At 39.0% G+C, this 144179-nt stretch overlaps 1 protein-coding gene and 1 non-coding gene across 10 annotated transcripts; both read left to right on the top strand.

The window, feature by feature from the left end:
• Window positions 1-22001: 22001 nt before the first annotated feature.
• ZNF248 (zinc finger protein 248) lies at window positions 22002-114056 on the top strand. 9 transcript variants are annotated; one of them, XM_010598242.3, is made up of 7 exons: window positions 22002-22087; window positions 23591-23634; window positions 23767-23868; window positions 23965-23997; window positions 88489-88573; window positions 88864-88959; window positions 101283-114056. In XM_010598242.3, the coding sequence occupies exons 4-7, from the start codon at window positions 23983-23985 to the stop codon at window positions 102770-102772; spliced, it is 1686 nt and encodes a 561-aa protein (XP_010596544.1). In that variant the 5' UTR covers window positions 22002-22087; window positions 23591-23634; window positions 23767-23868; window positions 23965-23982; the 3' UTR covers window positions 102773-114056. The 9 variants fall into 9 exon arrangements, with proteins under 9 accessions (XP_010596544.1, XP_010596540.1, XP_064146399.1 ...); XM_010598238.3 differs by having other exon boundaries at window positions 88447-88573; window positions 101283-114053; XM_010598239.3 differs by having other exon boundaries at window positions 22015-22087; window positions 23591-23624; window positions 88447-88573; window positions 101283-114053.
• Window positions 56143-56249, top strand: LOC111752995 (U6 spliceosomal RNA). Its single transcript, XR_002787854.1, has one exon. It is a non-coding gene; the product is annotated as a U6 spliceosomal RNA (small nuclear RNA).
• Window positions 114057-144179: the final 30123 nt, after the last annotated feature.

The following is a 144179-nucleotide window of genomic DNA, read 5'->3' on the forward strand; positions in this document are numbered from 1 at the left end:
TGGGCCAGAGAGTGAAGTGCTCTGCAGGGTTTTTTTATTTTATTTTGTTTTTCCCTAACCCTTTCTTCTGGCCTGAGAAGCAGCAATTAACAATCCAGGGGGGAAAAAATCATTCCCTGGCTTCCGTAAACTGGAACAAAAATACAGAACCAGCTCCAGCCAAGCATATTAGATCCACAGTCTTTGGTTTTCATCCCTACAGGGAACAAGGTCACTAATATAATGCAAAGTCAATTCCAATAGAGATCTGACTGTAATCATTTCAGTGGAGCAGTGGAAAGACAAGTTTTCGAGGTCTGATACCTCTCTACCTATTAAACAGAGCCCTCACTGATCCACAGCAGGGAACTGAGGGCTGAAGCTCCACCCAGACGACCTATGCCCTATGAGGATAGTGATACCTAGCATTCTTTAGAGGTACAAGTATTGGGTACCTAAGGTACAGCTGCAGAGCCCACCCACCAAAGTGCTCTAGGAATAGAGACACACCTACCTCACTGACACGTGGGGGAAGGCTGTCAGCATCCTGCCCTCCTTGGAGTGCGACCCTCTGATGCTACTAGAACCTGGTGCACACAACGATCACCACTACTCCTCTAAGCTAACAGGTGAGAGTCTACACCACATGCGTGGTGACCCAAAATCAGAACACCTAAGCTGATTCTATTCAAGAATACTCAATGGACTCTTACGCTTATATATCCGGTAACAACTCAAACCAGCTGGTAGTAAGACATAAGTGATTCAAAGACTACAACAATCAAGATAGCGCAATCAAATAGCCCATCCACGTATACTGAAACAAAACAAAACAAGAAGACTCAGTGAGCAAATATAAAATAAATCATTACAATATCTTATAGATGGCTCGGAGACAACAGTCAATATCAAATCACATAAAGAAGCAGACCATGATTGCTTCTACAGATCCCCAAATTAAAGAATTAAAATCTTTCCCAAATGAAGATACACTCCTGGAATTGCCAGATGCAGAATATAAAAAATTAATATACAGAAAGATTCAAGACATCAGGGATGACCTCAGAAATGAAATAAGGCAATCAACAGAAAAAGCCAGGGAACACACTGATAAAGAAGTTGAAGAAATCAAAAAGATTATTCAAGAACATAGTGGAAAAATGAATAAGCTGCAAGAATCAGTAGACAGACAGCATTCAGAAATCCAAAAGATTAACATTAAAATTACAGAATTAGACAACTCAATAGAAAGTCAGAGGAGCAGAACGAGGAACTGGAATGCAGAGTGGGGGAGTTGGAGGATAAGGCAATTGACACCAATATAGTTGAAGAAAAATCAGATAAAAGAATTAAAAGAAATGAAGAAACCCTAAGAATCATGTGGGACTCCATCAAGAAGAATAACTTGCGTGTGATTGGAGTTCCAGAACAGGGAGGGATAACAGAAAACACAGAGAGAATACTTGAAGATCAGCTAGCAGAAAACTTCCCTGGCATCATGAAAGACTAAAGGATATCTATCCAAGATGCTCATCGAACCCCATACAAGATTGAACCAAAAAGAAAATCACCAAGGCATATTATCATCAAACTTCCCAAAACCAAGGATAAAGAGAAAATTTTAAAAGCAGCCAGGGATAAAAGAAAAGTCACCTACAAAGAAGAATCAATAGGAATAAGTTCACAGTACTCAGCAGAAACCATGCAGGCAAGAAGGCAATGGAATGACATATATAGAGCACTGAAGGAGAAAGCCTCCAGCCAGGAATCATAAATCCAGCAAAACTGTCTCTCAAATATGAAGGTGAAATTAAAACATTTACAGATAAACACAAGCTTAGAGAATTTGCAAAAACCAAACCAAAGCTACAAGAATTACTAAAGGAAATTCTTTGGTCAGAAAATAAATAATATAAGATACCAACACAACACAAGGTCACAGAACAGAACATCCTAATATTGACTCAAATAGGGAAATCACAAAAACAAAATAAGATTGTTTTAAAAAAAAAAAAAGATCAAAACGGAATCATTGAAGTCATTACGTAAAAGATTACAATAATTAAAAAAGAGGGACTAAATACAGGAGGCATAGATCTTCCATATGGAGAGGAAAAGAAGGTCCTACAGGATGATACAAGTTAGGTTTTTACTTAGAAAACTAGGGGTAAATATTAAGATAACCACAAAGAGATCTAACAATTCCATACTTCAAAATAAAAACCCAGAAAAACATAACGACTCAGCAAAAATAAATTCAACTACTATGAATATGAGGAACACACAATTTACAAAGAAAAACTTCTCAGCACAAAAAAGAAAGTGGAAAAATGTAATTGTCAACAACACACACAGAAAGGCATCAAAATGACAGCACTAAACTCATACTTATCTATAATTACGCTGAATGTAAATGGACTAAATGCACCAATAAAGAGACAGAGAGTCTCAGACTGGATAAAGAAACACGATCCATCTATATGCTGCCTACAAGAGACACACCTTAGAATTAGAGACACAAACTAAAACTCAAAGGATGGAAAAAAATATCAAGCAAACAACAATCAAAAAAGAGCAGGAGTGGCAATATTAATTTCTGACAAAATAGACTTTAAAGTTAAATCCACCACAAAGGATAAAGAAGAACACTACATAATGATTAAAGGGACAATTGACCAGGAAGATATAACCATATTAAATATTTATGTACCCAGTGACAGGGCTGCAAGATACATAAAGCAAACTTTAAAAGAACTGAAAAGTGAGATAGACACCTCCATAATTATAGTATGAGACTTCAACACACCACTTTCGGAGAAGGATAGGATTTCCAGTAAGAAGCTCCATAGAGACACGAAAGATCTTATTTCTACAGTCAACCAACTTGACCTCATAAACTTATACAGAACACTCCACCCAACAGCTGCAAAGTATACTTTTTTTCCTAGTGCACATGGAACATTCTCCAGAATACATGACATATTAGGACATAAAACCTTTGCAGAATCCAAAACATCGAAATATTACAAAGCATCTTCTCAGACCATATGGCCATAAAAGTAGAAATCAATAACAGAAAAATCAGGGAAAAGAAATCAAATAATTGGAAACTGAACAATACCCTACTCAAAAAAGACTGAGTTACAGAAGACGTTAAGGAGGGAATAAAGAAATTCATAGAATGCAACGAGAATGAAAATACTTCCTATCAAATCCTCTGGGACACAGGAAAAGCAGTGCTCAGAGGTCAATTTATATTGATAAATGCACACATACATAAAGAAGAAAGCCAAAATCAGAGAAGTATCCCTTCAACTTGAACAATAGAAAGCGAGCAACAAAAGAATCCGTCAGGCACCAGAAGAAAACAAATAATAAAAATTAGATCAGAATTAAATGAATTAGAGAACAGAAAACAATTGAAAGAATTAACAAAGCTAAAAGCTGGTTCCTTGAAAAAATTAACACAATTGATAAACCATTGGCCAGACTGACTAAAGAAATACAGGAAAGGAAACAAATAACCCTAATAAGAAATGAGATGGGCCCTATCACAACAGACCCAACTAAAATTTTTAAAAAATCATATCAGATTAATACGAAAAATTGTATTCTAACAAATTGAAAACCTAGAACAAATGGATGAATTCCTAGAAACACACTACCACCTAAACTAACACAATCAGAAGTAGAACAACTAAACAGACCCATAACAAAAAAGAGATTGAGAAGGTAATCAAGAAACTCCCAAGAAAAGAAAAAAGCCCTGGCCCAGACGTCTTCACTGCAGAGTTCTACCAAACTTTCAGATAAGAATTAATACCACTACTACTAAAGGTATTTCAAAGCATAGAAAAGGATGGAATACTACCTAACTCATTTTATCAAGCCAGCGTATCCCTGATACCAAAGCCAGATAAAAACACCACAAAAAAAGAAAATTACAGACCTATATCCCTCATGAACATAGATGAAAAAATCCTCAACAAAATTCTAGCCAATAAAATTCAACAACAATTCAAAAAAATAATCCACCACCACCAAGTGGGATTTATACCAGGTATGCAAGGTTGGTTCAATATTAGAAAAACAATTAATGTAATCCACCATATAAATAAAACAGAAGACAAAAACCACATGATCTTATCAATTGATGCAGAAAAGGCATTTGACAAAGTCCAACACCCATTCACGATAAAAAAAACTCTCAGCAAAATAAGAAGGAAAATTCCTCAACATAATAAAGGGCATTTATACAAAGCCAACTGCCAACATCATCCTGAATGGAGAGAACCTGAAAGCATTTCCCTTGAGAACGGGAACCAGACAAGGATGCCCTTTATCACCGCTCTTATTCAACATTGGGTTGGAGGTCCTAGCCAGAGCAATTAGGCTAGACAAAGAAATAAAGGGCATTCGGATTGACAAGGAAGAAGTAAAATTATCTCTATTCGCAGATGACATGATCTTACACAGAGAAAACCCTAAGGAATCCTCAGGAAAACTACTGAAACTAAGAGAAGATTTCGGCAGAGTCTCAGGTTATAAGATAAACATACAAAAATCAGTTGGATTCCTCTAAATCAACAAAAACAACACGGAAGAGGAAATCACCAAATCAACATCATTTACAGTAGCCAAGAAGATAAAATACTTGGGAATAAATCTTACCAAAGATGTAAAAGACCTATACAAAGAAAAGTAAAAAGTACTACTGCAAGAAACTATAAGGGACCTACATCACTGGAAAAACATACCTTGCTCATGGATAGGAAGACTTAACAGTAAATCTGTCTATTCTACCAAAAGCCATCTATATGTACAACGCACTTCTGATCCAAATTCCAGCGACTTTTTTTAATGTGATGGAGAAACACATCACCAACCTCATATGGAAGGGAAAGAAGCCTCGGATAAGTAAAGCATTACTGAAAAAGAAGAACAAAGTGGGAGGCCTCACTCTACCTCATTTTAGAACATATTATACAGCCACAGTAGTCAAAACAGCCTGGTACTGGTACAACAACAGACACATAGACCAATGGAACAGAATTGAGAACCCAGATATAAATCCATCCACATATGAGCAGCTGATATTTGACAAAGGCCCAGTGTGATTTAATTGGGGAAAAGATATTCTTTTTAACAAACGGTGCTGGCATAACTGGATATCCATCTGCAAAAAAAATGAAAAAGGGCCCATACCTCACACCATGCACAAAAACTAACTCAAAATGAATCAAACACCTAAACATAAAGAATAAAATGATAAAGATCCTGGAAGAAAAAAAATAGGGACAATGTTAGGAGCCCTAATACAAGGCATAAACAGAATACAAAACATTTTTTAAAATGATGAAGAGAAAACAGATAACTGGGAGCTCCTAAAAATCAAACACCTATGCTCATCTAAAGACTTCACCAAAGGAGTAAAAAGACTACCTACAGATTGGGAAATAATTTTCAGCTATGACATCTCCGACCAGCACCTCATCTCTAAAATCTATATGATTCTGTTAAAACTCAACCATAAAAAGACAACACAATTAAAAATTGGGCAAAGGATATGAACATTCACTTCACTAAAGAAGATATTCAGGCAGCTAAAAGATACATGAGGAAATGCTGTCGATCATTAGCCATTAGAGAAATGCAAATTAAAACTACTATGAGATTCCATCTCACTTCAACAAGACTGGCATTAATCCAAAAAACACAAGATAATAAATGTTGGAGAGGCTGTGGAGAGACTAGAACACTTATACACTGCTGGTGGGAATGTAAAATGCTACAACCACTTTGGATATTGATCTGGCCTTTCCTTAAAAACGTAGAAATAGAGCTACCATATGACCCAGTAATCCCACTCCTTGGAATATATCCCAGAGAAATAAGATCCTTTACACGAATAGATATATGCACACCCATGTTTACTGCAGCTCTGTTTACAATAGCAAAAAGCTGGAAGCAATGAAGGTGTCTATCAACGGACGAATGGATCAATAAATTATGGTATATTCACACAATGGAATACTACGCATCGATAAAGAACAGTGAGGAATCTGTGAAACATTTTATAACATGGAGGAACCTGGAAGACATTATGCTGAGTGAAATTAGTCAGATGCAAAAGGACAAATATTGTATAAGACCACTATTATAAGATCTTGAAAAACAGTTTAAACTGAGAACACATTCTTTTGTGGTTATGAGAGGGGGAGGGAGGGAGGGTGGGAGAGGGTTATTTACTGATTAGATAGTAGATAAGAAGTACTTTATGTGAAGGGAAGGACAACACTCAACACAGGGGAGGACAGCACAACTGGACTGGACCAAAAGCAAAGAAGTTTCCTGAATAAACTGAATGCTTCGAAGGTCAGTGGAGCAAGGGTGGGGGTTTGGGGACTATGGCTTCTAAGTCAATTGGCAAAATAAATTCTATTAAGAAAACATTCTGCATCCCACTTTGAAGTGTGGCGTCTGGGGTCTTAAACGCCAAGCGGCCGTCTAAGATGCATCAATGAGTCTCAACCCACCTGGATCAAAGGAGAATGAAAAACACCAAGGTCACAAGGTAATTATGAGTGCAAGAGACAGAAAGGGCTACATGAACTAGAGACTACATCGTCCTGAGACCGGAAGAAGTAGATGGTGCCTGACCACAACCGATGACTGCCCTGACAGGGAGCACAACAGAGAACTCCTGAGGGAGTAGGAGAACAGTGGGATGCAGACCCCAAATTCTCATAAAAAGACCGCACTTAATGGTCTAAGACTAGAAGAATCCCGTTGGTCATGGTCCCCAAACCTTCTTTTGGCCCAGGACAGGAACCATTGCCGAAGACAACTCATCAGACATGGATTGGACTGGACAATGGGTTGGAGAGAGATGCTGATGAGGAGTGAGCTACTTGCATCAGGTGGACTCTTGAGACTATGTTGGCATCTCCTGTCTGGAGGGGAGATGGGAGGGTAGAGGGGGTTAGAAACTGGCAAAACGGTCACGAAAGGAGAGACTGGAAGGGGGGAGCGGGCTGACTCATTAGGGGGAGAGTAAGTGGGAGTATGTACTATGTGTATATAAGTTTATATGTGAGAGACTGACTTGATTTGTAAACTTTCACTTAAAGCACAATAAAAATTATTTTTAAAAAAGAGAAAATTACAGACCTTATCCATATGAACTTAGATGCAAAAATTCTCAACAAAATTCTAGCCAATGAAATTCAACAACATATCAAAAAAAAAAAATTTCACCATGACCAATTGGGATTCATACCAGGTATGCAGGGATTTTTCAACATTAGAAAAACAATTAATGTAATCCGTCATGTAAATAAAACAAAAGACAAGGATCACATGATTTTATCAATTAATGCAGAGAAAGCATTTGACAAAGTTCAACACACATTCATGATAAAAACCCTCAGCAAAATAAAAATAGAAGGAAAATTCCTCAACATAATAAAGGGCATTCATACAAAGCCAATAACCGACATCATCCTAAATGGAGAGAGTCTGTAAACTTTCTCCTTGAGATCAAAAATCAGATAAGGATGCCCTTTATCACCACTTTTATTCAACATTCTGCTGGAGGTCTTAGCCAGAGCAATTAGGCTAGAAAAAAAAAACTAAAAGACATTCAGATTGGTAAGGAAGAAGTAAAAGTATCTCTGTTTGCAGAGGATATGATCTTATACACAGAAAACCCTAAAGAATCCTCAAGAGAACCACTGAAAGTAATAGAACAGTTCAGCAGATTACCAGGATACAAGATAAATATACATAAACCAGTTGGATTCCTCTACACCAACAAAAAGAACTTTGAAGAGGAAATCACCAAATCCATACTATTTACAGTACTGCCCAAGAAGATAAAATAATTAGGAGTAAATCTTACCAGAGATGCAAAAGACTTATACAGAGAAAACTACAAGACACTACTGCAGGGAACCAAAAGAGACCTACGTAAGTGGAAAAACCTACATTGCTCACGGATAGGAAGATTTAACATTGTAAAATTGTCTCTTCTACCAAAAGCCTCTATAGATACAATGCAATTCCAATCCAAATTCCAATGACATTTTTTAAGGAGATGGAGAAACAAATCAACAAATTCATATGGAACAGAAAGAGGCCCTGAAGAAATAAAGCATTACTGAAAAAGAGGAATAAAATGGGAAGCCTCACTCTACCTGATTTTAGAACCTATTATATACCATTGCAGTAGTCAAAATAGCTTGGTACTGGTACAACAGATACACAGAGCAATGAAAGACAATTGAGAATCCAGACATAAATCTATCTACATATGAGCAGCCGATATTTGCCAAAGGCCCAAGGACAGTTTAATGGGGAAAAAACAGTCTTTTTAACAAATGGGGCTGGCATAACTGGATATCCATCTGCAAAAAAATGAAACAAGACCCATATGTCACACCATGCACAAAAACTAACTCAAAATGGATCAAAGACCTAAATATAAAATCTAAAATGATAAAGATCATGGAAGAAAAAATTGAGACAATGCTAGGAGCCCTAATACATGGCATAAGCAGTACACAACACATTGCTAACAATGCACAAACACCAGAAGAGAAACTAGATAACTGGGAGCTCCTAAAAATCAAACACCTATGCTCATCCAAAGACTTCACCAAAACAGTAAAAAGAATACCTAGAGGCTGGGAAAAAGTTTTGGTTAGGACATTTCCGATCAGTGCCTGATCTCTAAAATCTACATGATACTGCAAAAACTCAACTACAAAAATGCAAATAACGCAATTTAAAAACAGACAAAAATTATGAACAGAGGCTTCATTAAAGAAGCCATTCAGGCAGCGAACAAGTGTATGAGGAAATGCTTACGATCCTTATCCCTTAGAGAAATGCAAATCAAAACTACAATGAGATTGCATCTCCAACAAGGTTGGCATTAATCCAAAAAAACACAAAATAATAAATGTTGGAGAGGCTGTGGAGAGACTGGAACACTTATACACTGCTGGTGGGAATGTAAAATGGTAAAACCACTTTGGAAATCAATTCAGCGCTTTCTGAAAACGCTAGAAATAGAACTACCATATGATCCAGCAATCTCACTCCTTGGAATATATCCTAGAGAAATAAGAGCCTTTACATGAACAGATATATGCACACTCATGTTCATTGCAGCACTATTTACAATAGCAAAAAGGTGGAAGCAACCAAGGTGCGCATCAACGGATGAATGGATAAATGAATTATGTATATTCACACAATGGAATACTATGCATCAATGAAAAACAATGATGAATCCATGAAACATTTCATAACATGGAGGAATCTGGAAGGCATTATGCTGAGTGAAATTATTCAGTTGTAAAAGGACAAACATTTTATAAGACCACCATTATAAGAATTCGGGAAACACTTGAAACAAAGAAGAAGATATTTTTTGATGGTTATGAGAGTGGGGAGGGAAGGAGGGAGACAGAGGGTTTTAGCAATTAGATACTAGATAAGAACTATTTTAGGTGAAGGGAAAGACAACACAAAATACAGGAGAGGTTAGAACAACTGGACTAAACCAAAAGCAGTCTCCTGAATAAACTGAATGCCTCGAAAGCCAGTGTAGCAGGGGCAGGGGTTTAGGGACCATGGATTCAAGGGAAATCTAAGTCAATTGGCATAATAAAATCTATTAAGAAAACATTCTGCATCCCACTTTGGAGAATGGCGGCTGGGGTCTTAAATGCTAGCAAGCAGCCATCTAAGATGCATCGATTGGTGTCAACCCACCTGGATTAAATGAGAATGGAGAACACCAAAGACAGAAGGTAATTATGAGCCCAACAGACTGAAAGGGCCACATAAACCGGAGAGTACATAAGCCTGAGACCAGAAGAACTAGATGTTGCCCAGCTACAACTGGTGACTGCTCTGACAGAGAACACAACAGAGAACCCATGAGGGAGCAGGAGACAGTGGAATGCAGACCCCAAATTCTCATAAAAAGAACAGACTTAATGGTCTGACTGAGACTAGAAGGACCCCGGTGGTCATGGTCCCCAGACCTTCTGTTACCCAAGACAGGAACCATTCCCAAAGCCAACTCTTCAGACAGGGATTGGACTGGACAATGGGATAGAAAATGATACTGGGGAGGAGTGAGCTTCTTGGATCAAGTAGACACATGAGACAATGTTGGCATCTTCTGTCTGGAGGGGAGATGGGAGGGTGGAAGGGGTCAGAAGCTGGCTGAATTGACATGAAAATAGAGTGGAGAGAAGGAGTGTGCTGTCTCATTACGAGGAGCACAATTAGGAGTATAGCAAGGTGTGTATAAATTTTTGTATGAGAGACTGACTTGATTTGTAAGCTTGCACTTAAAGCACAATAAAAATTTTTTTAAAAATTATTCTAACACACACACAAAAGGAAAGAAATGATGAAGTAAGAGAACTGAACAGAAGATTTCAAAGGGCAGCTTGAGAAGACAAAAAGTAAAGTATTACAATGATATGTGCAAAGGGCTGGAGATAGAAAACCAAAAGGGAAGAATACGCTAGGCATTTCTCAAGCTGAGAAAAAATTCAAGCCTCGGTTTGCAATAGTGAAAGACTCTATGGGGATAATATTAAACAACACAGGAAGAATGAAAAGAAGATGGAAGGAATACACAGAGTTATTACACCAAAAAGAACTAGTCGATGTTCAACCATTTCAAGAGGTAGTATACAATCAGGAACCAATGGCAGTGTTGGAAGAAGTCCAGTCTGCTCTGAAGGCATTGGTGAAAAACAAGGCTCCACGAATTGAGGGAGTATCAATTGAGATGTTTTAACAAACAGATGCAGCACTGGAGGTGCTCAGTTGTCTATGCCAAGAAATATGGAAGACAGCTTCCCGGCCAACTGACTGGAAGAGATCCATATTGATGCCTATTCCCCAGAAAGGTGATCCAACTGAATGTGGAAATTATAGAACAATATCATTAATACCACACGCAAGCAAAATTTTGCTGAAGATCATTCAAAAATGGCTGCAGCAGTATATCGACAGGGAAGAGCCATGAATTCAGGCTGGTTTCAGAAGAGGACGTGGAACCAGGGATATCATGGCTGATGTCAGATGGATTCCGGCTGAAAGCAGAGAATACCAGAAGGATGTTTACCTGTGTTTTATTGACTATGCAAAGGCATTCGACTCTGCAGATCGTAACAAATTATGGATAACACTGCGAAGAACAGGAATTCCAGAACACTTAATTGTGCTCATGAGGAACCTTTACATAGATCAAGAGGCAGTTGCTCAAACAGAACCAGGGGATTGGTTTAAAGTCAGGAAAGGCACGTGTCACGGTTGTATCCTTTCAGCATACATTTTCGATCTGTATTCTGAGGAAATAATCCAAGAAGCTGGACTATAAGAAGAACAATGGGGCATCAGGATTGGAGGAATAGTCATTAACAGCCTGCATTATGCAGATGACACAACCTTGCTTGCTGAAAGTGAAGAGGACTTGAAGCACTTACTGATGAAGCTCAAAGACTACAGCCTTCAGTATGGATTATACCTCAACATAAAGAAAACAAAAATCCTCACAACTGGACCAGTGAGCAACATCATGATAAACAGAAAAAGTATTGAAGTTATTAAGGATTTCATTTTACTTGGCTCCACCATCAACGCCCATGAAAGCAGTAAAAAATCAAATGATGTATTGCATTAAGCAAATCTGCTGCAAAAGACCTCTTTAAAGTGTTGAAGAGCAAAGATGTCACTTTGAGGACTAAGGTGTGCCTGATCCAAATCATGATATTTTCAATCACCTTATATGCACGCAAAAGCTGAACAATGAATAAGGAAGACCGAAGAAGAATTGATGCCTTTGAATTATGGTGTTGGTGAAGAATAGTGAATGCCAGAAGAACGAACAAGTCTGTCTTTGAAGAAGTACAGTCAGAGTGCTCCTTGGAAGCAAGGATGGTAAAACTTCATCTCATGTACTTTGGACATGTTATCAGGAGGGACCAGTCCCTGGAGAAGGACATTATGCTTGGTAAGGTAGAGGGTCAGTGAGGGTAAGAAGACCCTCAATGATACGTATTGACACAGTGGCTGCAACAATGGGCTCAAGCATAGCTATGATTGTGAGGATGGTGCAGGACCAGGCAGTGTTTCATTCTGTTGTACATAGGGTTGCTATCAGTCAGAACTAACTCAACAGCACCTAACAACAACAACAAATAACATAAGGGAGAGCCATGTGGTTTTGATGAACTACTTTTCTCATTATAGTCATTTCAGCATTCATTTCTTGGAGTCATCAGGCAGAATTATTTAATATGTTCTGAATGTACTTAGTCAAAACTTTGACATGTTATTAGTTTTTGAAACATCTGATTCTTATATTAAAAGAGGGAAAGGAAAATTAATCTAGAAATTAGAACACTGAACATCAGCAATATTTTTTAAAAACCCTTACAGTAATTCTTTTACTCAGTCCCGCATAGCTAATTTTGGTTCCATGCTATTCTGGATAAGCAGCAACTTGAAAAACCTCATCAGTTTCTATACAAGAATTCTAAAAATCCTGATTTAGTCCAATTATGTACATGTTTGAAACATTTTGGTTAAGTGTTTTCAGTGAATCCGTAAAGAAAAATTTATCTGTGAATGACAGACTTAAAAATGGCTATGGTTAATTTATAATAATATTAATTCTTAAAAATGAAAAGACTTGATAGGCATTAATTATAAAAGTAATGCCAAGTCAAATAAAAATTTAAATAAAAATATCTTTAAAAATGATGATTATCCTCATTTTCAAAGAGCTTCAGATGTAACACTTAATAATTTTGAGACATGGTACCATATAATCAGGACACACCAAGAATATATTAAGCTAAACATATGAATGGTAATAAAAACTTTATGGGTAAATGATTCGACTTCTTTAGTTGAAACCCTTGGCTTTGATGATGACAGATTTAAAGGAAACAAAGTTGTGACTGAGTAGCCATTGAAATAATACAATTATGACATAATATCATGTGCTTATCTGGTATTAGGTAAATATTATTGACATATAATTTTTAATTCAAAGGAAATTAAGCACTTTTCCTGATTTTTATATATATATCCTTTTCTGTGGCATAGAAGAGTCTATAAACTTTAATTATAATGACTATTAGTCTAATATTAGTAAGTTACCTAGTAATTTAAGTTTATATGTTACAAAATATAACTACTGTAAGCAGTTTAACCTCTTCTTATTCTGAAATTAATAAAATTCTTTCTTTTCGCTAAATAAAACATTTTTTATATAATGTTGTTAGGTGCCATCAAGTTGGTTCTGACTCATAACAACCCTATGTAAAACACTGCCTGGTCCTGCACCATCCTCAGAATTGTTGCTGTGCTTGAACCCATTGTCGTAGCCACTGTGTCAGTCCATCTCATCGAGGGACTTCCTCTTTTTCACTAACCCCCTAACCCTACCAAGCATGATGTCCTTCTCCAGGGACTGGTCTGCCTGATAACATGTCCACAGTACATGGGACAAAGTTTAGTCACTGTTGCTCCCAAAGAGCACTCTGGCTGTATTTCTTTCAAGACAACCTTTTCATTCTTCAGGTAGTCCATGGTATATTCAATATTCTTTGCCAACACAATATTTTAAAGCATCAATTCTTCTTTGGTCTTCCTTATTCATTGTCCAGCTTTCACATGCATATGAGGTTATCGTAAATATCATGGGCTGGCCACACCTTACTTAGTCCTTGAAGTGACATCTTTGTTTTTCAGTACTTTAAAGAGGTTTTTTGCATCATATTTGCCCAATGTAATATGTTGTTAAATATTACATAATAAAAAAGAAAAAAATACTTAGCTTATTCAGGAAGGTTTTGATTTTAATATTGACATTTCAGTCTTTATTAGAACAAATTCACCTTTATTAATTCCTGAAAATACATGGACTATTATTAATCTTATATAAGTGGCTATTTATTATTAAACCAATTAGAGCAAGTTCTTTGAGGAAATATTACAATCTAATTTAATAACTTAATAATACCATACAGAGGTAAGAAATTATTATATTTACATTATCCTGTTTTTTGCATGCTTCATAGGAATCTTTTGAGAAAGCAATTCAGAATAATTTGTTTCTTTATAATGCCTTGGTATACCAACCAAAATAAAACACTTTATCCTTTCTAGTGCACCTTTAAATAGACTGATTTATATCGAAGTTTCTCAAAATGTGTACTGCGATTCTTTGGTAAGATCGACCTAAATTTAACAGAAAACACATTCTCACATTTTTGTTTAAGTAGTTTTAAATTGCTTACAAACAAATTAAAATAGGCATACTTGCAAGCACTATAAACCTGCACATGCAAGCAAAAAAACAAAACAATAGTAGAAAGCTCAAAAATCCTGAAAGTAGCCACTAACCTAAATTTTTCCTAGTCAGGTAAAGCCATGTTACAGGACCAGAGCACAAGACAGGCAGGAGCTGCCACCTTCCCTTGGAATTGGCACTACCCATAGCCCTGGTGGCATAGTAGCTAAGTGCTACGGCTGCTAACCAAAGGGTCGGCAGTTTGAACCTGCCAGGTGCTCCTTGGAAACTCTATGCGGCAGTTCTACTCTGTCCTATAGGGTCGCTATGAGTCAGAATCCACTCGACGGCAATGGGTTTGGCTTTTTTTTTTGGTTATTATCTCCTTAAAGGTTCCTGAGGAATGGGAGCTGAACCAAATACCCCCTTTAAGGTCCTTAGATGTGCACTCGAAAAGAAAGGTGAGTAACCTTACAAAACAGGCAAGAGCTGTCATCTCTCCCTGCGCATTGGAACCCATCAAAATGTTCAGAGAGTGAGCTAAAAAACAAAGGTACAAAAGAGAAAACACAGATAACCAAATCTGGCCAGCTCAAAATCCCAATTTAAAAAAAATGTAGGAGATGCTTAGAAAAATGAGCTCAAGTAGGAATAATATTTTAAAGGAGTTTCTTGGCTATAAAAACAGCAGTAGCATTGAAGCAGGGAAAAGCCTCAACTTAAGGGGAAAATATAAAAATTATCACTAATACAGACTTATAATTGTTTGAGGGTGGAAGCTGAATGAAATCTGCCATTGAAGTATTGGTAGAGGAAATCTCTCAGGGGGAATTTTAAAAGGTTGTCTTAATTTAATAGGGAGCAGATAAGACATTGAGAAGCCGCTTGTTTAGTGGCTTCATAAAAGTGCCCTTACCAATATTTCTTTAAAATTTTTATCATTTTTTCTCAAATGGGAACCCTCATGCAGAGATCTAATTATGGGAACATGCTAATGTTTGGGTAAAACTAATTTGCAACTTGGCCCTGTTTATAATTTCATATCAGGGTCTTGTTAACAGCCTTCCTTTTTCTAGTTTTCCTATGTATTAATTTGAGCCCTTTGCTGATATTTCCTAAGGCTATTCAGAATTCTAGTGTTCTTCAGCCTATTGTTGGCCTTTTCTAGGTCCTATTAACATATTTTGGAAGAAGTACAGCCAGAATGCACCTTAGAAGTGACAATGGTGAGAGTTCATCTCATACACTTTGGACATGTAATCAGGAGTGACCAGTCCCTGGAGAAGACATCTTGCTGGGTAAAGTAGCTGTCAGTGAAAAAGAGGTAGACCCTCAATGAAATGGATTTACAAGATGGCTGTAACAATGGGCTTACACATAGCAACAATTGTGAGGATTTCACAGGACTAGGCAATGTTTTGTTCTGTTGTACAAAGTGTCACTATCAGTTGGAACCGACTCGATGGCACCTAACAATAACATTAACATATTAATCAATTGAAACAAATCTTGATAAACCAGGTTTACAAGTTTTTATATAGGTGTCATATTTACAGGTGTTATTACTGTTCTGTCATTAACTATTTCCTCTTTTCATCATGATTGTGAGTGGGATTATTTCTGTCATGAATGACGGTGGTGTTCTTAAAAGATGATTGGGAACTTTCGGACAGCTGCAGGGGGCTTTGCTTTTGACCAGAGAGTAGAAGTGGCTCTAGAAGGTTTATCTTTGTCCTAAAGTGAGGTTTTCTCCCCTTCTTCATAGGGCCACTAGGTTTAGAGTAAATCTTAAACTCATTGTTATTTCTAGGGCTTCTTTTTTGAAATGAGTATTTCTCAGCTGGCTGGGCTTGGAGCTACCACAGAGCTGCAAGCCATTAATTCACTTGTCTTAGCAGTCTGTTTAGGTTCTATGGTTTGAGCTGGTTCATGAGCCAAGTCTGTTAGCTCGACAGGAGAAATTTTTCAATCAAGCCAATGCATTTTTACTAAGGCTGAAAGTTCAGAATTAACGGTGTTTTTAGTTTCAAGTAGATATAGGTGGAGAGGAAAACAAAAACAAACAAGCAAACAAACAAACAGCTGGCAAAGCAGCAGAGAGAACTTTACCAGGTGCGTGAATCTTAACTTGGCTGATTCTTTTTTAGAGCTCCTTTTTTTCTAATCCAATGTGCAGAAAAGTTAATCATACTGAGCTCAAAACTTTTCCAGACTGATTCCTTATCTCTGGTAAGTGCATGCCATTTCCCAAGAAACTGAACTGAATTCGGTCCATAGTTCTTAATTACATAGGCAGCTGGAGTACTAGAGGGAGGACTATGGTCCAATGAGGCCGCTTTATCCAGCTTACCAGAGTTCAGCGTGTGTGACCTTGAACTTCAGAAATCTGCAATCAGCAATCTCAGAGACAAACTGCCTGCCCTGTAGAGAACTACTTTCAGTTTTTCCCAAACCACAGAGAAATCGTATCAGGGAATGCCATGAGATGTGGGCAGTGGTTTATGGTGGTTCAGAACTCCTTGAAAGTAGATTTACCCCTGCACTAACTGAGAAACTCAATTTGAGACACCATAAGCAGATGAAAGCATACCAAGACATCTGAGAAAATCCAAATAGACACAGAAAAAGACTTAATAAAAGATCTCTGATAACCATGATGTAAGTCACAGGGTTCAAATCCAAGAGCATTTACCTTTACAGGTTCCCTGCAGTCTGTGCAAACAGTAGGGCACAAGTGACCCAGTCGCTGGCACCATTTCCAGTCCTTGACTCATCAGGGGTCCTGCTAAGGGAAGACAGCTTTGAGTTCTGTGCACTACATCAAAATGCATTAAGGGAAAAAGACCCCACACTCAATCCCAATCCAGAGATTTATATTAAACCAAGACAAAGACAATCATTTGAATGAGGGTTCTGCCAGTGTGCACCAGGCACAAGAGACTAACAGAATCCACTGAATCACAGCCAGGGAGCAGCTAATATACTATTATGGAAGGAAGTCAGTTAAGAAAAACTCTGATTAGTTACTTCTTAACATATCATCGTCAACGGCAGGATAACTGAAGTGGGGACTTTACGCCAATAGGTTAAAAGACTTTTCATTGACGTAATTACCACTTGGTAATAGGTTTAATTAAAGAGTTTCTGTTGACTTAGTTATTGCTTAGTGACCAGGAGGGTTTACAGGAGGGGATTTCCTTAGGAACAAGCTGACAACACTTTTGGCTTAGTGACTGCAGCGGGTTCACAGGACAGTCATAGGGTAATTGCAAGGCGTTAACTACTGAAAATATAGTGATTACATAACCACTCTTTGGGGACAAACTCCCAACATTATTCTTGGCAGGCAGAACTGCCGTAACCAGTTCGGTTTTCTAGTTCTATGGGTTTTCTATACAAAATAGATTCCGTGGCCTGGACCCCAACCCAGCATCTTTTACTCTGGTCAAGACCTCATATAGTTTTAGTGTCTCTATATTAATATGTTGGAAACCCTGGTGGCATAGTGGTTGAGTGCTATGGCTGCTAACCAAAGGATCAGCAGTTTGAATCTGCCAGGCGCTCCTTGGAAACTCTATGGGAGAGTTCTACTCTGTCCAATAGGGTTGCTATGAGTCAGAATCGACTCAATGGCAATGGGTTTGGTTTTGGTTTGGTTATATTAATACGAGAAAACACTGGTGGCATAGTGGTTAAGTGCTACAGCTGCTAACCGAAAGGTCGGCAGTTCTGATCCACCAGGTACTCCTTGGAAACTTTATGGGACACTTCTACTCTGTTCTACAGGGTAGGTGAGTTGGAACTGACTGGACGGCAGTGGGTCTGGTTTTTGCCTTTTTTATCTCAGTATGAAAAGGCAAAAGATCTAGAGTAACCAAAACAATTTTGAACAAGAAAAACAAAGTTGAGAGTCTTATACTACCTGATTTCAGAATTTACTATAAGGGTATACTTATAAATGCAGTGTGGTATTGGTAAAAGGGTAAACTTGTATCAATGGAACAGAATAGATAATACAGAAATAAATTCACACAAATATGGCCATTTGATTTTTTACAACTCTGTGGAGAAAGAACAGTTTTTTTTCAACAAATGCTGCTAGAACATTTGAATGTCCATATGCAAAAAAAAAAAAAAAAGTAACATTAACTTATACCTCACATCTTGTGTAAAAAATTAGCTCAAAATATAGATTTAAATACTTAAAACTCTAAAACTTCTAGATGGCTGTATAGTTGAAAATCTTTGTGACCTTGGGTTAGGGAAGTTTTTTTTTTTTTTTTACCAAAATCACAATTCATAAAAGTAAAAATTGATAAATTGGGCTTTATTAAAATTAAAAACTGCTCTGTGAAAAACACCATAAGACAATGAAATGACAAGCCACACACTGGTAGAAAAAATCTGCACACCACATTTCTGATAAAGCACTTGTATACAGAACATACGAAGATTTCTTAAACTCAATCACAATAATCCAATTAAGAATGGGAAAAAGATCTGAACACGCACATTACTAAATTAAATATACGGCTGGCACATAAGCATGTGAAGAGATGACCATCAGTCATTAGGGAAATGCAAATTAAAACCACAATGACACCTTCATACCCATTTAGAATGGCAAAAACAAACTAACAAAAAAGACCTGAAATGCTTCTGTGGATGATGAGCAACACGAGTTCTTACTCATTGTTGTTTGTAATTGTACAAGAATTTTGGAAAACAGTTTTACTGGTTTTTTTTGCTGTAAATTTAAATATATACAGTTATGCAACTCAGCAATCCTACTCCTAGGGATTTACCCAGGTGAACTAAAAATTTATGTCAACACAAAACTTTAACACAAATGGTTATAGTATTTTATTCACAATCACCAAAACAGGTAACAACACAGATATCTTTCAACAGGTGAATGGATAAACAAACTGTGGAACATCTATAAATGGGATACTATTCAGCAATAAAAAAAAAGGAAACAACTTTAGTGAATCTCAAGTGAATTTTTCTAAGTGAAAGAAGTAAAAAGCAAAAGCTGTGTATTATATCAACCCATATAGTTGACATTTCAAAAAAGGTAAATTATAGAACACAGATCAGTGGATGTCAGGTGCCGGGGGAGAAAGGAGTATTTGAGTAACAATGGGCTGCCCAATCATCAAACATAAATATTACAATATATAAAAGGAGAGAGAAGTGAGCAGAGAGAGAGGGACCTACTACTACCAAGAAAGAAGAGCTGGGAGCGGAGCATGTCCTTTGGACCCAGAATACCTGCATTGAGAAACTCCTCAACCCAGGGGAAGATTGATGACAAGGACCTTCCCCAGAGCTAGCAGAGAGAGAAAGCCTTCCCTGGAGATGGTGCCCTGAATTTGGACTTCTAGCCTCCTAAACTGTAAGAAAATAAGTTTGTTTGTTAAAGCCATACACTTGTGGTATTTGTTAGACCAGCCTAAATAACTAAGACAGAATTTGGTACCAGGAGTGGGGTGCTGCTCTAACAGATACCTACAATGTGGAAGCAGTTTTTGGAATTTGGTAATGGGTAGAGGCTGGAAGAGTTTTAAGGCATCTAATAATAAAAGCCTAGATTGCCTAGAAGAGACTGTTGGTGGAATCATGGACATTAAAGGCAATTCTGGTAAGAGCTCAGAAGGAAGTAAGGAGAGCAGTAACACTGGAGATGGTACAAGACATCGAGAAGTGACAGCAGAGAAATGGTGGCAACAGAACAAGCAGACCAGCAGGGGACTGCAGGAGATGGTGCAGCAGGTTTCCCAGCCCACAGAGTGAGAAAGTTGAGTGGCTTTGGGCATGAGGCTTGCTACAGAGTAGGGTGCCTCTGAGGACTTGGTGGAGCTAGGTTTGCTGACCCACGGAGCTACAGCTGAATGCCTTGGGGCTGAGGCTTACTGGCGGAGTGGGGTGCACTTATCAGCAGAGCTAAGAGTTCTGTCTGAGCAGGACAGAGGTAGGCCAAGGTGTCAAGGGCCAGAGCAAGACCTGCTTGAGGGCACACCTGAGAAGAGGCTGTCCTAACTGAAGTACTTTATCCTGAGTGTTCCTGAACCTTACAACTTGTAACTTCCCTAATAAACCCCATAAACATGAGTATGGTCTGTGAGTTTTGTGTGGCCACTGCAACAAATTACTGAACCTTGCAGAGAAGTAAAGAGTGCAGTGTGAAGACAGATGATGTCAGAATTGGTAAAGATAGTGGAGAGAGGAGGTATGTCTGACCTCTGCCTCATAGCAATCACCCTTTGGCTGTTGACCTTGATTCTCCTTCCCCCTCGTGAAGTTGGAGGAGGTCAGATGTCCCCGCCATGCCATTTTTACAGTTGGCATCAGAAGTACTCATGTGGAACCTGTACACAGACCAAGAGGTGGTCGTTTGAACAGAACAAGGGGACACTGCCTGGTTTAAAATCAGGAAAGGTGTGCATCAAGGCTGTAACCTTTGGCCATACTTATTCGATCTGCATGCTGAACAAACAATCTGAGAAGTTGGACTATATGAAGAACGAGGCATTAGGATTAGAGGAGGACTTAGTAACAACCTGTGATATGCAGATGATATAACCTTGCTTGCTGAAAGAGGACTTGAAACACTGACGAAAATCATAGACTACAGCCTTCAGTATGGATTACACCTTAACATAAAGCAAACAAAAATCTTTACACTGGACCAATAAGCAACATCATAAGTGGAGAAAAGGCTTAAGTTGTCAAGAATTTCATTTTACTTGGATCCACCATCACTGTCCATGGAAGCAGCAGTCAAGAAATCAGATGCCATATTGCATTTGGCAAATTTGCTGCAACAGAGCTCTTTAAAGTGTTCAAAAGCAAGGATTTGTCACTTTAAGGTGCGCCTGACCCAAGCCATGGTATTTTTCAATTGCCTCATATGCATGGGAAAGCTGACAAGGGGTACAGAAGACTGAAAAAGAGTTGATACCTTTGAATTATGGTGTTGGCAAAGCATACTGAATTTACACACCACGGACTGCCAGAACAAACACGTCTCTCTTGGAAGTACAGCCAGAATGCTCCTAAGAAGCAAGGATGGTGACTTTGTCTCACCTACTTTGGACATGTCATCACAAGAGACCAATCCAAGGCGGACATCATGCTTGGTAAGGTAGGGTCAGCAAAAAAGAGGAAGACCCTCAACAAGATGGACTGAAACAGTGACTGCAACAGTGGGTTCGAACATAGCAATGACTGTGAGGATGGCACAGGACCGGGCAATATTTCGGCCTCTTTTGGATCCTATGATCTGGAACCCACTCATGACACAACATAAGGCAGAGAAGAACTGCCCCATGGTTTCCACGGGTGTATATCTTTATGAAGCCGACTCCCAAATCCTTCTTCCACGCTTGTGGGTTCAAACTGCCAGTGGTTTGGTTAGTAGCTGTATGTTTAACCACTGCACCACCAGCTCCCCTTAAAAAACAAAACAAAAAAGACCCTACTGGATAGGTGCTATTACTAGCTTCATTTTACAGTTCAATGATGTGAGGTAAGAGCAGCCCAGTCACTTGCCAACACATCGCGTCTGTAAGTTACACCCACTTTTCCCACCGGCACCGAAGACCCAAGGTCCAGCTCCCGCCACTGCGTAGCGCTGGGCCCGCCCTGCTTGGCCTGGGCCGCCGCGCCCCCTCTGCGCATGTGCATCCCCGCCTTCTCCTCCTGGCAAGTCCTTCCCAGGCCTCCATCCTCTTGTGGGTGGCAATCGCTGGATACGCGGCGTGGGACTGGCGGGTGAGTAGCAGAGGCTGGGCGAGGGCCAAGGACAGCCACCGCGCGGCTCGGGGAGCGGGCGGCGGCTGGTGCTCGGCGGTGGAGAGGAGGTCCTGCGACCTCGCGGCTAGACTCCTAGCGCCTGCGACTCCGGCGGGGATTAAACGGTGCCGGGCAGGGGCGTCTTTCAGACGAAGGGGCCGGGCCCGGCATGTAACACAAAGAGGCCTTTTAGCGGGATAACATGTGTCCAGTCCTTGCGCTGCGCGGAAAGCGCCGGGTCCGTGAGGCCACGGGTGGGGAGTGCGCGTGCGTAAACTGAGAGGGTTGGCGAGGGGTGGGCTCCGGGCTCCAGGGGAGAGCGCTGCGCGTGCGTGACGTCGTGCGTGCGAGGCGTGGACGTGCCGTTTGCGCGGGGACGGCCGGAGGGGGCCGGGCTGTGAATGCGCAGGTTGGAGCCGGGATGAATGAATTACCCAGGCCAGGTAACTGTCGTGAGACTGGTTTCCTCATCTGTAGAATTCGGATATCTAGAATACCTGCTGCTTTGGAAACTCCGGTGGCGTAGTGGCTAAGTGCTACGGCTCTTAATCCACCATTCGAATCCACCAGCCGCTCCTTGGAAAATATGGGGCAGTTATTTTTTTTATGAGTCGGAATCGACTCGACGGCAACGGGTTTAGTTTTTTTGGTTTTGAGCATTTACATTTTCTTAGGTGTTATTGTGTTCAATTTTTTTTTTTAGTAGGTAGTACTCGGCGAGGGCCCCAGGGCAATTTACTTTGTGCCTAATTTCCTCACATTTGAGATGGAAGAGTGAAGGGGCTGGGGTAGCTAGTACTAAAACCCTTTCCTGCCTCTGGCATTCCCAGATCCGAAGTTAGTATTTATTATGCGTTCATTTCTTATTATGTATAATCATGAAGCCGTCAAAGGTTGTGTGATGGCGGAAAGTCGGATAGGATTAAGAAGAGACAGGAGCTGGCGGAAGGGTGGGCATGAGGCAGGCTGCACAGGAAACTCTGGAGAGTTTGTGAGGACGTGGTTCAGGATGCAAGGCTTACCAGCCACAGCCAAGGAAATTCAGTCATCACCCTTCCATAGGCCCCCCTGTACCCCTCATTCTCCCGTCACTCTTCCCCAAAGTGAGCTCCTCTCAAGAAGCGACGTTCCATACCACAGGTGGCAGGCATCTAGACGGGTGCTGAGGTTCCTGCTCTCCTGGTCTTATACACACACAGAATGGTAGTGCAGGATGGTCCTTTTATGCGTGCTTATTTATTTTACCTTATTTGAAAGGTGAAAAAAAAATTGTGAGGTGACTGGTTCAGATCATGTGATTTGTTAGTGGCAGAACCAAAATTGAAAGTCGGGTCTGCTATTCCTGGGTCACGCTGTCTGCTTTGTCATTATTAGATCAAAGTTACTTATTAAAGTTTTTTTTTGAGAAATTATTAGCAACTTAGAACAAACATTTAAGAAAATTTGTATTTGTCCTAAACACGCCCATCCCTTTTTTCACAGGTTTCTTGGGTTATCTGTCCTCAAAGAATTAATGGTATGAACAGGTAAATAAATAATATAGCTTGAGTATTTTGTTTCCTACAACATTGCTATGACAAAGCCATAGTGTTTTCGCCTTAGATTACTGTTACTTATTAAACTCATCCTCTCATGTTTTTTATTTTTCTGTGCCACAGAACCTAAATTGGTAATATATCACTAAGAAACAAATGTTTATATTCACTCAGTGAAAAGTGTCATGTCTAAGTTCAACATATATTGGAATTACACATGGACATGTAAGTATCTCATGTGTGGAGTTGTATAGGCAAGTGAATCCAGGAGCTGCCAGGCAGGCCAGATCTCTCTTGATGTCTTCCTTTCTTCTCCCCCAGCTTCAAGAAGAGCAGAAAATGAACAAATCTCAGGTGAGTTTTTTCTTTATTTCCACTTTGTTTTGAAATTGATTTTCTGAAGTTTATAAGGATTGTTGTTGTTGTGTGCTTTTGAGTTGATTTTGACTCATAGTGACCCTATGAGACAGAGTAGAACTGCCCCCATAGGGTTTCTAAGGAGTGGCTGGTGGATTCGAACTGCCAGCCTTTTGGTTAGCAGCCTGAGCTCTTAACCACTTAGCCACTAGGGCTCCTTGAAAGGAAAATTAGAAGCTGGCAAAAACTAACATTATGAGAAATACAGCTAGAGTAGCAGATCAAAAGCAGAGCGTCTGGCAACGTTAAATCCAGGACTTTTTATTTTACAGAATTATCAAAGTTACTGTAAAATTTTTTCTGAACTTTCTAACAGTAACCCGAAATAAATGCAGTATGTTACCTGTAGTCATTTCTTGTTGGAAACAAAGAGCATAGTGCCAAAGCAGAACTCAGTTCTTAAACTTTTCAGGCAACTAAACATTGATGTTTGAGTAGATAGCTCTCTGTGGCTCTGCTTGGTCCAAGACGAAAACATTGAAAATCTGGAGAAATGGAAGGACTACATGTCCTCACAATAACTCGCCATAAATATTTGTGTCGGCTTGATTATATATAAGATGGTGCTGGCTTATGTTTCTGCCATTTGCATTTCAACTTCATGAGTGTAGTCTTGCACCTTCACCACCAGTCACCTGAATCAGGCTTGGAAAAGGCCATCAAATTAAAGGCCACCAATGGATTTTTTTTTTTTTTTAAATCTTGACCCTCCTGCAACATCGGAAAGCCTGGTGGCATAGTGGTTAAGTGACCAAAAGGTCAGCAGTTTGAATCCACCAGGCGTCCTTAGAAACCATAGGGGGCAGTTCTATGATTTGGAATCGACTAGACAGCAATGAGTTTGGTTTTCTGCAGCATTTGATATTATTATCCATGGTCTCTGTTTTGTAAAGTCTTTTCTGTTGGTGTCTATGTCACTACCCTCTAAGCTTTCCTTTTTTTTAAAAACTCTGAATGGTTTCCTTTTTATCCCTAGTGGAGTCTTTTTCCTTTTGCCCCAGTCATTGCTTATTCCCAGGTTTCCATCCTTGGTCCAGTGCTCTTCTGAGTCTAGCTGTTTTTCCTGACTGGTTTCATCTCTCTGTTTTTTTTTTTTCCTCATAAAATATTTTTGAATTGGTGGTATATTAACATGGTTAAAAAAATTAAATGATACACAAAGATGTGAGTTTTAAGAAAAGGTATAAAACGTTGTACTCCCGTGCCCTTTCTCCCACTCCTTCTAAGTAGGGTGACTTTTATTTATCATTTAAATCAAGGCACTTTCACTGAGAGTGAAAGAGGTACTATAAATGTATATGCTGGGACATCGGTGTATTTTGGGACAGCCCTAGACAAACTGGAGTGTATGATCATCCTAGTAGAGGATACCCATTTTTTTTTCTAGTTTCTTGTTTATCCTATCAGTATATCTTTATGCAGTTCAAAGAAAATACGAGTGCACATTCTCATATGACTCTCCTTTTTTAAAAAATGGAATCCATTATCGTTAGGGCTTCTCAAAATTTGATGCACCTGTGAATTGTTTGAATTTTGTTAAAATGAAGATTCTGATTTGGTAGATCTTGATGGTGCTTAGGATTCTGCATTTCTAATAAGCTCCCAGTTGAAGCTAATTCTGTTGCTCAGGGGACCACACTTTGAGTAGCGAGTCTATACACTATTTTCCAGTGGGTTTTTTTTTTTTTTTTTAGAGTATGTCCCAGGGATCTTTTTTACGTCATAACATAGATCGATTCTTCTTTCTTTGTCACCGTCGCATAGCAGTTCAAGTGTGGATGCTCCATAGTTTATTACACTATTGTAGCCTTTTGTTATTACCAACCATGTTGTAATGAATAACCTTGTAATGTGTATATGTTTTTTTATTGTGGCAAGATATAAAATTTACCATTCTGTCCATTTTTTGAGTGTGCGATTTAGGGGTGTATATCCGCAGTGTTGTGTAACCATTAAACCCATTGCTGTCCAGTTGATTCCTACTCGTAGCAACTCTGTAGGACAGAGAAGAACTGCACCGTAGGGCTTCCAAGGCAGTAATCTTTACTGAAGTAGACTGCCACATCCTTTTCCTGTAGAGCGGCTGGTGAGTTTGAACCACTGACCTTTTGCTAGCAGCCAAATGCTTCACCACTGCGCCACCAGGGCTCCTTGTATAGCCATTACGATTCTCTATTTCTAGATCTCTTTATCAGCCCAAACAAAAACTCTATCCTATTAAACAATGACACCCAATTACCCCTTCCCCCCAAGCCCTGGTAACCTGTATTCTGCTTCTGTCTCTCTGAATTTGCCAATTCTAAATACCCCATATAAATGGAATCATACAGTATTTATCCTTTTGTGTTTGGCTTATTTCACTTAGCATAATGTCTTCTAGTTTCATCCATCTTGTAGCATGTATTAGAACTTCATTCCTTTTTATGGCTGTATAATATTTCATTGTATGGCTATACCACATTTTGTTTATTCATCCATTGACAGACATATGTGTTGTTTTGCCTTTTACCTAGTGTGAATGATGCTGCTATGAACATTGGCGTACAAGTATCTGTTTGTGTTCCTACTTTCTATTTTTTTTTTTGGTATATACCTAGGAATAGAGATGCTGAGTAATATAGTAATTAATTTTATGTTTAACTTTTTGAGGAACCACCAAACTATCTTTCACAGTAGCTGTACCATTTACATTCCCACTAAGACCTAATTATTTTCCTTTTTTTTAAATATTATTGTAACCATACTTACTATTAGGTGTGAAGTGATAATCTCATTCTGGTTTTGACTTGCATTTGGTTTGCAATGGATAAGCCCTTGGCTGCTAACCCAAAGATTGGTGGTTTGAACCTACCAGCCACTCAGCCCTATGGGAGAAAAAACCTGATGATCTGCCCCCATAAAGACTGCAACCTAGGAAACCCTTTAGGGCTGTTATATTCTGTCTTATAGGGTCGCTATGAATTGGAATAGACTCGAGGCACACAACAACAACAAAAGTGGCTAATGATGTTGAGCATCTTTTCATGTGCTTACTGACGATTTGTGTATTTTCTTTGGAGAAATGTCTGTTCAAATCCTTTGCCTGTATTTTAATTGGGTTTTTTGCTTTTTTGGCGTTGGGTTATAAGAGCTTTTCACATATTCTGGATATTGACGCATATTACATAGATGATTTGCAGATATTTGTGGGTTATCTTTTCACTCTCTTGATAGTGTCCTTTGGTGCACAAAAATTTTTGATTTTAATAAAGTCCAATTTATCTATCTTTTCTGTACTGCCTGTGTTTTCACTGTCATGTGTAAGAATCTGTTGCTACATCCAAGGTCATGAATCTTTTTCCCTGTGTGTTTTTTGAAGATTATTATAGTTTTAGCTTTTGAATTTAAGTCTTTGATACATTTTGAGTTGATTTTTGTGTATAGCATAAGGGATGAAGCCAGCTTCATTGTTTCGAATGTGTATATCCTGTTTTCTCACCACCGTTTGTTGTAAATGCTGTTATTTCCCCGTTAAATAGTCTTGGCATCCTTGTAGAATACCATTTGACTGTATATGTGATGGTTTATTTCTGGGCATTCTGTTCTATTCCATTAGTCTAGATGTCTATTTTTATGCCAGTACTACAGTGCTTTCTAATTTACTATACCTTTTAAATAAGTTTTGAAGTAGAGAGGTGTGAGTCCTCCAACTTTATTCTTTTCAACATTGTTTTAGCTATTTGGAGACCCTTTAAAATCCACAAAAATTTTAGGATGGATTTTTTTATTTCTGTGAAAAACACCCTTGGGATTTTGATAGGGCTTGCATTGAATTTGCAATTGAATATTGCTTTAATATTAACAGTATTAACTCTTTAAGCCCATTAACATGGAATGTCTTTCCATGTATTTAAGCCTTTAATCCCCCACGTGTCTGTCAGTTTGTCGTACTCTGGGGGCTTGTGTGTTGCTGTGATGCTGGAAGCTATATGCCACCGGTATTCAGATACCAGCAGGGTCACCCATGGAGGACAGGTTTCAGCTGAGCTTCCAGACTAAGACAGACTAGGAAGAAGGACCTGGCAGTCTACTTCTGAAAAGCATTAGCCAGTGAAAACCTTATGAATAGCAGCGAAACATTGTCTGATGTAGTGCTGGAAGATGAGCCCCCCAGGTTGGAAGGCACTCAAAAGATGACTCGGGAAGAGCTGCCTCCTCAAAGTAGAGTCGACCTTAATGACGTGGATGGTGTAAAGCTTTCGGGACCTTCATTTGCTGATGTAGCACGACTCAAAATGAGAAGAAACAGCTGCAAACATCCATTAATAATCTGAATCTGGAATGTACAAAGTATGAATCTAGGAAAATTGGAAATCGTCAAAAATGAAATGGAACTCATAAACATAGATATCCTAGGCATTAGTGAGCTGAAATGGACTGGTATTGGCCAGTTGGAATCGGACAATCATATAGTCTACTATTCTGGGAATGACAACTCGAAGAGGAACGGTGTTGCATTGATTGTCAAAAAGAGCGTTTCGAGATATATCCTGAAGTACAGTGCTGTCAGTGATAGGATAATATCCATACACCTCCAAGGAAGAGCAGTTAATATGACTATTATTCAAATTTACTCACCAACCACCAGGGCCAAAGATGAAGAAATAGAAGATTTTTTATCAGCTGCTGCAGTCTGAAATTGATCGAACACGCAATCGAGATGCATTGATAATTACTGGCGATTGGAATGCGAAAGTTGGAAACAAAGAAGAAGGACCAGTAGCTGGAAAATACGGCCTTGGTGATAGAAACAATGCCAGAGATCGAATGATAGAATTTTGCAACACCAGTGACGTCTTCATTGCAAATACCTTCTTTCACCAACATAAATGGTGACTATATACGTGGACCTTGCCAGATGGGACACACAGAAATCAAATTGACTACATCTGTGGAAAGAGTCGATGGAAAAGCTCAATATCATCAGTCAGAACAAGGCCAGGGGCGGACTGTGGAACAGACCATCAATTGCTCATTTGCAAGTTCAAGCTGAAACTGAAGAAAATCAGAGCAAGTCCACAAGAGCCAAAATATGACCTTGAGTATATCCCACCTGAATTTAGAGACCATCTCAAGAATAGATTTGACACATTGAACACTAATGACCAAAGACCAGACGAGTTGTGGAATGACATCAAGGACATCATCCATGAAGAAAGCAAGAGGTCACTGAAAAGACAGGAAAGAAAGAAAAGACCAAGATGGATGTCAGAGGAGACTCTGAAACTTTCTCTTGAGAGTCGAGCAGCTAAAGCAAAAGGAAGAATTGATGAAGTAGAATAACTGAGCAGAAGATTTCAAAGGGCCTCTCGAGAAGACAAAGTAAAGTATTATAATGACATGTGCGAAGAGCTGGAGATGGAAAACCAAAAGGGAAAAACGCGCTCGGCGTTTCTCAAGCTGAAAGAACTAAAGAAAAAATTCAAGCCTTGAGTTGCAGTAGTGAAGGATTCAACGGGGAAAATGTTGAACGATACAGGAAGCATCAAAAGAAGATGGAAGGAATACATAGAGTCATTATACCAAAAAGAATTAGTCAATATTGAACCATTTCAAGAGGTGGCATATGATCAGGAACCGATGGTACTGAAGGAAGAAGTCCAAGCTGCCCTGAAGGCATTGGCAAAAAACCAGGCTCCAGGAATTGATGGAATATCAATTGAGATGTTTCAACAAACAGATGAAGCTCGTCTATGCCAAGAAATATGGAAGACAGCTTCCTGGCCAGCTGACTGGAAGAGATCCATATTTATGCTTATTCCCAAGAAAGGTGATCCAACCGAATGTGGAAATTATAGAACAATATCGTTAATATCACATGCAAGCAAAATTCTGCTGAAGATCATTCAAAAACAGCTGCAGCAGTATATCGACAGGGAACTGCCAGAAATTCAGGCTGGTTTCAGAAGAGGACGTGGAACCAGGGATATCATTGCTGATGTCAGATGGACCCTGGCTGAAAGCAGAGAATACCAGAAGGATGTTTACCTGTGTTTTAATGACTATGCAAAGGCATTCGACTGTGTGGATCATAACATATTATGGGTAACATTGGGAAGAATGGGAATTCCAGAACTCTTAATTGTGCTCATGAGGAACCTTTACATAGATCAAGAGGGAGTTGTTCGGACTGAACAAGGGGATACTGATTGGTTCAAAGTCTGGAAAGGTGTGCATCAGGGTTGTATTCTTTCACCATACCTATTTAATCTGCATGCTGAACAAATAATACGAGAAACGACTATATGAAGAAGAACGGGGCATCAGGATTGGAGGAAGACTTGTTAACAACCTGCGTTACACAGATGATACAACCTTGCTTGCTGAAAGTGAAGAGGACTTGAAGCAGTTACTAATGAAGATCAAAGACCACAGCCTTCAGTATGGATTACACCTCAACATAAAACAAAAATCCTCACAACTGGACCAACGAGCAACATTGTGATAAACGGAGAAAAGATTGAAGTTGTGAAGGATTTCATTTTACTTGGATCCACGATCAACAGCCATGGAAGCAGCAGTCAAGAAATCAAAAGACGCATTGCATTGGTTAAGTCAGCTGCAAAGGACCTCTTCAAAGTGTTGAAGAGCAAAGATGTCACCTTGAAGACTAAGGTGCGCCTGACCCAAGCCATGGTATTTTCAATCACATCATATGCGTGTGAAGGCTGGACAATGAATAAGGAAGACCGAAGAAGAGTTGATGCCTTTGAATTGTGGTGTTGGTGAAGAATATTGAATATACCATGGACTGCTAAAAGAACGAACAAATCTGTCTTGGAAGAAGTGTGGCCAGAATGCTCTTTAGAGGCAAGAATGGCGAGACTACTTTGGACGTGTTTAGGAGGGATCAGTCCCTGTAGCAAGACATCATGCTTGGCAGAGTACAGTGTCAGTGGAAAAGAGGAAGACCCTCAACAAGGTGAATTGACAGAGTGGCTGTAACAATGAGCTCAAGCATAACAACGATTTTAAGGATGGCGCAGGACTGGGCAGTGTTTCTTTCTGTTGTGCGTAGGGTTGCTATGAGTCAGAACAGACTCAACGGCGCCTAACAACAACAACAAGCCTTTAATTTCCTTCAGCAATGTTATATGGTTTTCAGTGTACATGTCTTTCACCTCCTTGGTTTAAATTTACTAGTAAGTATTTTATCTTTTAGATATACTATTGAAAATGGGATTGTTTTCTTAATGTCCTTTATAGATTACTCATTGCTGATTTTTCGATGTTACTTTTGTACCCTGCAAATGCTGAATTCATTTATTAGTTGTAGTAGATTTCTTGTGTATTTTTTGGGATTTTCTGTATATGGGATCGTATCATCTGTGAGCAGAAATACTTTTACTTCTTTCTCATTTGGATGCCTTTTGTTTTTTACTTTCTAATTGCTTTGGTTGGAACTTAAGTACTATGTTGAATACAAGTGGTGAACGTTGACATCTCTGACTTACTGCCAGATTTTAGGGGCAAAGTTTTCAGCCTTTCACCATTGCATATGATATTAGCTGTGGGCTTTTCATATGTGGCCTTTATCATGTTCAGAGTGTTTCCTTCTATTCTGAATTTATTGAGTGTTTTTATCATGAAACGGTGTTGAATTTTATCAAATGCTTTTTCTGCATCAATTGAGGTGATTTTTTTCCTTCATTCTAGTAATGTGATATATTGATTGATTTTCTAATGTTCAACCACCCTTGCATTCCTGGTGAGTCCCACTTCATCATGGTGTATAATCTTTTTAATATGTTTTTGGTTTTGGTTTGCTAGTATATTATTGAGGATTTTTGCATCTTTATTCATAAAGGTTATTGGCCTGTGATTTTCTTTTCCTGTCATGTTTTTGTCTAGCTTTGGTATCAACGTAATGGTGGCCTTATAGAATGAGTTTGGAAGTTTTCCCTCCTTTTCTATGTTTTGGAAGACTTTGAGGCCAAAAAAAGAAACGACCAAACCCGTTACTGTTGAGTCGATTCTGACTTCGAGCTACCCTGTAGGACAGAGTAGGACTGCCCTATAGGGTTTCCAAGGCTGCAGTCTTTACAGAAGCAGACTGCCACATCTTTCTCCAAGGAAATAAGTAAGGAGCAGCAGGTGGGTTCTAACTGGGGACCTTTCAGTTTTCAGCCTACCACTTAACCACTGTGCCACCAGTACTCTTTACTTTGGTAAGGATTTGTGCTAATTCTTTACATGTTTGGTAAAATTTACCAGTGAAGCAATCTGGTATTAGGCTTTTCTTTTTTGGAGGTTTTTGATTCAGTCTTCCTTACTTGTTATAGATCTATTTAGATTTCTTTTTCTTCTTGAGTCAGATGTTAGAATTTCTATGTTTCTGTGAATTTATCCATTTCATTTACCACCATCACCAGTTGCTGCTGAGTTGACTTTGACTCCTGGTGACTCACCATGTGTATCAGAGTAGAACTGTTCCACCGGGTTTTCAGTGGCTGACTTTTCAGAAGTAGTTTGCCAGACAATTTTTTTTTGAGGTGCCTCTTAATGGACTTGAACTTCCCATTCTTCAGTTAGCTGCTGAGCATGTTAACTGTTTGCACCACCCAGGGGCTCCCCATTTCATCTAGGTTGTCCAATTTGTCGTTCATAGTATTCTTGTTTTTATTTCTGTAAAATTGGTAGTGATGTCCCCATTTTTATTTCTGATTTTAGTAGTTTGTGTCTTCTCGTAGTCTAGCTAAAGCTTTGTCAATTTTGTTGATCTTTTCAAAGAACAACTTTTGGTTTCATCAGTTCTCTCTATTGTTTTTCTGTTTTTTCTTTCTTTTATCTCCTCTGTATTCTTTATCATTGCCTTCTTTTTGCTAGCCTCGGGTTTAATTTGCTTCTTTTTTCCTAGTTCCTCAAGGTCTCAAGTTAGACAGTTGATTTGAGATTTCTTATTTTTTGTTGTAGACATCTACTGCTGTAAATTTTCTTCTGAGCACTGCCTTTATTGTATCCCATAAATTTTTTGTCTTATAGTTTTGTTTTCATTTGTCTCGTATTTTCTAATTTCCCTTGTGATTTCTTCTTTGACCCATAGAATTTTCTTTAGTTTCCACGTATTTGTGAGTTTTCTAGTTTTTCTTCTGTTACTGGTTTCTATCTTGATTCCATTGTGGTCAGACAAGATTCTTTGGATGATTTCAGTCTCTGTAAATTTATTAATACTTATTTTGGGGCATAACATATCACTTATTCTGGAGAAATTCCGTGTGCCCTTGAGAAGATTATGTATTGTCTATTTATTGGGTGGAGTATTCTCTGTATGTCTGTTCTGTCTAGTTGGTTTATAGTGTTGTTCTTCTATTTCCATATTAATCTTCTGTCTAGATGTTCTGTCTATATTGTTATACATTAAATTATGTCCCCCCAAAATATGTGCTGTAAATCCTAACCTCTATACCAAAAGGAGCCCTGTTAGCACAGTGGTTAACCACTCAGCTGCTAACTAAAAGGTCAGTGCTTCAGATCCACCAGTTGCTCTGAGAGAGAAAGATGTGGCCGTCTGCTTAAGTAGAGATTACAGCCTTGGAAACCCTACTGGGGTAGTTCTATTCTGTCCTATAGAGACATTATGAGTCAGAATCAACTGGATGGCAATGGGTTTGGTCTGCTTGTGCTTATGGATATATTCCCATTTGGGATAGGTTTTCTCTGTTGTGTTAATGAGGCCATATCAGTGTGGGTGTGTCTTAAACCAGTCAGTTTTTAGATGTAAAAAGAGCACGGTTAGGTACAGAAGCAGGGAAGCACAAATGGAGAAAGATTGATGCCATGTGGAGATCGCTAAAGGAAACAAGCAAGAGAAGCTGAAAGAGACAAGAATTTTCCCCCAGAGTGGACAGAGAAAGCTTTTCCCTAGAGCCAATGCTCTGAATTCAGACTTCTACTCTCCTAGATTCAGAAAACAAATTTGTGTTCATTAAAGCCACCCACTTGTGATATTTTTGTTATAGGAGCACTAGGAAACTAAGATATACATTGAAGGTGGAATACTGAAGTCTCCAGCTATTATTGTAGAGCTGTTTCTCTATTCAATTCTTTTAATTTTTACTTCATATTTTGGGGAGCTCTGGTTTTATGTACATATAATTGTTACATCTTCTTGATAGATTGACCCTTTTATCAACATATATGTCCTTCTTTGTCTCTTGTAACAGTTTTTTACTTAATGTATTTTGTCTGATACTAATATAGGCACATCAGCTTTATTTTTTTCCCTTTTTTTTAAAATTGTGCTTTAAGTAAAAGTTTATAATTCAAGTCAGTTTCTCATACAAAAACTTACACACACGTTGTTATGTGACCCTAGTTGCTCTCCCTACAATGTGACAGCCACCTTGTATTTCTTGTGTCCAGTCATTCAGCTCCTGTCCCCCTCTGCCTTCTCATCTTGGCTCCAGAGACGAGCTGCCCACATAGTCTCATGTGTCTACTTGAGCTAAGAAGTGCACTCCTCATCAGTATCATTTTATGCCTTATAGTCCAGTCTAATCTTTGTCTGAGGAGTTAGCTTTGAGAATGATTTTAGTTTTAGGCTAATAGGGAGTCCAAGGGGCATGACCTCTGGGTTCCCTCCAGTTCCAGTCAGACTATTATGTCTGGTCTTTTTACTAGAATTTGAAGCCTACATCCCATCATCATTCTCTGTTGTGTTCCGTCAGGGCAGTCATTGGTGGTAGCTGGGTACAATCTACTTCTTCCCGTCTCACACCGATCTAGTCCCTGGTTTATGTAGCCCATGTTTCTCTTGGGCCCATACTTCCCTTGTGTCTTTGGTGTTCTTCGTTCTTCTTTGTTCCAGGTGGGTTGAGACCAGTTGCTGCATCTTAGATGGCTCGTTGCCAGCTTTTTAAGACCCCAGACACCACCACTGACAAAAGTGTGATGCAGAATGTTTTCTTAATATACTTTGTTATGCCACTTGATCTAGATGTCCACTGAAACCATGGTCCCCAGAACTGGGCCCCTGCTACTCTGTTCCTTGAAGTGTTTGGTTGTATTCAGGAACCTTCTTAACTTTTGGATTAATCCAGTTGTGCTGACTTCCCCTGTATTGTGTGTCGTCCTCCCCTTCACCTAAAATAATTCTTGTCTACTATCTAATTAGTGAATACCCCTCTCCCTCCCTCCTTCCCTCTCTCTCCACCCTTGTAACCATCAAAGAATGTTTTCTGTGTTTAAACCTTTTGTTGAGTTCTTATAATAGTGGTCTCATAGAATATTTGTCCTTTTGTGACTGACTAATTTCACTCGGCATAATGCCTTCCAGATTCCTCAGTGTTACGAGATGTTTCATGGGTTCATTGTTCTTATCCTTGCGTAGTATTCCATTATGTGAATATGCCGTAATTTGTTTATCCATCTTTTTGCTATTGTAAACGGTGCTGCAGTGAACATGGGTGTGCACATATGTATTCATGTGAATGCTCTTGTTTCTCTAGGATATATTCCAATAAGTGGGATTGCTGGATCTTACGGTACTTCTAGCTTTCTAAGGAAGCGCCAAATCAATTTCCAAAGTGGTTGTACCATTTTATGTTCCCACCAGCAGTTTATAAGTGTTCTAATCACTCTACAACCTCTCCAAGATGTATTATTTTGTGTTTTTTGGATTAATGCCAGCCTCGTTGGGGTGAAATGGTATCTCATTATAGTTTTGATTTGCATTTCTCTAATGGCTAATGATCATGAGCATTTCCTCAGGTATCTGCTAGCTGCCTGAGTGTCTTCTTTAGTGAAGTGCCTGTTTACATCCTTTGCCCATTTTTTAACTGGGTTATTTGTGTTTTTTTGTTGAGGTTTTGCAGTGTCTTGTAGATTTTAGAGATTAGATGCTGATTGGATTTGTTATAGCCAAAAAAATTTTCCCAGTCTTTAGGTTGTCTTTTTACTCTTTTGGTGAAGTCTTTGGATGAGCATAAGTGTTTGATTTTTAGGAGCTCCTAGTTCTCTAGTTTCTCTTCTGGTGTTTGTGCGTTGTTAGTAATGTTTTGTATACTGTTTGTGCCATGTGTTAGGGCTCCTAGCATTGCCCTATTTTTTCTTCCATGATCTTTATTGTTTTAGATTTTATATTTAGGTCTTTGATCCATTTTGAGTCAGTTTTTGTGCATGGTGTGAGGTATGGGCCTTGTTTCTTTTTTTTGCAGATGGATATCTAGTTATGCCACCAGCACCATTAGTTAAAGACACTGTCTTTCCCTATTTAACGGACATTGGTTCTTTGTCAAATATCAGCTGCTCATAGGTGAATGGATTTATGTCTGGATTCTCAATTCTGTTCCATTGGTCTATGTATCTGTTGTTGTACTAGTACCAGGCTGCTTTGACTGCTGTGGTGGTTTAAAGGTTCTAAACTCAGGTAGTGTGAGGCCTCCCACTTTGTTGTTCTTTTTCAGTAATGCTTTACTTATTTGGGGCCTCTTCCCTTTCCATATGAAGTTGATGATTTGTTTCTCCATCTCATTAAAAAAAGCCATTGGAATTTGGATGGGCATTGCATTTTGTCTGTAGATCTCTTTGGAAAGAATAGACAGTTTCACAATGTTGAGTCTTTCTATCCATAAGCAAGGTATGTTTTTCCATTTACGTAGATCTCGGTTTCTCGCAGTAGTGTCTTGTAGTTTTCTTTGTATAGGCCTTTTTTGTCTCTGGTTAGATTTATTCCTAAGTATTTTATCTTCTTAGGGGCTGTTTTAAATGTATTGATTTGGTGATTTCCTCTTCAGTGTTCTCTGTGTTACTGTAGAGGAATCCAGGTGATTTCTCTATGCTTACCTTGTATCCCGATACTTTGTGGAAATTGTCTGTTCCAGTAGTTTTCTTGTGGATTCTTTTGGGTTTTCCGTGTATAAGATCATATCATCTGCAAATAAAGATTCTTTTACTTCTTCTTTACCTATTTGGATGCTCCTTATTTCTTTTCCTAGCCTAATTGCTTTATCTAGGACCTCCAACACAATGTTGAATAAGAGTGGTGATAAAGGACACCCTTGTCTGGTTCCTGTCCTCAAGGGGAATGCTTTCAGATTCCATTTAGGATGATGTTGGCAGTTGACTTTGTATAAATGTCCTTTATTATGTTGAGGAATTTTCCTTCTATTCCTATTTCCTGAGAGCTTTTATCACGCATTGGTGTTGCACTTTGTCAGATGACATTTCTGATTCAATTGGTAAGATCATGTGGTTCTTGTCATTCGTTTTATTTATGTGATGGATTACATTGTTAGATTTTCTAATGTTGAACCATCGCTGCATACCTGGTTTGAATCCCACTTGGTCATAGTGAATTTTTTTTTTTTTTTTTGATATGTTGAATTCTATTGACTAGAATTTTGTTATTTTTGCATCTGTGTTTATGAGGGATATTGGTCTGTAATTTTCCGATTTTCTGTGTGTGGTGTGTGTGTGTGTCTTTACGTGGTTTTGGTGTCAGGGTTATGCTGGCTTCATAGAATGAGTTTGGGAGTATTCCATCCTTTTCTGTGCTCTGAAATATCTTTAGTAGTAGTGTTGTTAACTCTTCTCTGAAAGTTTGGTAGAATTCTCCTGTGAAGCCACAAGGACCAGGGGTTTTTTTGTGTTGGGAGTTTTTTAATTACCTTTTCAATCTCTTCTTTTGTTGTAGGTTTCTTTAGGTGTTCTGCCTCTGTTTGTGTTAGTTTATGAAGGTAGTGTGTTTCTAGAAATTTCTCCATTTCCTCTAGCTTTTCAAATTTGTTGAAGTACAGTTTTTCATAGTATTCTGTTATGATTCTTTTAATTTCAGTTGGGTCTGTTGTGATACCACCCATCTCATTTCTTATTCGGGTTACTTGCTTCCTCCCCTGTTTTTCTTTTGTCAGTTTGGTTACTGGTTTATCGATTTTATTGATGTTTTCAAAGAAACAGCTTTTGGTCTTGTTAACTCAGTTGTTTTTCTGTTCTGTATTTCATTTAATTCCGCTCTGATTTATTATTTGCTTTCTTCTGGTGCCTGATGGCTTCTCTTGCTGTTCTCTTTATATTTGTTCAAGTTGTAGGGCTAATTCTTTGATTTTGGCCCTTTCTTCTTTTTGGATGTGTGCATTTATTGCTGTAAATTGACCTCTGAGCACTGCTTTTTTTGTGTCCCAGAGGTTTTGGTAGGATGTGTTTTCATTCTCATTTGATTCCACGAATTTCTTTATCACGTCCTTAATTTCTTCTGTAACCCAGCAGTTTTTGAGCAAGGTGTTGTTCAGTTTCCATGTGTTTCATTTTTTTTTTCCTTCCTTTTTCTGTTATTAATTTCTACTTTTATTGCTTTGTGGTCAGAAAAGATGCTTTGTAGTATTTCGATGTTTTGGATTCTGTTAAGGCTTGCTTTGTGGCCTAATATGTGGTCTGTTCTGGAGAATGTTCCATGCGCATTGGACAAGAAAGTATGCTTGCTACTGTTAGGTGAAGTGTTCTTTATATGTCTATGAGGTCAAGTTGTCTGATTGTGGCATTTAGGTTTTCCGTGTCTTTATCGGATGTTCTTGTTGGGTATTCTGTCCTTCACCAAAAGTGGTGTGTTGAAGTCCTCTACTACTGTTGTGGAGCTGATTGTCTGTTTCTCTTTTAAATGCTGTTAGTGTTTTATGTATCTTGGAACTTTGTCGTTGGGTGTGTAAATATTTATTATGGTAATGTCCTCCTGGTGTATTGACCCTTTAATCATTATATGTTGTCCTTCGCTATCCTTTGTGGTGGATTTTACTTTAAAGTGTGTTTTGTCAAAAATTGATATTGCCACTCCTGCTCTTTTTCGATTGTTATTTGCTTGATACATATTTTTTCCGTCCTTTGAGTTTTATTTTGTGTCTTTCAGTCCAAAGTGTGTCTCTTGTAGGCAGCATATAGATGCATCATGTTTATTTATCTGTTCTGCCACTCTCTGTGCCTTTATTGGTGCTTTTAGTCCATTTACGTTCAGCTTAATTGTTGATGGGTTTTTTTATGAGTTTAGTACTGTCATTTTTGTTGTTTTTTTTTTTTTGTGTGTGTGTGCGTGTGTTGTTAACAGTTTCTTTGTTCCACTCAATTTTCTGTGCTGAGTCATTTTTCTTTATTTTTTTTTTCTCTTTTTCATTGTTGATTTTGTATTTGCTGTCTTTATGTTTTTTTGTTTGATGTGTAGGATTGTTAGTCTACTCTGTGGTTACCTTAGTTTTTCCCCCTATTTTTCCAACTGAAAACTAATCTTTTATTTCTTTATGTTGCCTTAACTTCTTTTGTATATGAAAGATCTATGACTACATTTTTTAGTCCTTCTTTTTTGATTTTATGTTGTCGTCTTTCACATAATGACATCTCCGTGTCTGTTTTTGCAGTGTTTTAGCTTTGATTTGTTTTTGTAATTTCCCTGTCTGGGTTGATATCTGGTTGCCGTGTCCTTTGTTCTAGTTTTGCGTTGTTATCTGATGTTATTGACTTTCTAACCAGAGGACTCCTTTTAGTATTTGTTGTAATTTTGGTTTGGTTTTTGCAAATTCCCTAAATTTCTTTTTTTCTAGAAGTGTTGTAATTTTGCCATCATTTGAGAGACAGTTTTGCTGGCCATTTAATTCTTGGCTGGCAGTTTTTTTTTTCCTTCAAGGTTTTGTATATGTTATCCCATTGCCTTCTTGCCTGCATGGTTTCTACTTAGTGTGAGCTTAGTCTTATTAACTCTCCTTTGTGGGTGACTTTTTGTTTATCCCTAGGCGCTCTTAAGATTTTCCCTTTATCTTTGGTTTTGGTAAGTTTGATTATAGTATGTCTTAGGACTACTTTGGGGATCTACCTCGTGTGGGGTTTGATGAGCATCTTGGATACATATCTTCTCATCTTTTACAATATCAGGGAAGTTTTCTGCTAACAAATCTTCAACAATTCTTTCTGTATTTTTGTTACCTACTCTGTTCTGGTACTCCAGTCACTTGTAGGTTTTCACTATTGGGAGAGTCCCGCATAATTAGGGTTTCTTCATTTCTAAAAAACCTTTTATCTGATTTTTCCTCAAATATGTTGATGCCAAGTGTTTTATCTTCAGTCTCTCTAATTCTGACTTCCATTGCTTCAATTCTGCTCTTTTGACTTTCCATTGAATTGTCTGATTCTGAAATTTTATTGTTAATCTTCTGAATTTCTTTTTGCTGTCTCTCTGTGGATTCTTGCAGCCTATTAAATTTGTCATCATGCTCTTTTCTAATCTGCTTAAGTTCCTCTAATGCTTTGTCTGTGTGGTGCTTGACTTATCCTGCTTCTTGCCTGATCTCTTTCCTGATATTTTGAAGAGTTCTGTATATTAACCTTCTGTATTCTACCTCCAGTAATTCCAGGAAGTTCTCTTCGTCTGGAATATTTCTTGATTCTTTGTTTTGGGAGCTTGCTGAAGTCATCATGGTCTGCCTCTTTATGTGATTTGATATTGACTCTTGTTCCAAGCCATCAGTAAGTTACTATATGTATTTATTTTATGTTTGCCTACTGTCCTAGCTTCTTGTTTTGGTATGCCCAAATAGGCTGCTCGAGTGAGCTAGCTTGATTTTTGGTGCCTTGAAGCACTAACATCCTGTCATCTGGCGTTTAGAGCTGTCACTAGGTATGTGATCCCAGAAGTCCGTTCATTTCTTCTGTATGATTCAGCTCAGGTGTATCAGTATTCAGTCAACAGGGGTGTGGTGAAGGCTCTCACCTACAATCCTAGACAAGCAGGGGTGATTGGTGTAGGCACAGGTATCTGGGTACAGTAGGGTGTCATGCCTTCAGCAAGGCAGGGGCTGACAACCGTCTCTGAGTGTCTCAAGGAAAAGTGTGTCCCTGTTCCCTAGAGTGTGTAGGTGGGTGGGTTTTGCACCTGGTCTATGGGCAGCCAGTGCTGTTGGCTGTAAGGACTGGAAGGCACCACTTATTTTTACACAGCTGTCGTGGGTGGCTAGGTGTCATGGGTGGAGCCACCAGTCCTCAGGCCCCCGTTGTGGGTAGGTGAGGACCCTGTTCGATAGGCAGAACGGTGTCAAATGTCACGAACCCTACCCTCCACCATGTAGCTGGAACAGTTGAAGTTAGACTTTCGGTACATACCCTGTTGTACTGGGCTAATGAGGGCTTATGCTGTCGAAATGGGCCCACACGGGTCTATGCAGGGCTGAAAGGCATTCATAAGCCTGTGGACCCCTTATGCTTGTGCCTAAGCAAAGGAGCTGTTTCTGCCCTGAGTTCCTGCCTTAGTGGAGCGGGCACATTATTTTTTCACCTGTTAATTTTTTCCCTCTCCACGGGTAGGAGAATGACTCAGGGAGAGTGCAGGGTCCTCCTTCTGGCTGGGACCCAGTGCAGAACAGGAAGGGAGCCGGTAAGTTAGTGAGACGTTTTTCCCAAAGGGGTATTTTTTGGATTTGCAAGTTAGGTTGAACACAGGTACTTATCTTTTGCTGACTGAGTGCCGCTTCTCCCATGTTCTGGAACCTTGAGCAGACTCTCTACCACTTGTTCTCTCCCGATGTGGAAAATGCATCCTGAACTCCACTGCTTGTCTTAAGGCACTTGCACCAGCGGAAATGACCTCTGGGGTGCTGGTTCGCGCTGGTTCAGGTCTCGCAACTCCTCGCTGCTTCCGAACCATTTCTCTCTCCCTGTGCCGCTCAATCTGATTCCTCACCTTTGCCTTTGATGTTCAGGGTTCCCATCTTGTCATTTAAAATCAATTCACATGTTTTTTCGGGTTTTTGTTGTAAGAGGGACCGCAGGAAGCATCTGACTACTCCACCATCTTGGCCCTGCCTCGCCGTATCACCTTTGTAAGGCCATTCTTGCCATGATCTTGTAACTGCCACTAAATGACTGGATGGAACTATGCAAATGAGGTACTTGAGGCCCACAGGGGGATTGGATAACTTGCTAATAATGTGAATAAGGTGCACAGCACCCTTGTGGGGATGGGGCCATGCAAATAAGGTGTTATGGAATCCTAAACGAGGGAATTGATCAGTTTCACCATCCCACTAGGTTTAAAATGAGCCATCCCAGAGGTGGAAAGTGGGAACCTCACAACCATCAAGAAAGAGAAACGTGTTCTTTGGATCCAGGGTTCCTTGCTGAGAACCTCTTTAGACCCAGGAGACAGGGAGAGAGCTTTAACAGCAGAGATGGCGAGAAGCATTTCCAGAGAAGTGATGCCAGCAGAGGCAATAGAATCGGGACCAGCAGGAGGTGGCGTGGTGGGCTTTTCCAGCCCAGGGAGTGAGAAAGTTGAGTACCTTCAGGCAGGAGGCTTGCTAGCATATTGGATTGCTTCCTGACATTTGTAGTCATAGCTAGGCTCACCAACCCATGACCCATGAAGAGAGAGAGCTCTGCAGCTTTCAGCCAAGGCTTTCTGGCAGGGTAGGGTGCCCACAGGCACTTACTGGCAGAGCTAAAGAGCTTTGTAACACTTGGCCAAGCAGGGCAGAGGTGGGGCTGAGGGGCCGAGAGTCAGAGAAAGGCCTGCTTGTGGGTATGGTTGAAAAGAAGCTGTCCTGATCTAAGAACTATATCCTGAGCATTCCCAAATCTGGATTGTAACCTAATAAACGCCATAGATGTGAGTATTGTCTATGAGCTTTGTGTTGGCATTGTAACAAAATATCGAACTCAGAGAAGTGGAGAGTGCCATGGGAAGCACAGTGGTGTCAGAATTGGTAAAAAGGTTGGAGGGTGAAGGTATGTCTAAACTCCACCTCATGGGAATCAGTCTTGGGCTGTTGATCTTTTTTGTTTCCTGATTTTTTTTTTTAATTGTGCTTCAAGTGAAAGTTTACAAATCAAGTCAGCCTCTCATACAAAAATTTATATACACCTTGCTATATATATATATATATATTTATATATATATATATACTCTTAATTACTCTCCCCCTGATGAGACAGCACACTCCTTCCCTCCACTCTCTTTTTGTGTCCATTCGCTTTCTTCTGGTGCTTGACGATGTCTTTTGTTGCTCTCTAGTTCAAGTTGTAGGGATAATTCTTTGTTATCCTTCCTTGTTCTGATACTCCAGTTACTCGTAGGTTATTTCTCTTGATAGAGCCCCACATGATTCTTAAGGTTTCTTCATTGTTTTAAATTCTTTTATCAGGTTTTTCTTCAAATATATTGGTGCCAAGTGCTTTATTTTCAAGTTCACCAATTCTGCTGTCCACTCACTCAATTCTTCTCTGACTTTCTATTGAGTTGCCTAATTCTGTAATTTTATTGTTAATCTTCTAAATTTCTGATTGCTGTCTCTGTATGGATTCTTGCAGCTTATTAAATTTTTCATTATGTTCCTGAATAACCTTTTTAATTTCTTCAACTGCTTTATCTGTGTGTTCCTTGGCTGTGTATCTCTGAGGAAAGTGTTTTCCTCTTCCCTAGAGCGTACAGGTGGGGGGGTTCTGGAGATAGACCATGGGCACCCAGTGTTTTTGGTTGTGAGTACTGGGAGGTACCAGTTATCGTTGGACCCCTTTTGCGGGTGGTTGGGTGACCTGAGTCCTTAGGCCCCTGATGTGGGTAGATGAGGACCCTGTTTAATAGGCAACGTGGTGTCAAACATCAAACACCCACCTCTCCACCACGCAGCTGAAACAGCTGTAGTCTGCCAGCAAGGGCCTATTCTTCTGAAATAGGCCCACACAGGTCCATGCAATGGGGAAAGGTATTCAAAGTCCATGGAACGTTTATGCCCGGACAGGAGCCGCTTCTGTCTTGAGCTCCCTGTGGTTAGTGGAGCTGGCAAATTATCTTTTCCCCCAGTTGCATATTTAATCCTTGTCCACGGCCAGGAGGATTGCTCCAAGCACTCAGCAGGGTCTGTCTCAGGCCCAGGGAAATCAACAGCCACTGAAGCCGGCTAGGGGGTGGGGACCGGTAAAATACACCCAAGTACTTAGGTTTTGCCAAGAGCGCCATTGCTCTCTGGTTCCCGAGGTGTGAGTAGGCTGTGTGGCTGGCTACTTTTCCCTGAGGAAACCGTGGCCCAATGCTACTACTAGCCCACTACAGCCACTCCTGGGAATGGTTCCTGAGGGATCCCGGCAATTCAGGTCCGGCAACTCCTTTTTGCTTCTGAACCGCTTCTTTCTCCCCCTGCCACTCAGTCCGTTTTCTAACTTTGTCTTCGATGTTCAGGGCTCCTAGGTTGTCATAAAAATAATTGTTTCACTTGTTTTTTCACGTCTTTGTTGTAAATGGGTTCGTGGGAAGTGTCTGGATATTCTACCATCTTGGTCCTGCCTCCTGGGCTGTTGATCTTAATTCTCCTTCCCTCTTGTGAAGTTAGAGGAGTTCAAATGCCCTCTCCACACCATTTTTGCAAACTCTACCCCTGGTATCCACTAATAGACATAGTTTCTGTATATTTACCTGTTTGTGTCATTTCATAAAATAGAGAACATACGATATTTTTTTGTAGTTGATTTGTTTCACTCAATATAATGTTCTTCTGGTTCATGCATGGTGTAAAATGTTTCGAGAACTCACTTTATGGCTGAATAATAATATGTATGTATGTACCACATTTTACTTAACAGTTTATCCACTGGTGGGCACTTAAGTTGTTTGCATCTTTTTGCTATCGTCAGTAGTGCTACAATGAACATAGACGTTCGTATGTCCGTTTCTGTCACTTTGATTCGATCCCTAGAGTATATACCTAGGAGTGGAATTGTTGGGTTGTATGGAAGATCTACATCTAGTTTTTGAGGAACTGCCAGCCTGTTCATAACGGCTGTACCATTTTGCATTTCCACGAGCAATGGATGAGGGTTCCAATTTCTTCATGTCCCATGTGTTATGGATTGAATTGTATCCCACAAAAATGTGTATCAATTTAGCTAGGCCATGGTACCCAGTACTGCATGGTTGTCTGCTGTTTTGTGATCTGCTGTAGTTACCCTGTGTGTTGTAAATCCTAACCTCTGCGATGTTAATGAAGCAGGATTAGAGGCAGTCATGTTAATGAGGCAGGACTTAATCTATAGGAATAGATTGTATCTTGAGTCAATCTCTTTTGAGATGGAATACAGCAGAGAAAATAGGGACCTTATGCCACCAAGAATGAAGGACTGGAAGGGGAATGAGTCCTTTGGACCCAGGGTCCCTGTGCTGAGAAGCTCCTAGACCAGGAGAAGATTGATGACAAGGACCTTCATCTAGAGCCAATGAAGAGAGAAAGAAAAAGCCTTTCCCTGGAGCTGGCACCATGAATTCGGATTTTAGTTTCCTAGACTGTGAGAGAGTAAATTTCTGTTTGTTAAAGCCATCTACTGGGGATATTTCTGTTATAGCAGCACTAGATAACCAAGATACCCTTCAACAGTTGTTACTGTCCCCTGTTTTTTTTTTTTTTTTAACCTTACCCATCCCAGTGGGAGTGAAATGGTATTGCATTGTGACTTTTGGTTTGCATTTCTCTGTTGGTTAATGACATTAAACATTTTTTCATGTGTCTGTTGGCCATTTGAATATCCTCTTTGGTGAAGTGTCTGTTCATGTCCTTTGCCCAATTTTTTATTGGGTTATTTGTCTTTTTGCTGATAAGTTTTGTAGAAGTTCCCTTTAAATTTTAGATATTACACACTTATCAGTTACATTGTCCTCAAAGATTTTTCCTAGTTTGTAGGGTATTTCTTTACTCTTTTGAAAAAGTCTTTCGATGGACATAAATGTTTAACTTTTATGAGGCTCCATTTATTTGTTGCTTGTGAATTTGTTGTTGTGTTTGATAATCTATTATCGAAAAAAAAAAATAGGTCCCAGAGCTTTGCTCCTATTATTTTCTTCCAAGACATTTATGGTTTTAGCTTTAACATATTAGGTCCTTGATCCTTTTTGAATTACTTTCTGTGTATGGCGTGAGGTATGGGTCATGTTTCATTTTTCTGCATGTGGAAATTCAGTTTTGCCAGCACCATTTGTTGAAGAGACTGTTCCTTCCCCATTGAATGGATTTGGCTCCCATGTTGAAAATCAATTGATTTATTTTTGGGTTTTCAGTTATATCCCATTCTATTCTGTGTGTCTGTCATTAAACCAGAAACCCTGGTGGTGTAGTGCTTAAGAGTTACAACTGCTAACCAAAAGGTCGGCAGTTCTCATCTACCAGACACTTCTTGGAAACCCTATGGGGCAGTTCTATTATGTCCTGTAGGGTTGCAGTGAGTTGGAATTGACTCGACAGCAACAGCTTTGGTTTTTGGTTTGGATCATTAAACCAGTATTAGACTGTTTCCATTACTCTGGCTGCATAATATGCTTTGAAGTTATGAAATGTGAGGCCCCTTGGTTCTTCAAAATTGTTTTGGCTATTCAGGGTCTCTTGTCTTTCCATATAAAATTGAGGATTAGTTTTCCATCTTGTAAAGAATGCCATTGGAATTTTGATCTGTATTGCCTTGCATCTCTGGATCGCTTTGAGTAGTATTTTTACACAGATAATGTGCTTTCTGCATCTGTTTGCCAGTTGTGCCCACCCCTCACGAGGTATTATTGTAAGTGTGGTATGCCAGCTTTTTTTTTTTTTTTTACAGCAGAGACAGAGGATTGGTATGGTGGCGATTGTGAGGGTAGGTCACAGTGGGAGGGTGCAAACGGCAAACAAATGCAGAAAGTGCACATTACTTATGTAAAAATACAGTATGTTTTCTAGTCCATGAAGGTGAAATGTCTTCCCATCTATTTAGGCTTTCTTTACTGTTTCAGCAGGGTTCTATGATTTTCGTGTATAATCTTTCACATCCCTGGGTAAATTTATTCCCAGATATTTTATTCTCTTCTCTGCTATTGTAAATGGATTTGTGTTCTTAAGCTTTCAGATTTCTCATTGTTGGTGTATAGAAACCCAACTGATTTTATGTGTTGTCCTTGTGTTATGAAACTGCTAAATTTCTCTATTAGTTCTAAAAGTTGTTTTTGGCAGATTCTTTGAAATTTTGTATGTATGGGATCATGTCATCTGTGAATAGAGAAAGCTTCACCATTTCTTTTCTAATTTGGGTATCTTTTATTTATTTTTCTTGCCTTATTGCTCTGTCTAGGACTTCAGTATAATATTGAATAGAAGTGTTGAGAGTGGGCATCCTTCTCCTGTTCCCATTTTCAAGGGGAAAGTTCTCGTTTTCCCTTGAGTATAATGTTGGTAGTTTTTCAGAAATACCCTTAATTATGTTGAGGAGCTTCCCTTTTATTCCTGTCTTGTGGAGAGTTCTTTATCAAGAAAGGTTGCTGGATTTTATTACATTCCTTTTCTGCGTCAGTTGAGATAATCATGTGGTTCTTTTCCTTTGTTGTATTACACTGATTGATTTTCTAATGTTGAACCAACCTTGCATTGCTGGAATAAATCCCACTTAATCATGGTGTGTAATTCTTTTAATAGGTTGTTGGATTCTATTTGTTTTTTTTTTTTTTTTTGAGATTATGGTATCCATATTCATAAGAGATATTGGTGTGTAGTTTTCTTGGGGTACCTTTGTTTGACTTTGGTATCAGAGTAATACTGGCTTCATAGAAAGAGGGAACATTTCTTCTCTATTTTTTGGAATAGTTTGAACAGAATTGGTTTCAGTTCTCTATATATTTGATAGAATTCCCCAGTGAAGGTATCTGGGCCTGGACTTCCCTTTGTTCAGGTATTACATCTCCTGGTACCTGGTATGCCACTGTTCATCTGGCTAATGTCTTTTTCTCCATACCTGTTTTGGAGGACCACCAGAAGTAGTTTGCCTTTAGCTGGTAAGGTCAACAATACACCTTCAGCATTCTACCTCAGAGCTATATCAGCTCTTCAACCCTATGTCATAATTTAGTCCGCAGGGTCCTTTTCATCTTTTCCTTCCACAGGACATCATGCTAGTCCATTACATGGAGGATATTATCCTGATTGGAGCTAGTTCGAAAGAAGTGTCAGTGACTCTGGCCTTATTGGTAAAACATTTTCATGCTAGAGGTTGGGAAATTAATCTGACAAAAATTCAGGCCCCTTTCATCTCAGTGAAATTTCTAGAGGACCAGTGGTGTGGGGCATGTTGAGATATTCATTCTAAAGTGAGGGATAAGTTACTGCATCTGGCCCCTCAAGCCGCTAAAAGTAGGCACAAGGCCTAGTGGGCCACTTCGGATTTCGGAGGCAACATGTTCCTCATTTGAGTGTGCTACTCCAGCCTATTGATAAAGTGACTCAAAAAGCTACTAGTTTTGAGTGAGGCCCAGAACAAGAGAAGGCTCCGCAACAGGTTCAGGATGCTGTCCAAGCAGCTTTGCCTCGTGGGCCGTATGACCTGGCTGATCCGATGGTACTTGAAGTGTCAGTTGCAGATAGAGATGCTGTTTGGAGTCTTTGGTAGGCCCCTGTTGGTGAATCACAGAGCAGACCCTTGGGACTTTGGAGCAAAGCCCTGCCATCTGGTGCAGATAACTACTCTCCTTTTGAGAAACAGCTTTTGGCTTTGTTACTGGGCCTTAGTAGAGACTGAATGCTTAACCATGTGGCTGAGCTGCCCATCAAGAAAACTGGGTGTTGCCTGACCTACAGAGCCATAAATTTGAATGTGCAGAACTCCATCATTAAATGGAAGTGGCATATATGAGATCAGGCCTGAGCAGCACCTGAAGGCACAAGTAAGTTGCATGAGAAAGCAGCCCAAATGTCCATGGTCTCCACTACTGTCATATTACCTTCCATCTCCCAGACTGCACTTATGGCCCCGTGGGGAGTTCTTTATCATCAGTTGACCACGGAAGGGAAAAACCTGTGCCTGGTTCACAGATGGTTCTCCATATGGAGGCACCACTCAAAAGTGGACAGTGGCAGCACCATAGCCCCTTTCTGGGACCTCCCTGAGGGACATTGGTGAAGGAAAATCCTCCCAATGGGCAGAACTTCAGTCAGTGCATCTGGTTGCCCACTTTGCTTGAAAGGAGAGATGACCAGATGCGTGATTGTATACTGATTGATTTACCATGGCCAGTGGTTTGGTTGACTGGTCAAGGACTTGGAAAGAACCTAATTGGAAAATGGAGACAAGGAAATATAAGGAAGAGGTATGTGGATAGACCTCTCTGAATGTGTCAAAGAAGTGAAGATATTTGTGTCTCAGGTGAATGCTAACCAAAGGGTGACCTCAGCAGAGGAGTACTTTAACAACCAAGTAGATGGGATGTCACATTCTGTGGAAACCAGTCATTCTCTTTCCTCAGCCAATCCTGTTATTGCTCAGTGAGCTCGTGAACCAAGTGGCTTTGGTGGCAGGGATGGAGGTTATGCATGGGCTCCACAACATGGACTTCCATTCACGAAGGCCAGGTTCGCTATGGCCACTGCTGAGTGCCCAATGTGTCAGCAGCAAAGACCAACACTGAGTCCCCAGTATTGGCACCATTCCTCCAGGTGATCAGCCAGCAACCTGGTGGCAGGTTGATTACATTGGACTGCTTCTATCATGGACATTTTCTTGTTCTTACTGGAATAGTCACTTCCTGTGGATACGGATTTCCCTTCCCTTCATGCAGTGCTTCTGCCAAAACTATCATCTGTGGCTTTATAGAATGCCTTATCTACTGTCATGGTATCTCAAGTATCATTGTATTGGATCAAGTGACTCAATTCACAGCAAATGAAGAGCAGCATTGGGCCTATGGTCGTGGAATTCACTGGTCTCCTATGTTCCCCATCATCCTGAAACCGCTGGCTTCATAGACTGATGATATGGTTTTCTAAAGACAATTATGACACCAGCTAGGTGGCAATACCTTGCAGGGTTGGGACAGTGTTTTCCAGGAGGCTGTATGTTCTCTAAACTAGCATCCAATATATGGTGCTGTTTCCCCCATAGCCAGAATTCATGGGTCCAGTAATTGAGGGATGGAAACAGAAGTAGCAGTACTAATACCCCTCTTGACCCACTCCCAACATTTTTGCTTACTATGCCTAGAAGCCTATGCTCTGAGCATCCATAAGTCTTAGTTTAATGCAGGAATGCTCCTACCTGGAGACTTACCACTGATTCCACTGAACTGAAAATTAAGAATGCCAACCGTGTCTTTGGGCTCCTCATGCCTCTGAGGAGACAAAGAAGGGAGTTACTGTATTGGCTGGTGTGATTGATCCTGATTACAAAGAGGAAATCAGATTGATATTATGTAACAGAGGTAAAGAAGATTATGTCTGGAATGCAGGAGATCCCTTAGGATGTCTCTTAGTATTGTCATGCCCTGTGATTAAAGTCAACAGGAAACAACAGTAACGCAATTCAGATATGACTGCTAACAACCTAGACCCTTCAGGAATGAAAGTTTAGGTCAATCCACCTGCGAAGAACCATGACCAGCTGAGGTGCTTGCTGAGGGCTGAGGGAATACAGAATGGGTGGTGAAAGAAGGTAGCTCCGAATACCAGCTATGACCATGTGACTAGTTCAGAAACGAGGATTGTAATTGTTATGAGTGTTTCTTCCTTATCAGTGTGCATCAAATATATTTTCTTCACTTATAAAATATAAGCTGTGAACAGGGCTGGTGTGTTTTTAGTAGTACACATGTTAGTTGTATCACGTTAGGCTCAAGTTTGACTTCATAATTGTCTTATTCAAAGAGTACGTGTAGGATTTAAGGATCTTTGTACAGGTACCAAGTTGACAAGGGGTGGAGTGTGATGGTTAAGGTTGTGTGTCACGTGACTGGGCCATGATTCTCAGTGGTTTGGCAGTTATGATGTAGTTTGGCAGATGTATAATAACATGATCACTTCCATGATGGGATCTGCTGTAAGTAGTCAGTTGAAATGGAGTTTTCTTGGGGGTGTGGCCTGCATCCAATATAGGTGGACTTCTTGGCAAGGCTTTTGCTTACCCTGGATCCTGCAGCTGACTCCTGTTCATCTTACATCCAGTTCTTGGGACTTCAGGTAGCAGCTTGCCTGCCATACTTGAGATTCATCAGGCTCTGTGGTCAGGATCTTGGGTTCACCAGCCCCTGCCAGCTAAATAAATCGGGAGAAGCCTCCAGCCTGACCTACAGATTTGGGACTTTCCAGTCTCTAAAGCTGCATGATCCATTTCTTTGATATATTTATCTGTGTTTTTCTGTCTTTATATATATACAGATGCCTCACTAGTTTTTCTTCTCTAAAACCAGCCTAAGAGAATAGGCTTTTTATTACTAATTCAATATCTGCCTGTTATGGGTCTGTTGAGCTTTTTTCTTTTCCTTTTGAGTCAGTTTAATTGGGTTACATTTTTCTAGGAATTTGTTCATTTCATAGAAGTTATCTATTTTGTTGCAGTATAGTTGTTCATAGTATTCTCTTTAGAATTTTTTTTTACTTCAAATGGGACAGGTGTATTGTCTCTGCTTTCATTTCTTATTTCTCATTTGCATCTTCTCTCTTAGTCGAGCTAGTGGTTTGTCAATTTTATTGATCTTTGCAAAGAAGCAGCATATGTATTTGTTGATTCTTCTGTTTTTCTGTTTCATAATTTTTTTCTCTAATTTTGTTATTTTTTCTAGTAGCTTTAGGGTTAGTTTGCTTTTCTTTTTCCAGTTGCTCTTGCTGTATAGTTTGTTTATTTGAGACTTTTCTTTTTGAATTTAGGCATTTATTGCTATAAATTTTACTGTGAGGACTCACTTTACTGCATCCTATGTTTTGGTATAATGTGTTTTCATTTTCATTTATCTCCAGGTATTATTTTATTCACTCTTGATTTTTTTCTTGACCCAATAGTTATTTAATGGTGCATTTTAAAATTTGCATTAATTTGCATGTTTTCTAGTTTTGCTTCTGCTGTTAATTTCTAATGTTCTTTTGTGGGCAGAGGAGATACTTTGTATAATTTCAGTCTTTTTAAATTTGTCGAGGCTTGTTTTGTGGCCTCACATTTGGTTTATTCTGGGAAATGATCAATGGGCACAGGAGAAAAATGTGTATTGTTTTGATGATCAGTGAGGTGTTCTATGTATGTCCATTAGGCCTGATTCGCTTATAGTGTTATTTAAGTCCTTACTAAGGAGCCCTGGTGGCATAGTGGCTAAGTGCTAAGCTGCTAACCAAAAGGTTGGTGGTTCAAACCCACCAGCCACTGTGCCAGAGAAAGATGTGGCAGTCTGCTTCCATAAAGAGTACAGCCTTGGAAACCCTATGGGGCAGTTTTGCTGGGTCCTCAAGGGTTGCTATGAGTTGGAATCAATTTGATGGCACACAACAACTTGTCCTTAGCAATCTTTTTAGAAGTTCTGTCCAGAACTGAGTGATGTATTGAAGTCCCCAGCTGTTATCGTGGAGTTGTCTATTACTCCTTTCATATCAGTCAGTACTTTTTTCATGTATTTTGGAGCACTGATATTAGGACCATATGTATTTATAATTGTTACATCTTCTTGATGGATTGACTCTTTTGTTATTATGTGATGTCCTTCTTTATCTCTTATAATTGTGATTTAAAGTCTATTTTATCTGATATGAATATGACCACCTCGCTATTTTTTGGTTACTAGTTGCATGGAATTTTCTTTTCCATCCCTTTCCTTTCAGTCTGTTTGTATCCTTTTTTCTAAGGTGTGTCTTTTGTAGGCAGCACAACGATGGCTCACGTTTGTCTATTCATTCTGTCACACTCGGCCTTTTGAATGGGGAGTTTAGACCATTTGCATTTAAAGTAATTGCTGGGAATGAAGTACCTACTTCAATTTGCTGATTGATTTTTGCATGTCTTCTATCTTCTTTGTCCCATTATTTCCATATTTCTATTATTTTTTGTTTAGCTGCTTTCTTGCACTGAGACTTTTTGATTTTTCTTTCTTCCCTTCTGTGTATTTTTTCTAAGTTTTTTCTTGGTGGTTACTACAAATATTATATTGAACGAGTTACAATTGGAGCAACTATTTTGGCTTGCTGCCAGCATTTAACATTCAAACAACAAATAACATAAAATGATAACGTAGTATATAACTTTATACCTGTTTTGCTACTCCTCCCTTTTCTGTGGTTGACTCTCCAATTACATCGTTATGCATGCTACATCTGATAGGTTTAATTTGTAGTTATTTCTTATGCACTTGACATTGTATTGTTTGTGGAACCCAACTATTGAGTTTACTCCCTGAAAGTGCCGTGTACTTGGTTCTTAAATTTGCCTGTGTTGTTTCCTTCATTGTAGAAATCTCCCTTTTCCATGTGTAGGTTTGAATATTTGTCTATTATTCTTTCCTTTCAATCTTAAGAACTTTCTTAAGTAATACTTACAGAGCAGATCTGGTAGTAACAAGTTTTCAGAACTTCTGTTTATATATGACTGTCTTGATTTCTGCCTTATTTCTGAATGACAGCTTTGCTGAGTAAAGAATTCTTATTTGACAATTGTTTTCCTTCAGTACTTTATACATATTGCTCCATTGTCTTCTAGCCTCCAGGGTTTTTGAGTTGAAATCCACACTAATTCTTATGATATATTGTCCTTTTCTTTTGCTGCTTTCAGAATTCTCTCCTTGTCTTTGGTTTTCAAGAATTTTATTACAGTGTGCCACAGTGTAGACCTCCTTATATTCCTTTTGCTTGAAGTTTGTCTAGCTTCCTGGATAGGCAGGCTCAATTCCTTATTCAGGTCTATGAAATTCTTGAAGTTTATCTCTTGGAAAATTCTTTGTCGTTTTTTCTATCCTGTTGTTCTGAAATTCCACAAATCCTAATGCTGGATTTCTTAATTGAATCCCACATTTCTTTTGGGCATAGTTCGCTTTTCTCTGTTCTTTTGTCTTTAACCTTCATAAGGTCAATTACCCAGTCTTCTAGTTCACCTATTCTGTCTTCTGTCTACTCAAATCTATTGTTGAATGTTTCTCTTGCATTTTCTCTTTTTAGAGATAGTAATGTAAATATATTTTCACAAATGAAATTATCTTGTACATGCTATTTATATACTGCTTTTGGTTTTTTTTTTTTCTGTTAGTGTGGATTGAGATCTTATCCCTGACATCATATATTTTTCTAATATTTGCATTTTTAGTGAATGTTTACACAACAGTTCAGGTTCCCCTTCAACAGCTCCTGCACAGGTTGTTCAGTGACCCTGGTAACATTCTTCACAATCTGTGAACATTGTCATTGTTTCTGCTCTGATTTTTCTGTTTCCATTAATCTACTTTCTCTGCCCCCTACATTCTCATCTTTGTTTGAAAATAATTGTTCACTGTTTGTTTTCATATAATTCTCTTGTATTTTCTAATTCAATTATTCTTCAATTCCACTATTTTTCTTTAAAAATGTTTTCAGTCTCCTTATTGTATTTCCCATATTTTTCTCTTATCTCCATTAGTTTGTTTTCTGTGCGTTCTTTGTTTTCTTTGAACATATTTCACATTGTCGTCTAGAAGTCTTCTGTTTGTCCCATTAACCTAGTCTCCATCAGAGAAATTTTAGCTTCTTTATGTTTTTGTTTATATTGAGCCATCTCCTGTGGTCTTGTATGTTTTATAGTTTTTAGCTGAATGTACGACATTTCAGTATCTTACTGTGATAATCTGGAACTCAGAATTTTCTTTATTTCCTAGGAAATGGATAGTGCCTTCTTGCCTCTGGTCTAAGCAAGACTTAGTAGCATTCTCCCCAAGTATTTCATATTCCCTGTGCCTCTCCCCAAGTGCATGTTTGGGCTTCCCTGCTCCCTGCTTGTCAATTCCCACAGCCAATCTGCACCACTTTAATCGGGCCGCACTTTCCTTAGTTTAACGGATTTCAAATCTACTTTGTGCCAGTTTTCCATGCTTCTCAGTTCTGCCCTAACTGAGAAAGCACCTCACCCCTTTTTTCAGACCTTACCAAGTCTGTTTACCTAGTATCTCTGAGCCAGTCTGCCTTCAGTGTAGATGTTGTCTTGGGTTCTTTGTTCAGTGGTAATCCCTCATCTTGCCCCGAAAGGGTCACAGTGAGCTGAGCTGCCAGGTAGAGTGCCAGCAGTCATCGAATCCAGCCTTTCTGCCGCCTCCACTCTATTATATCCTGAATCAGGACTCACCTTGGTTCTCCAGCACTCCCACTGCTGTCCGTAGCTCCAGAATTCTGTCTGTACTAATTTTTATTTTTTGTTCACTGGCTTAGTTGTAGGGGGATGTAAGGGAGTGATCACTTAAGCCACCATTTTGCCCCTCCCTTTCTCCATGGTTTCTAATGAGAAATTGGCTGTTAATATTATTGAGGACCCTTATATGTGACAAGTTGCTTCTTCCTGCTTCCAAGATTTCTCTCTTTTCTTTTGGTTTTCAACAGTTTGATTATAATGTGTCTTCCTGTGGATATCTTTCACTTGGAATTTGAAATTTGTTGAGATTCTTGGTTGTGTGGACTCGTGTCTTTCAAATTTGAGAAGTTTTCAGCCAGCATTTCTACATACATTTTTTCTACGCCTTTTCTCGTAGGAGTCCCATAAAGCATGTGTTGGCCTGCCTGAGGCTGTCCCATAGCGCCTTTAGGCTCTGTCCACTTTTTGTAGCTGTAGTGAATTTTTCATTTCAGCTACTGTACTTCTCAGCTCCAGCATTTTTATTTAGTGGCCATTTATACTTTGTCTTTTTATTCATACACCCACTCCATACTTATTGACATGGTTAGATTCCAGAGTCCAGGTTGTTATGTGAAAAAGGAGGATGACCAAATCAGATTACAAATGGAGTATGACTACATCATTACACATATTCCAAATTTCATTATTACATAATTACTGTCATTGATTGAGATGTGTCCCCCCAAAACATGTGTCGACTTGGCTAGGCCATGATTCGCACTATTATGTGGTTTGTTCTCCATTTTGTAATCTGATGTAATTTTCCTAGGTGCTGTAAATCCTAATCTCTGCCTGTGATAAATGAGGCAAGATTAGGTTATGTTAAGGAGAGTTAGGGTGGGATGCAGCATTCTTACTCAGGTCACCCTGATCCTGTGTAAGGGGAGTTTCTCTGGGGAAACTCCTTGCATCACCTTTTATCTTGCAAAAGATAAAAGAGAAGCAACCAGATAGATAGGGACCTTACACCACTGGGTGCTCCCTTTGGCAGCACGTAGACTAAAACTGAAACAATACAGAGAAGCTTTGCATCGCCCCTATGCAAAGATGACACACAAATTCCTGAAGCATTCCATATTTTTGGAACCATGTAGGGAAGAAGGCAATGGGATAACCTATATAAAACCTTTAAGGAAAAAAATTACCAGTCAAGAATTATATATCCAGCAAAACTGTCTGTCGGATATGATGGTGAGATTAGAGCATTTCCAGATAAACAGAAGTTTGGGGAATTTGTAAAAACCAAACCAAAATTACAAAAAATCCTAAAGAGAGTCCTCCTGTTAGAAGATCAGTAACATCAGATAACAACCCAAGACAAGAACACAGGACAGAACAACCAGACATTAACTCGGGTAGGGAAGTCTCAAAAATAAAGCTAAAACACTGAAAATAGGGAAACAGAGATGTCAGTATGTTAAAGATGACAATATTAAACAAAAAAGAGGGACTAGATAATGTAGTCATACAATTTACATATAGAGAGGAAGTCAGGGGGTATCAAGAAATAAAGTAGGGTGGGACCAAGATGGCTGACTAGGTAGAATCTTCCATTTATCCTTCTTGCAACAAAGACTCAAAAAAACAAGTGAATCGATTACATACATAACAATCTACAAACCCTGACCATCAAACACAGAACTAAGGAGTTGACCTGAGTGACAGGGGAACGAAAAGCCGCATGCTGAAGCAGCGACCATTTCTGGAGCTGGCGTGCCATGATGCAGCCTTGAGCCCTTGTGATTACCTGGAGCCAGAGTGGTAGGGCTGGTCGCAGCTCACTGAGATGGGGCAAGCACGGGACGCAGCCCTAACCCCCTGAAGCAACCTCGGCGGGGATCCAGCCAGCGCACGCAAGCAGCACACCGACGTGGCTGACGGGGAAGCAGCGACTTGTTTCAGAACCTGGAGCACAGCGTCTTAGCCAGGAGACCTTGGTGCTGGGCTTTGGTATAAGCGAGGATTTGCTGAACACGGCCTCCTGAGACAGCACAAGCACGGGACTCAGCCCTAACCCTCGGGGGAAGTCTCGGCAGAGACCCAGCCAGTGCACACAGGCTACACACCCTTATGGAATGTCAGATAAAACAGCCCTCACCAAACAAGATAAATAACTTTTTCTTGCCACAGCTGCTCTCTGCTATCTATCTGATCACTCCTTTTTCTGCCCCAGCAGGCTTCATTAACGTTGGAATTCCTTGGGCCAGGGAGTGAAACGGTCTGCAGGGTGTTTTTTCTCTTCTAACCCATTCTCCTGGCCTGAGAAAAGCAGTAATTAACAATCAGGGGAAAAAATCCTTCCCTGACTTCCCTAAACTGAAATATTAATACAGAACCAGCTCCAGCCAGGCATAAGAGATCCAGTCTTGGGCTTTCATCCCTACAGGGAACCACATGGCTATTATGATGCAAAGGCAATTCGGTTAGAGCTCTGACAGTAATTATTTTAGCTGAGCAGTGGAAAGGCAAGTTTTGGAGGTCAGATACCTCTCTACCTATTAAACAGAGCCCGCACTGATCGACAGCAGGAAACTGAGGGCTGAAGCTCCATTCACACCACCTAGCCACCTGCTAAAGGGGTCTGCGGATAGTGACACCTACCAGTCTTTAGAGGTACAAGCATTGGGTGCCTAAGGTACAGCTACAGAGCCCACCCACCAGAGTGCTCTAGAGATCAGAGACACTCCTACCTCACTTGCACATAGGGGAAGGGTGTCAGCATCCTACCCTTCTCGGAGTGTGACCCCCTGCTGCTACTAGAAACTGGTGCATACAGCCATCACCACTACTCTAAGTGAATATGTGACAGCCTACACCACACACTAGGTGACCCACTATCAGGGCACCTGAGCTGATTCTATTCAAGAATAGTGAATGGACTCATAGGCTCATATACCTGATAACACCTCAAGCCAGCTGGTAACAGGACATAAGTGATTCAAAGGCTACAACAATCAAGATAGTGCAGTCTAGTAGCCCATCTGGGAGTATCGAAACAAAACAAAACAAGAAGATAAGACTCAATGAGCAAATATAAAAGAATTTGTTACACTATCTTATAGATGGCTCGGAGAGAGCAGTTGATATCAAATCACATAAAGAAGCAGAACATGATTTCTTCCACAAACCGCCAAATCAATCAAAATCTTTCCGAGATGAAGATACTTTCCTGGAATTGCCAGATATAGAATATAAAAAACGAATAGACAGAATGATACAAGATATCAGGGGTGACCTCAGAAATGAAATAAGGCAATCTAGAGAAAAAGCCAAGGAACACACTGATAAAGCAGTAGAAAAAAATCAAAAAGATTATTCAAGAACATAGTGGAAGAATTAATAAGCTTCAAGAATCCATAGAGAGGCAGCATTCAGAAATTCAAAAGATTAACAATAAAATTACAGAATTAGAAAATTCAATAGGAAGTCAGAGGAGCAGAATCAATGAACTGGACTGCAGAGTTGGGGAGATGGAGGATAAGGCAATTGACACCAAAATAGTTGAAGAAAAATCAGATAAAAGAACTAAAAGAATGAAGAAACCCTAAGAATCATGTTGGACTCTATCAAGAAGAATAACTTGCGTGTGATTGGAGTTCCAGAACAGGGAGGGATAACAGAAAATGCAGAGAGAATAGTTGAAGATCAGCTGGCAGAAAACTTCCCTGGTATTGTGAAAGATGAAAGGATATCTATCCAAGATGCTCATCGAACCCCATACAAGATAGATCCCAAAAGAAAGTCACCAAGACATATTATCATCAAACTTGCCAAAACCAAAGATAAAGAGAAAATTATAAAAGCAGCCAGGGATAAACGAAAAGTCATCTACAAAGGAGAATCAATAAGTTTGGACTCCTCGACAAAAACCACGCAGGAAAGAAGGCAGTGGGATGATACATATAGAGCATTGATGGAGAAAAACTGCCAACCAAAAATCATATATCCAGCAAAACTCTCTCTCAGATATGAAGGTGAAATTAAGACATTTACAGATAAACACAAGCTTAGAGAATTTGCAAAAACCAAACCAAAGCTACAAGAAATACTAAAGGAAATTGTTTGGTCAGAAAATCAATAATATCAGATGCCAACACAACAGAACATCCTGATATCAACTCAGGGAAATCACAAAAATAAAATAAGATTAATTAAAAAAGAATGCTCAAAACAGGGAATCATTGATGTCATTCTGTAAAAGATTACAGTGATCAAAACGAAGGGACAAAATACAGGAGGCGTACATCTTTCATATGTAGAGGAAACCAAGTCGATATAGGACGATACAAGTTAGGTTTATACTTAGAAAAATAGGGGTAAATATTAAGGTAACCACAAAGAGATCTAACATTTCCATACTTCAAAATAAAAAGAAAGATAACATAACGACTCATCAAAAAAAATTCTACTACTATGAGAAAAGGAACACGATTTACAAAGAAAAACTTCTCAGCACAAAACACTAAGTGGGAAAACGAAATTGTCAACAATGCACAAAAAAAGACAAAATGACAGCACTAAACTCATACTTAGCTCTAATTATGCTGAATGTAAATGAACTAAATGCAGCAATAAATACACGGAGAGTTACAGACTGGATAAAAAACACGGTCCATCTATATGCTGCCTAAAAGAGACACACCTTAGACTTAGAGACACAAACAAACTAAAACTAAAAGGATGGAAAAAAATATATCAAGCAAAAAACATTCAAAAAAGAGCAAGAGTGGCAATACTAATTTCTGACAAAATAGACTTTAAAGTTTAATCCACCACAGAGAATGAAGAAGGACACTACATAATGATTAAAGGGACAATTGACCAGGAAGATATAACCATATTAAATATTTATGCAGCCAGTGACAGGTCTGCAAGATACATAAAAGAAACTTTGACAGAATTGAAAAGTGAGATAGATGCCTCCTCAATTATAGTAGGAGACTTTAACACACCACTTTCATAGAAGGACAGGACATCCAGTAAGAAGCTCAATAGAGACACGGAAGATCTCACTGCTACAGCCAGCCAACTTGACCTGATAGACATATACAGAACACTCCACCCAACACCTGCAAATTATACTTTCTTTTCTAGTGCACATGAGACATTCTCTAGAATAGATAACATGTTAGATCATAAAACAAGCCTTTGCAGAATCCAAAACATCGAAATATTCCAAAGCATTTTCTCAGACCACAAGGCCATAAAAGCAGAAATCAATAAAAGGAAAACTAGGAAAAATCAAATACTTGGAAACTGAACAATACCCTGCTCAAAAAAGACTGGGTTTTAGAAGACATTAAGGAGGGAATAAAGAAATTCATAGAATGCAATGAGACTGAAAACACTTCCTGTCAGAACTTTTGGCACACAGCAAAAGCAGTGCTCAGAGGTCCATTTATATCAATAAATGAACACATACATAAAGAAGAAAGAGCCAGAATCAAAGAACTGTCCCTATAACTTGCACAAAGAGGAACAGAGCAACAGAAGAATCCATCAGGCACCAGAAGAAAACAAATAATAAAATTTAGAGCAGAATTAAATGAATTACAGAATAGAAAAACAATTGAAAGAATTATCAAAGTCAAAAGGTGGTTCTTCGAAAAAAATTAACAGAATTGATAAGCCATTGGCCAGACTGAATAAAGAAATACAGGAAAGAAATGACCGTAATAACAAATGAGATGGGCCATATCACAACAGACTCAACCGATATTAAAAGAATCATACCTGATTACTACAAAAAATTGTACTCTAACGAATTTGAAAACCTGGAAGAAATGGATGAATTCTTAGAAACGCTACCTAGCTAAGCTAAAACAAACAGAAGTATAACAACTAAACAGACCCATAACAAAAAAAGAGATTGAGAAGGTAATCAAAAAATTCCCAACAACAAAAAAAAAAGTCCTGACCTGGACAGCTTCACTGCACAGTTCTACCAGACTTTCAGAAGAGTTAACACCACTACTACTAAAGGTATTTTCAGAGCATAGAAAAGGATGGAATACTCCAAAACCCATTTTATGAAGCCAGCGTATCCCTGATACCAAAGCCAGATAAAAACACCATAAAAAAAGAAACTATATCCCTCATGAACATAGATGCAAAAATCCTCAACAAAATTCTAGCTAATAGAATTGAACAACATATCAAAAGAATCCACCATGACCAAGTGGGATTTATACCAGGTATGCTAGGATGGTTCAATATTAGGAAAACAATGTAATCCACCATATAAATAAAACAAAAGACAAAAACCACATGATCTTATCAATTGATGCAGAGAAGGCATTTGACAAAGTCCAACATCACTCGTGATAAAAACTCTCAGCAAAATAGGAATAGAAGGAAAATTCGTCAAGGTAGTGAAGGGCAATTTATGCAAAGCCAACAGCCAACATCATCCTAAATGGAGAGAGCCTGAAAGCATTTCCCTTAAACGGGAATCAGAGAAGGATGCCCTTTATCACTGCTCCTATTTAACATTGTGCTAGAGGTTCTAGCCAGAACAATTAAGCTAAACAATGAAATAAAGGGCATCCAGATCGGCAAGGAAGCAGTAAAATTATATCCATTTGCAAATGTCATGATCTTACGCACAGAGCACGCTAAGGAATTCTCAAGAAAACTACTGAAACTAATAGAAGAGTTCAGCAGAGTTTCAGGTTACAAGATAAACATACAAAAATCAGTTGGATTCCTCTACATCAACAAAATGAACATTGAAGAGGAAATCACGAAATCAATACCATTCACAGTAGCCCCCAAGAAGATAAAATACTTGGGAATAAATCTTACCAAAGATGTAAAAGACCTATACAAAGAAAACTATAAGGTACTACTGCAAGAAACAAAATGGGACCTATATAAGTGGAAAAACATTCCTTGGTCATGGATAGGAAGACTTAACATAGTAAAAATGTCTATTCTACCAAAAGCCATCTGTATATACAATGCACTTCCGATCTAAATTCCAGTGATGTTTTTTAATGTGATGGAGAAACAAATCACCAACTTCATACAGAAGGGAAAGAATCCCCTGATAAGTAAAGCATTACTGAAAAAGAAGAAAGTGGGAGGCCTCATTCTACCTGATTTTAGAACCTATTATACACTCACAGTAGTCAAAACAGCCTGGTACTGGTACAACAACAGGCACATAGATCAATGGAACAGAATTGAGAACCCAGATATAAATCCATCCACATATGAGCAGCTGATGTTTGACAAAGGCCAAGTGTCAGTTAATTGGGGAAAAGACAGTCTTTTTAACAAATGGTGCTGGCATAACTAGATATCCATCTTCAAAAAGGTGAAACAGGAGCCATACCTCACACCCTACCCAAATTCTAACTCCAAATAGATCAAAGACCTAAACATAAAGTCTAAAACGATCAAGATCATGGAAGAAAAAATAGGGACAACCCTAGGAGCCCTAATACAAGGCATAAACAGAATACAAAGCATTACTAAAAATGCCAAGGAGAAACCAGATAACTGGGAGCTCCTAAAAATCAAACACCTATGCTCATCTAAAGACTTCACCAAAAGAGGAGAAAGACCACCTACAGACTGGGAGAAAAGTTTCAGCTATGACATCTCTAACCAGTGCCTGATCTGTGAAATCTACATGATTCTGTTAAAACTCAACGACAAAAAGACAAACAACCTAATTTAAAAATGGGCAAAGGATATGAACAGGCACTTCACTAAAGAAGACATTCAGGTGGCTAACAGATACATGAGGAAAAGCTCTCAATCATTAGTCATTAGAGAAATGCAAATCAAAACTACAATGAAATTCCATCTCACTCCAACAAGGCTGGCATTAATCCAAAAATCACAAAAGAATAAATGTTGGAGAGTCTATGGAGAGATTGGAACATTTATACACTGCTGGTGGGAATGTAAAATGGTAGAAGTACTTTGGAAATCAATTTGGCACTTCCTTTAAAAGCTAGAAATTGAACTACCATACGACCCAGCAATCCCACTCTTAGGAATATATCCTAGAGAAATAAGACCCTTTACAGGAAAAGACGTATGCACACCCATGTTTATTGCAGCACTGTTTACAGTAGCAAAAAGATGGAAGTAACCAAGGTGCCCATCAGTGGATGAATGGTTAAAGAAGTTACGGTAGATTCACACAATGGAATACTATGCATCAATAAAGAACTGTGATGAATCTGTGAAATATTTCGTAACATGGGGGAATGTGGAAGGTATTACGCTGAGTGAAATTAGTCAGATGCAAAAGGACAAATATTTTATAAGACCACTATTATAAAAAAAAACCATTATAAGGTCTTGAAAAAGAGTTTAAACTGAAAAGAACACACTCTTCCGTGGTTATGAGAAGGGGAAGGGAGGAAGGGTGGGAGAGGGGTATTTACTAATTAGATAAGAACTACTTTTGGTGAAGGGAAGGATAACACTCAATACAGGGGAGGTTAGCACAGCTGGACTAAACCAATAGCAAAGAAGCTTCCTGAATAAACTGAATGCTTCGAAGGCCAGCGTAGCAGGGGCGGTGTGTTTGGGGACCATGGTTTCAGGAGACATCTAAGTCAATTTGCATAATAAAATCTATTAAGAAAACATTTCTGCATCCCACTTTGGAGAGTAGCATCTGGGGTATTAAACGCTAGCAAGGGGCCATTAAGATCCATCAATGAGTGTAAACCTACGTGGAGCAAAGGAGAATGAAGAACACTAAGGACACAAACTAATTACAAGCTCTAGAGACAGAAAGGGCTACATGAACCAGAGACTACATCATCTTGAGACCAGAAGAACTAGATGGTGCTCTGCTACAACTGATGACTGCCCTGACAGGGAACACAACAGAGAACCCCTGAGGGAGCAGGAGAACAGTGGGATGCAGACCCCAGTTCCTCATAAAAAGACCAGATTTAATGGTGCTATTGAGACTAGAAGGACGCCGGTGGTAATGGCCCCCAAACCTTCTGTTGGCCCAGGCAGGAACCATTCCCAAAGCCTACTCGTCAGACATGGATTGGACTGAACAATGGGTTGGAGAGGAATGCTGATAAGGAGTGAGCTACTTGGATCAGGTGGATACTTGAGACTCTGTTGGCATCTCCTGCCTGGAGCGGAAATGGGAGGGTAGAGGGGCTTAGGAGCTGCCAAAATGGACGTGAAAAGAGAGAGTCGAAGGAGGGAGCGGGCTGTCTCATTGGGGGGAGAGTAATTGGGAGTATGTAGTAAAGTTTATATAATTTTTTATCTGAGCGACTGACTTGATTTGTAGACTTTCACTTAAAGCACAGTAGAAATTATTAAAAAAGAAATAAAAGACTGGTTTAAATTTAGAAAAATAAAGGCAAATATTAAAGTAACCTCAAAGGAACCTAAGAGTTCTGCACATCAAAGAAAAAACAAAACAAAACAAAAAAGCTCAGCAAATATAAAGTCAACAAGTATGAAAAAGATGAAGATACATAAAAGAAAATGACTCACCACAGAAAATAAAGTGGAACAAAGAAATTGTCAACAACGCACAAAAAAGAAAAAAACACTTCAAATGACAGCACTAAACTCATCGCTACCAATAATTACACTAAATGTAAATAGACCAGCAAGGAGCCAGAGTAACAGATGGAAAAAAAAAGCATGATGCATCTATATGCTGCCTACAAGAGACACACCTTAGACTCAGAGACACCAGCTAAAACTCAAAGGATAGAAAAAAAGTATATCAACCAAACAACAATCAAAAAAGAGCAGGAGTGGCAATGTTAATCTCTGACAAAATGGGTTTTAAAGGAAAATCCACTGCAAAGGATAAGAAAGGACAGTATATAATGACTGAAGGGTTAGACCACCAGGAGGGCATTAACATAAGAAATATATACACACCCAATGACAGGGCTCTAAAATACATAAAATCTAACAGCATTGAAAAGAGAAATAGACAGTTCCATAATAAAAGTAGAAAACTTAACATATCACTTTTGTTGGAGGACAGAACATCCAGAAAGAAGCTCCATGAAGACACGGAAGATCTAAATTCCACAGTCAGTCAACTTGAACTCATAGACAACTACAGAACACTCCACCCAAGAGCAGCCAAATATACTTTCTTTTCCAATACACATGGAACATTCTTCAGAATAGATTTTATATATTAGGCCACAGAGGAAGTCTTAACAGGATCCAAAACATCAAAATATTACAAAGCATCTTTTCTGACCACAGAGCCGTAAAAGTAGAAATCAATAAGAGAAAAAGCAAGAAAAAAATCAAATACACGGAAAACGAACAACACCTTACTCCAAAACTACTAGGATATAGAAGAAACTAAGGACAGAATAAAGAAATTCATGGAATTAAATTAGAATGAAAACTTCCTATCAGAACTTTTGGGGCGCAGCAAAAGCATTGCTCAGAGGTCAGTTTACAGCAATAAATGAACACATCCAAAAAGAAGGGCCAAAATCAAAATATCAGCCCCACAACCCAAACAGAGCAGGAAAAGAGGCCCTCAGGCACCAGAAGAAAGGAAATAGTAAAAAATAAATAAATAAAAGTAAAAATTAGAGCAGAATTAAATGAAACAGAGAGTAGAAAAACAATTGCAAGAGTTAACAAGCCCAAAAGCTGGTTCTTGAAAAAGAACAACAAAATCGATACACCATTGACTAAACTGACAAAAGGAAAACAGGATAAGAAGCAAGTAAGTGGAATAAGAAATGAGATGGGCAATATCACAACACACCCAACTGAAATTAAAAGAACCACAACGGAATACTATGTAAAATCATACTCCAACAAATTTGAAAACCTAGAGGAAACGGACAAATTTCTAGAAACACACTACCTACCTAAACTAATACAGACAGAGGTAGAACACCTAAAGAAACCTGTAACAAAAATGAAGAGACTGAAGAGGTAATTTAAAAACTCCCAATGAAAAAAAAGCCCTGGCCCTGACAGCTTCACTGAAGAATTCTACAAAACTTTCAGAGAAGAGTTAACAGCACTACTACTAAAGGTATTTCAGAGCATATAAAAGGATGAAAACCTCCCAAACTCATTCTTTGAAGCCCTGATACCAAAACCAGGTAAAGATGCAAAAGAAAAGAAAAGAAAAATTACAGACCAATATTCCTTATGAACATAGATGCAGAAATTCTCAACAAAATTCTAGCCAATAGAATTCAACAACATATCAAAACAGTAATTCATGATGACCAAGTGGGATTCATACCAGGTATGCAGGGATGGTTCAACGTTAGAAAATCAATGAATGTAATCTACCACATAAATAAAACCAAAGACAACCACATGATCTTGCTAATTTATGCAGAAAAGGCATCTGATAAAATAAAACTCTAATTCATGATAAACTCTCAGCAAAATAGGAATAGAAGGGAAGTCCCTCAACACAATAAAGGATATTTATACAAAGTCAACTGCCAACATCATCCTAAATGAAATCTGAAAGCGTTCCTGTTGAGAGCGGGAACCAGGCAAGGATGTCATTTATTCTTACTCAACATTGTGTTGGAGGTCCTCGGCAGAGCAAGGGGGCAAAAAAGGGAAATAAAGGCCATGCAGATTAGTAAGGAAGAACTGAAAGTATGTCTGTTTTTAGATGCTATGATCTTATGCACAGAAACCCCCAAAGAATCCACAAGAAAACTACTGAAACTGATAGTTTTCTGCAAAATACCAGGGTACAAGATAAACATACAAAATCAGTTGGGTTCGTCTATATTGACAAAGAAAACTTCGAAGAGGAAATCACCACATTGATACCATTTACAATAGCCCCCAAGAAGATAAAATACTTAGGAATAAGTCTAACCAAAGATGTAAAAGGCCTGTATATAAAGAAAACTACAAGACACTATTGAAGAAGCCAAAAGAGACCTACATAAGTTGAAAAACATACCTTGCTCATGGATAGGAAGACTCAACATTGTGAAAATGTCTGTTCTACCCAAAGCAGTATGGAGACACAATGCAATCCCAACCCAAATTCCTGTGGCATCTTTTAAGGAGATAGAGAAATCACCAACTTCGTATAGAAAGGGAAGAGGCCCTGGATAAGTAAAGCATTACTGAAAAAGAACAACAAAGTGGGAGGCCTCACACTACCTGAGTTTAGAACCTGTTACCACCACGGTCGTCAGAACAGCCTGGTACTAGTACAACAGATACATAGACGTATAGAACAGAATTGCGGATCCAAACGTAAATTCATCCACCTGGAAGCTTTCATTTGACCGAGGCCCCAAATCCCTTAAATGGGGGAAAAGACAGTCTATTAAATGGTGCTGGCATAACTGGCTATCCATCTGCAGAAAAAAAATGAAACAAGACCCATACCTCACACCGTGTGCAGAAACTAAATGAAAATGTGTCAAAGATGTACATATAAAATCTAAAATGATAAAGATCATGGAAGAAAAAATAGGGGCAATGCTAGGAGCCCTTTTACATGGCATAAACAGTATACAAAATATAACTCACAATGCACAAACGCCATATGAGAAACTAGATAACTGTGGGCCCTAAAAATCAAACCATATGCTTATCAAAAGACTTCATCAAAAGAGTAAAAAGCCACCATACAGACTCGGAAATAATTTTTGGCTACGACGTATCTGATCAGGGTCTAATCTCTAAAACTGACAAGATACTGCAAAACTTCAACAACGAAAAAGGCAAATAACCCAATTAAAAAATGGGTGAAGATATGAACATGCACTTCACCAAAGAAGACATTCAGGTGGCTAACAGATACATGAGAAAATGCTCAGGATCATTAGCCATTAGAGAAATGCAAATCAAAACTACAATGAGATACCATTTCACCCCAACAAGGCTGGGACTGATTCAAAAAACCCAAAATAATAAATAATTGAAAAGGTTGTGGAGAGACTAAAATGCTTATGCACTGCTGTTGGGAATGTAAAATGGTATAATCACTTTAGAAATCGATTTGATGCTTCCTTAAAAAGCTGGAAATAGAAGTACCATACAATCCAGCAATTTCACTCCTTGGAATATATCCTAGAGAAATAAGAGCTGTCACAAAAATAGTTACATGCACACCCATGTTCATGGCAGCACTGTTCACAATAGCAAACGGATGGAAAAAATCTAGGTGCCCACCAGTGGACGAATGGATAAACAATTTATGGTATTTTCACACAATGGAATACTATGCAATGATAAAGAACAATTGTGAATCCACGAAACATCTCATAGCATGGATGAATCTCAAAGGCATTCTGAGTGAAATTAGTTGCAAAGGGATAAATATTGTATGAGAACACTAGTATATGAACTCAAGAAAAAGTTTAAACACAGAGGAAAACATTCTTTGACAATTACAAAGGTGGGGAGAGAAGGAGGGAGAGGGGAATTCACTAACTAAATAGTACACAAGATCTATGTTAAGTGAAGGGAAAGACTATACAATATAGGGAAGTCAGCATAACTGGACTAAACCAAAAGCTAGGGAGTTTCCTGAACACAACCAAACCTTTAGAGGAACAGAGCGGCAGGGGCCTGGGGACCATGGCTTCAGGAGACATCTAGGTCAATTGACATAACAAAATTTATTAAGAATGTTTGGATCCCACTTTGGTGAGGGGCATCTGGGGTCTTAAAAGCTATTGAGCAGCAGTGGGTCCCTACCTGCCTGGAGCAAAGGAGAATGAAGAACACCAAAGACACAAGGAAAATATTACCCAAAGAGACAAAAACGGTAACATAAACCAGACTGCATCAGCCTGAGAACAGAAGAGCTAGATGGTGTCTGGCTACCACCTATGACCTCCCTGATAGGGAACACAAGAGTCCCTGACAGAGCAGCAGAAAAATGTGGTGCAGAACTCGAATTCATGTAAAAAGACCAGACTTAATGATCTGACTGAGACTAGAGGAACTCCAGAAGACATGGGCCCCAGACTCTCTGTTAACCCAGAACCAAAACCATTCTAGAAGCCAACTCTTCAAAGATTAGACTGGACTGTAAGACATAAAATGATACTAATGAAGAGTGTGCTTCTTAGTTCAAGTAGATACAGAAGAGTAAATGGGCAGCTCCTGTCCGGAGGTGAGATGAGAAGGTGGAAAGTGGTAGGTTGAATGGCTGAATGGATATGGTTTCTGGGGAAGAAAGGGGGAGCTCAGAAGAGAAGTGACTCCTGTCCAGCATAAACAGTCCATGGACTTTCAGAACCTGTCCCCTCTACGTGGACCTGTGTGGGCCTATTTCAGGAGAATAGGCCCTTGTTGGCAGACTACAAGTGTTTCACCTGTGTGGTGGAGAGTTGGGTGTTTGATGTTTGACACAACTTTGCCTATTAAAGAGGGTCCTCACCTACCCACATCAGGGGCCTAAGGACTGGTGGCTACACTTAGGTCACCCAGCCACCCACAAAAGAGGTCCAGCGATAACTGGTACCTCCCAGTACTGACAACCAAAAACACTGGGTGCCCATGGTCCATCTGCAGAACCCACCCACCTGTATGCTGTAGGGAAGAGGGAAACGCTTTCCTCAGAGATACTTGGGGGATTATTCTCAGCCCCCTGCCTTGTTCAGAGCATGACCGCCTGTTTCAACCAGATACCAGTACCTACACCAATCACCCCTGCCCCTCTAACACTGTAGGACAGAGCCTGTACCACACACTTGATGATCAGCTCCCTGGACACCTGAGCTGAATTCATACAAAAAAAGAGAATGGACTCCTAGACTGATATACCTCATAACAGCTGTAGCCACCTGGAGACAGGACGCCAAAGCTTCTAAGGCAAAAATAATCAAGCTAGCTCACTCAAGCAGCCCATTTGGGCATATCAAAACAAAAGAAAGCAAGGAGCTATGATACAGTAAGCAAACATAAATTAATACAATAACTTATAGATGGCTCAGAGACAACACTCAATATCAAGTCATATAATGATCGCCTCAACAAGCTCTCAAAACAAAGAATCAAGGGATATTTGAGATGAAAGTGCCTTCCTGGAATTACCGGATGCAGAATACAAAAGTTTAATATACAGAACCCTTCAAGACATCAGGAAGGAAATGAGGCAGTACGCAGAACAAGCCAAGGAACACACAGATAAAGCAGTTGAAGAAATTAAAAAGGTTATTCAGGAGCATAATGAAAAATTTAATAAACTGCAAGAATCCATAGACACCAATCAGAAATTTAGAAGATTAATGATAAAATTACAGAATTAAACAACTCAATAGAAAGTCAGACAGGCAGAATTGAGTGAGTGTAAGGCAGAATTGGTGAACTTGAAGATAAAGCATTTGGCACCAATGTATTTGAAGAGAAACCTGATAAAAGAATTTAAAACAATGAAGAAACCTTAAGAATCACGTGGGACTCTATCAAGAGAAATAACCTACGAGTGACTGGAGTACCAGAACAGGGAGGGATAACAGAAAATAGAGAATTGTTGAAGATTTGTTGGCGGAAAACTTCCCTCATATCGTGAAAGGTGAGAAGATATCGAAGATGCTCATCGAATGCCACGTAAGGTACATTTTAAAAGAAAGTCACCAAGACATATTATAATCAAACTTGCCAAAACCAAACATAAAGAGAATTTTAAGAGCAGTGAGGGATAAACAAATAGCCACCTACAAAGGGGAGTCAATATGAATAAACTCAGACTACTCAGCAGAAACCATGTAGGCAAGAAGGCAATGGGATGACTTATATAAAGCATTGATAGAAAAAAATTACCAGCCAAGAATCATATGTCCGGCAAAGCTGTCTCTCAAATATGAAGGTGAAATTAGGACATTTCCAGATAAACGGAAGTTCAGCAAATTTGTCAAAACCAAACCCAAAGTACAAGAAATACTAAAAGGAGTTCTTTGGTTGGAAAATGAATAATATCAGGTATCAACCCAACACTAGAACACTGGACAGAGAAATCAGATGTCAACCCTGACAGAGAAATCACAAAAATAAATCAAGATAAAATGCTCAAAACAGGGAAACAGCAATGTTATGTAAGAAAAGACAACATTAAAACAATTAAGAGGGACTAAGAAATGTAGTTACAGATCTTTCATATGGAGAGGAAGACAAGATGATACAAAGAAATAAAAGTTAGGTTTAAATTTAGAAAAATAGGGGTAAATATTAAGGTAACCACAAAGAAGACATGCTGTCCTACACATCAAAATAAAATACAAGACAAAAATATTCAAAAAAAAACAAAATCAACAAAATGAGTAAGAGGAAAAGACTATATAAAGGTATACTACTCAGCACAAAAAATTAAGTGGGAAAAAGAAACTGTCAACAACATACAAAAGAAAAAAAAAAGACACATGACAGCACTAAATTCATACCTGTCCATAATTACCCTGAGTATACATGGACTAAATGCACCAATAAAGAGACAGAGAGTGGCAGAATGGATTAGAAAACGTAATCCATCTCTATGCTGCCTACAAGAGACACACCTTAGAGACAGAAACAAACTAAAACTCGAGGATGGAAAAAAACATATCAAGCAAACAACAGTCAAAAGAGAGCAGGAGTGGCAATATTAATTTCTGACAAAACAGACTTCAAAGCTAAATCTATCATAAAGGATAAGGAGGGACACTATGTAATGATTTAAGGGACAATTTTTACAAGGATATAACCATATTAAATATTTATGCACCCGTTAACAGGGCTGCAAGATACATAAGACAAACTTCAACAACATTGAAATGTGACATAGACGGCTCCACAATAATAGTGTTTTTCTTTTATTGTTAGGTGCTGTCGGGTCGGTTCTGACTCATAGCGACCCTATGCACACCAGAACGAAACACTGCCGAGTCCTGAGCCATCCTTACAATCGTTGTTATGCTTGTGCTCATTGTTCCAGCCACTGTGTCAATCCACCTCATTGAGTGTCTTCCTCTTTTCCGCTGACCCTGTACTCTGCCAAGCATGATGTCCTTCACCAGGGACTGATCCCTCCTGACAACATGTCCAAAGTATGTAAGATGTAGTCTCGCCAGATTTACCCAATGCAGTGTGTCTTTTGATTTCTTGAATTCGGCTTCCGTGGCTGTTGATTGTGGATCCAAGTAAAATGAAATCCCTGACAACTTCAATCTTTTCTCTGTTTATCACGATGTTGCTCATTGGTCCAGTTGTGAGGTTTTTTGTTTTCTTTATGTTGAGGTGCAATCCATACTGAAGGCTGTGGTCTTTGATCTTTAGTAGCAAGTGCTTCAAGTCCTCTTCACTTACAGCAAGCAAGGTTGTGTCATCTGCATAATGCTGTTTGTTAATGAGTCTTCTTCCAATTCTGATACCCCATTCTTCTTCCTATAGTCCAGCTTCTCGTATTATTTGTTCAGCATACAGATTGAAAAGGTGTGGTGAAAGAATACAACCCTGACACACACCTTTCCTGACGTTGAACCACTCAGTATCCCCTCGTTCTGTCCAAACAACTGCCTCTTGATCTATGTAAAGGTTCCTTGTGAGCACAATTAAGTGTTCTGTAATTCCCGTTCTTGGCAGTGTTATCCGTAATTTGTTATGATCCACACAGTCGAATGCCTTTGCATAGTCAATAAAACACGGGGAAACATCCTTCTGGTATTCTCTGCTTTCAGCCAGAATCCATCTGACATCAGCAATGATATCCCTGGTTCCACGTCCTTTTCTGAAACTGGCCTGAATTTCTGGCAGTTCCCTGTCAACATACTGCTGCAGCCATTTTCGAATGATCTTCGACAAAATTTTGCTTGCGTGTGATATTAATGGCATTGTTCTATAATTTCCACATGCAGTTGGATCACATTTCTTGGGAACAGGCATAAATGTGGATCTCTTCTATTCTTCCATGTGTCTGTCAGTTTTTCATACTGTGGGGGCTTGTGTGTTGCTGTGATGCTGGAAACTATGCCACCGGTATTCAGATACCAGCAGGATCACCCATGGAGGTCAGGTTTCAGCTGAGCTTCCAGACTAAGACAGACCAGGAAGAAGGACCTGGTAGTCTACTTCTGAAAAGCATTAGCCAGTGAGAACCTTGTGAATAGCAGTAGAAAAATAATAGTAGGAGACTTCAAGACACCACTTTCGGTGAAGGGCAGCACATCAATAAAGAAGCTCAGTAAAGGCATGGAAGATCTAAATGCCAGTATCAGTCAACCAACTTGATCTCATAGACATATACAGTACACCCCACCCCACAGCATCCAAGTATACTTTTTCTAGTACATATGGAATGTTCTCTAGAAGAGACCACGTATTACGTCATAAAGGAAGCCTTAGCAGAATCCAAAACAGTGAAGTATTAGAAAGCATCTTCTCTGACCATAAGGCCATAAATGTAGAAATCAGTAACAGAAAAAGCAGGGAAAACAAGTCAAATACTTGGAAACTGAACAATACACCATTCAAAAAAGACTGGGTTATAAAAGACATTATCGATGGAATAAAGAAATTCATAGAATCCAATGAGAATGAAAATACTTCCGAGCAGATCCTTTGCAATATAGGGAAAACAGAGCTCAGAGGTCCATTTATATCAATACATGCACACATCCAAAAAGAAGAAAGGGCCAAAACCAAAGAATTATCCCTACAACTTGAACAAATAGAGAGCAAGAAAAGAAACCCTCAGGCACCAGAAGAAAGGAAATAATAAAAATTAGAGGAGAACTGAGTGAAAATAGAAAACAAAACAAAAAAAAATTGAAAGAATTAACAAGACCAAATCTGGTTCTTTGAAAAAATTAACAACATTGAAAAACCATTTGCCAAACTGACAAAACAAAACAGAGGAGAGGAAGCATATAACCCTAATAAGAAATGAGATGGGTGATATTACAGCAGACCCAACTGAAATTAAAAGAATCATAGCAGATTACTATGACAAATAGTACTCTAACAAATTTGAAAACCTAGAAGAAATGGATGAATTACTAGAAACACACTACCTACCTAAACTAACACAAGCAGAGGTAGAACAACTAAATAGACCCATAACAAAAGGAGAGATTGAAAAGATAATCAAAAAAAGGCCCAACAAAAAAAAGCCCTGTCCTGGACAGCTTCACTGCAGAGTTCTACCAAACATTCAGAGAGGAGTTAACACCACTACTGCTAAAGGTATTTCAGAGCATAGAAAAGGACAGAATACTCCCAAACTCATTCTGTGAAGCCAGCATATCCCTGATACCAAAAGCAGGTAAAGACAACACAAAAAAAGGAAATTACAAACCTGTATCCCTCATGAACTTAGATGTAAAAATCCGCAACAAAATCTCAGTAGAATTCAGCAGCATATCAAAAAAATAATTCACCATGACCAAGTGGGAGTCATACCAGGTATGCAGGGATGGTTCAACATTAGAAAAACAATTCATGTAATTCATATTTATAAAACAAAAGAATCACATGATTTTATCAGTTGCTATAGAAAAGGCATTTGACAAAGTTGAACACCCATTCAGATAAAAACTCTCAGCAAAATAGGAATAGAAGGAAAATTCCTCAACATAATAAAGGGTATTTATACAAAGCCTATAGCCAACATCATCCTAAATGGAGAGAGTGAAAGTATTCCCCCTTGAGATTGGGAATCAGACAATGATGCCCTTTATCACCACTCTTAGTCAACATTGTGTCCTAACCAGAGCAGTTATGCGACATAAATGAAGTGCATCCAGATTGGCAGGGAAGAAGTAAAAGTATTTCTATTTGCAGATGACATGGTCTTATACACATAAACCCTATGGAATCCTCCAGAAAACTACTGAAACTAATAGATGAGTTCAGCAAATTATCAGGATACAAGATAAATATAAAAAATTCAGTTGGATTCCTCTACACCAACAGAAAGAACATCAGAGAGGAAATCACCAAATCAATACCATTTATAGTAGCCCCCAAGAAGATAAAATACGAATAAATCTTACCAGAGATGTAAAAGACTTATACAAGGAAAACTACAGAACACTTGTGCAAGAAACCAAAAATGACCTACATAAGTGGAAAAACATACCTTGCTCATGGATAGGAAGACTTAACATTGTAGAAATGTCTATTCCAAAAGCCATCTATCGATTTAATGCAATTCCGATCCATATTCCAATGACATTATTTAATGAGATGTAGAAACAAATCACCAACTTCATATGGAAGGGAAAGAAGCCCCAGATAAGTAAAGCATCGCTGAAAAAGAACAAAGTGGGAGGCCTCACTCTACCTGATTTTAAAACCTATTATACCACCACATTAGTCAAAACAGCCTGGTACTGGTACAACAACAGATACAGAGACCAATGGAACAGAATTGAGAATCCAGACATAAATCCATCCACATATGAGCAGTTGATATTTGACAAAGTCCCCAAATCGGTTAAATGGGAAAAGACAGTCTTTTTAACAAATGGTGCCTGCATAACTGGATATCCTTCTGCAAAAAAAGGACACTAGACCTGTACCTCACACTGTGTACAAAAATTAACTCAAAATGGATCGAAGACCTAAATATAAAATCTAAAACAATAAAGATCATGGAAGAAAAAATAGGGACATTAGGAGCCCTAATACATGGCAGGAACAGCATACAAAACATTACTAAAAATGCAGAAGAAAAACTAGATAAGTGGGAGCTCATAAAAATCAAACACCTATGTTCATCCAAAGACTTCACCAAAAGAGTATAAAGATTTCCTGCAGACAGGGAAAAAGTTTTTAGCTCTGACATTTCCAATCAGCACCTGATCTGTAAAATCTACATGATACTACAAAAACTCAACTACAAAAAGACAACCCAGTTAAAAAATGGGCAAAAGGTATGAACAGACACACTTCACCGTAGAAGACATTCGCATAGCTAACAGATACATGTGGTTATGCTCACGATCATTAGCCATTAGAGAAATACAAATCAGAACTACAGTGAGATTCCATCTCACTCCAACGAGGCTGGCATTAATCCAAAAAACACAAAATACTAAATGTTGAAGAGGTTGTGGAGAGACTGGAATGCTTATACACTGCTAGTGGGAATGTAAAATAATATAACCACTTTCAAGATCGATTTGGTGCGTCCTTAAAAAGTTGTAAATAGAACTGCCATACAATCCAGCAGTCCCACTCCTTGGAATATATCCTAGAGAAATTAGAGCCTTTACTTGAATAGATACATGCATACCAGTATTCATTGCAGCACTGTTTACAATAGCAGAAAATGGAAGCAACCAAGGTGCCATCAATGGATGAATGGATAAATAAATTATGGCATATTCACACAATAGAATACTGTTCATCCATAAAGAACAGTGATGAAACTGTTAAACTTTTCATAACATGGTTATGCTGAGTGACAGTCAGTTGCAAAAGGACAAATATTGTATAATAACACTCTTAGAAGAACTCGAGAAATAGTTTAAACAGAGAAGAAAGTATTTTGATGGTTTTGAGAGGGGGGAGGGAGTTAGGGAGGGAGAGAGGTATTCACTAATTAGACAGTAGATAAGAACTACTTTAGGTGAAGGGGAAGACAACACAGAATACAGGAGAGGTCAGCACAACTGGACTAAACCAAAAACAAAGAAGTTCTCCGAATAAACTGAATGCTTCGAATGCCAGTGTATCAGGGGCAGGGTTTGGGGGACCATGGTTTCAGGGGACATCTAAGTCAATTGTCACAATAAAATCTACTAAGAAAACATTCTGCATCCCACTTTGGAGAGTGGCCTCTGGGGTCTTAAACGCTAGTGACTGGCCATCTAAGATGCATCAATTGGTCTCAACCCACCTGAGCAAAGGAGAATGAAGAACACCAAGGACACAAGGTAATCATGAGCCCAAGAGACAGAAAGGGCCACATTATCAGAGACTACGTCAGCCTGAGACCAGAAGAACTATGACTCCCTGACAGGTAACACAAGAGACCCCCTGAAGGAGCAGGAGAGCAGTGAGATGCAGACCCCAAATTCCTGTAAAAAGACCAGACTTAATGGTCTGTCTGGGACTAAAAGGAACATGGTGGTCATGGCCCTAGACCTTCTGTTAGCCCAAGACAGGAACCATTCCCAAAGCCATCTCTTCAGACAGGGATTGGACTAGACAATGGGATAGAAAAGATGCTGGTGAAGAATGAACTTCTTGGATCAAGTAGATGCTTGAGACAATGTTGTCATCTCCTATCTGGAGGGGAGATGAGAGAGCAGAGGGGGTCAGAAGTTGGAGGAATGGACATGCAAAGAGAGAGTGGAGGGAAGGAGCGGGCTGTCTCATTATGGGGAGAGCAATTAGGAGTGTATAGCAAGGTGTATATAAATCTTGTATGAGAAACTGACTTGATTTGTAAACCTTCACTTAAAGCACAGTAAAAATTTAATAAGCTATAAAACTTTCCTGTCATTTTTAAGGCCAAGTTTTTTTTTTTGATTCAGCATTTGTTTGATTGCTGTAAACTCCAAACTATTTTCTAGAGTTTAACAAAGTTGGTTCTGACAGATTGTGTTTGTTTTTCTATGTTTCTGTGGACGGTTAGGAGCTTCGAGCTGCCAGTATTGCCATCTTGCTAACATTACTTCATTTTGTTAGTCTTGTATTCTTATTTATCCAATATACTTTTTTATTAATAAACTTTTTTGGTTTAGAATTGTTTCAGATTTACAAAAAAAGTTTAAAAATAGTACAGAGAGCTTCTATATTCACCCTCCCCAATTCTGCATGAGGTTTATTATTAACGTCCATCTTTTCCATCTGGTGCTGCTGTAACAGAAATACCACAAGTGGATAACTTTAACAAAGACCAATTTATTCTCTTACAGTGTGCTAGTCTGGAAGTCCAAATTCAGATCACTGCTCCAGGGGAATGCTTTCTTTCTCTATTGGCTCTAGAGAAAGTCCTTGTTATCAATTTTCCCTTGGTAGTGGAGTGGTTAAGAGCTACGGCTAATAACCAAAAGGTTGGCAGTTCAAATCCCCGAGGCAGTCCTTGGAAACCCTATGAGGTAGTTCTCCTCTATCCTGTAGGATCACTATGAGTTGGAATTGACTCAGTGGCATTGGATTGGGTTCTTGGCCTAGGAGTTTCTTCGCTCAGGAACCCTGGGCGCAAATGACATGGTCTGCTCCCAGCAGTGCTTGTTTGGTGGTATGAGGTTCCCGTGTCTCTCTGCTCACATCTCTTTTTTATATCTCAAGAGAGATTGGCTTAAGACACAATCTAATCTTGTAGATTGAGTCCTGCTTCCTTAACATAACTGTCACTGATCACATCTCATTAACATCACAGAAATAGGATTTAAAACACATAGGAAAATCCCATCAGATGACAAAATGGTGGACAATTACACAATACTGTGAATCATGGCCTGGCCAAATTGATACAGTATTTTGGGGGGACACAATTCAGTCCATGACAGCATGTTATATGGAAGGAGCCCTGGTGATGTAGGTGTTAAGCACTTGGCTGCTAGCTAAAAGATCAGTGGTTTGAACTCACCAGCCACTTTGTGGGAAAAAGGTGTGGCAGTCTCTTTCTGTAAAGATTACAGCCTTGGAAACCCTATGGGGCAGTTCCAGTGAGTCCTATAGGTTCACTATTAGTTGGAATTGGCTCAGTGGCACTAGGTGTAGTTTTTAGGTTATAGTTACGTGGTACATTTGTTATACTTCATGAACCATTACTGATACATTCTTTTTAAGTGATGCCCACTTTATTCAGATTTCTTTAGTTTTTCCCAAATGCTGTTTTTCTGTTCTAGTATATCATATTACAGATAATCATTATATCTTCCTGGGCACTTCTTGACTGTGACAGTTTCTTATTCTTTTCTTGTTTTTGATGATCTTGACAGTTTGAAGACATACAGGTCAGGTATTTTGGTGAATACCCCTCAATTAGATTTATCTGTTTTTCTTAGACAGTTTTTATGGGCTTCTGGTAGGAAAGCCACTAAGATTTAAAAAAAAAAATGTCATTCAGTCACATCATATGAAAGGTATCTGCTATCAACATGACTTACATCATTCTTGGCCACTTGGCTGTGTGTTTCTCCACTGTAAAGTTACTCTTTTTTCAGCTGTTCATATTGTACTCTTTGGAGTGAAGTCACTTTGTGCAGATTACTCTTACGGAGTGGAGAATTACCTATATATCTGGAATTCTACATAGGAGATTTGTATATTCTCCTCCAGGTGTTAATTTATTCAATCATTTATTTATTATCAGTATAGGCTCATGGTTATTACATCTTGGGTTATGAGCCAGTACTATTTATTTATTTTGTTGCTCAGATTGTTCCATCCTTGGCCATTGGGAGAGCTTTCAGTTGTTGCCTTGTGTCCCTTTGATATACTACCACTATTTTGTGTGTGTGTTCTTTTAGCACTTCTTTTCTGACATCACAAGATATTCCACAGCTGATATATTCCCTACCTGTCCTGAGTGCATTTGATTTTAAAACTCAGCTGTCATCCTGATGGGGCGAGACAGGGAGTAATCTCCCATAGCCCAGGTTATATATACAGGTAGTCCCCAACTTACAGCGGGGTTCCATTCTGACAACTCCGTTTTAAGTCAGCTCTGATGTAAGTTGAATGCCTCGTTTTTTTTTGTTTTTTTTTTATCATCAGTGTCTTTATAACACCTGACCTTTATTTGTCTTTGGGAGTTGGAAACATTACGTATAAACTTACTAATATATTTTAATACATACAAAAAAATACACAGATCATAAAAATTTGCTCCAATGATGGAGAAGAGTTGGATGATGCTGGCATTTTGCCAGTTCCAGTAATAATTCCACATGTGGAAGGTTCTGAATCAACTGGATTGTCCCTGGAAACGGGGATGGCATTTCGAGTCAGAAAATTAGTGAGAGTTGTCTGTACAGTCCTTTCTTTTTTTCTTCATTTATTTTGGAGTAACATCTCACTGCTTCCCGAATCTGCCTGTCAACTTTAGCAAAGTGATCAGTGTTTGGGTCCATTTTTTCAAGCAACCGAAGCCCCTAATTTGGTTTAGGAAACTAAATTAGCAGTGTTTTGAATGGTAAATCATAAAATCGAACATCTGCAAATGAACATCTGAGAATGATAACATCAGCAAATTAGGTGCTCCAGCATTTTATGGTACATACTACAAATGATAAGATGTACAAAAAAAAAAAACCCAAAAAGGGATTGTAGTAAGTGCAGTTCATTGTAATTTGAGCATGTCGTAAGTCAGGGACTACCTATATTGCCCCGATGGAAAGTCACCCTTCAACCACAAGACACAAAAATGGATTAAAGAGCTTCATTACTCACAGATCCTGGGGGTACACAATGTGCACTTAGGCCATGGCGCAGGTGGGAAGGTGGTGGGTAAAGAGAGAGAGACCTAGGTCACAGTCTTTATTAGGGTACAAGGGTGGGGTGTTCATTAGTTTTTTTTAAACTAAGAGCGGGAAGTAAGTGAGAGTGGCTATGGAAACTAAATGGGACCACTATGGGGAGCTGAGGACTGGAAAACATTGATGAGGAGGTGGCTCAGCGTGGATGCTGAGGCATCATGTGAGATGGAGGCCAGCTAATACTAGATTGTCTGAGCCCTAGAATCAGTCATTTCTTCAAGAAGCCTTGGTTCTTTTTATTGGAGAATGATACGAGAAACCAGAATCAGGGTGCTAAGTTTGCTTATTTCTACTGATGTGCTGTTGCTTTCAGATCTCTCAGCTGACAGCAAGAAAATATATGTGTATACTAACTCGTTTATATACGCATATTTATATTTTTTTAAATATATTGTGTTTTGGCAAAAGTTCGAATAGCAAATTAGGTTCCCTTTTAACAATTTCTGTACATATTGCTCAGTGACATTGGTTACATTTTTCACAATGTGTCAACATTCTCATTATTTCCATTCTAGTTGTTCCATTTCAAGTAATCTAGTTTCCCTGCTCCCCGTTTTCATCCTCGCATTAGGGTAACTGTTGAGCATTTGGTCTCACATAGATTTTTTTCTTAAAGGTGCAGAGTACTCACAGGTGATACTCTTTATTTCATGAGCGAGTCTGTTATTTAGCTGAAAGGTGAGTTCCCGGGGTGGTTTCACTTCAAAGTTTCAAGGGTATCCCAGGTTGATAGTCTCGGGGGTTGCTCTAGTCTCAACTGGTCCAGTAAGTCTGACCTTTTTTAAAAGAAATTGAAATTTGTTCTACATTTTTCTCTCATTGTATCCAGGACCATTTATTCTGTCCCCTGGTCAGAATGGTTGGCCATCTAGTTCTTCTGGTCACATATATATGAAATCTGTGAGAGCTGGAACTCTGTGGGACTGTCATGTTTTTCTGGGTATCACAATTTTCCACCTTTGACAGGGTGCAGTCTTACTACTTTTCTTTTGCTTAGTGGAAAATATTTGAGTTTTCCTTCTCTGACAGGTTTCTGCCTTACACAGGTTCTGGCTTTCGTGGATTTTACTGTATTTCTGTATGTAACCATTCGTATATATATTATGCTAAGCATGAGGTCATGCTAGTGTCTCCTACTGTAAACTCTTGCCTCAAAGAACATTCTGGTCTTCCCCCCTTCTTTGTAACCTCCAGTTCCAACAGTGAAAAATCTGGCTACCACTGTCCACTGTCCATTTACTTAATTCTTCAATTCCATTATACACATATAGTTCTTTCAAAGTTGCTAATGTATGCCCCATGGCAAACAACTTCATCAACTAGAGTACAGTAATTATGTACAGTTCATTTTGCCTTTATTGTATAATCTTCACTCATTTCTAAAGCTACTTAAGTCATTACTTTTTTCATCCATCTCTTTCTGTGTGGTTGTTTCATATATTTGTAATAAAATTGGATGCTGATACCACCCCATACATCCTCTTATGGTCCCTGTGTGGCACAAATGGTTAAGCACTCAGCTACTAACCAAAAGGTTTGTGGCTCAAATCCACCCAAAGGTGCCTTGGAAGAAAGCCCTGGTCATCTACTTGCAGAAGATTAAAACCACTGAAAACCCCAAGGAAGGGAAACTCCTCAACGTAATAAAAAGTATTTATGAAGAACCCACAGCTAACATTATGCTCAGTGGGGAAAGACTGAGAGCCTTCTCATGAAGGTCAGGGACAAGATAAGGATGCCCACTCACATCACTGCTATTCAGTATCATTCTAGCGTTACTAGCCAGGACAATCAGGCTACGATAGAAAAAGAGATCTAAATGAAGAATGTGGAAGTAAAACTATTTTTTTTAAATGAAGAATATGGAAGTAAAACTATCCCTTATACACAGATGACATGATCTTATGCACAGAAAACCCCATAGATTCCACAAGGAAGCTATTAGAACTAATAAATGAATCAAGTAAGGATCAACACAAAAGTCAGTAGGGTTTCTACTGAACAAACTGAAAAATAAGGAAATATTACCATTTACAATAGCATCTGATAGAGTACCTAGGAAAAAATTTAGTCAGGAAGGTGAAAAACTTCTACACAGAAAGCTATAAAATATTTCTATAAGAATTAAAGAAGATCTAAATAAATAGAAGGACATTTTGTATTCATGGATTGGAAGGCTTAATAGAATTAAATTAATATTACCAGAAGCAGTCTATAAATTCAATACAATCCCCTCAAAATGACAACAGCTTTCTTTATAGAATTAGATACGCCAATCCACAAATTTATATGGAATGACAAGGAACTCCAATAGCTAAAGCAATTTTGAAGAATAAAGTAGGAGAACATTTCCTAATTTCAAAACATGCTGCAAAGCTACAGTAATTTTAACAACCTGTTGTTAGGTGCTGTGGAGTCAGTTGCAACACTGCCCGGTCCTACGCCACCATCATAGTCATTATGCTTGAGCCGATGGTTGCAGCCACTGTGTCAGTCCATCCTGTTGAGGGTCTTCCTCTTTTTCACTAACCCTCTACTCTACCAAACATGATGTCCTTTTACAGGGACTGGTCTGTCCTGAGTGGAAACCCTGGTGGAGTAGTGGTTAAGAATTTGGCTGCCAGCCAAAAGGTTGGCAGTTTGAATCCACCAGGCGCTACTTGGAAACTCTATGGGGCAGCTCTACTCTGCCCTTCCTACAGGGTCACTGTGAGTTGGAATCAACTGGACGGCAATGGGTTTGGTTTTTGGTTTGGTCCTTCCTCATCACGTGTCCAAAGTACGTGAGACTAAGTCTCGCCATCCTCGCTTCTAAGGAGCATTCTGGCTGTATTTCTTCCAAGACAGATTTGTTTGTTCTTCTGGCAGTCCACAGTATATTCAACATTCTTCACCACCACCATAATCGAAATGCATCAATTCTTCTTTGGTCTTCGTTATTCAGCTTTCACACGGATATGAGGCGATTGAAAATACCATGGCTTGGATCAGGCCCACCTTAGTCCTTAAAGTGACCTCTTTTTTTTTTTTTTTTTAACACTTTAAAGAGATCTTTTACAGCAGATTTGTCCCATGCAAATCATTTGATTTCTTGACTGTTGCTTCCATAGCTGTTGATTGTGGATCCAAGTAAAATGAAATCCTTGACAACCTCAATCTTTTCTTCATTTATTATGATGTTGCTTATTGGTCTAGTCGTGAGGATTTTTATTTTCTTTATGTTGAGGTATAATCCACACTGAAGGCTGTGGTCTTTGATCTTCATCAGTAAGGGCTTTAAGTCCTCTTAGCTTTCAGCAAGCAAGGTTGCGTCATCTGCATATGGCAGGTTGTTAATGAGTCTTTCTGTAATGCTGATACCACGTTCTTCTTATAGTTCAGCTTTTCAGATTATTTGCTCTGCATTACAGATTGAATAAGTATGATGAAAGGATACAACCCTAATACACACCTTTCCTGATTTTAAACCGCTCAGTATCCCCTCATTCTGTTCAAACAGCTTCCCCTTGGTCTACGTACAGGTTTCGCATGAGCACAGTTGTGTTCTGGAATTCTCATTCTTTGCAACATTATCCGTAATTTGTTATGATCCACACAGTTGAATGCCTTTGCATAGTCGATAAAGCACAGGTAAACATCTTTTTGGTATTCTCTTTCACCCAAGATCCATCTGACATCAGCAGTGATATCTCTCATGTGTTTATGTGGTGGAATATTTTGGAAAAGGATAGCTATAAGAGTCGAAATCAACTTGACAGCAATGGGTTTGGCTTGGTTTTGGTTTAATGGTGATACAGTATGAAAAATGTCATCAATGTCATTAAATTGTAAATGTAGAAGTTGTACTGGCAAGTGTTTTGGTGTGTATATTTCTGCACAATTAAAACAAAAAAAGCTGTCGAGCACAGTTTGACATGTGGGGTTGCCAGGAGTTGGAATCAACTCGATGGCAACTTTTTTTTTTTTTTTTTTAAATATTCCATATTGTAATCCCCTGACCTCTCAGATGAGTTTTTAAAATTTGCCTAGATTAAGGTTTATTCTTTGTGCTGTAAGTTGCTGTGTTTTCTTACGTAGCCACCATTATAGTATACAGAATTGTTTCACCACTCTAAAAAAATCCTGTTTGACCTCTTCAGTCCTTTTCCCTCCCCAGCTTTTGGCAACCACTGTTTTCTTTTTCGGAAACCCTGGTGGTGTAGTTGTTACGTGCTATGGCAGCTAACCAAAGGGTCAGCAGTTCAGATCCGCCAGGCGCTCCTTGGAAACTCTATGGGGCAGTTCTACTCTGTCCTATAGGGCTGCCATGAGTCGGAATCCACTGGACGGCACTGGGTTTGATTTTGGGTTTCTTTTTCATCTCTATAGTTTTGCCTTTTCCAGAACATATAAATGGAATCATACATATGGTATGTATCTTTCCTGACTGGCTTCTTTAACTTAGCAACATGCGTTCAAGGCTCACCTATGTTTTTGAATGGCTTCATAGCTCATTCTTCTTTTTGCCTAATAGCATTCCACCGTATGGGTGTATCACAGCTTGTTTATCCGTTGAAGGAATCTTGGTTGCCTCCAGTTCTTGGCAATTATGAATTAAGGTGCTAGATACATTCATGTGTAGGTTTTTGCATGGACATAAGTTTTTAAATACCTAAGTTGAGATTGCTGGACTGTGTGGTAAGACTATGTTTAGCTTTATAAGAAACTGCCAAACTGTTGTTCAGAGTGGCTGTATTGCACCAACTATGAATGAGAATTCCTGTTTTTCTGCGTCCTGCCAGAAATTGTCCATTTTTTAAATTTTACCCATTTTAATAAATGGGTGGCAGTATCTCATTTTTGTTTTAATTTGCATTTCCCTAATGATAGATGATATTTGACCGTCTTTTCAAATGCTTCTTTGTTATCTGTGTATCTTTTATGACAGATGTTTTATGTATTTCTCAACTGGGTCATTTGTTTTCTTATTGCTGAGTTTTAAGAATTCTTTTGCATTAGATGCAACTCCTGTACAAAATATGTGTTTTGCAAATATTTACTCCCAGTCCATGACTTATTCTTTTTTTTATTAGCAGTGACTTTTGCAGAGCCGAAGATTCTAATTTTAATAAAATCTAATCTATGTATTTTTTCTCTTGGATCATGCTTTTGTTGTTTTGTCTAATAGCTCATTATTGAATCCAAGGTCATGTAGATTTTCTCCTCTGTTTTCTTCTAGAAGTTTTATAGTTTTGCATTTTATATTTAAGTCTGTGACTCATTTGGAATAAAATTTGTGAAAAATGTAAGTTCTGTGTCTAGGTTTGTTTTTGGCCTGTGGATGTCCAGTTAGTTGTTCCGTACCATTTGTTATAAAGGCTGTCCTTTCTCCATTGAATTGTTTTTATTCCTTTATCAAAGACTGTATTTTTGTGGATCTGGTCCCTCTATTATGTTCCATTGATTTATATGTCTATTTTTGCATCAATAACATGCTGTCTCGATTACTTACAGCTTTATAGAAAGTCTTGAAATGAGGTAGTTTGAATCCTCCAACTTAGTTCTTTTGTATTATTTTGGCATATTAGGTCCTTTCCCTTTCCGTATAAATTTTAGAGTCATTTTGTTGATATCTACAAAATAGTTAGCTGGAATTTTAACTGGGATTGTATTAACTTCATTGATTAAGTTGGTAAGAATTGTATCTTAACAATATTGTCTTCCAGTTGTTGAGCATGGAATATCTCTACATTTGTTTAGATTTTCTTTGATTTCTTCCATCAGTGTTTTGTGGTTTTCTATATATCCTGGTATATATTGTGTGATTTATACCCAAGTACTTCTTTTTTTCTTTTGGTTCTTGTTTGGTGCTAATGTAAATGATACATATTTTTTCGTTTTAGATACTGAAATTCCAGTTGTTTATCCTGGTATACAGGAAAGCACTTTACTTTTTCATGTTTACTTTGTATCCTGCGACCTTGCTATACTTACTAGCTCCAGAAGTTTTGTTTTTTTGTAAATTCTTTGGGGTTTTCTACGTAAACAGTCATGTTATCTTTGAATAAAGACAGTTGTATTTCTGCCTTTTGAATTGTATGCCTTTTATTTCTCTCTTTTGTATTATTGTACTAGCTAGGACTTCTAGTACAGTGTTGAATGGGGCGGTGAGAGGGGACATCCTGTCTTAGTCCCAATCTTAGGGAGAAAGCATCTAGTTTTTCACCATTAAGTATGATGTTAGCTGTATGTTTATCGTAGTGTTTTTATCTTTATTTTTCAAGTTGAGAGTACAGTCCTTCAAAAGGCCAGCTACGAGTTTGGCCCTTGGTTCGCATCTGGGAACCTGGATTTCAGCAGGGTTCTTACAGCTATACCTGATAAGAATGGCTTACTGTACGTAAACTCTCTGTGTAAACATTATGGTTTATGCTGAGCACCTACTTTGAGTCGGGGTAGCCTAGAATATTGGTACATGTTAGGCAGAGGCTGCTTATGTGAACAGCCTCAACAAAAACCCTAGACAGTGATCTCTGATGAGTTTCACTGGTAAACATTTCACATGTGTCACAGCTCATTGCTGGAGGAATTAAGCATATCCTGTGAAACCCTGGTGTCATAGTGGTTTAGAGCTATGGCTGCTAACCAAAAGGTCGGCAGTTCGAATCCAGCAAGTGCTCCTTGGAAACTCTATGGGGCAGTTCTGCTCTGTCCTGTATGGCCGCTATGAGTCAGAATTGACCTGATGGCAATAGTTTTTTTTCCTTCACAGTAGAGGACTCTTGGAAGCTTGTGCCTAGTTTCCTCTGGATTATGCTCTTGTACCTTTTCTCTTTGTTGATTTTGTTTTCTGACCTTTCTGTGTAATAAATCATAGTCATGAGAATGACTATACATTGAGTTCTGTGAGTCACCCTAGTGAATCACTGAACCTGGGGCTGGTCTTGGGGACCTCTAACACATGTGTACATGTGCATACGTGTATACATGAAATAGGCATTATAGGCTGAAAAATAGAACATCTGTAATTAACAACCCATTACATCATTATCAAAATGATGTTGAACAAAGAAGACATAACAATCCAAAAAGGATATGCACCTAAGAAAAGACTGCCAAAATACATAAGGCAAAAACTGATAGAACTGAAAGGAGAAATAGACTTTAACACTCCTCAGTCAGCAGGCAGAAAATCAGTCAGGAGGTAGATGACCTGCACAGTAGCACTATCACTTAACTTGATCTAACTGACTTTACAGAATTCTCCATCCAACACTTAAGAATATACATTCTATTTAAGCTCATGTGGAACATTCAGCAAGGTGGATCTCATTCTGGGCCGTAGAACACACCTAACAAACTTAAAACAATAGAAGTCATAAAAAATGTGTTCTCAGACCACAATGAAATTAAATAGAAATCAGTAAGTAAGAGATAGGTGGAAACTCCCAAATATTTGAAAATTAAGCAATACACAAAGTAAAAATGAAACTACCATTTATTAAAACTTGTGAGAAGCAGTGAAGGGGGAACTGTGTAGCAACAAATGTACATATTGTAAAAGAAACATTTAAAAATCAGTAACCTAAGCTCTCATCTTAGTAAAGGGGGTTGGGGGCTGGGTAGGAGGGCAGAGCAAATTTGGCCTAAAGCAAGCAGAAGAAAGGAGGAAAAAAAAAAGGGATATAAATCACTAAAACTGAAAACAGGAAAAAAAAAATTGAGAAAAAATCAATAAAATCTAAAGCTATTTCTTTGAAAAAGATCAGTAAAATTAGTAAACCTCTAGACAAGATACCCAAGAAACAAAGAGAAAAAACAAATTAAAAATCTCAGAAATGAAAGAAAGGTATCATCTAGTTTTGACCACTTCACATAGAAAAGGAATATGCTGTTACAGGAACAAGTGTCATTCAAGGATGTGTGTGTGGATTTCACCCAGGAAGAATGGTATCTACTGGACCCCGCCCAGAAGATACTCTACAGAGATGTGATCCTGGAAAATTACAGCCACATTGTCTCAGTAGGTAAGGATTATTTTCCCATGTAACTCTTAGTAGCATGCGTTTCTTAGTTGCTGAAACGTGAGCTCCCTGTAGAATTTTCTGATTTGAAGCTTGAGATTCAGGGTTCTAAACTGACTGAGCCCTTTTGGCCACAATTTAAAAAAATGCTGTGTTCTTACCTCTCTAGAATTGGTTCATTTGGACACTTTCTTTTGGCAGCTCTTGATGCTGTATCTTCCTTCTCCGTTATTTTTTCAGAGTTCCTGAAGACAAGGTGTTTAATCCATGCCTGTATTATTTTCTCTTAACAGGGTGTTGTGTTACTAAGCCAGAGGTGATCTTCAAGATAGAGCAAGGAGAAGAGCCCTGGATATTAGAGGAGGGATTCTCAGGCCTGCGCCACCCAGGTGAGTTAGTGAGTTTGCAGGCAGGTGAAAGCCAGAGGAAATTAGATCTCAGTTCATCAGTTTAGGGTTTGCCACCTTTGGAATATTTTTTAGAAATTTCTTTTTTGAGCCACAGGCCTTTGGAAGTGACCAGACACTTTTGACTCACATCCCTCAGTTACCTAAATCACTCCTCCGTGTGTCACTGTCACTCGTAAATGCTTTGCTTTTGTATTTGAAATTTTGGAGAAATTTACCTGTACTCATAATCCAAACCTAGTCTGCTTCATCTTACATATATTTTCTTGGTTATTGTCTTTTTCTCTAGCTGTTAAAATTGTTTACCTTCCCACCATTGTTTTTGGATACAGTTTGTTAGCTGGCATTTATTCATATAATACTTTTATGTATTCATTGAATATATAATGAATACTCGGTATGACCCAGTAATGTTTCAGGTAATTAACAGAATAATGTCCCTGTTATCGTAAAGTGTATATTAAAGCAAGGGACAAAACACACAACACAACACACACATGCATATATCATACACACAGACAAACTGTTGGGTGATGGTTAAGTACTGTGTAGAAAGTTAAAGCAGGGGAAAGGGGTTGGAGAAAATTAAAAAACAAAACAAAACCCATTGCTTACATTGATTCTGACTCATAGCGACCCTATAGGACAGAGTAGAACTGTCCCATAGTTAGCATGTGCTATTTTTGGGAAGAAGGTCAGAGAAAGCCTCTCTGATGCGGTCACAATTAGGTCACTTTAATAAATTGAGAGTGAACTATGTGCATTCTAAGTATTCCAGGTAGAGGGGACATCAGGTGCTGAACCTCTTATACAGGGGTGTTCTTGGAGTGTTGGAAAAATGGCAAGGTGGTTAATGTGGCTGCAGGCAAATGGGTGAGGAGGAGATTGGAAGGAGATCATATAATAAATAGCTGGGGCAGCGGCAGATATATTAATTCTGTTTTGAGTGATGCGAGACTTGGTTCTTTATGAGTAAAGTAAATCAGATAATCAAGTTACCAGATATGGTTTACAGTTTAAAAGGATATCTGAATTCTGTGTGGTATATATACTGTAGTGAGTGGGTGATGGTTGGACATGAACAAAGAAAGAATACCAGTTAGAAGACTATTAAATACTCCAGAGGAGAGAGGGTAGTCACTAAGGCTGAGCTGGAGATGCTGGAGCTGATGAGAAGTGGTATGTTCCTACATACATCTTTTTTTTTTTTTTTTAAATAATATTTTATTGTGTTTTCAGTGAAGGATTACACAGCAGTTTAAGTTCCCATTTAACAATTTCTACACAAGTTGTTCAGTGACATTGGTTACATTCTTCACAGTACATTAACATTCTCATTATTTCTGTTCCATTTGTTGTGTTTCCATTAACCTAGTTTCCCCACCCTGTTACAGTCTCATCTTTGCTTTGATGTAATTGTTGAGCATTTGCTCTCTGTCTTAGGCTGAGTTCTCTAGAGAAGCAAAACCAATGCAGTGTATAAATATATATAAAGAGAGATTTCTAGAAAGGAAATAGCTCACACAGTTTCAGCGGCTGGAAAGTCGCAAGTCCATGGTACAGGCTGGAGGCTTTTCCTGTCTCACATAGCCACAGGTGCTGGTGAATCCAAGATCAGAAAGTCATATAGCAGGCCTCTGGCTCACAGGCTGTGAAGGCTGATAAATCCCGAGATCAGTAGGTAAAACAACAGGTAAGCTGCTAACTCAAGTCCCAAGAACTGCAGGTCAGGTGAATAGGAGCCAGCTGCAGAATCCAGAGTGCACACAAGCCAGCAAGCCTTAACAAAAATTCCGTGTACGTTGGATGCAGTGCACGCCCTCAAGGAAACTCCCTTTTAACTGATTGGCTGCTCACAACAGATCTCATCATGGAGGCGATCACATTATATCAGATCTCATTATGGAGGTGATTACATCATTAAAAAGCTGCTGAACTACATCATAACTGTTAAACTATGGAGGATCATGTCCTTGCCAAGTTGGCATACAACCTTAACCATCACAGTCTCATACAGGTGGTTTTTAAAAGGAGTACAGTATTTATGGGTGACAGTCATTATTTTTTGAGCCAATTTGTTTTTTCATTCCCAGGTGACCCCAGAGGTTAGTTTCAGTTCAAGGTTTGAAGAGCAAAAGAGTATCTCAGGCAGTAGTCTTGGGGAATCCTCCAGTCTCAACCAATTCAGTAGGTCTGTTTTTTTTTTTTTTTTTTCTTAAGAAATTTGAGGTTCTGTTATATATTTTTCTCCCATTCTAACAGGATCCATCTGTTGTGGCCTTGATTAGAATGCTAGGTAGCCAGGCACCATCTAGTTCCTCTGGTCTCAGGGTAGATGAGGCTGTGGTTCGTGTAGACAATTTGTCCTGTAGACAGATTTCTTCTGTGAGCCTTTGGTTTCCTTATTTCTCTTTTGGTCTGGATGAGTAGAGACCAATAGTTGTGTCTTAGATGGCAGACCCCAGATATTACTCACCAAACTAGGATGTAGAATATAACTTCAGAAACTACATTATGACAATTGGCCAAAATTTCCTAAGACACCATGGTTCTAATCTTAGAAATCCAGTCCCGTGAGGTGTTCGGTCTAAGAAGTATCTGTAACTGTGCCTCCTATATACTTTATTATTTATATATGAAAATATGTGCGTATAGTAATAGATGCATGTACATATTCCTATATATACATACAGTGTTCCTCTGCTATTCATAAAGTTTTCACTGGCCAGTTTTTTCAGAAGTAGGTTGCCAGATCCTTCTCCCTAGTCTGTCTTAGTCTGGAAGCTCTGCTGAAACCTGTCCACCTAGGGTGACCGTGCTGGTATTTGAAATACCAGTGGCAAATAATCCAGCACCACAGCAACATGGAAGCCACCACAGTACAGCAAGCTGACAGACATGTCAGATGCACCCCTCAGGTTGGAAGTCACTCAGAATACTGCTGGGGAAAAGCTGCCTTCTCCTCAAAGGAGAGTCGACCTTAATGATGTGGATGAAGTCAAGCTTTTGGAACCTTCATTTGCTGATGTGGCAAGACTCAAAATGAGAAGAAAGAGTTGCAAACATCCATTAATAATCAGTACGTGGAATGTACAAAGTATGAATCTAGGAATATTGGAAGTCATCAAAAATGAAATGGAACACATAAACATCGATATTCTAGGCATTAGTGAGCTGAAATGGACTGACATTAGCCATTTTGAATCAGACAATCATATAGTCTACTGTGCCAGGAATGACACCTTGAGGAATGGTGTTGAATTTATCATCAAAAAAGAACATTTAATGTCTATCCTGAAGTACAGCACTGTCAGTGATAGGATGATATCCATACAACTATAAGGAAGACCAGTTAATATGACTGTTATTCAGATTTACATGCCAACCACTAAGGCTAAAGATGAAGAAATTAAAGATTTTTTACCAACTTCTGTAGTCTGAAGTTGATCAAACATGCAGTCAGGATGCATTGATAATGACTGGTGATACAAATGTGAAAATTGGAAACTAAAAAGTATCAGCAGCTGGAAAATATGGACTTGGTGATAGAAATGATGCAGAGATTGCATGATAGAATTTTACAGGACCAGTGACTTCTTCATTGTAAATACCTTTTTTCAACATTATAAACAGTGATTATACACATGGACTTCACCAGATAGAATACACAGGAATCAAATCAACTACATCTGTGGAAAGAGATGACAGAAAATCTCAATATCACCAGTCAGAACAAGGCCAAGGGGCAACTGTGGAACAGACCATCAGTTGCCCATAGGCAATTTCAAGTCGTAGCTGAAGAAAATTAGAACAAGTCCACGAGAACCAAAGTATGGCATATTGAGTATATGCCACCTGAATTTAGAGACCATCTCAAGAGTAGATGTGATGCATTGAACACTAATAATTGAAGACTACATGAGTTGTGGCATGACATCATACGTGAAGAAAGCAAGAATTCATTAAAAAGACAGGAAAGAAAAGACCTAAATGGATGTCAGAAGAGACTCTGAAAGTTGCTATGGAATGTCGAGTAGTTAAAGGGAAAGGAAGGGTTACTCAAGAAAACAGAATAAAGTATTATAATGAAATGTGTAAAGACTTGGAGATAGAAAACCAAAAGGGAAGAATGCACTCAGCATTTCTCAAGCTGAAGGAACAGAAGAAAAGTTCAAAGCTTCTAGTTACAATGTTGAAGGATTCTGTGAGGAAAATATAAAAGAAAAATATTAAATAGTAAGCATCAAAAGAAGATGGAAGGAATATACAGAGTCACTATGCCAAAAAGAATTGATTTGACATTCAGCCATTTCAGGAGGTAGCGTATGATCAGGAACCAATGGTACTGAAGGAAGAGGTCCAGGGTGCACTGAAGGCGTTGGCGAAAAACAAGGCTCCAGGATTGACGGAATACCGATTGAGATGTTTCAACAAATAGATGCAGTGCTGGAAGTGCTCTTTTGTCTATGCTAAGAAATTTGGAAGACAGCTACCTGGCCAACAGACAGGAAGAGATCCATATTTATGGCTATTCCAAAGAAGAGTGGTCCAACCAAGTGCAGAAATTATCAAACAGTATCAATAATATCACACACTCCGTAAAATTTTGGTGAAGATCGTTCAAAAGCAGCCGCAGCAGTACATCAACAGAGAACTGCCAGAAATTCAAGCAGATTCATAAGAAGACATGGAATGAGAGATACCATTGCTGATGTCATATGGCTCCTGGCTGAAAGCAGAGAATACCAGAAAGATGTTTCCCTGTGTTTTATCTATGCAGAGGCATTCAACTGTGTGGATCATAACAAATTTTGGATAACATTGCAAAAAATGGGAATTCCAGAACACTTAATCGTGCTTATGAGGGATCTATACATAGATCAAGAGGCAGTCGTTCGAACAGAACAAGGGAATATTGTGTGGTTTAAAGTCGGGAAAGGTGTGTGTCAGGGTTGTATCCTTTCACCATACATATTCAATCTGTATGCTAAGCAAATAATCTGAGAAGTTGGACTATATGAAGAAGAACAGGGCATTAAGATTGGAGGAAAATTCATAAATAACCTGCATTATGAAGATGACACAACCTTGCTTGCTCAAAGTGAAGAGGACTTGAAGCACTTACTGATGAAGATCGAAGATCACAGCCTTCAGTAGGAACTACACCTCAACATAAAGAAAATTATTCTCACAACTGGGTCAGTAAGCAACGTTGTGATAAATGGAGAAAAGATTGAAGTTGTGAAGGATTTCATTTTACTTTGATCCACAATCAACACCTATGGAAGCAGCAGTAAAGAAATCAAATGACACGTTGCATTGGACAAATCTGCTGCAAAAGACCTCTTTAAAGTGTTAAAAAGCACAGATGTCAACCTGAAGACTAAGGTGCACCTGACCCAAGCCATGGTGTTTTCAGTCACCTCATATGCGTGCAAAAACTGGACAATGCAAAAGGAAGACCAAAGAAGAAATGACATTGTCAGGTATTGAATTGTGTCCCCCCAAAATATTTCAACTTGGCTAGGTCATGGTTCCCAGTATTGTATGATTGTCTACCATTTTGTCATCTGATGTGATTTCCCTATGTGTAGTAATCCTATCACTGTGATACTAATGAGATGAATTAAGTTATATAGATGAAATCTATAAGATTAAGTAGTGTCTTCAGGCAATCTCTTTTGAGATATAAAAGAGAGAATCTAGCAGAGAAACACAGGGACCTCATACCACGAAGAAAGAAGGGCAGGAGTACGCGTCCTTTGGACCTGAGGCCCTTGCGCTGAGAAGCTCCTACTCCGGGGTAGATTAATGACAAGGACTTTTCTCCAGAGCTGAAAGAGAAAGCCTTCCCCTGGAGCTGATGACCTGAATTTCAACTTGTAGCCTACTAGACTATAACAGAATAAACTTCTGTTTGTTGAAGCCATCCACTTGTGGTATTTCTGTTACAGCAGCACAAGATGACTAAGACAGATGCCTTTAAATTACAGTGTTGATGAAGAATATTGAATACAGCATGGACTGCCAAAGGAATGAACAAATCTGTCTTGAAAGAGGTATAACCAGAAAGCTCCTTCAGAGCAAGGATGGCGAGACTATTTGGACATGTTATCAGGAGGGATCAGACCCTGGAGAGGGACATCATGCTTGGTAAAGTGGAGGGTCACCGGAAAAGAGGAACATCCCCAACAATATGGATTGACAACAGTGGCTGCAACAACGGGCTCAAGCATAATGATTGTGAGAATGCCGCAGGACTGGGCTGTGTTTTGTTCTGTTGTACACAGGGTCGCTGTGTGTCAGAACTGACTCAGCAGCACCCAACAACTACATTGGAATCTCATCTGCATACTGAATCGGCAATTGGATATACAAGTAGGGAGCACATAGTTGAGGCCAGAACCAGAAGTATCCGCTGGAAAGGCGTCGACGTTAGATGGTATTAAAGGCACGGGGCTACATGAGCTCTTCTAGATTAGATGCTGGCAGACTTTTTTGTAAAAGACCAGATAGTAAATCTTTAGGCTTAGTGAGCCAGCCACTTATGCTCTCAGTTATTGCTGCTGTGGTACTATTGCTGCACCTTTTACCTCTTAGTCTTCCTCTTTAGCTTGCTCTTCTTCTTCCTCTCCTCTCTCTCCTCCTCCTCCCTCCTCCTTTTTCTCTTTAAAACTGTAAAAGCTATTCTTAGCTCAAAGGCCATTTCCTTTGTCGTTGTAGTTTGCTGACCCTTTTTCTAGAGAGTGGCTGTATGTAGGTGAGAAAAAAAAGAACTTGGACAATACCACATTTAGAAGGCATATAATGCCGTTAAATCCCTTCATTAGAGGAGACTGAGAAGGAAAGCCTGAGCTATAGGAAAACCAAAGAGCCTGGTGTCCCAGGAGTCAATAAAGAATGTTCTACCATTTTACTGCTATCATAAATAGCAACCATGGGGTCACTGAATCTCCCAAACCCATAATCATCTCTAACTGGCCTCTTCATATGCCTGCTGTTATTTTCCTTTCTGAACCATCTTCTATATCTGGTCATATCCTCACTTTTCTCTGACATCGCTCAAAACCAAAACTTCAGTTTTCTCATTTCTTGTTTGCTCAGTTTCTAATGGGTTCTTTGTTTTTTTTTTTTTTTTTTTTTTTACCTAAAGGTTCCATTTTATCTTTCACTAGCCTGACAAAGTAACCTATAATTGCTCTTTTTAGTAAATAATAATTAAATTCCACTTGCATTGACTGGAATCCCTGGGTGGTGCAGATGGTTAATGTGCATGACCGCTAACTGGAAAGTTTGTGATTTGAGTCCACCCGAAAGCTCCTCAGAAGAATGACCTGGTAACCTGCTTTGAAAAATCAACCATTGAAAATCTGTAGAGCATAGTTCTACTCTGACACATACGGGGTTGCCATGAATCAGAGTCAATTATGGCAACTGGTTTTTGGTTTGGGTTTTGGTTCATTGACTATTACAGTATGGTCTTATTCTCACTGTCTATATGTCTTTCTACTGTCCATAATTCATATTAAACCCCATACTATTTTGTATCTTAAATTTCACTTATAAATGTTTTTTATCTACAACTTCCATACATACCTGTTTACTTTGCTTGTTCCAAAATAATTAAATGAGCTAATACAGCACGTGAAGTGTGCAAACATTGCATAGCACATAGTGATGGCTTCTTGTTATTATTTCACTTCTTTTTTATTGTGGTAAAAATACACAGCAAAACACACCAATTCAACGATTTCTACATGTGTAATTCAGTGACATTGCCTTCTTCAAGTTATGCAGCTGATCTCACTATCGTTTTCCAAATTATTCCACCACCGCTAATATAAACTCACTGCCCCCTAAGCCAAAACTCCCTATTACCCCCCCAACCCCTGGTAATCATTAATAATTTTTACTTTCTGTATATTTGCTTATTTTATGTAAGTGAGATCATACCAGCTTCTTTTTCCCAGCATGTTTTCAGGGTTCATCCCTGTTGTGGCGTCTATCAGAACATCACTTGTTTTTATGGCTGAGTAATACTTCATTGTATGTGTATACCACATTTTGTTTATCTATCTATCTGTTGATGGACGCTTCATTTGTTTTCACCTTTTGGCTGTTGTGTATAGTGCTGCAGGAAACCCTGGTATGTGTGTGTCTGTTTGCGTTGCTGCTTTCATATACCTAAGAGTGGAATAACGGCCATATGGTCGTTCTACGTTCAACTCTTTGAGGAGCCACCAAACTTTTCCACAGAGGCTATATATATACTTTTTTACATTCCCACCAGCAATGGATGAAGGTTCTGGTTTCTCTACAACCTGTGGTTTCCCTTCTTTTTTTTTTTGATCATTGCCATTCTCATAGGGGTGAGATGGTGTCTCATTGTGATTTTGATTTGCATCTCCTTCCTGGCTAGTGAAAGGAGCCCTGGTGGTACGGTGGTTAAGCACTTGGCTGCTAACTGAAAGTTTGATGGTAATCTACCAGCTGCTGCACAGAACAAAAGACCTGAAGATTTGCTCCTTTAAATATTACAGCCTGGGAAATGATATGAGGCAGTTCTGTTCTGTTCTGTAGGGTTGCCGTGAGTTGGAATTGACTCAACAGTGCACACAACAGCAGCTAATGAGCTTCAGCATCTTTTTGTGTGCTTATTGGCTATTTGAGTACCCTTTTGGTGAAATGTCTGTTCAAGTCCTTTGCCCATTTTTTGATTGGATTGTTTGTCTTTTTGTTGTTAAAAATATTTTATATACTTTGGATATTAGACCCTTTTCAGAGATACGGTTCAACAAAATTTTCTCCCAGTCTGTAGGTTATCTTCTCACTTTTTTGATAAAGTCCTTTGGTGAACAGAAGTATTTAATTTTTATGAGGACTCATTTATCTATTTTGTCTTTTGCTGCTTAATTTCACTTATTTTAAGTTAGAGCTAATATTTTGCTGTAACTTAAAACAGTCCATGTTTTATACCTACTTAGTGGCTGTGTTCCACAAAACTCAGACCTGATCGTGTAGTTGTTGCCTGTGGATTTTTCCCTATTAAAGATTTTGTTCTCCTGAAGAGCAGACCCTGTCTTACTTTTCCTAATTCTGATATTTTAATACTTTGTTGATTAACTATGAAGCCAAGTTGAGCAGAGATCATTCTTTTTCATTCATTCAGAAAGCATTTCATAGTACTCTTTCTAAATTCACATTCCTATATTTTAATGCTGGTGGCATAGTGGTTAAGTGCTACAGCTCCTAACCAAAGGGTCCGCAGTTCAGCTCCTAACCAAAGGGTCCGCAGTTCAGATCCGCCAGACGCTCCTTGGAAACTCTATGGGGCAGTTCTACTCTGTCGTATAGGGTCACTATGAGTCAGAATTGACTCGACACCACTGGGTTTGTTTTTTTGGTGTATTTTATCCTGCTGTTGCAGTTCATCAAGTGCAGATTGAAAATAATTCACTTTATATTGCTTTTAAGAATCATTAATGTACTGCCTCTTTTTTCCTTGTAAGAGGAAACAAGATTTTAATAACACCTGCTGAGAGCCCAGTTGTGGTCATGACAGAGGCTATAGCATTGAATAAGGGATTGATTTTACATTAAAATGAATGATATAGACAGTAACTTCTAATGGTGGGAGCAAGTGGAGCTTTCAGATGGTAGGGATATTGTAAAATGTTTTTTGGCTTTTTTTCTTATTGTGGTTATTAATACTATTTTTTACTTTATAAATAAAGGAGAGAAAACATTTTAAATAAAAGGAAGTAGCATTTCACTGAAGGATATTTAGTTCCCAAGCAGAGCCAAAATGGAGTGCAGTTAGTTGTGGAAAAGGCATGTGGTTGGGAATGAACGATTTATGAGAGACTAAATACCTAGTTAGAGGATTTTTTTTTCGTGGCTGTAATCTTTTTTTTTTTTTTAATTGTGCTTCAAGTGAAAGTTTACAAATCAAGTCAGCCTCTCATACAAAAATTTATATACACCTTGCTATATTGTCCTAATTGCTCTCTCTCTAATGAGACAGCACACTCCTTCCCTCCACTCTCTATTTTTGTGTCCATTCGGCCAGCTTCTGACCCCATCTGCCCGTTCATCTCTTCTTCAGACAGGAGCTGCCCACATAATCTCATGTGTCTACTTGATCGAAGAAGCTCACTCTTTACCAGTATTATTTTCTATCCCATAGTCCAGTCCAATCCCTGTCTGAAGAGTTGGCTTTGGGCTAACAGAAGGTCTCAGGACCATGACCTCTGGGGTCCTTGCAGTCTCAGTCAGTCCATTAAGTCTGGCCTTTTTATGAGAATTTAAGGTCTGCATCCCACTGCTCTTCTGCTCCCTCAGGGGTTCCCTGTTGTGTTTCCTGTCAGGGCAGTCATTGGTTGTAGCTGGGTACCATCTAGTTCTGGTCTCAAGCTGATGTAGTCTCTGGTTTATGTGGCCCTTTCTGTCTCTTGGGCTCATAATTACCTTGTGTCCTTGGTGTTCTTCGTTCTCCTTTGCTCCATGTGGGTTGAGACCAATTGATCATCTCAGATGGCTGCTTGCTAGCATTTAAGACCCCAGATGCCACTCCTCTCCAAAGTTGGATGCAAAATGTTTTGTTAATAGATTTTATGCCAATTGACCTAGATGTCCCCTGAAACTGTAGTCCCCAAACCCCGCCCCTGCTACGCTGGCCTTCCAAGCATTTGGTTTATTTAGGAAACATCTTTGCTTTTGGTTTAGTCCAGTTGTGCTGACCTCTCCTATATTGTGGGTTGTCCTTCCCTTCACCTAAAATAGCTCATATCTACTATTAGTTAGAAGATATTTTGATGGACTTGTGGAATGGTGGCCTGAGCACTTAATGTGAATCCAGTTGGTGAAAGTTTCGTTTCGATCCCCCCACCCCCCCCGCAGATAATAGCTTTTACCTGTTTGTCCTTGGGGCTGTAGGCTCAGGGTTGTCATAGATTTTTTTTTTACGAAATTAACATTTTTGCATTGGGTAACAAGTTTTGTGATAAAGTTTACTGAGATTTTTAGTATCATATAAAGAAATGTGATCCCTGTGTTTCACAAGTAAGTAAAAACCACAGATGAGGAAACCCAGATATAAAAGCAGACTTTAAGGATCTGTTGCCTCATGAAAAAAAATTGTTTTGAGGAAAAGTAACTCAGCTGATTGAAGTGAAAAAACATTTCAGTAGATGGTCAGGACAGATTCATTAACAGTTGTGAGAAAATTGAATCTGGTTCTTTCGTAAGAATGGCCTGCCTACTCATTTGTTTTGTATTTCCTGTTAGACATTTGTGTTCCTGTGAATCCCACCTAGATGGCAAATTAGAGCCTGGGATAAAGCAATATTCCTTAAAACATGAGAAAATACGTGCTTTTAGTAATTTCTTTTGATGTTGATAAATCAAATGGAAGGAAAAAAAAATGGACGCTTGCATATTTTTTTTTTTACTACTACAGTAATCAAGAGATGAGAAGAACCTAAATCATGATCTACCTCCACAAACTTAATTCTTCCTCTGATATATCTCCTGAACATCCTATTTATTTTCCTTGACAAAAATAACTTGTTGAGCTCATTCAGTTTTCTGTAAGTTTCCTGCTCCCTGAATCAACAACTCTTAGAAAATCTCCACCCCATTTCACCTTCTCTATCCTGCTTCTCCTACAGCATATTAAAAAAAAAAAAAAATTCCTTGTGAATTAAAGGAGAAATTAGATCCCGAGCTATAGGACCATTCCTTTGAACCTGAGAAAGTTGGTGTCTTCAGAAGTTTAATTTGATGTTGATGTATAGAATACATGTATTCTACTGGTACTCTTACACAGGTTATCTGTGTTTAAGGGGATCTGCTCCGCCTCCATCAAGTGTAGTTTATCCTCTGAAAGCTCTCGTCTACTAACATTTGCTGTCATTTTATTTGGTGTTCATTGTCTGTATTAGGCTCACCCCATTTCAGAGTTTCCCTCCTTCTGAATCAGCCACTTTTTAGTTCCGATGCTTTGAGTTTTGTCTCACTTTTTTTTTTTTTCCAGTTTTGAAGGTTATATTTATAAAGTGTTAAATATATGTGTGGTCACTGCCAGTTTCCTCTCCTTGTTTCCAGTGCAGCATGCTTTTTGTTTCTTCCTTTTTTTTTCTTTACTCAAACCAGAGGAGTAGAGGAAATACATACTTGGATTCAGTCACACCAGAAAACTGAGCCTGAAACAAAAGAGTGAACTATATAATGGGACATTTGTATAAAACTTCAGTTCTATCGGAAATGTATTAAGATTCATAAGATGTTATTTTTCTCATTTCTAGAGGACTGGAAAGTTGATGACCTGATAGAGAGAAGCCAGGAAAATCAAGATGAACGTTTTTGGCAATTTGTATTCACCAACAACAAAACACTAAATAAACAGAGTGGTAACAGAGCAGTGAAAACTTTCAACCTGGGTTTAGACCCTGTTTCTTCAAGAAATAACCCCTATAGAATATGTGACTCGTGTGAAATGAGTTTGAAAAATATTTCAGGCTTAATTATTAGTAAAAAGAATTCTTCAGGAAAAAAACCTGGTGAGTTTAATGTATGTGAGAAATTGCGCCTTGATATTAGGCGTGGAAAGATTCCTACTGGAGAGAAATCTTGTAACCAAAAGACGAATGTCTTCAGTTATAGCAAGGATCTCACTCAGTCAATTTTTGACCAACCTTTTGAATATAATCAAAATGAGAGAGACTTCCATGAGGAGCCAGCCTTTACAAATAAGAAAGTTCAGATAGGAGAGACACTCTCTAAATATAATGAATGTGGAAGAGTCTTCATCCAAAGTGTAAAGTTCAATATATCTCAGAAAACTCATTTGGAAATGGAGCCATATGAATGCAGTATATGTGGGAAGCCCTTCTATATGGCTTTAAGATTGGGACATGAGAGAGCTCTTACAGAGGTGAATCCTTATGAATTTAATGAATATGGAGAAATCTTGTGTGACAGTTCAACTTTCATTATTCATCAGGGAGCTTACACAAGAAAGATTCACCATGAATGTAAAGTAAGTGACAAAACTTGGGAAAAATCCACCCTCTTTAAACATCAGATAGTACACATGGAGGAAAAATCCTATAAATACAATGAAAATGGGAATAATTTCATCAAGAAATCACATCTCACCCAACTTCGGAGAGCTCACTCAGGAGAGAAAACCTTTGAATGTAGTGAATGTGGGAAAACATTCTGGGAGAAGTCAAATCTCACTCAACACCAGAGAACACACACAGGAGAGAAACCCTATGAATGTATTGAATGTGGGAAATCATTTTGCCAGAAACCACACCTTACAAACCATCAGCGAACACATACAGGGGAAAAACCCTATGAATGTAAGCAGTGTGGAAAAACGTTCTGTGTGAAGTCAAACCTCACTGAACATCAAAGAACACACACAGGGGAGAAACCCTATGCATGTAATGTGTGTGGGAAATCCTTCTGCCACAGGTCAGCTCTAACCGTACACCAGAGAACGCACACAGGAGAGAAACCCTTTATATGTAATGAATGTGGAAAATCTTTCTGTGTGAAGTCAAACCTCATTGTACATCAAAGAACTCACACAGGGGAGAAACCCTATAAATGTAATGAGTGTGGAAAAACCTTCTGTGAAAAATCAGCTCTCACTAAACATCAAAGAACCCACACAGGGGAGAAACCCTATGAGTGTAACGAATGTGGGAAAACTTTTAGCCAGAGATCAGTGCTCACTAAACATCAGAGAATTCACACAAGGATGAAAGCTGTCTCTGCATCCTGAATGTTCAGAAGCCTTCATCCACCTGTCAAATTTGTTTTACTGTTTAAAAAATGACATTAGAGAAACCCAAAGAATGCCACAGACTACTAAGAAATGACATTGTATTTCAGATAATTGATACTAGATTAAAACCAAAGCTTTCAAGAAAAAAACTTCCATCAGAAAGTTTGTACTGAGGGAAATCTGTTCATTTAAGTAATGTAAAAAATCCTTATCTAGAATTTGTAGTGTCATATTCCAGATGTGATATCAAAATTTTATTGTAAATATAATAGATAATATCTACTTATACCTGTATTCACAGTGGAATCTGAAGCTTAAAAAAAATCGAATGCCAACAGCATTAAACATGTGGAGAGTCCTTGATGTTTGTAGGCTTCATGTGAGTATGCAACTGAAACAGATTCGGGGTATGCTTGATTTGCATATTGTAGCCCAACATGGTTGTGAGAGACAATATGAACTCTTAGTTTAGTAACTATTATGGTACATATTAATATTTGTCACACTGAATAGCACCAGTGTCTTTATAGCATCACATAATTATATACATATATATGTAAATATATTTATACACATACAGTGATATACCAGAGTCAGCTCCTACTGGCTCACAAGTGCTGACTGCTAATTTTTCAGGAATTTTGTGAACCAGTTTTTAAACACAGTCATTAAAAATTATGTTAACTACCCAATTAAATTATATTAAAAAACAAAGATAATAAATATTCAATGCTCATCACTTCCTAATTATTTAACTACATTTTACTATTATCTGTACTCTGGTTACTTATATTACTTAATTTGTATGATGAAAATGCTGTGTAACGGTATTATCCCATTGATAGCTTGAAATTGCAGTAGTGTGAGTATTTATACCATGGACTTTGGCAAACTCTACAGATCAGGGTTTTTAGTTTCCCGGAGAGCATACTGTCAAACATTTACCAGGTCATCACTGTGTACGTGTGAATATATTTGGCAAATTTAAAGTACACACTTCTCCCATTTCCCAGTATAAATAAATGGCTGTGGCCGTTATTACTGAACTGCCTCTTCACTAAAGAAGCCAAAAAGTGTTTTTGTGTTTTTTTTAACTACCTTCGGATCATCCTATTCTAAATACTACCAGAGTCGCTTCATAGCTTGACCAATATATGTTTTAAGTGAAATATTATTTCACAAAGAACCACATCACCTACATTTTCTGACTAGGTATGGCCATTATTACTGGACTACCACTTCAATAAAGAAGCCAAACAATATTTTTCTGAGGTTTTTCAGCTGCCTCTGGGTTAATCACTAAGGTAAATTATGTTATTAAGAACAGTAATCACATAAATTATGTGAAGGTTAGCATCAGTTAACATCAGTTATGGACTGTAGTACTGCACTCTACAAATAAAAAGTGGTATATAATAAAACTCCTTTTTAATAGAACTCATGATACTTCACTGTGGTATCTATTTAGGTATGGTATGTGTTACCCAGAACTGTGTATTTGTGTTTAATATAATAGAGTGGCATATTGTATACTGTCCCTGCCTCCTTTGTCCTATTTCCTACACTTCCTTGGAACACATTGTTAAGCAGTTCTAAGGAACCCTTCCTCCCCACCAACCATTCTCTTCTGCTGCGTTGCTAGGCTCTGTTTCGTTCCTTTCCTTCCTTCAGATGATTTAGGGGGTCAAACAAGGTTAGTCTAATCATGGAAATTCCATTCAGATGATGGTTTGGGATGGACATGTAAACAATGAGATGTTTGGGAAAATATTCGGCAGTAATTCTGGGAAAGATATCAGTGATAAAAGGAGACACGAGACGAGATTGTCCCTCTGCTGAATTTTTTCACACCTATTTGTGATAACAGATTGTAGCTTGTGGTCCTTTGGGGCAATAATGTGAAGATGACAGTGCACAAGATTAGAAAAGCCTGGCCCAAAGGTCATGGTGTTGAGCTGTTCAACTTGCTCATTCTGTACCTGCTGTCTATTGGAACCTTTGTATTATATGCAATAAAGCTGTTATTTATTCTTAGGACTTTCTGTTACGTAGAACTGAGTGCATTCCAACTGACACAGGAATACTTTCTCGTGCTAATGTCCTACACAGCAATTTTGGGGATTTTTTTTTTGGCAAGTTGTACAGGGATGTCTGTATTCAACTAAAGAGAAATTAATGGCAGACTTATTACAGAAGTATAGGGTGGCTATAAGTCAGAACTGACTCAACAGTACTCAATTCGAAAGAAACAAGGGGTACTGAAGCACCTAGAGGCAAGCCATTTCTAAAGCCTAAAGGGGCAAAGGATGGAAACAGTTTTACTAGAGTCCAATGAGAGCTGCTTTCATAGAGTGGGGGACACCTAGGAGGAGGTACGGTTACTACCAGACTTCTGATACCAAATTGCTGGTGCCTCTCTTTGGAGAACCCAACCAGATGTCATCTGCAGTGGAACCCAAGTGGGCATAGAGAAGGGTGGAGAAGAAGGTCTGGGTGGAGCAAATGAAGAATGAGCAGCAGTTTGTTTTTTCCACAAATCCCTATGTTAAAGGCTAGGTATTAGAAGTAAAGTTACTGTAGTTGAAAATTTAAGTTTTTCTGCTTCATTGTGCTTTCATATTGGCATAAGTAAATCCCTTTTGGAATCGAGCACTGTGGCAGATACGATTCCTTTGACATGTACGAAGCAGACATGTTAAATGATTCATATATTCCTGTGTGGTGTTTATTATATGTGGTGTAATTTAAGCAACTCTGTATTCTTCCAAATAGCCAGTTGTCCTTGCACTATTTGATTAATTCACACTTTTTTTTGTTGTTGATTTGATGTAGCATTGGTACCAACTCGAACATACACATGGCTGTTGCTTTTGTTTGCTCGGTGGGACATTCTTTTTGTAATAGAACCTGCCCTTGTGATCACAGAGTTGGCATTTAACTCAGATGGTACCATCTCTTCCTCGCCCATATTTGTACTGATCTAGAAATGGTCATTTGTTCCAAAATAGGTCAATGAAAACCAATCCTAGGATATATTTATTGGGAGATCACCATAGACCAGTTAGTTTGTGTCCATGGGGCTGCCAGTAGCCATATCAAGACAACACATGTGCAAAGGAGAGACTCATGGTGATATGAAATAAATAAATAGTGAAAGCTGTCAGAGGGGCAGTTTGATTTTAAATAAGGTAAAGAGGGGAAGACCTCATTGGGAAGATTGCATTTGAGGGATTGAACCATGTGGATACCTGGGTCATGTGTATGTAATACATATGAATGTATAGCCAACAATATGCATCTAAGATTTTGTTTTATGAAGTAATACTCTCATTATTGTAAAGTACTTGGATATTTTGTACTACATTCTAATCAAAGAAATACTTATTCCTATATACTAAACATAACCAATGAGTAGGTCGCCTCCCAGAGCTTGAAATCCAGTGCTTTATTGTGTAAAACTAGGAAGGAGTTTGCAGGGTCGTAGGTATGTGGTTTCCGAAATGACTAAGCAATTTATGCTACCAATGTCTGGAAATTGGTTTTCTTATTAACACCTAAAATGATGTTCTTCTGAAATTGGGAACATTTTGTCTTGACCTTGGCCTCTCCTTACCTATCACTTTAACTTAGTAGGGAAAGGTAGAGCCATAGCTTATATGAGGGTTCAACCCTAGATGCCCTAGATGCCCTCAACGTGCTTGGCTGCCCCAATCAGAGACTGCAACTGTGGCTACCTTGAACCTACCTCTTCTACCTCTTTCTCTGGTGAAGACTTAGCCTGTTTTGATTTCCTCTGTTTCCACCAAACTTTCTTCTGCCACTTAGTCACTGGATACTGAATAATTCCAGCCTTCTCCCTTTTATCTGGGGGACTCAACTGCCCCTTTCCTAGCCTGTCCCTTCTCTTAGACCTTGCATCTGTAGCCTTCTCTTTCAGATAGTGAGGAACTGATGTCTACTCTTATATACCATTTTCAGTGATAAGGTCTCCAGATAGTTGGGGGAGGTGCAAAAGTTACACCTAATATCTTGTCCTCCCATGTCTAGAGTCTATACTTTAGGATGGTCAGTCTTCTTTGGGATCAGTTTCTTCAACTACAAAACGGTATAATTATCCTCATATGAAAATTATCCCCATCCCCTTTCCACTGAGCTTGCTTCAATACTAACAAGCCAAAAATGTCATTTTACCAAACCCCCAAAGGAAGCCCAGGTCCTCAGTAAGGGGGGAGCTCAGAAATTCTTTTAACTCGAGCCCCAAATGAAATCATGCCCTGCCCATGTTCCTTAAAACAGAAAAGGAATTTGGCAGCCATGACTGGTGCCCATGGGATAATGGGGCTTCCTTGGCCTTCCCAGTACTGGGTGCTCCTCCGCAGCAAGGTCAGTACTAGGAACTGATACTGGGAGAAGAAAGCATAAATATTTAGAACATAACAGATGAGTATTCTTCACACCAAATACTGGTTTTCTCCTCTGAAGTTTTCAGTTCCGTGTGTATCCTGGCCTTTTTCCATGAATTTTAATCCATATATATGTACCTATAGAGAATTCGTAATATAATGCAGTCATGGGCATTTGAGTTTTGTCATAAAATAAAGTTTATATTACATGCAAAATTAAAAGTGGTGCGATAAATTATTGTTTTCTGAAGTTAAATTTGGCATGCCCAGTTTTTTGCAACTAAAGACACTATCATCTTTAATATCCTGAGAATTAACCACTATTATGGTTTTTGGAGATTTTTCACATGATTTGAATTCAGAATATTTGTGCAGATACTCTGTTATCATAGTTTTAAATTTTTTTTTAATTCCTGTAACAATGTTATCAAAGGAAGGGCGTTGCAAGATGGCAGCATAAGCAGTCACATGTTCCTGTTCCCCTACAAAAAATCCAGAAGAAACAAGCAAAAACTGATGAAATCGATAATCTCAGAACTTTGGACACCAATAAAGGTTTGGGGGACCAAAATGAATGCTGAATTAAGGAAAAATGTAGCATACAAATCGTGGAAGAATATAGGTTTGCCACATGTGTCACCCCACCCACCTCCCCAGTTTAGTGCAGCCATCTTGGGGTAGGTGTGGCTGGTGCCCGTGGGCAGGGAGCCCATGATTGGAACAACCTGGTGAGCACAAAGTCAGTCATACTTGAGACAGAGTGAGTCAGTGTGCATAGTTCAAGCTGTAGTGCCCATGAGGCCTGGTAAAGAACAACATGGTGGGTGCAGCATGTGCCAGAATACATGGTTAGGCCTGGGACAGAGGTGCAGTGGGCACCGCATGGGCCAAGGCACCTGAGTGGTCAGACTTGGGACAGAACAATTCGGCATAGCATGGGTAAGAGTCGTGTGAAAGAGTCGTGTGAGTCCCAGAAAAGCAGTGTGGTGTTTTTCAAAACACCTGAACGGTCAGACCTGGGACAGAAAACAGCAGCATAATGAGCACAGTTTGGCTTAATTTCCTGAGCATTCAGTCCTGGGACAAAGAGATTTAGTGAGCACTGTGCTGGTTGAAACATCTGAGCAGTCAGAGCAGGGTCAGAGCAGCTTGTTGAGCATTGCACAGGCTGGAGTTCCCATGAGTCCTAGTGAGTCCTGGGAAGAAGCAATAAGATCAGTGCAGTCTGGGGTTAATGAACAGTGAGGGTGTGGTGAATTCACAACAGCAGCTGCTTCCAGGGTGAAATTTGGGCTAGTACAGCACAGCCAACGCTTCTGGTAGGGGAATCTTGGGGTGTGTCTGTCAGGTGCAGCTCCTGGCTTGGAGTTCTAGGGCCAGAGTTGCATGGTGAGCACTGCAGGAAGAGGGGGGGAAGATTCATTGTGGTCAATCAGAGATAGCCAGTAATTGAAAATCGGGGGGGGGGGGCAGTGGCTGGAAGGGCATAGCAGGCATTCCTGGGGTGAGGGAAATTGGTACTGGAGTAACTCAGCATCGCCAGTATCTGGTGGAAAGACAATTGCTCCAAGTGCAACAAGACATAGACTTAGGTGCACCCCCACTCAGACAACCTAGAGGTAAAACAGTGATAGCTGGCATCCTAGGAAGGGAGAACAATAGGGGAGGGATAGCAGGAAGTGCAACTAGCCTGGGAGTCTGAAGTTGAAGCAGAGGATTACAATCTTCAGTAATGTAAAATAATAAAGAGCAAACCCTAGAGAAAGGGAAGAGTATGATCTCCAGAGTTAGCACAGTAACATAGCTTAATGTCCCAATTACAACAATCACAAATTACTCGAAGAAGCAGGAAAAGATGGCCCTGCAAAAGACCAAACTAAGAGGACAGAACCTGTCCCTGAGGAAGGACAGATAACAGAATCACTAGACAAAGATTTTAAAGCAATGTTATTAAGCATACTCAAAAAGTTAAAGGAAAAAGAACTAAAGGAATTCAGAAAAAAGATACAAGAACAAAACAATTTTGATAAAGAATTTTAAAAAATTAAATAGAAATAATGGAGCTGAAAAAAATGCAATAACGAATGAATTCTCTGGAAAGGCTTAGCAGCAGATTTGAATGGAGAAGAATGAATCAGTGAACTCAGACTGGGCATTGAGTTTGTTCAGTGTGAGGAACAAAAATGATGAATGATGAAAAATGAACAAAGTCTCTTTAGGGATCTGAGAGACATTCTTAGTTATATAGTGCTGCTATTACAGAAATATCATAAGTAGGTAGCTTTAACAAAGATTTATTTTTCTCACAGGTGGCTAGACATCCAAATTCAGGGTGTCAGCTCTAGGGGAAGGCTTTCTTTCTTTTGGCTCTGGAGAAAGGTCCTTGTTTCTTTTGAGCTTCTGTTCCTGAGCAATCTTCATGAGGCTCAGCATGTGTCTTCCCCCATCTCTGCTCTGTTGCTGCTTGATTAATCTGCTTTTTTATCTCAAAAAAGCTTGTTTTAAGACACAGCCTACTCTAGTTCTGCTTCATTAACATAACAAAACTCATTCCCGAATGGGACTATAACCACAGGTGTAAAACCAGAAAAACCCAAACCCACTGCCATCGAGTAGATTCTGAATCATAGCAACCCTATAGGACAGAGTAGAACTGCCACATAGAGTTTCCAAGGAGCACCTGGTGGCTTCAAACTGCCAACCTTTTGGTAAGCACTTACCACTACATCACCACAGGTATAGGGGTTAGAATTTATAACATATTTTTAGGGACACAATTCAATATCTAACAGACATCATCAAGTCTAACAATATATGTGTAAGAAAGTCAAGAAGAAGAGAGGAAGGGACGGGAATAATTTTTGAATAAATAATTGCTGAAAACTTCCCAAATATGGTGAAAGACATAGACTTACACATCCAAGAAGCTCAGCAAACTTCAAATAGGATGAATCTGAGAAGAGTCACACTGAGGCATATTATAATCAAACTCTCAAAAACCAAGGGCATAGAGAAAATTTTGAGAGCAGCACAAGAGAAGTAAAATGTCACATACAATGGGTCCTCAATAAGATCAAGTACTGATTACTCCTTAGAAACCACGCAAGCAAGAGGGTAGTGGGATGACATATTTTAAGGTGCTGAAGGAAAAGAACTGTCAGCCAAGAATACTATATACAAAACTTTTATTTGCAAAGGGTGTTTGATATAGTATCACAAAATCATACACCTGAAAAATGTTGAATTGGCATATATTCTGTTACATATTTTTTCACAAAAATAAAAAAGAGGGCAATATTAAGAAATTCTCAAAAGTTGAGGGAATTTGTTACCACCATGCTGGTTCTACAAGATATGCTAGAGGGCGTTCTTCAGAAGGAAAAGTAGACAGTAGAGAGACTTGAAGTTGTACATACAGGGGGATATTTTTTCCATTTAAGGGATGTCTTGATAAGAATAAAGGTCAGATTTAAGGTATTTTTTGGTTGGCAAATATTAAGTTGGTATCTACATAGACCAGGTTGTTACATATGTAAGATGTCAGACATAATCCTTATGGTAAAACCTGTGAACCTCTTGCCTTCAAGTTGATTCCAACTCATAGAGACCCTATAGGACAGAGTAGAACTGCCGCATATGGTTTCCAAGGAGCGCCTGGTGAATTTGAACTGCTGACCTTTTAGTTAGCATCCATAGCGCTTAATCACTACACCCCCAGGGTTTCCAATCCTCATGGTAGACACAAAGTGAAAAATTATACACAAAAATAAAATGGCTGAATGCACACAAAAATCTATACACAAAAGAAGTCAACACTGGAAGGAAAAAGGGACAAACAAGGTATTAAGTCACACACACACACAACAACAACAAAATGGCAGAAGTTTAGCTTTATTGAAAATTACGAAAGTTAATTGAGTAGATAATCAAGAGACCGATTGGCAGATTGGATATGTAAACATAACCCATCTATATGCTGTCCACAAGAGACACACCTTAGGCGCAAACACACAAATAGGTTGAAAGTGAAAGGATAGTGTAATCTAACATCTGAAGTCATCTAAATTCCCAAGGGATAAGAAACAGGATCAGCACAAAGTTGGTTCCCATGAGGTGTGTCTGACCTCCAAGCTTTTCACCATTTCTGACACCAGCTGTACCCCCCTCCCCCCATGGGACTCTATAGTTCTTTGCTTGGTTTGATAATTTGTTGCAGTTGGCCACACAGAACTCACAGACTATGCTCACAGTTATGTGGTTTATTAGGAAAGTAGCAGGCTACATCTCATGATCAGGATCTCCTTGGAAGTAACAGGATACAGCTCAGGAGACAAGATCAGCTTCCTCAGTCAGGACAGCTCCCAACTAGTACAGCTCTCAACTTCATCTTGGCTGTGCTAGCTGACAACCCTTCTTGGCTGTGCTAGCCAATGACCCTCCTCAGCCATGCACGTAGGTAGGCCCTTCTCTCAGACATGCACACGCCATTCTTAGCTGAGCACATGCTCTTCTCTGTCTTCAGCATCCCTGCTGTCATCCTCTCTGCTGCTAACTGGCCCAACCTATGGCTAGGGTAGTAGCTGCTTGGCTACTGCCTTCCTGGCAGCAACTTTACACTGTCCCTGCTGTCTCTGCTGCTTGGACCCTCTTTTTGGCATCACACCACCAGCTCTGTCACTAGGCCTTTCCTAGGCTGTTCTGCTCCCAGGCCCCTTCCCAGGCTGTTCTGCCATTAGGCCCCTTTAGGCCTTTGCCACTGGGCCCTTCTAGGCCTCTGCCACCAGGCCACTGTAGGCCTCTGGCCTGCTTGTGCAAGTGATTCAGCCCTTTAGTTCCACCAGCAAGTCCCCTGCCCAGAGACACCAACCAGCTCTGTTTCTCCATGGGCCAACAAGCCCACAGCGCTCTCTCACTCTATCTTTTGCCTTCTTGTGTAGTCTCATGCTATCTCATGCTGTCTTCGTGTTATATCTCTTGACCCATATTACAGCTCTTTCAGGGGATTCCCTCCTCTCCTTACCTCTAAAATCCTCTGTGCGGTTGGCTGCTTATATAAGCAAACTCCTTGTCAATTTCAAGGCGTGTTCCTCCCAGCGGGACCACAAACTGACCAATTTTCCCAAGTCATTCAAACCTATTGGGTGGTTTTATACACCACTTAACCACTATGCCACCAAAAGGTCGGCAGTTCAGACCACCACATGCTCCTTGGAAATTCTATGGGGGAGTTCTACTCTGGCCGATAGGGTTGCTATGAGCCAGAATCGACTCGATGGCAACGGGTATTTGCATAGCAAATCAACAATGCCCCAACCAATTATTTTTGACAGAATTATAAACCCAAGGCCAGAAAGGCCATATGCAAGAGAAACTCATTGCAGTGCAGATGGAGAGTGGGGGGAACCCAACATTTCATGCAGTCATCACAAGAGACCAAATGTGACAATTTTAATACCAGATAAAATAGACTTTAAGCCAAAATGTTTTATGATTACAAAAAAGAACACTACATAATGATAAAAAGGACAACTTATCAAGAAGTTATAACAATTATACATATTTCTGCACCTAACCTCAGAGCCCCAAAATTTATAAAGCAAACACAGATTTGAAGGGAGACATACGTCAGTAATAAGAGTTGTACACTTTAATACACCACTATCAACAACTAGAAAAAAGATCAATATAGAAATAGAGGCAGGGCCAAGATGGCAGAGTAGTCAGATGCTTCCAGTGATCCCTCTTACAACAAAGACCTGAAAAAACAAGTGAAACAATTATGTTTATGACAAGCTATGAGCCCTGAACATCAAAGGCAAAGTTAGAAAATGGACTGAGTAGCAAGGGGAGGGAAAGACAGTTCAGAGGTGGAGAGGAGTGGCCAGACCTGAATCACTGGAAACCCTCAGATACCATTCCCTGGAGCAACCATGGTGGGGTTGGAATAGTGTTCTGGACACAATATCCTCAGGGAGAGACCGTGAGCCACACAGCCTACTCTTACCTCTGGAACCAGAGAAGAACAGTGCTCTTAGCAAAAGCTAAGTACTTGCGTTCATTTTCCTGTGGCCCCAGCCCCCAAGCTGGCTTCAGTGGCAGTCAATTTCCCTGGGCCTGAGATAGGTTCTGCTGAGTGCTCTGAGTCATTCTCCAGGCCTTGGAGAAGGAATACATTCACAACTGGGGGAAAAGATAATCTGCCAGCTCCAAGAAGCTGGGGAGCTCAGGACAGAAGGGATGCCTGTCCAGGCATAAACAGCCCCTGGACTTTGAATGCCTTTCCCCCCTGCATGGATCTGTGTGGGCCTATTTCAGGAGAATAAGCCCTTGTTAGCAGACGGCAACTGTTTCAGCTGTGCGGTGGAGAGGTGGGTGTTTGATATTCCACACCGCTTTGCCTATTAAACAGGGCCATCACATAGCCACATAAGGGGCCTAAGGACTGGTGGCTCCACCCATGTCACCTAGCCACCAGCAACAGGGGTCCAAGGATAAGTAGTACTTCCCAGTCCTTACAACCAAAAGCATTGAGTGCCCATGGTCCGTCTGCAGAACCCACCCACCTGTGCACTCTAGGGAACAGGGACGCACTTTCTTCACAGACACTGGGGATGGTTGCCAGCCCCCTGCCTTGTTCAGAGCATGACCCTCTGATGCAACCAGATATCTATACCTACACCAATCACCCCTGCCCCTCTAATACTGTAGGACAGAGCCTGTACCACACTCTTGATGACCAACTACCTGGACACCTGAGCTGAATCCATACAAGAAACGTGAATGGACTCCAGGCTTATATACCCGATAACACCTCTAGCCATCTGGTGAAAGGACGTTAGAGCTTCAAACGTGAAAATGAGCTAGCTCACTCAAGCAGTCTATTTGGGCATATCAAAAAAAAAAAAAAAAGCAAGAAGCTAGGATACAGGAAGCAAACATAAAATAAACTAATACAATAACTTATAGATGGCTCAGAGACAACAGTCAATATCAAATCACATAAAGAAGCAGACCATGATCGCTTCAACAAGCTCTCAAAACAAAGAATTGAGGAATCGTCTGGATGAAGGTGCCTTCCTGGAATTACCAGATGCAGAATTCAAAATATTAATATGCAGAACTCTTCAAGACATCAGGAATGAGATTAGGAAGTAGATCAGGCAAAATGCAGAACAAGGAATACACAGATAAAATGGTTGAATTAAAAAGTTATTCAAGAACGTAATGAAAAATTTAATAAGCTGCAAGAATCCATAGAGAGCCAGCAATCAGAAATTCAGAAGATTAACAATAAAATTACAGAATTAGACAACTCAATAGAAAGAGGAGTAGGATTGAGGAAATGGAAGGCAGGATTAGTGAGACTGAAGATAAAACACTTGGCACCAATATTTAAAAAAAAAAAATCAGGTAAAAGAATTAAAAAAAATGAAGGAACCCTAAGTATAATGTGGGACTCTATCAGGAGAAATAACCTACACATGATTGGAGGACCAGAACAGGGAGGGAAAACAGAAAATACAGAGAGAATTGTTGAAGATTTGTTGCCAGAAAACTTCCCTGATATGGTGAAAGATGAGAAGATATCTATCCAAGATGCTCATCAAATTCCACATAAGGTACATCTCAAAAGAAAGTCACCAAGACATATTATAATCAAGCTTCCCAAAACCAAAGATAAAAAGAATTTTAAGAATGGCTAGGGACAAATTAAAAGTCACCTACAAACGAGAGTCAATAAGAATAAGCTCAGACTACTCAGCAGAAACCATGCAGTCAAAAAGGCTAAGGGATGGCTTATATAAAGTGTTGAAGGAAAAAAAAATTGCCAGGCAAGAATCATATATCCAGCAAAACTGTCTCTCGAGTATGAAGATGAAATTAGGACATTTCCAGAAAACAGAAATTGAGGGAATTTGTCAAAACCAAACCAAAACTACAAGAAATACTAAAGGGAGTTCTCTGGTTAGAAAATCAATAATATCCAATATCAGTCCAAGACTAGAACACAGGACAGAGCAACCAGATGTCAACCCAGATAGGGAAATCACAAAAATAAACTGTGATAAAAAAAGTTCAAAACAGGGAAACAGCGATATCATTATGTAACAGAAGACAACATTAAAACACTAAAGAGGGACTGAGAAATGTAGTCGTAGATCTTTCATATGCAGAGGAAGTCAAGGTGATATGAAGAAGTAAGCGTTAGGTAAAAACTTAGAAAAATAAGGATAAATATTAAGGTAACCACAAAGGAATCTAACAATCCTACTCAATCCTACAAGAAAAAAATAGAGACTCAGCAGCAACAAAATCAACAACGAATCAGAGGAAAAGACTGTATATAGAGATAACCTACTCAGCACAAAAAATTAAGTTGGAAAAAGAAACTCTTAAAAACACACATAAAATACATCAGCATGACAGCACTAAACTCATACCTAACCATAATTATGCTGGATGTAAATGGACTAAATGCACCAGTAAAGAGACAAAGAGTGGCAGAATGGATTAAAAAAAAAAAATGATCCATCTATATGTTGCCTACAGGAGACACACCTTAGACACACAAACTAAAAATGAAAGGATGGAAAAAATATATTATGCAAACAAAAAAGAGCAGGAGTGACTATTAATTTCTGACAAAATAGACTTTAAAGTTAAATCCACCAAAAAGTATAAGGAAGGACACTATATAATGATTAAAGAGACAACATACCAGGAGGATACAACCATATAAAATATTTATGCTCTCAATGACAGGGCTGCAAGACAAATAAAATATAACAGCATTGAAAAATGAGATCAACAACTCCACAATAATAGTAGGCAACTTAAACACACAACTTTTGGTGAAGGACAGAAAGAACCAGAAAGAACCTCGATAAAGACACAGATGATCTAAATGCCACAGTCAACCAACTTGAACTCATAGACATATACAGAACACTCCACCCAACAGCAACCAAGTATACTTTCTTTTCTAGCCCACATGGAACATTCTCTAGAATAGACCACATATTAGGTCATAAAGCAAGCCTTAGCAGAATCCAAAACATCGAAATGTTATGAAGCACCTTCTCTGACCATAAGGTCATAAAAGTAGAAATCAGTAACAGAAAAAGCAGGGAAAAGATATCAAACACTTGGAAACTGAACAATACCCTTCTCAAAATGGACTGGGTTATAGAAGACATGAAAGATGGAATAAAGAAATTCATAGAGTCCAATGAGAGTGAAAACACTTCTTATCAGAACCTTCGGGGAACAGTTAAAGCAGTGCTAGAAGTCAATTTCTATCAATAAATGCACACATCCAAAAAGAAGAAAGAGCCAAAATCAAAGAATTGTCCATACTACTTGAATAAATAGAAAGAGAGCAACAAAAGAAACCCTCAGGCACAAGAAGAAAGGAAATAATAAAAATTAAACAGAATTAAGTGAAATAGACAAGAGAAAAACAATTGAAAGAGTTAACAAGACCAAAAGCCTGTTCTTTGAAAAAATTAACAAAACTGATAAGCCATTGGCCAAACTGACAAAAGAAAAACAGGAGAGGAAACAAATAACCCCAATAAAGAATGAGATGGGTGATATCACAACTGACATTAAAAGAATCATATTCAGACTACTACAAAGAATTGTACTCTAACAAATTTGAAAACATAGAAGAAATGGATGGATTTCTAGAAATGCACTACATACCTAAACTAACACAATCAGAAGTAGAACAACTAAATAGACCCATAACAAAAGAAGAGATTGAAAACGTAATTAAAAAACTCTAAACAAAAAAAAAGCCCTGGCTCAAAGAGCTTTTTTACTGGAGAGTTCTACCAAACTGTCAGAGAAGAGTTAAAACCACTACTACTAAAGGTATTTCAGAGCATAAAAAAGGGTGGAGTACTCCCAAACTCATCAGCATTTCCCTGATACCAAAACTAGGTAAAGACACGACAAAAAAGAAAATTACATACCCATATCCCTCATGAATCTAGATGGAAAAATCCTCAACAAAATTCTAGCCAATAGAATTCAACAACATATCAAAAAAAAATAATAATTTACCATGACAAAGTGGGATTTATACCAGACGTGCGTGGATGGTTCAACATTACAAAAACAACCACGTGATTTTATCAATTGATGCAGAAAGGGCATTTGACAAAGTTCAACACCCATTCATGATAAAAACTGTCAGCAAAATAGGAACAGAAGGAAAATTCCTCAGCATAATAAAGGGCATTTACAGAAAGCCAACAGCCAACATCATCCTAAATGGAGAGAGCCTGAAAGCATTCCCCTTGAAAATGGAAACCAGACAAGGGTGCCTTTTATCAACACTCTTATTCGACATTGTACTGGAGGTCCTAGCCAGAGCAATTAGGCTAGAAAAAGAAATAAAGGCATCCAGATTGGTAAGGAAGAAGTGAAATTATCTTTATTTGCAGATGACATGATCTTATACACAGAATACCCTAAAGAACCCTAAAGAAAACTACTGAAACTAATAGAAGAGTTCAGCAGAGTATTAGGATACAAGAGAAACATACAAAATTCAGTTGGATTCCTCTAGACCAACAAAAAGAACATTGAAGAGGAAATCTCCAAATCAATACCGTTTACCGTAGCCCCCAAGAAGATAAAATGCTTAAACATAAACCTTACCAGTGATGTGAAAGACCTATACAAAGAAAACTACAAGACACTACTGCAAGAAACCAAAAGAGATCTACATAAGTGGAAAAACATACTTTGCTCATGGATAGGAAGACATTATAAAAATGTCCATTCTACCAAAAGTGATCTATAGATTTAATGCAATTCCGATCCAAATACCAACAACCTTTTTTTTTAATGAGATGGAGAAACAAATCACCAACTTCATATGGAAGGGAAAGAGGCCCAGGATAAGTAAAGCATTACTGAAAAAGAAGGAAAAAGTGGGAGGCCTCACACTACCTGATTTGAGAACCTATTACACCACCACAGTAGTCAAAACAGCCTGATACTGGTACAACAGATACATAGACCCATGGAACAGAATTGAGAATCCAGACATAAATCCATCCACATATGAATAACTGACATTTGACAAAGGCCCAAAGTCAGTTAAATGGGGGAAAAGACAGTCTCTTTAAGAAATGGTGCTGGCATAACTGGATATCCATCTGCAAAAAAAAGGAAACAAGACCCATACCTCACACCATGCACAAAAATGAACTTGAAATGGATCAAAGAACTAAATATAAAATCTAAAATGCTAAAGATCGTGGAAGAAAAAATAGCTATAATGTTAGGAGCCCTAATACATGGCATAAACAATATACAAAACATTACTAGCAATGCACAAACACCAGACGAGAAACTAGAGACCTGGAAGCTCCTAAAAATCAAACACTTATGCTCATCCAAAGACTTCAGCAAAAGAGTGAAAAGATTACCTACAGACTGGGAAAAAGTTTTTAGCTATGACATTTCTGATCAGCGTCTGATCTCTAAAATCTACATGATACTGCAAAAACTCAACTACAAAAAGACAAATAACCCAATTAAAAAATGGGCAAAGGATATGAACAGGCACTTCACTAAAGAAGACATTCAGTTACCTAACAGATACATGAGGAAATGCTCACGATCATTAAGCAACCAAGGTGTCCATCAGTGGATGAATGGATAAATAAATTATGGTATATTCACATAATGGAATACTATGCATCGATAAAGAACAATGATGAATCTGTGAAACGTTTCATAACATGGAGGAATCTGGAAGGCATTATGCTGATTGAAATTAGTCAGTTGCAAAAGGACAAATATTGTATGAGACCACTATTATAAGAACTCAAGAAATAGTTTAAACAGAGAAGAAAATATTCTTTGATGGTTACGAGGGTGGAGAGGGAGGGAGAGGGTATACACTAATTAGACAGTAGACAAGAACTATTTTAGGTGAAGGGAAAGACAACAGACAATACAGGAGAGGTCAGCACAGCTGGAGTAAACCAAAAGCAAAGAAGTTTCCTGAATAAACTTCACACTTCTAAGGCCAGCATAGCAGCGGTGGGGGTTTGGGGACCATGGTTTTAGGGGACATCTCGGTCAATTGGCGTAATAAAACCTATTAAGAAAACATTTTGCATCCCACGTCTGTCTTAAATGCTAGCATGTGGCTACCTAAGATGCATCTCTTGGTCTCAGCCCACATGGAGCAAAGGAGAATGAACAACACCAAAGACACAAGGTAATTATGAGCCCAAGAGACAGAAAGGGGCACGTAAACCAGAGAGTACACCAGCCTGAGGCCAGAGAACTAGAGGGTGCCCGGCTGCAACCAATGACTGCCCTGACAGGGAACACAACAGAGGACCCCTGAGGGAGCAGGAGAGCAGTGGGATGTAGACCTCAAATTCTCGTAAAAAGACCAGACTTAATGGTCTGACTGAGACTAGAAGGACCCTGGAGGTCATGGTCCCTGGAATCATTCCCAAAGCCAACTCTTCAGACAGGGACTGGACTGCACTATAGGATAGACAATGATACTGGTGAGGAGTGATCTTCTTGGATCAAGTAGACCCGTGAGACTATGTGGGCAGGTCTTGTCTGGCGGGGAAATGAGATGGCAGAGGGGGAGAGAAGCTGGCTGAATAGACACCAAAATAGAGGGTGGAGAGGAGTGTGCTGTCTCATTAGGGGGAGAGCAACTAGAAGTATAAAGTAAGGTGTATATTAATTTTTGTTAGAGAGACTGACTTGTAAACTTTCACTTAAAGCACATCAAAAATTAAAAAAATAAAAAAAATAGGAGACGTGAACGCTAGTAACCAACTAAACCTAACACATATGTCGAACACTCTGCTCAATGTACATTCTTCTCCAGTGCACATAGATCGTTCTCTGGAATAGACCATATCTCAGGGCACACAGCGAATTTCAATAAATTAAGAAGATTGTAATCATACAAAGTATGTTTTCTGATCATAATTAAATGAAATACAAAGTGGTAAGAAAACTGGTAAGTGCACAAATATGTGAAAACTAAATGGCACTACTAAACCAATGGGTGAAAAAAAAATAAAAAGAGAAATAAAAGAAGTACTTAGAGTTGAAGGAAAATGGTAATACAACATACCAAAACCTATTAGATGCAGTGACAGCAGTTCTCAGAAATTTATAGCAATAAATGCCTACAATAAAAAATAAGAAACATCTCAAGTCAATAGCCTAGTTGTACAACTCGAGGAGTTAGAAAAAGAAGAGCGAACTAAGTGTAAAGCTACCAGAAGAAAGGAAATAATGAAGATCAGAGCAGAAATAAATGAAATAGAGTATAGAAAAAGCAGCATAAGCAATAAAGCCAGAAGTTGTTTTTTTAAAAAAAGAACAATAAACTTGACAAACCTTTGGCTACACTGACAAAGAAAAAGAGAATACGCATATTATCTAAAGTTAGAAATGAAAGTGGGACATTACAACTGATTACAGAAATAAAAGATTGTAAGGGAAAACTGTGAACAGTTGTATGCCAAAAAAAAAAAAAAAAAGCTTTGAGAATTTAGAGGAAACAGACAAATTCCCTTGAACACATAAACTCCCTACATTGACTGAAGAAGAAATAATGGATCTCAACAGGCTCCTAACAGGAGGGAACGGGAAAGGGAGAGTGTTTAGGGGCCATTGAGTGTATGTTAATGATGGTGGAATAATTTGGAAAAGGATATGATTGCATAACATTAAGAATGTAATCAGCATCACTGAATTGTACATATAGAAATTGTTGAATCGATGAATGTTTGGTTGTGTATATTTTCACCAGAATTAAAAAATGTTACCCAAGCGTTTTTAAACAGTTAATGTTAGTGGTAATGATGAAAAACATTTAAACACCAATATCTTTAGAAGAGCCCAGAAAGATACATTGCTGTCGAGTCAATTCCGATTCATAGTGACCCTATAGGACAGAGTAGAACTGCCCCGTAGGGTTTCCAAGGCTGTACTCTTTATGGAAGCAAATGCCACATCTTTTTCTTGCAGAGGAGCAGGTTGAGTCAAACCACCATCCTTTCAGTTAGCACCCGAGTGCTTTCAGATATGACATAAGGCTATGCAGAACTTTAACAATGTTACACAATTCAGTTTATTTAGTAGGTAATCATGAGACAATAATAATGCTGAGAAGATAGAAACTAAGGCCACTGAAGTGGCTTTAATGCACCTCCAAAGTCATAGACTTCACACTCTAAAAATACATTTATCTGCTTTATTTATTTACATGGAAAAATCAGTGAAAAAATTAATACTAGTCTCTGTTATCTGTAGGTAGCTTGATAGTTTTTTCCATTTGTGGTTTTTTATTTCATTTTGTTTTAGTTTGGCTTCTTATATTTCAGTGTTTTTTTTTTTTTTTTTTAGGATACGCGCTGTGAAGTGTTGTCATGCATTGAATTGTGTCCCCCCCAAATATCTGTCAACTTGTCTAGGCTATGATTCTCTTGTATGATCGTATGATTGTCTACCATTTTATCTTCTGATGTGATTTCTCTATGTGTTGTAAATATTACCACTATGATGTAATAAGATAGATTAATGGCAGTTATATTGATGAGGTCTGCAAGATTAGTGTCTTAAGCCAATCTCTTAGAGATACAAAAGAGAGAAGCGAGCAGAGAGACACGGGGGCCTCATACCACCAAGAAAGCAGTACCAGGAGCAGAGCATGGCCTTTGGACCTGAGGTCCCTGCACTGAGATGCTCCCAGACCAAGGGAAGACCGATGACAAGGAACTTCCTCCAGAGCTGACAGAGAGAGAAAGCCTTCCCCTGGAGCTGAATTTGGACTTGTAGCCTGCTAGACAGCAAGAGAATAAATTTCACTTCATTAAAGCCATCTACTTGTGATATTTCTGTTATAGCAGCACTAGATGACTAAGACAGGCATGGAACCCCCTTGCAGTAAATAATGTGGCATTTGGTCCTGGTTCCTGAAAGCAGGACCATACCTGAGGCTAGTGAATGGGGGTTGACCAGACCAACAGGAACCATCTCGGGGCCCAATGCTGACCAAGCCTCAGGAAGCATTATGTAATCTAGCATGGCCATGTGGTGAGGCCAATAAAAGCCTTAGAAGATGGAGGCTCAGTGGACCTTCCTGCGTGGTGAGAGCAAGCACCTGCTCTTGGGAGGGTAAGTGCATTCCCTGAGGACATGGAAGCTCTGCACTGAGATCCCTCCAAGTCCTCACCTTATGTGTTTGTATCCCTTTTTCTACTAAATTAAAGATCATCCTTTCCACAGAGTTTGGGAGTCATTGCAATGGATTATCTGACCTAAGAAACAGAGAAGGGGCTGGTATCCGCTGACCAAAACCCCAGTGAATAGGGATGAGAGAATAACAGCTGCGTGGAAAAACTGGGGCCTGAACTGACTAGGGAAGGGCAGCTGAGATTTCTACAGGACACACTTGGTGTGTGAAATGGGATTTATTTATTTTTTATTGTGCTTAAGGTGAAAGTTTACAGCTCAAGTTAATTTCTCATACAAAAATTTAAACACATATTGTTATGACACTAGTTGCAATTCCTATGATGTGACAGCACACTCTCCCTTTCCACTCCAGGTTTCCCATGTCCATCCAAACAGATCTGTATCTTCCTTTTCATCCTGCTTCCAGACAGGAGCCTCCCTTTTGGTCTCATTTATCTGCTTAAATTAAGCAACACACTTTTCATGAGTATTATTTTATGTTTTATAGACCAGTCGAATCTTTCTCTGAAGAGCAGAATTCGGGAATGGTTTTAGTTGTGGATTAACAGAGTGTCCGGAGACCATGGCTTTGGGGGTTCCTCCAATCTCAATCAGACCATTAAGGCTGGTCTTTTTATTTTGAATTCTGCTCCACACTTTTCTCCCACTACTCCAGAACTCTCTATTGTGTTCCCTGTCAGGGCAGTCACTGGTGGTAACCAGGCACCATCTAGTTCTTCTGGTCTCAGACTGATGGAGTCTCTGGTTTATGTCACCCTTTTGTCTCTTGGGCTAATATTTTCCTTGTGTTCTTCATTCTCCTTTGCTCCAAGTGGGTTGGGACAAATTGATGCATCTTAGATAGCTGCTTACAAGCTTTAAAGACCACAGACTCCACTCACGAAAGTGGGATGCAGAACATTTTTTTTTTATTGTGCTTTGAGAGTTTACAGTTCAAGTCAGTTTCTCATACAAAAACCCATGCACACGTTGTTATATGACCCTAGTTGCTCTTCCTACAATGTGACAGCACACTCCTTCTCTCCACGCTGTGTTTCCTGTGTCCATTCAACTCACTCCTGTTCCCCTCTGCCTTCTCATCTTGCCTTCAGACAAGAGCTGCCCACACACTCTCATGTGTCTGCTTGAGCTGAGAAGCTCACTTCTCACCAGTATCATTTTATGTCTTATAGTCCAGTCTCATCTTTGTCTGAAGAATTGCCTTCCAGAATGGTTTTAGTTTTGGGTTAACAGAGAGTCTGGGGGCCATGATTTCTGGGATCCCTCTAGTCTCAGTCAGACCATGAAGTCTGGTCTTTTTACTAGAATTTGAGGTCTGCATTCCACTTTTCTCCTGCTTCATCAGGGATGTTCTGTTGTGTTCCCTGTCAGGGCAGCCCTTGGTGGTAGTTCACCGTCTAGTTCTTCAGGTCTCAGGCTGATAGAGCCTCTCATTTATGTGGTCCTTTCTATTTCTTGGGCTCCTATTTTCCTTGTGTCTTTGGTGTTCTTCATTCTCCTTTGCTCCATGTGGGTTGAGACCCATTGATGCATCTTACATGGCTGCTTGCTGGCTTTTAAGATCTCTTACCAAAGTAGGATGCAGAATATTTTCTTAATACACTTTGTTATGTGAGTTGACCTAGACATCTCCTGAAACCATGGTCCCCAGACCCCCACCCCTGCTACTCTGCCCCTTGAAGTGTTTGGTTGTATTCAGGAAACTTCTTTGGTTTTGGATTATTCCAGTTGTGCTGACGTCCCCTGTATCATGTGTTGTCCTTCCTTCACCTAAAATAATTCTTGTCTAGTGAGTACCACTCTCTCTCCCTCCCTCTCCACCCTCGTAACCATCAAAGAATATTTTCTTCTCTGTTTAAACTATTTCTTGAGTTCTTACAATAGTGGTCTCATACAATGTTTGTCCTTTTGCAACTGACTAATTTCAATCAGCATAAGGCCTTCCAGATTCCTCCATGTTACCAGATGTTTCACGAATTCATTGTTGTTCTTTACCGTTGCCTAGTATTCCATTGTGCGAACATACCATAATTTGTTTATCCATTCATCCATTGATGAGCACCTTGGTTGTTTCCACTTTTTTGCTATTGTACTGAAATGAACATGGGTGTGCATATATCTATTCATGTGAAGGCTTTTATTTCTCTAGAATATATTCCAAGGAGAGGGACTGCTGGATCATACGGTAGTTGTATTTCCAGCTTTTTAAGGAAGTGGCAAATCGACTTAAAAGTGGTTGTACCATTTTATATTCCTACCAGCAGTGTATAAGTGTTTCAGTTTCTCCACAATCTCTCCAACATTTATTATTTTGTGTTCTTTGGATTAATACCAGCCTTGTTGGGTTGAGATGGTACCTCACGGTAGTTTTGATTTGCATTTCTCTAATGGCTGATGATCATGAGCACTTCCTCATATATCTTTTATCAGCCTAAATGTCTTCTTTGGCAAGTGTCTATTCATATCCTTTGCCCATTTTTTAATTGGATTGTTTGTCTTTCTGTTGTTGAGGTTTTGTAGTATCTTGTAGATTTTAGAGATTAGACACTGATCGGATTTGTCATAGCCAAAAATTTTTTCCCAGTCTGTAGGTTGTCTTTTTATTCTTTTGGTGAAGTCTTTGGATGAGCAGAAGTGTTCGATTTTTAGGAGCTCCCAGTTCTCTAATTTCTTCTCTTCTGGTGTTTGTGCATTGTTAGTAATGTTTTATATACTGTTTATGCCATGTGTAAGGGCTCCTAGCATTGTCCCTATTTTTTCTTCCATGATCTTTATTGTTTAAGATTTTATATGTAGGTCTTTGATCCATTTTGAGTTAGTTTTTGTGCTTGCTGTGAGGTATGTGTCTTGCTTCCTTTTTTTGCAGATGGATATGCAGTTATGCCAGCACCATCTGTTAAAGACTGTCTTTTCCCCATTTAATGGACTTTGGATTTATGTCTGGATTCTCAATTATGTTCCATTGGTCTATGTACCGGTACCAGGCTGTTTTGATTACTTTGGTGGTATAATAGGTTCTAAAATCAGGTAGTATGAGGTCTGCCAATTTGTTCTTCTTTTTCAGTATTGCTTACTTATCTAGGGCCTCTTCCCTTTCCATATGAAGTCGGTGATTTGTTTCTCTATCCTTAAAAAATGCCATTGGAATTTGGATTGGGATTCATTATATCTGCAGATTGCTTTGGAAAGAACAGGCATTTTCACAATGTTGAGTCTTCCTATCCATAAGCAAGGTTTTTTTTCCACTTATGTAGATCTATTTTGGTTTCTTGCAATTTTCTTTGTGCCTTTTATGCCTCTGGTTAGATTTATTCCTAAGTATTTTATCTTCTTGGGGGCTATTTTAAATAGCATTAATTTGGTGATTTTCTCTTTGTTCGTGTAGAGGAATCCAATTGATTTTTGTATGTTTATCTTGTGTCCTGATACTTTGCTGATATCTTCTATTAGTTCTAGTAGTTTTCATGTGGATTCTTTAGGGTTTTCTTTGTATAAGATTGTATCATCTGCAAATAGATACACTTTTACTACTTCCTTACCAATTTGGATGCCCTTTAGTTCTTTTTCTAGCCTAATAGCTCTGGCTAGGAGCTCCAACACAATGCTGAATAAGAGTGGTGATAAAGGACACCCTTGTCTGGTTCCCGTTCTCAAGGGGAATGCTTTCAGACTCTCTCCATTTAGGATGATGTTGGCTGCTGGCTTTGTATAAATGCCCTTTATTATGTTGAGGTATTTACCTCCTCTATCCCTATTTTGCTGAGAGTTTTTTATCATGAATGGGTGTTCGACTTTGTCAAATGCCTTTTGCAGAACATTTTCGTAATAAACTTTGTTATGCCAGTTGACCCAGATGTCCCCTGAAACCATGGTCCCCAGGCCACAGCCCCAATTACCCTGTCCCTCAAAGTGTTTAAATGTATCCAGGAAACTTCTTAGCTTTTAGTTTAGTCCAGGTGTGCTGACTTCCCCTGTATTCTGTACTGTCCTTCCCTTCACCTAAGATGATTCTTGTCTACTATCTGTTTAGTGAGTTCCCTCCCTTTTGGTCCCCACCTTTGTAACCACCAAAGAATGCTTTTTTCTCTGTGCTAACCTTTTCTTGAATTTTTATAATAGTGGTCTCATACAATATTTGTCATTTTGTGATGAATAATTTCACTCAGCATAATGCCTTCCAGATTCAACCGTGTTGTGAGATGTTTCGTGGATTCATCATTGTTCTTTATCGTTGTGTAGTATTCCATTGTATATATGAACCATAATTTGTTTATCCATTTTTCTATTTATGAGCACTTGGGTTGTTTCCATCTTTTTGCTATTGTGAACAATGCTGCAACGAACATGGGTATGCATATATCTATTTGTGTGACAGCTCTTATTTCTCTAGGATATATTCCAAGGAGTGGAATTGCTGGATCGTAAAAAAAAAAAATCTTTTCTTTTTTCATGGTACTTCTACTTCTAGCTTTTTAGGGAAGCACCAAATTGACTTCCAAAGTGGTTGTACCATTTTACATTCCCACCAACAGTGTATAAGTGTTCCAGTCTCTCCACACCCTCTCCAACATTTACTATTTTGTGTTTTTTGGATTAGTGCCAGCATTCTTGGGATGAGACCATATCTCATTGTAGTTTTGATTTGCATTTCTCTGATGGCTAATGATCGTGGGCATTTCCTCATATACCTGTTAGCTTCCTGAATGTCTTCTTTGTTGAAGTGTCTGTTCATATCTTTTGCCCATTTTTAAATTGGCTTATTTGTCCTTCTGTTCTCGAGGTATTGCAGTATCTTGTAGATTTTACAGATTAGACCTTTGTTGGATATGTCATAGCCAAATTTTTTTTCCCAGTCTGTAGGTCCTCTTTTTACTCTTTGGGTGAAGTCTTTTGATGAGCATAAGTTTTTAATTTTTAGGATCTCCCAGTTCTCTAGTTTCTATTCTGGTAATTGTGCACTGTTAGTAATGTTTTGTATTCTGTTTATGCAGTGTTTTAGGGCTTCTAACGTTGTCCATTTTTTTTTTTTTTTTGGTGATTTTTATCGTCTTAAATTTTATATTTAGGTCTTTGGTCCTGTTTGAGTTAGTTTTTTCCCATGGCATGAGGTATTGGTCTTGTTTCATTTTTTTGCAGATGGATATCAAGTTATGCCAGCACCATTTGTTAAAAAGTCTGTTTTTTCCCCATTTAATGGACTTCGTTCCTTTGTCAAATATCAGGTGAACAAAGGTAGATGAATTTACGTCTGCATTCCCAATTCTGTCCCATTGGTCTATGTATCTGTTGTCGTACCAGTACCAAGCCGTTTTGACTACCGTGGAAGTGTAATAGGTTCTCAAATCAGGTAACATGAGGCCTCCCACTTTGTTCTTCTTCTTCAGTAATGCTTTATGGGTCTGGGGGCTCTTCCCTTTCCATATGAAGTTGGTGATTTGTTTCTCCATCTCATTAAAAAAAGTTGTTGGAGTTTGGATTCAGATTACATTATATCTATAGATCGTTTTGGGTAGAATTGACATTTTCACAATGTTGAGTCTTCCTATTCATGACCAAGGTATGTTTTTCCACTTATGTAGGTCGCTTGATTTCTTCCAGTAGTGTCTTGTAGTTTTCTTTGTATAGGTCTTTTATGTCTCTGGTTAGATTTATTAGTAAGTATTTTGTCTTCTTGGGGGCTATTGTAAATGTTATTGATCTGATGATTTCCCTTTTGAATTTCTCTTGTTGGTGTAGACAAATCCAACTGATTTTTGTATGTTTGTCCTGTATCCTGATACTTTCCTGAAATCTTCTGTTAGTTCCAGTAGTTTTATTGTGGATTCTTTGGGGTTTTCTGTATATATGATTATATCACCTGCAAATAGGGATACTGTTACTTCTTCCTTACCAGTTTGGATGTGCTTTCTTTCTTTCTTCCTTTTTGCCATCTTGCTCTGTCTAGGACCTCCAGCACAGTGTTGAATAAGAGTGATAAATAAAAGGCATCCTTGTCTGGTTCCCGTTCTCAAGGGGAATGCTTTCATACTCTCTCCATTTAGGGTGATGTTGGCAGTTGGCTTTGTATAAATGCCCTTTACTGTGTCAAGGAATTTCCCTTCTATTCCTATTTTGCTGAGAGTTTTTATCATGAATGGGTGTTGGGCTTTGTCAAATGCCTTTTCTGCATCAATTGATAAGATCATGTTCTTCCTTTCTTTTATTTATGTGATGTATTACAGTGATTGTTTTTCTGATGTTTAACCATCCCTGCATACCTGGTATGAATGCCACTTGGTTATGATAATTTTTTTTTTGATATGTTGCTGAATTCTATTGGCTAGAATTTTCTTCAGGATTTTTACGTCTATGTTTATGAGGATATTGGTCTGTAACTTTCTTTTTTTGTGATGTCTTTACCTGGTTTTAGTATTAGGGTTATGATCACTTTATAGAATGTGTTCAGGAGTATTCCTTCCTTTTCTATGCTCTGAAATACCTTTAGTAGTACTGGTATTAACTCTTCTATGAAAGTTTGGTAGAATTCTCTAGAGAAGCCACCAAGGCCAGGGCTTTTTCTTGTTGTTGGGAGTTTATTACCTCTTCGCTGTCTTCCTTTGTTATAGGTTTTAATTTTTTTTTTTTACCTCTGTTTAGTTTAGGTAGACAGTGTGTTTTTAGAAATTTTTCCATTTCCTCTAGGTTTTCAAATTTGTTGGAGTACAATTTTTCATACTATTCTGTTAAGATTATTTTAATTTCAGTTGGGTCTGTTTTGATATTGTCCATCTCATTGCTTATTTGGGCTATTTGCTTCCTCTCCTGTTTTTCTTCTGTCAGTTTTGGCCAGTGGTTTATGGATTTTGTTGATCTTTTCAGAGAATCAGCTTCTGGTCTTGTTGATGCTTTCAATTGTTTTTCTACTGTCTATGTCATTTATTTTGGCTCTAATTTTTATTATTTCCTCTCTTGTTGTGCCCGAGGGCTTCTTTTGCTGCTCTCTTTGTATTTGTTCGAGTTGTAGGGTTAATGTTTTGATTTTGTCCCTTCTTCTTTTTGGATATGTACATTTATTGCTAGAAATTGACCCCTGAGCACTGCTTTTGCTGTGCCCTGAAGATTATGGTAGGGTGAGATGGAGCCAAGATAGCGGAATAGACAGACGCTTCTGGCAAGCCCTCTTTACAACAAAGACCCAAAAAAACAAGTAAAATGAGTATATTTGTGACAAGCCAGGAGCCCTGAGCTTCAAAGGTAAGCTTAGAAAATGAACTGATGGGTGAGGCGGGGGGGAAGAGACCATTCAGAAGCGGAGAGGAGTTACCAGACCTGAATCGCAGGGAACCCTCAGGCACCATTCCTGGAGCAGTGGTGGTGGCGGGCTGGTACTAGTGCTTGGCCACAGTTTCCTCAGGGAGAAGCAGCCAGCCACACAGCATACTCACACCTCCGGAACCTGGGAAGAACGGCACTCTCGGCAAAAGCTAAGTACTTGCGCATATTTTACTGAGCCCTTGCCCCCACCCCCAAGCTGGTTTCAGCAGCTGAATTCCCTGAGCCTGAAATAGGCACTGTTGAGCACCTAGAGCCATCCTCCCGGCTTGGGGAAGGAAAAGAAACTTGCAATTGAGGGAACAGATAATTTGCTAGCTCCACTAACTGGAGGAGCTCAGGACAGAAGCAGCTTCTGCCCAGGCATAAACCGTCCATGGGCTTTGAGCACCTTTCACTTCTGCATGGACCTGTGTGTGGGCCTATTTCACGAGAATAAGCCCTTGTTGGCAGACTCCAACCGTGGAGAGGCGGGTGTTTGATGTTTGACATTGCTTTGCCTATTAAACAAGGTCCTCACCTGCTCACATCTGCGACCTAAGGACTGGTAGCTCCACTCTGTTCACCTACCCACCCGCAACAGCGGTCCAAAGATAACTGGTACCTCCCGGTTCTTATACCCCAAAACTTTGGGTGCCCATGGTGCATCTGCAGAACCCACCCACCTGCACATTCTAGGGAACAGGGATGTGCTTTCTTCAGAGACACTCGGGGGTTGGTTCTCAGCCCCCTGCCTTATTCAGAGCATAATACCCTGCTGCAATCAGATACCAGTATATACGCCAATCACCCCTGCCCCTCTAAAATTGTGGGACAGAGCCTGTACCATACACTTGATGATCAGCTACCTGGAAACCTTAGCTGAATTCATACAAGAGAACTGAATGGACTCCTAGACTAATATACCTGATAACAGCTCAAGCCAGCTGGGGATAGGACACGAGAGCTCCAAAAGCAAAAATAATCAAGCTAGCTCACTCAAGCACCCCATAGGGGTATACCAAAACAAAACAAAGTAAGCAGCTATGACACAGTAAGCAAGCATAAACTAATACAACAATTTATAGATGGCTTGGAGAAAACAGTCAATATCAAGTCACATAAAGAAACAGACCAGGATCACCTCAACAGGCTCTCAAAACAAAGAATCCAGGGATCTTTTATATGAAAGTGTATTCCTGGAACTACCAGATGCAGAATACAAAAGTTTAATATACAGAACCCTTCAAGACATCGGGAAGGAAATGAGACAATACGCAGAACAAGCCAAGGAACACACAGATAAGCCACTGAAGAACTCAGAAAGATCATTCAGGAACATAATGAAAAGTGTAATAAGCTGGAAAAATCCATAGACAGACAGCAATCAGAAATTCAGAAGATTAACAATAAAATTACAGTAGACAACTCAATAGAAAGTCAGAGGACCAGAATTGAGCAAGTAGAAGCTAGAATTTCTGAACTCAAAGATATATCACTTGGCACTAATATACTTTAAGAAAAATCTGATAAAAGAATTTTTAAAAAATGAGATCAGGGGGCCAAGATGGCAGACTACGTGGATGCTACCGCGGATTCCTCTTGCAACAAAGACTCGGAAAAACAAGTGAATCGATCACATACATAACAATCCACGAACTCTGAACAACAAGCACAGACTTAGAGACGGAAAACGAACAAATACAGGCAGACAGCAACCGTTTTCAGAACTGGGAGCCAGCGTACCAGGCAGGTGACCTTTGGAGCCCGATCTGGGGCAGAGCCCAGGGGGGCAGACGGCACAGACAAGGGGCCCAGGCCTACTCCCCCGAACCCATCCCGGGAGAGAGTCTAGCTGGTTGGCGTGGGCGGCGTAGCGGCGCAGCCGGATGGAGAAGCACCCGGGAGGCAGTGACAGATCTTGGAGCGGGGAGAGCAGCGTCCCAGCTGGGGAGCCGTCCCGCCGGGAGTTAGGCGAGAAGCGGGCGGGGCGCGAGCGGGGGGGGGTCAGCTATATTTCCCTAAAGCGACCCTGGGGCGGGGCCCACACGTTCGTGCGGGGGGACGCCCACCCAGTTCGCGCCTGTGGCGCGGCGCACCTGAGGGAGAAGTCCCTGGGAGGAAGTGATTGGTCTTGGAGCGGGGAGAGCAGTGTCCCAGCCGGGGAGCCGTCCCGCTGGGATTTTGGCGAAAGCGGGCGGGACATGAGCGCAGGGTCCAATTATATTCCCCTGAATTGACCCAGGGGGCTGGCCCACCCGTTTGTGTGGGAGACACCCACCCAGTTCGCGCGAGCGGTGCCGCGCACCGGAGGGAGAAGTCCACGGGAGGAAGTGACTGGTCTCGGAGTGGGGAGAGTAGCGTCCCAACCGGGGAGCCGTCCCGCCTGGATTTTGGCGGACGGGGGTGGAGCGTGAACGGGGTGATCAGCTCTATATTCTGTGGTGCTACACTCCTAGCTCTCTGATCCCTCCCCCACCCTCCCCAGGCGGCTCCATTAACATCCGAATACCTGGAACCAGAAGGAGAATTCAGATAGGGATTTGACTGCATTTTTTTTAGCTGATTACCTGGAAAATCTAGTTTCCCAGTGATGGCTCGGAGACAGCAGTCCATATCAAACCACATAAAGAAACAGACCATGACAGCTTCTCCAACTCCCCAAACAAAAGAATCAAAATCTTTCCCAAATGAAGATACAATCCTGGAATTATCAGATACAGAATATAAAAAACTAATTTACAGAATGCTTAAAGATATCACAAATGAAATTAGGATAACTGCAGAAAAAGCCAAGGAACACACTGATAAAACTGTTGAAGAACTCAAAAAGATTATTCAAGAACATAGTGGAAAAATTAATAAGTTGCAAGAATCCATAGAGAGACAGCATGTAGAAATCCAAAAGATTAACAATAAAATTACAGAATTTGACAACGCAATAGAAAGTCAGAGGAGCAGACTCGAGCAATTAGAATGTAGACTGGGACTTCTGGAGGACCAAGGAATCAACACCAACATAGCTGAAAAAAAATCAGATAAAAGAATTTAAAAAAATGAAGAAACCCTAAGAATCATGTGGGACTCTATCAAGAAGGATAACTTGCGAGTGATTGGAGTCCCAGAACAGGGAGGGGGGACAGAAAACACAGAGAAAATAGCTGAAGAACTCCTGACACAAAACTTCCCTGACATCATGAAAGACGAAAGGATATCTGTCCAAGATGCTCATCGAACCCCATTTAAGATTGATCCAAAAAGAAAGACACCAAGACATATTATCATCAAACTTGCCAAAACCAAAGATAAAGAGAAAATTTTAAAAGCAGCCAGGGAGAAAAGAAAGGCTTCCTTCAAGGGAGAATCAATAAGAATATGTTCAGACTACTCAGCAGAAACCATGCAGGCAAGAAGGGAATGGGACGACGTATACAGAGCACCGAAGGAGAAAAACTGCCAACCAAGGATCATATATCCAGCAAAACTCTCTCTGAAATATGAAGGAGAAATTAAGATATTTACAGATAAACACGAGTTTAGAGAATTTGCAAAAACTGAACCAAGACTGCAAGAAATGCTAAAGGAGATTGTTTGGCCTGATCACCAATAATATCAGGTACCAGCACAATACAAGGTCACAAAACAGAACGCCCTGATATCAACGCAACTCAAATAGGGAAAGCAGAAAAACAAACAAATTAAGACTAATTCTAAAAAATAAATAAATAAACAAAATAATACACATAACAGGAAATCATGGAAATCAATAGATAAACGATCACAATAATCAAAAAGAGGGACTAAATATAGGAGGCATTGAACTGCCAGATGGAGAGTGATACAAGGCGATATAGAACGATACAAGTTAGGTTTTTACTTAGAAAAATAGGGGTGAATAATAAGGTAACCACAAAAAGGAATATCAATTCCATAACTCAAGAAAAAAGCCAAGAAAAACGTAACGACTCAACAAATACAAAGTTAAACATTATGAAAATGAGGATCTCACAATCTACTAAGAAAAACGTCTCAGCACAAAAAAGCATGTGGAAAAATGAAATGGCCAACAACACATATGAAAAGGCATCAAAATGACAGCACTAAAAACTTATTTAGCTATAATTACGCTGAATATAAATGGACTAAATGCACCAATAAAGAGACAGAGAGTCACGGACTGGATAAAGAAACACGATCCATCTATATGCTGCCTACAAGAGACACACCTTAGACTTAGAGACACAAACAAACTAAAACTCAAAGGATGGAAAAAAATATATCAAGCAAACAATAAGCAAAAAAGAAGAGGAGTAGCAATATTAATTTCTGACAAAATAGACTTTAGACTTAAATCCACCACAAAGGACAAATAAGGACACTATATAATGATAAAAGGGACAATTGATCAGGAAGACATAACCATATTAAATATTTACGCACCCAATGACAGGGCTGCAAGATACATAAATCAAATTTTAACAGAATTGAAAAGTGAGACAGACACCTCCACATTTATAGTAGGAGACTTCAACACATCACTTTCGGAGAAGGACAGGACATCCAGTAAGAAGCTCAATAGAGACACGGAAGACCTACTTACAACAATCAACCAACTTGACCTCATGGACTTATACAGAACTCTCCACCCAACTGCTGCAAAATATACTTTTTTTTCTAGTGCACATGGAACATTCTCTAGAATAGACCACATATTAGGTCATAAAACAAACCTTTGCAGAGTCCAAAACATCGAAATATTACAAAGCATCTTCTCAGACCACAAGGCTATGAAGCTATAAATCAATAACAGAAAAACTAGGGAAAAGAAATCAAATACTTGGAAAATGAACAATACCCTCCTGAAAAAAGACTGGGTTATAGAAGACATCAAGGAGGGAATAAGGAAATTCTTAGAAAGCAACGAAAATGAAAATACTTCCTATCGAAACCTCTGGGACACAGCAAAAGCAGTGCTCAGAGGCCAATTTATATCAATAAATGCACACATACAAAAAGAAGAAAGAGCCAAAATCAGAGAACTGTCCCTACAACTTGAAGAAATAGAAAGTGAGCAACAAAAGAACCCATCAGGCACCAGAAGAAAACAAATAATAAAAATTAGAGCTGAACTAAATGAATTAGAGAACAGAAAAACCATTGAAAGAATTAACAAAGCCAAAAGCTGGTTCTTTGAAAAAATTAACAAAATTGATAAACCATTGGCTAGACTGACTAAAGAAAAACAGGAAAGGAAACAAATAACCCGAATAAGAAACGAGAAGGACCACATCACAACAGAGCCAAATGAAATTAAAAGAATCATATCAGATTACTACATAAAATTGTACTCTAACAAATTTGAAAACCTAGAAGAAATGGATAAATTCTTGGAAAAATACTACCTACCTAAACTAACACATTCAGAAGTAGAACAACTAAATAGACCCATAACAAAAAAAGAGATTGAAACGGTAATCAAAAAACTTCCAACAAAAAAAAGTCCTGGCCCGGACGGCTTCTCTGCAGAGTTCTACCAAACCTTCAGAGAAGACTTAACACCACTACTACTGAAAGTATTTCAAAGCATAGAAAAAGACGGAATACTACCCAACTCATTCTATGAAGCTACCATCTCCCTGATACCAAAACCAGGTAAAAAAAAGACATTACAAAAAAAGAAAATTATAGACCTATATCCCTCATGAACATAGATGCAAAAATCCTCAACAAAATTCTAGCCAATAGAATCCAACAACACATCAAAAAAATAATTCACCATGATCAAGTGGGATTTATACCAGGTATGCAAGGCTGGTTTAATATCAGAAAAACCATTAATGTAATCCATCACATAAACAAAACAAAAGACAAAAACCACATGATCTTATCAATAGATGCAGAAAAGGCATTTGACAAAGTTCAACACCCATTTATGATAAAAACTCTTACCAAAATAGGAATTGAAGGAAAATTCCTCAACATAATAAAGGGCATCTATGCAAAGCCAACAGCCAATATCACTCTAAATGGAGAGAACCTGAAAGCATTTCCCTTGAGAACGGGAACCAAACAAGGATGCCCTTTATCACTGCTCTTATTCAACATCGTACTTGAATTCCTAGCCAGGGCAATTAGGCTAGACAAAGAAATAAAGGGTATCCAGATTGGCAAGGAGGAAGTAAAGCTATCACTATTTGCAGATGACATGATCGTATACATGGAAAACCCTAAGGAATCCTCCAGAAAACTACTGAAACTAATAGAAGAGTTTGGAAGAGTCTCAGGTTATAAAATAAACATACAAAAATCACTTGGATTCCTCTACATCAACAAAAAGAACACCGAAGAGGAAATAACCAAATCAATACCATTCACAGTAGCACCCAAGAAGATAAAATACTTAGGAATAAATCTTACCAAGGATGTAAAAGACCTATACAAAGAAAACTATAAAACTCTGCTACAAGAAATTCAAAAGGACATACTTAAGTGGAAAAACATACCCTGCTCATGGATAGGAAGACTTAACATAGTAAAAATGTCTATTCTACCAAAAGCCATCTATACATATAACGCACTTCCAATCCAAATACCAATGTCATATTTTAAGGGGATAGAGAAACAAATCACCAATTTCATATGGAAGGGAAAGAACCCCCGGATAAGCAAAGCATTACTGAAAAAGAAGAAGAAAGTGGGAGGCCTCACTCTACCTGATTTCAGAACCTATTATACAGCTACAGTAGTCAAAACAGCCTGGTACTGGTACAACAACAGGCACATAGACCAATGGAACAGAATTGAGAACCCAGATATAAATCCATCCACGTATGAGCAGCTGATATTTGAGAAAGGCCCAGTGTCAGTCAATTGGGGAAATGATAGTCTTTTTAACAAATGGTGCTGGCATAACTGGATATCCATTTGCAAAAGAATGAAACAGGACCCATACCTCACACCATGCACAAAAACTAACTCCAAGTGGATCAAAGACCTAAACATAAAGACTAAAATGATAAAGATCATGGAAGAAAAAATAGGATCAACCCTAGGAGCCCTAATACAAGGCATAAACAGAATACAAAACATTACCAAAAATGACAAAGAGAAACCAGATAACTGGGAGCTCCTAAAAATCAAACACCTATGCTCATCTAAAGACTTCACCAAAAGAGTAAAAAGACCACCTACAGACTGGGAAAGAATATTCAGCTATGACATCTCAGACCAGTGCCTGATCTCTAAAATCTACATGATTCTGTCAAAACTCAACCACAAAAAGACAAACAACCCAATCAAGAAGTGGGCAAAGGATATGAACACACATTTCACTAAAGAAGATATTCAGGCAGCCAACAGATACATGAGAAAATGCTCCCAATCATTAGCCATTAGAGAAATGCAAATTAAAACTACGATGAGTTTCCATCTCACACCAACTACGCTGGCATTAATCCAAAAAACACAAAAGAATAAATGTTGGAGAGGCTGTGGAGAGATTGGATCTCTCATACACTGCTGGTGGGATTGTAAAATGGTACAACCACTTTGGAAATCCATCTGGCGTTATCTTAAACAGTTAGAAATAGAACTACCATACAACCCAGAAATCCCACTCCTCAGAATATACCCTAGAGATACAAGAGCCTTCACACAAACAGATATATGCACACCCATGTTTATTGCAGCTCTGTTTACAATAGCAAAAAGCTGGAAGCAACCAAGATGTCCGTCAACGGATGAATGGGTAAATAAATTGTGGTATATTCACACAATGGAATACTATGCATCGATAAAGAACAGTGACGAATCTCTGAAACATTTCATAACATGGAGGAATCTGGAAGGCATTATGCTGAGCGAAATGAGTCAGTTGCAAAAGGACAAATATTGTATAAGACCACTATTATAAGATCTTGAGAAATAGAAAAAACTGAGAAGAACACATACTTTTGTGGTTACGAAGGGGGAGGGAGGGAGGGAGGGAGAGGGCTTTTTATTGATCAATCAGTAGATAAGAACTGCTTTGGGTGAAGGGAAAGACAACACTCAATACAAGGAAGGTCAGCCTAATTGGACTGGACTAAAAGCAAAGAGGTTTCCGGGATAAAATGAAAGCTTCAAAGGTCAGCGGAGCAGGGGCTAGGGTCTGGGGAACTTGGTTTGAGGGGACTTCTAAATCAATGGGCAAAATAACTCTATTATGAAAACACTCTGCATCCCACTTAGAATTGTGGCGCCTGGGGTCCTAAATGCCAACAAGCGGCCATCTAAGATACATCAATTGGTCTCAACCCACCTGGAGCAAAGGCAAAGGAAGAACACCAAGGTCACACGACAACTAAGAACCCAAGAGACAGAAAGGGCCACATGAACCAGAGACCTACATTATCCTGAGACCAGAAGAACTAGTTGGTGCCCGGCCACAATCGATGTCTGCCCTGTCAGGGAGCACAACAGACAACTCCTGATGGAGCAGGAGACCAATGGGATACAGTCCCCAAATTCTCATGAAAAGACCATATTTAATGGTATGACTGCGACTAGAGGAATCCCAGAGACAATGCTCCCCAGAACTTCTGATGGCACAGGACAGGAACCATCCCCTAAGACAAATCATCAGGCATGAAAAGGACTGGTCAGTGGGGGGGAGAGAGATGCTGATGAAGAGTGAGCTAATTAAATCAGGTGGACACTGGAGAGCGTGTTGGCAACTCTTGACTGGAGGGGGATGGGAAGATAGAGAGAGAGGGAAGATGGCAAAATTGGCACAAAACGAGAGACTGAAAGGGCTGACTCAATAAGGGGAGAGCAAGTGGGAGAAGGGAGTAAGATGTATGTAAACCTACATGTGACAGACTGATTGGAATGGTGAATGTTCACTTGAAGCTTAATAAAAATTAATTAAAAAAAATGAACAAAACTTAAGAACCATGTGGGAATCTATCAAGAGAAAACCTATGAGTGATTGGAGTACCAGAACAGGGAGGGATAACAGAAAATACAGAGAGAACTGTTGAAGATGTATTGGCAGAAATCTCCCCTGATATTGTAAAAGATGAGAAGATATCTGTCCAAAATGCTCATCGAATTCCAAATAAGGTCATTCTTAAAAGAAAGTCACCAAGACATATTATAATCAAATTGCCAGAACCAAAGATAAAGAGAGAATTATAAGAGCAGTGAGGGCAAACAAAAAGTCACCTACAAAGGAGAGCCAATAAAAATAAGCTCGGACTACTCGGCAGAAACCATGCAGGCAAGAAGGCAATGGGATGACATATTCTAATAACTGAAGGAAGAAAATTGCCTGCCAAGATTCATATATCCAGCAAAACTGTCTCTTACATTTGAAGGTGAAACTAAGACATTTCCAGATAAACACAATTTAGGGAATTCGTGAAAACCAAACCAAAACTACCAGAAATACTAAAGGGAGTTCTTTGGTTAGAAAATCAATAATATCAGGTATCAACCAAGAGTAGAACACTGGGCAGAGGAGCCAGAAGTCAGCCCAGATAGGGAAATCCAAAAAAAAAAAAAAAGCAAGATTATATATATAAAAAAAAAAGCTCAAAACATGGGAACAGCGATGGTATTATATAAAAAACGAGAACATTAAAATAATAAAGAGGGACTAAGAAATGTAATCATACACCTTCCATTTGGAGAGGAAGATATGGTGATACAAAGAAAAAAAGTTAGGTTTAAATTCAGAAAAATAGGGGTAAATAATAAGGTAACCTCAAAGGAGACAAAGTATTCTACTCATCAAAATAAAACACAAGAAAAAAATATAGGCTCAGCAGAAACAAAATTAACAACAAATATGAGGAAAGGACAATATATAAAAATAACCTACTTAGCACATAAAATTCAGTGGGAAAAAGAAACTGTGAACAACACACACAAAAAAAAGACATCAAAATGATAGTACTAATTCATACCTATCCAAAATTGCCCTGAATGTAAATGCACCAATAAAGAGACAGAGAGTGGCAGAATGGATTAAAAAACAAGATCCATCTATATGCTGCCTACAAGAGGTACACCTGAGACTTAGAAACACAAACTAAAACTCAAAGGATGGAAAAAAAAATATGTGAAGCTAACAACAATCAAAAAAGAGCAGGAGTGGCAATATTAATTTCTGACAAAATAGACTTTAAAGTTAAATCCATCAGAAAGGATAAGGAAGAACACTACATAATGATTAAAGGGGCAATACACCAAGAAGATATAACCATATTAAATATATATGCACCCAATGAAAGGGTTGCAAGATACATAAAACAAACTCTATCAGCATTGAAAAGTGAGATAGACAGCTCCACAATTATAGTAGGAGACTCCAACACACCACGTTTGGTGAAGGACAGGACATCCAGAAAGGAGCTCAATAAAGATATGTAAGATCTAAATGCCAGTATCAACCAACATGACCTCATAGACATATACAGAACACTCCACCGAACAGCAGCCAAGTATACTTTCTTTTCTAGTGCACATCGAACATTCTCTAGAATAGACCACATATTAGGTCATAAAGCAAGCCTTAATAGAATCCAAAACATTGAAATATTACAAAGCATCTTCTCTGACCATAAGGCCATAAAAGTGGAAATCAATAACAGGGAAAGCAGGGAAAAGAAATCAAACACTTGGAAACTGAACAACACACTGCTCAAAAAAGACTAGATTATAGAAGACATTAAGGATGGAATAAAGAAATTCATAGAATCCAATAAGGATGAAAACTCTTCCTATCAGAACCTTTGGGACACAACAAAAGCGGTGCTCAGAGGCCAATTTATATCAATAAATGCACACACCCAAAAACAAGAAAGGGCCAAAATCAAAGAATTATCCCTACAACTTGAACAAATAGAAAGAGAGCAACGAAAGAAACCCCCAGATACCTGAAGCAAACAAATAATAAAAATTAGAGCAGAAATAAATGAAATAGGGAACAAAAACAATTGAAAGAATTAACAAGACCAAAAGCAGGTTTTTTGAAAAAAATCAACAAAATTAATAAACCACTGGCCAAAATGACAGAAGAAAAGCAGGAGAGGAAGCAAATAACCTGAATAAGAAATAAGATGGGTGGTATTACAACAGACCCAACTGAAATTAAAAGAATCACATCAGACTAATATGCAAAATTGTACTCTAACAAATTTGAAAACCTAGAAGAAATGGATGAATTCCTAGAAACACACTACCTACTTAAACTAAAACAAACAGAGGTAGAATAACTAAATAGACCCATAACGAAAGAAGAGATTGAAAAAGTAATAAAAAAAACTCCCAACAAAAAAACCCTGTGGTTTCAATGGCTTCACTGCAGAGTTCTACCAAACATTCAGAGAAGAGTTAACACCACTACTACTAAAGGTGTTTCGGAGCATAGAAAAGGACAGAATACTACCAAACTCATTCTATGAAGTCACCATATCCCTGATACCAAAACCAGGTAAAGACACCACAAGAAAAGAAAATGATAAACCTACATCCCCCATGAACATAGATGCAAAAATTTTCAACAAAATTCTAGCCAATAGAATTCAACAACATATCAAAAAAATAATTCACCTTGACCAAGTGGGATTGATACCAGGTATGCAGGGATGGTTCAACATTAGAAAAACAAGGTAGTCCCCCATGTAAATAAAACAAAAGACAAGAATCACATGATTTTATCAACTGATGCGGAAAAGGCATTTGACAAAGTTCAACACTGCTTCCTGATAAAAAGTCTCAGCAAAATAGGAATAGAGGGAAAATTTCTCAGCATGACAAAGGACATTTATGCAAAGCCAACAGCCAACATCACCCTAAATGGAGAGAGCCTGAAAACATTCCCACTGAGATCGGGAACCGGACAAGGATGCCCTTTATCACCACTCTTATTCAACATTGTGTTGGAGGTCCTAGCCAGAGCAATTAGGCTAGATAAGGAAATAAAGGGCATCCAGATTGGGAAGGAAGAAGTAAAAGCGTCTGTATTTGCAGATGACATGATCTTATACACAGAAAACCCTAAGGAATCCTCCAGAAAAACTACTGAAACTAATAGAAGAGTTCAGCAGAGTATCAGCATATAAGATAAACATACAAAAAATCAGTTGGATTCCTCTACACCAACAAAAAGAACATCGAAGAGAAAATCACCGAATCAATGCCATTTACAGTAGCCCCCAAGAAGGTAAAATACTTAGGAATAAATATTAGAAGAGATGTAAAAACTTATACAAAGAAAACTACAGTACACTTCTTCAAGAAACCAAAAGAGACTTACATAAGTGGAAAAATATTCCTTGCTCATAGATAGGAAGACTTAAAATTGTGAAACTGTCTATTCTACCAAAATCAATCTATACATTTAATGCAATTCCGATCCAAATCCCAACGACATTCTTTAATGAGATGGAGAAACAAATTACTAACTTCATATGGAAGGGAACAAGGCCTCGGATAAATAAGTCATTACTGAAAAAGAAGAACAAAGTGGGAGGCCTTAATTTACCTGACTTTAGAAACTATTATACTGCCACAGTAGTCAAAACAGCCTGGTACTGGTACAACAACAGATGCATAGATGAATGGAACAGAATTGAGAATCCAGACATAAATGCTTCCACATATGAGCAGTTGATATTTGACAAAGTCCCCAAAACCATTAAATGGGGAAAAGGCAGCCTTTTAACAAAATGTGCTGGCATAACTGGATATCCATCTGCAAAAAAATGAAACAAGACCCGAACCTCACTCCATACACAAAAACTAACTCAAAATGGATCAAAGACCTAAATATAAAATCTAAAATGATAAAGATCATGGAAGAAAAATAGGGACAACTTTAGGAGCCCTAATACATGGCATAAACAGTATAGAAAACATTATTAAGAATGCAGAAGAAAAACTAAACTGGGAGATCCTACAAATCGAACATCTATGCTCATCCAAAGACTTCACCAAAAAAGTAAAAAGACTACCTACAGCCTGGGAAAAAGTTTTCAGCTATGACATTTCCGATTAGCACCTGATCTCTAAAATCTACATGATACTGCAAAAACTCAACTACAAAAAGACAATTAACCTAATTAAAAAATGGGCAAAAGATATGAATAAACACTACACTAAAGGAAATGCTCATGGACATTAGTCATTAGAGAAATGCAGATCAAAACTACAATAAGATTTCATCTCACTGCAACAAGGCTGACATTAATCCAAAATACACAAAATAATAAATGTTGGAGAGGCTGTGGAGAGATGGGAACACTTCTGCACTGCTGGTGGGAATGTAAAATGGTACAACCACTTTGGAAATCGATGTGGCGCTTCCTGAAAAAGCTAGAAATACAACTACCATGTGATCCAGCAATCCCACTCCTCGGAATATATCGTAGAGAAATAAGAGCCTTTACACAAACAGATATATGCACACCATGTTTTTTGCAGCACTGTTTACAATAGCAACAAGTTGTAAGCAACCAAAGTGCCCATCAACGGATGAATGGATAAGTAAATTATCATATATTCACACAATGGAATACTATGCATCGATAAAGAACAGTGAGTAATCTGTGAAACATTTCGTAATGTGGAAGAACCTGGAAGGCATTATGCTGAGTGAAATTAGTCAGTTGCAAAAGGACAAATATTGTCTAAGACCACTATTATCAGAAATTGAGAAATAGTTTAAATTGAGAAGAAAACATTCTTTTGTGGTTACGAGAGGGGGCAGGGAGGGATGGTGAGAGAGGGGCATTCACTGATTAGATAGTAGATAAGAACTACTTTAGGGGACTGGAAAGACAACAGACAATACAGGGGAGGTCAGCACAACTGGACTAAACCAAAAGCAAAGAAGTTTCCTGAATAAACTGAAGGCTTCGAAGGCCAGTGTAGCAGGGGCAGGGGTTTGGGGACCATGGTTTCAGGGGACATCTAAGTCAATTGGCATTATAAAATCTATTAAGAAAACATTCTGCAATCCCACTTTGAAGAGTGGCATCTGTGGTCTTAAACGCTAGCAAGCAGTTATCTAAGATACATCAATTGGTCTCAACCCATCTGGATCAAAGGAGAATGAAGATCAGCAAGGTCACAAGGTAATTACGAGCCCAAGAGACAGAAAGGGCCACATAAACCAAAGAGTACATGAACCTGAGATCAGAAGAACTAGATGGTGCATGGCTACAACCGATGACTGCCCTGACAGGGAACACAACAGAGAACCCCTGAGGGAGCAGGAGAGTAGTGGGATGCAGACCCCAAATTCTCATAAAATGACCAGACTTAATGGTCTGACTGAGACTGGAAGGACCCTGGTGGTCATGGCCCCCAGACCTTCTCTTGGCCCAGGACTGGAACCATTCCTGAAGCCAGCTCTTCAGACATGGATTGGAGTGGACAATGGGTTGGAGAGGGATGCTGGT

The sequence above is a fragment of the Loxodonta africana genome, chromosome 8 (assembly GCF_030014295.1).
Source record: "Loxodonta africana isolate mLoxAfr1 chromosome 8, mLoxAfr1.hap2, whole genome shotgun sequence".
NCBI lineage: Eukaryota > Metazoa > Chordata > Mammalia > Proboscidea > Elephantidae > Loxodonta > Loxodonta africana.

Coding starts and splice junctions, on each gene's coding strand:
- ZNF248 (XM_064290325.1), top strand. CDS start 23,941: ATGTCTTCCTTTCTTCTCCCCCAGCTTCAAGAAGAGCAGAAAATGAAC. Junction 88,574..88,863: donor CAGCCACATTGTCTCAGTAG/GTAAGGATTATT, acceptor TTCTCTTAACAG/GGTGTTGTGTTACTAAGCCA. Junction 88,960..101,282: donor CTCAGGCCTGCGCCACCCAG/GTGAGTTAGTGA, acceptor TCTCATTTCTAG/AGGACTGGAAAGTTGATGAC.